At 48.5% G+C, this 143,089-nt stretch overlaps 1 protein-coding gene across 1 annotated transcript; it reads right to left on the reverse strand.

Moving 5' to 3' along the window:
* Positions 1 to 55,188: 55,188 nt before the first annotated feature.
* Positions 55,189 to 119,677, reverse strand: NECTIN1 (nectin cell adhesion molecule 1). The gene is made up of 6 exons (XM_062594627.1): positions 119,418 to 119,677; positions 70,987 to 71,337; positions 69,965 to 70,267; positions 69,426 to 69,543; positions 65,214 to 65,365; positions 55,189 to 55,896 (listed from the first exon to the last, which is right to left on the reverse strand). The coding sequence occupies exons 1-6, from the start codon at positions 119,497 to 119,499 to the stop codon at positions 55,355 to 55,357; spliced, it is 1,548 nt and encodes a 515-aa protein (XP_062450611.1). The 5' UTR covers positions 119,500 to 119,677; the 3' UTR covers positions 55,189 to 55,354.
* Between the last annotated feature and the right edge of the window lie 23,412 nt (positions 119,678 to 143,089).

Consider the following 143,089-nt stretch of genomic DNA (forward strand, 5'->3'; position numbering starts at 1 on the left):
CTGGTGCCTTTGAACATGCTAATGCTTTTCAGACTTACAAAAGACACTGTGATCTAATGCTCTGGCAGTGGAGGTTTCGACTGGAACATGGGAGATGCAAGGGCAATTCCTGCTTTGTGCCACTATGATCCTGTGTGAGACCAGAGAAATCAACTCATCAAAACTCTTTCTCCTGACATTTTTTTCTGGTTAGGCCATGAGAGTTTCAGATCAGGGAACGTCTCTTACTAGGTACAGAACTGAGCAACACCTGATTTCTAGACATGATCACAATACAAACAATGAGCAAATGTGACAACTGGAGGCCATTATATTCTGTCCACTAAGAAGAGAGCTGTTGGTGCATCTCCACTCCTTTCCTCTACCTACCCCTTGAGCCCAGTGCGGTGGATAGATCTATTTTGTGTCAGGTTAGAGTTACCATCAATGCGATGTTTTAACTACAACTTCATACCGTTTTTTTTTTTTTTTTTTTTTTTTTTTTGGTGTAACATAAGCATAATTTCAGAAACAGGCTATTAGCCTTAATGAACCCACCCCTCAATGAACCAAATTCAGCTATTCCTACATGCCTATTATTAACATTTCATTACTGAACAACGAACTCCCTGCTAGAAAGGCATCTAGTGTTAAAATGAGCATTGTGGAGGCACAGCTCGATAGAATGAGATGCAAATACATTACAAGCATCATGAAGTCTCCAGAGTAGGGGTAGATGGTAAAGAGGGAAGCTCAGATTTCGCCTTGTCTGGAAGCTGCATGCTATCTAGCAGTCATGTGCATCAGCCTGCATCTTGTGGGAAAAGAGGTAAACCTGACTGCATCTTCCCTGAGTGTAAATGTTAATGTGGAGCCATTCCCTAGAAGCCACTGAGCGAGAACAAATCAAGAATTAGTTCCAAAGTGTTCAGTGCCAAAGGGTTTGAGATGGAGCGCTGGTCTGCAGCTTGACGGTACGCTCCAGTTTTGTATTTCTGCAGGGGCTGGAGCAAAGAAAGCGTGTCAGCCTGGGCCAGGCTCAGCTGTGGGCTGCACTCTTCAGGGCTGCAGGCAAGGCTGAAGCCGTTCTGCTGATGTGATGCAGACAGCTCCTACAGCCACAGGGCTGCTCACTAGAGAGGGCGAACAGGGCCCACGCAGGTGGACACAGGACCTCCTCAGTCATTCTTGACACCTCGGGATCTATTTTGCGGAAATACTTCTGAAAAGGGATAGTACTTTCAATGAGGGTCAAATCCTGCCAGTGTCCTAACGGTGACCAGGAGTTGAAACTTCCAGGAGAAGAGCTAAGGACTTTTCCCGTGGCCTAGGTGGTAAACAGGGTGAGCAATTCTCCCTCTGGGGCTTGTTTCTGACATAGATCAACTCCCTGCAGATGGATGGGCAGACAGATACAGGCAAACATAGACACAGAAATAATCAAGTGCTTGAGGTCTCAGAGTCTAAGAGAAAAATTTGATCCTGCCAGTGAAGCTAATAGCTGAAAAGAGAAGAGAGAAGGAAGGAAAATCTTGCAGATATCTTGACCGATGGAGGTAACAGAGAGCATGTGTGGAAGTACTGTGTATAGACAGAGGAGACACTATGAAAGAACAGGCAGGAAACCCATTTCTTCTGCCTCTATAAACACAACCCAGTAGCTCCACACTCTCCTCCCTCTGAGCAGCTTCAGCTAGTATAACTGCATTTAGTTGTGGGTCAGTAACCATTGCATATTTAAATCAATACATTAGAAAGAGAGAAATTTCACAAAGCTAATATAAGTGAGTTCCTCTTTTCACAGTTCATAAAACAAGGAGAAGTTCAGAAGGAAACACTACATGCAAATAAAAATTTGTCTTGGGAAAGAAGCCAGATTTGGGATTTATTTATGTTTTCACAGTATAACATGTCAGCAAAGGGCACTGCCAATGCTCCAGAGATTCTTCTAGTTTTGACAGAGCTAATCTGATTCTGCACAAGACTACATTTCCTTAGCAATAACGCTTCTGCAGAATATGGATTAGATCACTCCTCCTATTGGACTATATTGGACTATATTGGACTTATCCCCTTGAGGGAGTAACAGGCACTTCAGTACCCAAATAACTCAGACTTCCAGTATTCAAAGCCATATTTTTCAAGTGCTCAGCACCCACGCGTGGGCCAGTTCCCACGTAAGCATTTAAATCCCAGATTTTGTAATGTGCTCAATCCCAGCCGTGTAGACTGCGACAGACAGACCGGTTCTGCTGAGAACGTTTCGCTGCCCAGCAGGCTGAACTCCAGGGCAAGCAAAACACAAACTGCAGAAAATAACATTTCTAAATGGCAGACAACTTTGGAAAGAGTGGGCAGTCTCTGTGCTGCGTATGCAATCTTGGCCTGTCTGTTAGCTTTGCTCCCTTCATTTCGCAGAGCAGTCATCCACACCACTGGTTTAGAGGAAGGCTCACTCGTTTCAGGCATGGGAATAGTGTACTGGAGTGACAGGGAGGGACTGTGATAACAAGGTGGTAATGAGATAGTTTGTTAATGGGTGGTGGCATCTAATGATGCTATTGGACTCAGTCCATAGGTTCAGTCTAGTCTCCATCGAAAAAGAATATTAACATTAAGAAAAAAAAGCCCACGTTGACAACTGCATTATCTGATAGTATCTGCAGAAATGGATCTTGGGGACTGAACCCTGGACGGAAAGTTTTCTATCCTGGAGCTTCCTGGATAGGTTGGAAGAGGTGAAGAAAGAAGCTGTGTGAAGCTGTCCTTTTCTCATTTCATCCTGACAGCAATAGGGCTTTAGCCTCTGGTGTTAGTCTGGCAATCAGTACTCTGAATGAAGAAGTCAAGAACTGGCCAGATTTTTCAAAGGTTTAGAGCTCTGTGACAGGTCACTGCATTGGGCTGAGCAGCAACCCAAGACGAAGCCTGAGAGGGGAATTCAAAGTAGTAAGCAAATAATAGAAGAAAAAAAGTTATGCATAGATGAATCTGCTGTCACTAAGAAAACAACAACAAGTCAAAATCCACCTTTCATGACTAAGAGAACAAATTAAAATTAATTGAACGAACCCTACTATTCTTGAAATGGATGTTTTTCTATGGCTATTCATGTGAATCCTTGCCTCCTACAAAGATGCTTTTGTGTCATTAATCTGAACTTGTCCTGCATATGCTGTTTCTTGTAAAGCACAATGAGACACACAAGACCAAGGATCTGCCACAGTTTGTTACTGAGTTTGTAATATGCAATTGTGGGAATGATTATAATATCACCAACTGGATTTCTCTGTCCCTGCACATTCAAACAAGCAAGCTGAAATGAACAGTGACAAGAAAATGTTCTTGTTTGCACACAAATATTTTAATAACTAGCAAATTCAGAAGGAGAAAAGTAGGAGAAAAATAAGTTGAAGGACAAAGAAACTCACATATTAAATTCTATGGAGAAGTTAACTCTTAACGACAAAATTGTTAAGGCTTTCAGGATGCCCTTGAGAGTGGTAAAAGCAACCTATAGGGTTAATTCCCCCCTCTAAATCTCTCACCCAGTGACCGACCACTACTTTGTATGCCTTTTAAGGCAGTCAGGAAATTATATTAATTTATCTAATGTATGTGATGCCGTAAGTTCTTTTTTTAATTATTATGATCAAAATATTGCTTAAAATTAAAGGCAGCTGCATTTGTTTCTGACGGATATCATAATTGCAATTGTAAATTGGGAAATGTAATGTTTCCTGGTGCTGCTGTGAGTAATGGTTCTGAAATCATTATAGATAGGTAGATATAAATAAACCAAGAGATCTATGGAAATAGAGCAAAAGCAAGCTAAAAAGGATAATTAGCAAAGTGAACAGGAGCAGAGAAGTTCAGTGCTCCAAAAAATTTACAAATTCTGTGGAGTTCTGTACCCTTATCTGAAGCATTTTTTTTTTAAAAAAGGAAAATTCCTCCCTCCTTCCCCCTCCTAAGCAGAAGAGGAAAAAAAAAAAAAAAAAAAAAAAAAAAAAAAAAAACAGAAAAACAGAACAAGAATTAATTTGATCTGGGGCTTTATTGTGAAGTTCCTTTGTTGTGATTTGTCTTTTATCCCCTGCACAGAAATAAGTTAATCCCCATGACATTCTCAAACATGGACACCACAGATAGAGTCTTGTTACTTTTGGTTTGTCCTGCTCTTGGGCTTCATCCAGAGAAATACTTACACGTTAGGCTGACTGCTGTGGCTTTCGCTGGAGACTGGGAGATGAAGAGTGAGCGGTCTAAGGGTTCTGTCACTGATGGAGAGAGCAGTCAGCCCTCTTAAACTAGCACAGTGGAGGATGAGCTGCCCCTTTTTAACTCTTGCTCCCAAAGTGAAGCTGGGTTAGAGCTCCTTCTCCCAGGGCTGTTCCTAACCGCATCCACTGTTACCGTCTGAGAGAGGGCTGCAGTGGCTTTAAACCCCCAAAGCATTTGTATTTCATATGGCTGGGGAAGATCTCCATAGATTCGGGAAAGTCTTGAAACTTCCAGCAAGGTAGAGCTGAGCCCTTTTCATATAACTGCGTGTCCTCCCGAAACACAGCAGTCCTATTCTGAATGGGTGTAAACTTAAAGTAAGGCGTTATAAATAAATGTCACCGATGGGGTAAAAAACAAAGACAGAAACAGCTGTAGCTTGTATTTGCCCTAGCCAACAACCACCTATTTAGATAGTAGAGAGAAAAAAGTGAAAACTAATTTTAAAATCTTGAGCAGTTTTTTTTGTAGGGGAAGGAAAAATAAAGGTTTTCTGGTACTGAGGTCCTGACAAATGGAAAATGACCGGCCTAACAGTGATATTTATCAGTAGACCCTGGGATATAACAAGCAATCATGCATCCAGCTGCTTTATCATCAATAAGCGGGGATGGAATATTAGAAACAATTTTGCAGGTTTTAGAAATTGAACACTTCAGGAGGAGTAGTTTCAAATTGGAGACCTCAACCTAGATTTCCTGGTCTGCTTAACTCAGTTATTCAGCAGCTCCAGGTGGTGTTGAAGTGTAACTATATCATGAGAGCTGTACTGGAAATTGCGGACTAAACTGATGAATCATTGAGTAGATAAACAGATGGAAGTGGGAAAGCGGTCAACAGCTGTATAAGACCCTGGATCATCTCCAGATGGAAAGAAGCTATCACTGGACCAGCTGACCACAGGGCTGGAATTGTTCCTAGCTCATGCAGAATGAGCAGGATGCAGAGAGCAAATATGAATCTGAAGATACTTGCTAGAGTTAAAATTAGAGGTACTGAAACAACAAATAACAGTGGAGCTCTGATAGTCTAGAATAGACCAAACTTGGCTTCTATGGCTATGCCCACAAGATCTGCAAGCACAAACAGAGCGGAAATCAGTTAACATCTGCTGAAGAAATACATATTCTTTTTTCTTTTTTTTTTCCTTTTTTTCTCCTTAATTGGAGCAAAGGGCCAACAACAAGGGCCAGAGTTTAGCTATGCAGGCAACAATCCAGGACAAGGCAAGAAACACTTTACCTCTACTGATGAGGGTAGGAGGGGGACAAAGTTAGACTCTTCTCAGAGTTCACTAGGGAAATGAGGACCACCTTTTTTCCTCTTCATCTCATAGAATCTCCTTCTGCAAGGATCTTCTATCAGACAGAAATAACTTTAATAAGGACACTGACCAACTGAAGAATCTTTGCAGATTCTATAAACAGACATTTTGGTATTGATTCTCACATTTACAAAGAAAAGAATTAGATGCCATTTCTATGTGAACTGAGCTGTTGTCTCATCTATACAGTGTGTTGCACTATCTGTGTGAATAGAAGTAGATGTACAAAACAGTGGGTGCCCTATGGCAAAAAAGGTGGAGGGGAAGGAGTACAGCTATGGAATTAAAAAGGCTGCTCAAGTCTAGTCCTCTGCTGTTGTCAACAAGCTCCTGAGGGAAGGCCATTCTTAAACTAATTTGGCTCCTACATAAAACCATAGCAAAATTGACTTAAACTACATCAACACCATGGTATTGATGTGCGTAGGTGTAGACTGATCTCAGACATCCTGGCATGAGGGTACTAGAAGATAGAGAAACAGGTTGGTACAAAGTGAGCAATGTGAAACTGGGCTCCCCTCTGCTTCACAGGACTTCTTTGCTTGCAGGAATCCAACCACATGTTATTCATATACTTGACAAATGATAAAATAGACATCTATGCTACAAGCATCATTATCTTTGGGCTAGTCAAAATGACCTTTCCCTTCCAGAGCTTCAAAACCACCATTCAGGATAGTTGTCTGTCTCTGGGAGGTGGAAGATGGACAGATTCCACTGTAGTATCCCTTCCTGTGCTGGCCACATTTGACAAGGGCAGACCCAAGAGCCATGACAAATGACATGGCCCATGCCATAAAGCTCTTTCTGCTGCTCTAATCTTCATCATCGCTATCACCAAGAAGAGTTCAGACAGTGAAGCCAGCACTGGTTTAATCTTCTGCAGGCCTGTTATGGCTCTGAACCTCCTGTCTAACATCACTCAGCATGACTGCTTAATTATAGTAATTAGGGAGCGCTGTAGAAACCTGCGTAATGTGAAGGAGGTACAGCACTCAGGAAATGGATTCTCTGTCAGTCAGGTCCATTAGGAGGTCAGCGTGCCTGTCATTTCCATCTCCTATGGCAGCCTGTGCTCAAATCTGGTGAGCTTGGGAGGCCTATCTGAAACGTGCTGAGCAGGACCTCGTGTCCTAGGCAGGGAGTGTGTAACTTTTCATTACTTTCGCTCCCATTGCTATGACTTCTTTTACACTCTAAGTTCAGTACCAGTGAAAGACCACTCCTGGGTTACTCTTTAAAGGACAATAAGGATGCTGTTGGATAGAAAAGTGTCCCTAGGAGAGAGGGAGACATAGAAGCCTCCTCTCCTCTCATCATTCCCAGTGAGGGTCTGAGTGCTCATCATAGTTCTTCCACTGAGTAACACGGAGTCCTCTCAGAGATTAGGTGGGACTTCACAGCTGGTTTAGCCCTCTACTCTGAGAAAAGGTGTATGGAGAACCAACATGGAAGAGAGATGGTGGGGTGGTACCAGGAGAGCCGGAGCCAGGATGGTCTTTCCTGTCCATGGCATGTTAAGGGAATGATTAGAGCCTGCCTTCAAAGTTGACGTTGTGGTGTCATTTAGGGGATGTTTCTTACTCCTGATTATGTCTAGCACTGAGACAGGTTGCCTTAGGTCAGGCAGTGTATATCCTCTCTGTTCTGTGCTATGAGTGGCTTCCTGAGACTCACAGAAATTCTGTGTGAGACTTGAAGCCAGATCTCCTGAGTGCTAGTACAAACCTTTCCCCGCACCATCAAACATGTCCTTTTCAGTCCTGATCCACCCTGGCACATAGCCCAACTGCAAGTATTCCCTTGGCTGCTCTAACTCCGATAGTCACACCTGGTCTTCTCTGAATTGTAATAAAGTGCATTTCACAGTGGGTCTAAACCAAGAGTGTTGACTTTTCCAGTCCTTCTGTAGTACAGAAACACTTTCCCCACCTGGTGTGATATCCCTGTAAGAGCACATGCTGCTTTGTTCACACTTCAATAGATGATACTGAGTGTGGCCATGGGACACGGATTAGTACCTGCCCTTGGCCAGGACAGAAATAATCCTAGCCCCATACCACCGCACCAAGGAAGTAGCTAGCACTCTGGCTCTAAGTTAATGAACCATAAATTCCAGCTTAATGAGTTTTATACTGAGGAGAATAATTAATGTAATTAGTACTGATATGAAAATGATGGTACTTGATCCTGAATTACAAGGGGGAGGGGAGACTTGGGGGTGGGAGGAAGACTGGAGAAAGCTCATTTTGTGTTGCTGTTCACCCAGAGAAACAGGGCCGGATACATTCCTGGCAGATTTGAAAACCTCACCTCCCATCTGCCATAAAGAGAAGGAAAATAGAGCATGACATAGTATAGCAAAAAAGAGATCTGCCGTCCCTGTTTGCAGCTGAGATGTGGAATCTTTAATGCTGCTCTTTCCTGCGCTGTCCTTTAATTTGCAGCTTCCCCCGCTCCGCTCTACACTTGTGGTACACAGTCTGCCTGCCAGTGCCTCTGCAGTGCCTGTCTTTTGCTTCAGTGTGAAAAGCTCCTTATAAAAGGTGGCTGGTTCCAAGGATGAGACAACAGCTCCTTAGCTATCTGAGTATTTTGATACAGGTTTTATATATTTAGTGTGGTTCAAGAGGCAGTAACTGCATTATTTGAATTTTTGTACATATAAATCTATTCTATATACACATTTTTACATTCTAGATACAATTTTCTGTATACCCGTAAAGCGGCTCAGCAGGGGGTTCTCTGTTCTTCGTGTGGCGCTGATCACGGCACGTGTGATACTGGAAGAAGATGCCTAGAAGCTCATCTTGAATGCTTACCCTGCGCGTGCACCTGATAGTGGAGAGGAAATAAGAAAAGCTGCAATGTATGTTTCTCTGAGAACCTTTGTTTGAGCAGACGTTTTTTCCACCTTACCTGTGCAGTGTCTCTGATGTCAGCCTGGCTGTCTGTGTGCCTTTTCAGCTCAGACGAGCAAAGCTTTAGCTGGACAACAGCGAGAGTTGGTACAAACGGCACATGTGTTACAGCTTGCCGTGCAGCACCAAATCCAGATTTTTCTTTTTCTCCTGTTCTGAAGGCAAGTACAGTCCTAGGGGGAGACAACTGGCTCCAGAAATACCAGATAAATGTGCCTTACTTTCTGCTAAGCTAGGATAACATTGCCAACAGCCTGCTTTTGCCAACCTGTGCTATTTCTTGGATCTCCTGGCTGCCCTTAGCTGCTCTGTCCCTGAGGGTGAGTCCTGGCTCTTCTTGGACCTTTCTGGGAAACCAGGAGAAATGCTGGAAGTCCCCGCAAAGTGGGCTGTGGTCTTGGCAGCTTATCTCACACCAAGGCAACCAATGGTTATTCAGTGACACTGGCCTCTGACGGCTGCTAACCCTGCTGTATTCGGCCCGGAGACTGCGAGGGGGAGACCCTCCATGACCCACAGCCCTGCATCCTGCCGTTTGCCTGCCTGGGTCTGCAGCTAAATTGTTCCCAAAGGTCTTTATGCAGAGGCAGAGACTCGCTCCGTGTGCAGTAGAGCCGTTTTATTAAAAAACATCCCAGGGAGTTTTCATTCTCGGAGTTAGTGGCTCGTGCTAAAAATGGCCTAATTGCGTATTGATCAAATCCGTCTGATCGGGCACCTTCTCGGGAAGCGCTAGCTTCGTGTTCAGCCCTACTGGATCTACACGCATTTCCTCCGCCGCCCGCCACAACCTCACGCATGAGTGCGTGGACACACGTATGTGTGTGTGTATTTATCTTCCATGGCCCACGGGGTTTTAGCATGCTCTCTGGGTCACACAGGCATGATGGCAGGTGTCCCCAGATTTGACCTCGCCAAGTTAGCAGGATGGTCGTGTTTTCCACCCCAGGTTTTTACTGTTTTCACTGTGCGTTTGACACGACCCTGATGGGGCAGAGGGGACCAAAGGCCACGGCTGCGGTTGCCAAGTTGCCACTGGGGCACTATTTGGGGCCAGACTGTTTGGAGTGGCTTCTACTCCAACCCCCTGCTGAAGGACTTCCTCTTAAAGAGAAAGGTGCCTCAAAGAGGAAAAAGCAGAGCCGGGCGGGAGGAGGCTTCCCTTGGAGCGAAGGCGGGTGCAATGCATTTGCCATGCATTTGCCAATGAATATTAAAATATTCAGTGTATACCTACATATGGGACCAGAAAGGTTGTGTGACTGCAGAAGGGGAGCTGAGCACCTGCAGAAAAGTCAGGCCAGCATGGTGGGGACCTCCAGGGATGACTTCACCTGCACCTTCCCTGCATAGCCACTGGCCCAGATGATTGGCTGGTAAACTGGGAAGACTGAAGGAGGCTTCCCAGAGAGGAAAAAGGTAAAATGAATGGTGTGAAAGGGGCATCATAATTGTGTCCATACTGCTCTGTGAGCAGAGCTGTAATGGTGATGCGCTCCAGGCATTGCCTTGCAGGCCACCTGAGCACCGCTCCTCTGCTTGTATTTAAGTTGTGTGTCCCCACCAGTGCTGTATTCAATGAGAAATGCAACATGAAGCACAGGTTAGTCCCATCCTGAGGACAGCCATGGCAAACCGGGCAGAACTCAGCCTGCAACTCCTGGGAACCAGTGGGAAGGCAGGGGTGTGGGTGCAGATGTGTACGTTTGAGGGTGTGCGAGGGGCAATGTATGCAGTGAGCAACTCCTGAAGAAGTCAGCGCTGGGAGGAGGGGACAGATCAAACACCTCACACAAGTTTCACAGCCACAAGAAAAGTTGTAACTCTTCAGTTCACTTTTATTTGAGTTCTGTGATCAGTCTTTTCCATCTGCAAGAGCTCTTGTGTCGGTGCCACCACCACACGGAACAGGAGTTACGACATTTCACCCCAGTGAACAGGAAGAACGGCTTCGTGTCTCACACCACTAAGACACAGAAATAAAATGCCACTTTCTCCTGCATGCTGCTAGCACACTGGATGCAGGATCACACTCAACCAGTTTCCTCTTCAACTTGTTCAGCAGTCCACCGCAAACGTTACTGGATGGCCCCAGCAAAGGTATCTCGTCAGACCTACCTACATGATGGTAGGAGGGGAACAGCTCTCATTAGCAGTGCCGCGGCAGGATTTCTGTGCCTGTGAGGCCAGTGCGGACCAGGAAGCTGGTCACTTAGCAAGCTTGGGCTGAGCCCCTGGCAACAGGTCCAGCAAAGCCTGCAAACATCCGTTAGGCAAGCGAGTGTACGGGCAGGGAGCGAGGAGCGAGGGCCCTGAATCAGAACCGTTTCTAAATGCAGCTTTGTAAAACCAAAACAACTGACTTGGAATCTCACTCTTTATTTCTCTTCAGGTAGGATTTTGCCGCTTCCCTAAGGTAAAAAGGAATTCAGTGGTATGTGGAGCCTCTCTTCTGCCGTTTTTAGGGGACCAGCCTTTCTGGTGCTATTTTTTAAGGAGCAGAGAATGTAAAGGGGCAAAGAGAAGCAAGATATTCCTAAGCTTAGTATATGTGCTGGCATAAGTTGTATGACTGCTTTCAGAGGCTGAATTTTGGCTTTTCTTGCCTTTTTTCCTTTCCGAGGAAGGTAGAAATCCTTTCGCTTTGCTGAAAAGCACGGCAAAACCCTTTGTAGCAGTCTTTTGTGGACAGCTCAGATTCAAAGCTGCACAAGGCCACTAGAATTTCTCTGTATCTCTGCTTTCCCCTTCCTCCTCAGAGCACTGCCCTCCCATAACCAAGGACAGCGGAGGAAACCACCTCTGTCCTCTGCCTCCTCTAGTAAACATTTTACCTAGCTTGTTTACTCATGCACCTGAAGACCTGACTGTATCCTGCTTTTCATTTGCATCTTTAGATCTGTCTGAAACTGCACCAGGCAAAGGTTCCCAATCAAATCTACTTTAATTGCTGCCATCCTGGCAGCATCCTGCTATTACAGGCATGCAAACAGGGAAACGTGTAATGGACTTCGGCTTGTTTTTTCTCCAGGGTCAGTCGTGTTGGGCTGACTCCAGGATGTCAGAGGCCCCTGATGAGGTGTTGGAAAAACTCATCACCTTCCCAAGCAGGGTGACCAAAGGCAGATTTAGCAGTACAAAATATACTTTCTTCACTGGCATGAATGTGTTGACCATGGCTTTGGATCAAAGCAAACCAAATTTCTATCGCTGTGGTAACCAGAAAGTACCCCATGGTATATTGAAAAGAAAGCAAGAGAGAGAAATACATTATTTGAATAATGTCATGTTTCACTTGAGACTATTGGGGAAAGGAAATGAGTGGGTGAATTTTCTGGAGTTAGACAGAGAAAATGTGAATTCAAATGACTCTAGAAAGGGTTCAGTCAGTCAGGATCAAAAGGGTGGTATTTCAGAAATCACATTGAATGCCCTAAGGCTATGCCGGTGGAGTCCGCTGACCTCCCTGGGAACGCGAGTGTTCCCTGTGCTAGTACTTACTGAAAGCTGCTGTGCCAGCTAGAGGCACCGGCAATTTCAGGTTGGCCAGGAAGCGCGTCAGTGCCCTTCATCCATACCTCACCCCACGGAGCAGAGCCAGGTAACCTAGCTCGTACAAGAACCTGTGAGTCTAGCAGAAACTGCCTCCCCGTATGGCTCAGCCATTTCCCACCCCAGAGGGGAAATCACGTCATTGCGGCCGGCTTCCGTGCTGTGTCCACAACGCACGAGGTGGCAATGTGCAGCAGGCAGCGTGGGAAGGAGGCCGGGAGGTGTGAGTTCTCCAAACGTGCGTTGCATGGCAAGCAAGGGGCCGGGGGGTCTGTGAGCATGGCTTCATCCCCACACAGTACTATATTCACATATTGCCTAGCTGAAGTATAAATCTCTCTCTTATATACAGGTCTATTTATTAACCTGCAGGGAATGCACGAGGTAGTGTGAACACAGATGTGTTTCTCTGCGGAGGAAGCGGAACAAGCAGGGTGAGCCTTGAGGCTACTCGAGGTGATGGGAACAAAGAAAGTGCATAGAGTAACTATAGCTCCTTAGAATCAGATATACAAAAATAAAACAGTGGCTCAGTCTGTGGCATGGCAGGAGCTGGGCTGATTGCATCCAAAACAGTATTCACCCCTCCCCTTGTAGGAAGGCTTTCATTGTGATAATAGTTTCAGTTCACATTTGTACAAGTAACACTGAAACTTGGTTTGGTGTCTGGGCACCGCAATAATGTGTGGTCCTCTTCTCTCCCTCCCACATGCACTTCATTCAAATATCCTCATGGTCTCCAATGTGATGCCAAGTGTGCAATATCTGCAGAAGGCAAAATACCCAACCCAAGGCAAAGGAAAGTAAGTGCCCTTTCACCAGGCAGGCACATCCCCTGGTTCAGAACTGTTCCGGACTTCATCTCTTCTATGCCATTCCGGGGTGAAACAGATGAAAGTTATCCTTGAAACCAAGCTCTTTTACAGGATTTTCATTCCTTTTTCTCCTCTTCCTCTTCTTTGCTGTTATACATATATGTGTGTGTGTGTATATCTATATTTATTTTTCTGCTAATACAGGTGAACACAAATGTGATGTGGAGATAAATTCCCATATCTAAAACACTTTGTGCTTGCAGGAATGTACATGTTCGGATTTACACACCCACACACATTCAAAATATCAAAAAAATTGTAGTCCCAAAACTAAGATGCTTTAAAAAAATTTTAAAGGCCAGATTCCTCTGTTGGCTTTATCCTTCATTAAGAGCTAGAAGATTACCTGAAATCATGATTTGTTCTTCATATTCTGCCTGAGTTCTCTTTAAAATTCCAATCAACAGATGCAAGGAAGAGTAGAGGGGAAGCTAATGGGGGGTCACGTTAGACTTTGAAAAGAAAAATTAAAGATTGTTTTTCTTTCTAATTTTCTTTTTTCTGTTTGGGTTTCACGTTACAAGAAAGCTACTTAAAGGAAGCTTTGTGTGACTGTATTGGCTTCAAAATACATCCCCATGCCCTCTGGATTTGGAAGAGTCAATCCAAGAGATTGAGTAGGGGAGCAGGTGAGAAAAAAAGAAAGAAACAAAACCCTCAAACCATGTCCTTCTTTCTATTCTTGGGTTGATTTTGAGCATCTTTCATTATAAGCATCTTATTGTTTGGTTCAGCAGTCTTGGCTGTTTTGCTCTTCACAAATGGGATTTTCTATCCCCACTGCCAAAGGGGAAACAGTTTTCTCAAAAGGAGGGAGTAAAAAAGCACTACAAACTCAGATTTGGGTGCTGGCTGAGCTTTAAAACTTCACACAAGGTGGAACAAGGGTTGTGAAGGAATCCACACTCAGCTGCAAACAGTGTAGAGATTGACACAGGGGAACCTATGGAATTTAATCAGGTTGGGCATGTCCTATCCAATACAGGGCAGCTATCCACCCATATATGCATGCATGCACATAGCCAGCTTGGTGCAGCAGCGCCAGCATGAGAGAGGAAAGATTCAAGAACTGGGTGAGACATGGGCAAAGGCAGGATGTTCCCTTGAGCATAAGCAAGCCAGGCAGACACTTAACCTAATTGTGTCAATTACAATTGCACCAAAATTCAAAAATCAATAAATAAAATAAGCAATGGCAAAGAGGGGATGTGAAAGGCCTTGGCTGTCGAGTGACGGGGTCAGGAGAAGTGAAAAAATCAGCTTCTTCATTTTGCTGTGTTGATACTTTACACATACTGTTCCTTAGGACAAATGTAAGGAGCCCGGGAACCAGGTGGTGGGCAGCAGAAGGAGATGTCAGAATGATGAGGGTAAAGATCTTGTGGGAGATCTGACAAGGGAGTATAGACACGAGGGATCTTCTCCAGATATCGATCTTCGTATGAATGACAGCGGGTTAGGTAATCACTCGCATTCGATATCTCTGAGTGACGCTTTCCAAAGTTCTGCAAGCAGAAACAGAAGTCAATGGATAAAAACACTGGAATCACTGGCCATAAAACATACAACTTTTCAGCTCTTGCTGACACACACATATGACAAGTAGGATGGAAAATTAAATAGATCTGTTTACTACTCCAGAAAAATAGAAACCCTGATGATGAATCCTGACATTTCACTTTGGACTGTTTTTCTCAATAAGAAATGTTTGTCTCATTTCCTGAAATACCCATTCTTCAAATTAATGTGTATATAATTTTAGATTTTTTGCCCCAAACTTGTCAGTACTATGCCTCTTTCTAAATATAATAGACAGTTAAGTAAGAAACATCAGTTTGTTTTCAATCTTCCTGAGTCTTCTACACCTTAGTTTTGAAAAAGCAGGTCATGCACATATTGTTAATCTAATCCAGAATCATGTTCTTTTAAGCAAAGGGCACATTTGTCTGGCCAGGGATTTCAGGGGTGAAATAAGTTATTGTGTCTAATGTGTATCTGGTAGGCATGCATGCGTGCGCTGGACTCTGCTTGTGTGAGCAGTTCTGCTGAAAGCTCTCGGACTAGTCTTATAAGTTGAATCAACTGTGGACAATGAAAGTACTTGCAAGATTGAGAGCAATCTGTGAACCCACAATCTTCCCTCTAATGGATTTTATTCTAATGGATGCTTTGCAAAATCTGATTCTCTCTCTTCAAGTTCCAAGTGAAATGAAAAGCTCTTGGAGTCCAAAGTGCTTTGATTTCTATTGAGATAATTTTGCAGAGGTGCAGCAGCCAATACTGAACAAACAGTGGTTGTTCTACTGCAAAAATCTCAAAGACCCCTTTCCCCCCCAAAAAAGCTCATGTAAACAGCAGCAACAGGAAGATCAGAGGCAATCTTTGCCGCTTTCATTTTGTGCATGCTGGGTTTGTCTCTTTAAGCTGAGGGATGAAGAGCTCTCCCACAACCCAGGACTGTGGTTCCCCAGAGGGTGGCAGCAGATGGGAAAACTTCTTGTTTGCTCTCAGACCCGTTCCTATGGCTTGAAGCCCTGTGAGATGACAGGGAGCGTCAGGAACATCTAGTGAGGTCAGTACTATATGTTCTTGTTACTACTAAAATCAACCCACACTCATGGGCTCTCACCAACAGCTAATCTCTTCTTTGTGAGACAGAAAATTCAGTGGCAATCATCTTTTATCCATGTGGCTTGATTTGGGTCTGGTTGAAGCAAGTAGCTTTTTGGACTTCTTCGTTGTTCCCTTTCAAAATATGAGAAACAGTCTGTTTATATAGCGAAGAGGACAAGGTTCTGACCCTCGGGAGAAAAACTCCGAAGGAACAGAACAATCCACTGTGCTTGTCTGCTGCCAGTTCCTGGATAAATATTTCACCAGGATGCTTAAAAAAATCATATTGAAAACAAAGTGTCACCAATGATTTATTGATGATTCAGACTACTCCAAGAGGCAGCAAGCAAGTTGGAGGGCTGCACAGTCTTGAGGCAGTTTCAGGAACAGCCTAGCTAGGAGCAATGAAGGCTGCTAGAGGATGGAAGTTTGTCTGAGCACCAGGAAAACCGCTGCAATGCTAAGGTGAATCTGACTTTCATTTTCCTCTCTTTGTCAGAACTGCGTACCCCACTGCTTCAGCTTTTAAAAAGCAATGATCTTGATCTGGACAGGTAGCAAAAGGTCACATAATAGACTCTACTGTAGGTCCATCCTATTTAGAATTGCTCCACTGGTTTCTCTGAAATTCATATGGGTCAATCCCACACTTGCCTCCTGAAGTTTGTGTCCACGGTTGTTTTTTAATTGCAAAGTGAAAAGAAAAAGATGTGCTGTGTGGCATTATAGCTGTTTAACTGAAATGACCCAACCTCAGGAGCATAAGGAGCTGAACTAACTCTACCTTAGCCCTTCTAATTACCTCTCAGATGGTTCAGGCAACTCTAACATACAGCTCTCCCATTTTTAGGAGGAAGCTATATTTACACAGAATGTTTAGGCCTTTACAGATTTGCACTATACAGAATACAGCCTTGTGATTGGAAAACTGGGCAGGCTGTGACAACGCATACTTCAAGGATAGTTATTTTCATACAGATTTGATAGCATAAATAGGATCCACACCATAAAGGAAGGAAGAAGGGAACAAAGAGCAGCTGATGGCTGTTTTTCTGATTGCTCTAGCTGATAAAAAGGAATAAAGAAGAATTGCCAAAACCCAAGGAAAGTCTAAGCCTGTGTAGAACATGGGAGGTTTTCCCCCCTATATAGTCTGCTCTTATACAGCTCTCAAACACAACAGATTTCCTTTCCATAGCTAAGGAGTTAGGGAAAAAAAAAAAAACAAAATCAGCAAGGTTAGTGGTTAATGGACAGCTGCACTTCCTCATTAAAGCTCACCTGAAAGGGAAGTTGATTCACTGCTGCAGATCTAGGAAGGTACAGCAAGCAGCAAGATGTTTTTTCTCCAGGTTAGTGGTCTATTATTTATTTTTTTATTAAATTGGGCAGTAGGTATAGGTGTTGTTTGGGCATGTGATAGGAAGGCATGGGACTTTATACTAGTATGAGGACTCAAAATACGGAGAGAAAGGTCTGATAGGAAAGAGCAGTTCTGAGTTAACGTTAGTAGACACTTTGTGTGGAGTAAGCTGGTTGTTAATGTTTAGTAATGAAAGAAGTAGAAGGAGTCATGAGGTGCTGTTTCGTGGGTTGCCTACACTGAGCTAGCCAAGTGCATTTTTTCTGTCTGTTTAGTTGTTAACATGAGCATGAAACAAGTGTCCGTGAAGCAGGGCTGGAGCGCTCTGATCTGGCTAGGTGAATGCAAACAAGCTCTCCTTTTTTGTCTGTGTTTTGTGTTCATTTTTCACAGCTGGGAGTCAGGCCAGAGCATGGCAGCTGGAGAATGCAAGCGTAGAGATCAAAGCAAGACAGTTCCCTGTCTCCTTTCACCTTTCTTCAGTACGTGAAGGCACGAGTCAGATGGCTCTTGCTTTGTTCCCTGATCTTATTTCTAAGCAGCAAAAGGGAAGAGAACAAAATCAGCCTGACGTTTATTAACATATTTAACAGCCGGTGCCCTTTGACTTCCTTCCCCAGTCCCACTGTGACTTTTCCCAAATCTAATTTATCTTTAACAAAGTTTGAAATTAAATTAGGGATAATGAACTAATTAAATTGAACTGCACACAATTCTGCCACCTTCCCCCACCTGACGTCTCCCTCTTGCCTTTGTTTCCAGTGTGATTCCGTACAATTCTTCATTATCTGGGTTACACCCCCCCCCCCCCCAGTTTTATTTTCAAGAACTTGATTAAAGAGGATGTCAGCAATCTATCCATTTCAGACAGCCTGGCAAATTATCTTTAAATGGTCTTTATTTGATTAAATTAGAGAGCTTTCATTTCTGCTTTGACTTACTCTCAGCCTTTCCCTATCTCTCTACGTACTTGGCTCAAGCCTTTCTTCTTATTTTTAATTTTTTTTTTAATCTCTTGGTACAATAGGTATGCCACAAACAGCTTTCCTTCCAATCTGACCATATCCTATACTTTTAATCATCCCTAAAGAATAATGAGAAATGGGCTGAAAGTGAAAAATTCCTTGTCAGGGCCCTGAGGATTCGCGTGTGCTATTCCCTGGGAAAACTGAAGACTATATTACATGTGGGATAGGTAGATATTGCTACAGAGTGCTCAGGTTTCTGATTTTATTCAAAAGCCCAAGAGCCAGTTAATAATTTCTTGTTCAAATTAAACTTGTTTTTTAGTCCTGACTCATGACTAACAAGTAGAAATAGGCTGTTTTTCTCTACCTGGCCAAATTCTAGGTTGCAAACACAGCGTGCACAGTTGCATAGTCACCTAATGTGTTAATCTGGTCCCTGACAGAGAAAAGGCCCTACAGTTCAAAGCTATTCAGACTTTGGGTTGTCACCTCCCTAAGTCTCTCCATCAGTAGGTTTTTGGATTTTGGAGTTCCATGCAGGCTGATGGACAGAAGAAACAGCTTTGCTGAGTGACAGTACTAGAGGACTGTTATCTAGGGGACCAGTCTGTGCGGAAAATATAGGTGTCGGAAGGAGAAGAAGGAGGGGGAAAAAAAAAAAAGGAAGCCGAAGAGAAGCGTTTCGTCATTATATTGGAGTCTCATATCTGCATCTTTTCCTATTTATTTCTAAACTTCCTGCTCTGCGTGATATTGAAGTCTCATATCTGCATCTTTTCCTGTTTATTTCTGAACTTCCTGCTCTGCCTTTTTCTACTGCCTTTCATCTTCAAAGTATGGCAACAACTTTAGGTATTTCTCAGCATGTTCCTGCTCTATTTGACGCCTTATCTATGCACGGGCTCTTGGAATAATTGCTGTGCTAGGTAAAGAACAAGCATTAACACATTGGAGATGAGCGGGAAGCGGAGGCCTTGAGGCAGCTTGCTCTGAGGAGTGATGGATTTTTGTGATGACAAGACTGAGGGCAGATTAGACAGAAAGAGAGGCTTAGCTTTGGGTGGAGAGGAAGGAAAGATCGAGCATGAGGAAAGCAAAAATTCCTAGAGTGTAGGTTGAGGAGGTATGATGAGGGATGCACACGTAGACACATGCAAATATTATTAATGCAGGAAACTCATGAAGTTGCATCCCTTCTTACATCATACTTCTAACTCTTTTTATTTCTTGCTACCTATATTTACTTACCTATTCTCTCTTCTTACAGTGTAAACTGCCTCCTTTAATTATCTTAAACATTTACCTACATGCTGTTTCTCCCCTTGCTTGCCCTCCCCTCTATTGCTTCAGAGCCAGGGCGGGATTGTTATCCTCATCTTATAGATTGGAAACTAATGAGGAGATGTGTTTGTTCTTCACTTTATTTCTCCTGTAAATTGGAAAGAATAGGCTATTGAACTGGGGGATATCCAAGCAGCTTTGGTGTTGATAGGAAGGAACTGTGGGAACCAGACTGAACCAAGGCTGCTATGATTGATGGCTCTCCACTATTCTCAGTTCAAAAATCTGCATTAAAGCTGTACCAAATCTGTAAGTGGTGAAGATTTTTAGGGTTTTTATAGTAATGTTTGGAAAATAGATCTGGGAGCTGAATTTTGGTCACTGATTTGTTAGGATCTTGGTATCTGTCCCGTGGTTTCAGTTATTCTTTTTGTAATATGGGCAAGAAATTTCCTTAGAAAAATGAGAGCAGGAGGGCAGAGAGAAAAGCGGAGGAAATAATTAAAAAGCATTAAAAAAATCACCTTCATTTGTGGTATGTCTTAACAGGGAGATCTTGTGGTGGTGAGATTACACCTTCAAAGCACCATATGACTGGCTTTATTTTTACTTCAGAGAGACTGGGAGGATTTCCAAATTTGGATTTGGAGGATTACTGTCCTTTTGCTGACAATAAAATCCCCCACCCCAGGGAGGAGAAGGCGAGACCTCCCAAGATGGATTAAGGCATGTTTGCCTTGTTTATAACGGTGGGAATGGCCTTCCAGTGCAGCCCGAGAAATTGTGAGGAAGGAGGAGTGAGGGCATAAGGGGAGGGTGGCTGCATTAAACCATGTCTTTCTCTGGGCACTCTCGCTCAGTTTGATGGAGAAATGTTAGCTGACGGGTAGTGACAGGAGCATATGCTGACAACCAACCACTTCCTTGTACCCTAGCCTGGGCAGGGTCCAGAAGTTATGCCACAAGTACGGCATGTGAGCAGGGGTGTTCAGAACATGAGGATGCAGCATGCCTGGGAGCAAGGGCTGTTTGCTGCCCTATGTGAGATAGCTTTGGTCACAAGCCCATCGGTACAGCCACCTCCTGTATACCCCAGAGTGGTGTTCATCTCAGCAGAGGTGCTTCAAGCTTTAGAGAGCATGGGAATGAGATTTCATCCTGCATCTCTTAGCTTGCAGGAGGCTGGCAGCGTGACTGCCCATCGTTGACAGGCAGACAGATGCCTGGTAGCTGATCAATATCTGTTTCCAGCAACAGACAGACTCCACAATCAAATGGAGAAGAGAAGAAACAAAACTTACTGTCCACTCTCGCTCGTTACGTCTACGAAGACCTTGATCCTCATTCTGGGAGCAGGGATGGGTGAGACACCGCAAGAGAGAGAGGTTACCGTTTGGATCTGGGGCAGGCCCGCTGCAGACACTTACCTAGGAAGGCCTCTGCTACAGCAAGGGAACTACAGGGCTCCTTCCAACACGGGAAAACCAAGGACCACAGGGATAAAGGCAAACTGAACTAACTCATTGCACGTTTGCAACCCATACATCTCCACTCCACTGCTACCCACCTGATGGCACTGATGTTTCTTGTCTGGAATGAGGCACTGCTTCGGTAGGACTCTTCATGGGACTTCTTAAAAAGCCATTTTGCTCCTGCTCGTCCTTCTGCACTAAGCTGTTCCCCCTCCATCCCAATGATCCAATTCCCTTGCTTTTTCTTATCTTCTTTCCCCAAACCAGCCCTTCTCTGTCTCAGAGCTACTACTTTGCTCAGTGGTCCTTCTCTGACCTATGCTGGTGACCTGCAATTCTATGAGCTGCAAAGACCCCAGCTCTCCTTTTGCCTTTGCTTTCTTCTTCATCTCCCCACCTTTGTCTGTGGAGATTTTTTGGAATGTTTTGGTTCTTTCGTAGATCTTTGTGGCTCATCCCTGTGGTGCTTGAATGTCTCTGGCCACAAACTGTGCTGCTCCAGTTGGAAATGACAACTGGTCTTAAAAGGAGTGTCAAGGGATCTGTGTGTGTGTGTGGAGGCTGGAGTTCAGGTTATGAACTGCTGAGCCTAGCAGGATCCAATCTCCCAGATGGTGGGAAAGGAGAGTTACTTCCCTTTCAGCAAGGGAACTGGTGGCCTCTATGCTTCAATGCCCTAAAAAGGGTAAGGGAATGTAAGAAAGCCTGAGGACCTCTTTCTTCTGCAAACACCAACCTGCTTCAAAGGGCCACTGATAGGTAGAAATGAACTTTAACAACCTCCTGTCAGTCCATATGGAAGCTGTGGTCACTGCCACAGGGGCTGAGCTCAAAGGAGCTTGGGGACACTGAAACAGAGCAGTTGGAGAAACACATGAACAAAGGAAGCAGTTGGGTCTGACCTCTGTTCTGAGATGTAGAACATCAGAGAAAATAATGTTTTTCCCTCTCTCTCTCAAATGTCTAAACAAATGCTGTCTGTATCTGCTACAGACAACACAAGCTCCTTTTTTTGCACTATCCCTTTCTTACTGTCTTCTATTCACAGGCTCTTTTGGACACAGGAACCTTTGCATGCTCCCATATTCTCTCACATACTCTCCCACCTTGTTCTTTCACACATACACATATGCTCCCTCTTATCTATAGTCTCTTCTACACACACAAGCTCTTTTCCATCCTATGCTAACATCATCATTTGCTTTTCTTCTCTCTCATTTTCTCCTTTCTGGACAGGGTGGCCAGAGAGGATAAAGGAAGGACAGAGAGCAGAGCTTTGAACATGACAACAGTTCTTTCAAACCTCAGGCATGTCCTCCCTGCTCCAAAACCCTATTTTCCTGCTGGGCACAGTTCTTTGGGTGATACCCTGAGTGCTCACCTAAGCATCCTGCTGACAGGACATCAGTTCTTCCTTTGCGTCGTGGTTATGCAGATGGATTTGTCACCATTTCCAGCCTCTAATCTATAAGATGCAGCTCTGGCTGACAAGCCAGGCTAGGGCTTTTTTAAGTGTTAAGATACTAAGTTCTCCCATCTTCCAGATAAACAGCTATCTCCATTCCTTTTTTGACTTTTTCTTACTCCTTTTATTTCCTCTGTCTGTGTATCCTGGCTTTTTAGTATCTTAGTCTCTAAGTCTCTCATTACTTTTTCTCATTCAGTCCCCTTCTCTTTGCCTCCCCTACCTGCACTGAGGAGTTAGGTTTCCTCTGACCCATCCTCCTCCTCTGCTGACCCAAGAGAGTGCTTGGAAATCTACTTCTAATGTTTCCTCAAGGCTTTTGTCCTCAGCTTCTGCACACTGTAGCATTGTTGCTTTGCTTCGGCTGCTAAGCCATATAAAAGAGCCCCCCAAACCAAATCCTACATCAAGAGCTGAACCCTCCAAACCCGCCTCACTTCTTCCCGTGCTGCCAGCCACACTAGTGGCAGAAGGGACTTCTGTCCAGAAATGAACCTGTTATCTCTGCCCTCTCACATACCTCACCCCGCTACGGAAAAAAAGGAATACACTGCAAAAAGCATGCACGCAAGGCAAGGCAAAGGCATTCTTGTCAGCACGCTGAGAAGGACGGTTAGCGAAGGGACCAGCAGTCACGGAGCAGCATGCAGGAAGGTGAAGGAGTTGCAAGGAGGACAGACTGGGTTGCATTCCACAAAAAGGGGAAGTGATGCAGGAGGGAAGCATTGACTTCAGAGGAGCGTAGTGAGGAAGGCAGAGTGTGATCATGTACCTTGAGGCCAGAATCTGAGGGGAAAGGGCCTAGAGTGACATGCGCTAGCGTAAGTTGGGCTGGATGGTTGCATACTCGACTAGGTCTCCGCCAGCATGGATGGAGGTCCGAGGACTGGGTGACGAGGCCAGAGCGGACGTGTCCAGCTCTGCATAGTGGACATCACAGTCCTTGTTGCCAGAGTTCTGGAGAGAAGAGACCAGCAAGGCAGTGGGGACACAGAAGAGAGGAAGGGGAGAGGTGAAGGATGGGAACAGGGGAGTGTGAACAGAGGATCCGTGCCAAAGGCAGGGAGTGAGTGAAAGAGACGGGAAAGGAGGGGAGGGAGTATGTGAAAGGAAAGGGAGAAAGAAGAAAAGGGTGAAAAGAGGGAGGAAGAAGAAACAGTTAAAAAGAGGGAGGGTAGTAATGAACAATCAGTCAGGTAAAATCCCGAATCAAAGCAGAGGTCCCAAGGGCACTGCTCCCCAAATCCACCAGTGTTCTGAGTGACCCAGCTGAGGCTGGCAGGACCCAAAGCAACAGCCTCATCTCCCCTATTTACTGGGGATGCTCCTGGCAGCTGCCCTTGGCTTCTCATTAACCCCTCTGAGATCAGCATTTTCGTCACTCAGGGGCTGTTTTGTGGGTTCAAAGCTCACAGGATGCCAGAGCCTCGGTCAGTTAGGACTCAGGAACTTGTGATTTCACTGCAGCACTCTGGAGGTGAATGCAGGATTGGGGCATGACTGCAAATCATGGGGAAGGCTTGAGTTTTAGGTATTGGGAAGGAGATTCCTGGAGGGGGTGACTTCAAAACCATAGCTCCCAGGGCAGGGTAATGCAGCGGTCAGAGACATAACCATAGGGAGATGACACTTTAGCAAAGAGTGCTACCTACCCTGGATTTTCTCTGACTGGGATTCCTCCTCTAGCTAAACTGGTTTTTGTTTTGACTTATCACCTCGGTACTTCTGTTCATGGCAAGAGAGAGGCTCCCAGCTAGGCAAGCTGTCCTAGAGTGGGAGCTGTAATGTTCTTACATGCTACGTTTTTGCACAAGGCTTAACTGAACACTGTTACTGCAGATTACCTATGCATATGCGTTACCAGCATAATTCTGTCACTGTGATAATGTCTAATAGATGCTAAAAGCATCCTTCTTTGACATGAAAATATTTATGGGAATTCCCTCTTCAAGTGGGCTTGTCAGCAGGAACTGCATGAATAGAATATTTTTCCAATGTGTCTGATCACTTCTATCCAGACATCTCTCATGCTTTGCAAATAATACTGGCCAGAGAACCTTGGAAGGTAGGACAGCCTGAGCAATGAGCCCTCGTTGCTCCAGGGGGAAATGAGTCACCAGGAGAAGGAATGATGTGTTACTGGGACAGCCATGGTGGCAGTGGCAAAGGTGTGAGTGGGCACTCTGCCTATGTGCCTTGTAGAGTTTCTGTAATACTCTCTCTCTCTTTTTTTTTTTTTTTTTTTTTTTTTTCTGAGCCTAGTTGGCACCTATCTAGTGTATCTGGTAAACCTCTCTGAGAGAAGAGAGTTGTCTCTTCCAAATGAAAGAACTTTCCTGTTTTTTCATCCCCTTTCCAAAATGGCTGTGTCACATAGAAATTATGCAAAAGGTGATTAATTTGAAAATGTTTCTCTTTGTTTGCAACTATCCTCAACCATGTACCAGCTGTGGCAGAGCCATTTTCACAAGTTTATAACCCTGTAATGAGCTGTTTTAGTGTCTGTTGCTGGAAAGGGTTATTCAATGAGCAATTATCTCTGACTGCTGCTTTGTTCTGTGGCATGGTTAGCTCCCTGGTATGTGTTCCTCAGCCATAGGGATGCGGGGAAATAGGAACGTGATTCTAGCTGGTGTTCCCAGTATCAAATCTCCCTGTGGGTGTTCAGCCAGGCTGGACTTTGGAGAACCACATGGCTTGAGGTCACCCTCTGTCCTGCCCTCAGAGATGACCTAATGGCAATGGCAAGTTCTCAGCATGAACACTTTGTGTTGTATAGCCTCTCTGCTTCCTGGCTGGACCTGGACTGATCATCTAAGGACATTAAAGAGAATTAATAATGGCAGCACCAGCCTCAAACCTAAATCTGTGCCCTGTAGGGCTCTTTAGGGATAAACTTCTTATCTCGCTGCACTCTTTAGCTTCACAGAAGGACAGACCAAGCTTTTAGCTTTTCCTTCATACACTGTCCATTTTGCGCGTCTCCTGTCCAAAATAGTGCTTCTTTCCCACAGGAGGTATTCTCCCCATGGAGTTCCCCTATGCATTGCCACTCCTGGGCTTGCTCCTGCTCCCTGCTGCTTGTTTGGAACAAAATTTATTACAATATCGATAATGTAACTTGTATACAAGGTTTAGCACTGCCACGTGCAAGTGCTCTGTGTAAATCATCAGCATCTTGGTAATTGCCCTGTAAACTGAAAGGAATTATTTTGCTGTCTACAGCAATGAAACCTTCGCTTCCACCTGCCCAAATGGGTATGGGTGACACACAGACTAATCACACTTCTGCTCCTACACACTCCTGTACCTTCACCTTTCTTGCTCACTCTCCCTCTCACACCCAAACACACAGCATCTGCATGACAAATGCATGCTGCCGTGTGCACGTAGAGCACATTGCTGTTCTTTACAAGCATACCTTGCTCTCATACTCACCTCTCAGACTTGCATACTGTTTGTTGCTGTGAATCTCAGACACACACATACCTTCCTGTCACATTCACTCCTGTTCAGATACCCTCACATAAACCAGAACTTTTGCCCCAAAACCCAAAAGAGCTCAAATACAAATGCTGTAGGCAACCCCATCTTCATGTGCACACTGCTGTACCTGTGAGTGCCCGCTGCTCTGGCCTTGCGCGTTTCTGTGCTGTCAGTTTTATGTTCATGTTATCCTACCCATGCTTTGCAACACATAAGCTTATGTATTTGTTTACAGCCTCTGACACAAGGGCCACCCGTGCTCCACTGTGCAGGCTTCCCATCCCTGCAGGCATACTCCAGCCTCTCTCCTTCATCTGCCAGCACACGTGTGCCTGCACACCCATCGTATGGATTCTTGGCTTCCTCTTTCACCTGCCTCTTTCCTTTTCTCTTGGCATCTCTCCCGTTTCTTGCTCCCTCGCTCTTTGCCATCTCTAATCACTTTCTGACTTCCTTTCTACTGCCATGAAATTGTCAACCCCAGGCAGTGGCTTTCATGCAGCCTTGTGATGAATCTAGTTTATTCCAAATTAGGAGATTTTGCACAATTCATTTAAAGCTGAATGCTCCCGCCCCATCTTCATGCAGAATTGGTTTCCTTCAACTCTCATCTTTTTCACCACCACCCCCAAGTCAAATCTCCAGATCAAGTGTAAGGAGAACAAGAATATTCTGCCTTTCTATTGAGCCTTTCCCCTCTGAAATGTCCCAGAACCATAGGCACAACAGAGCTGCTGCATGCATCTGCTTCTGGGGCATAATTTGATAAATGGGAGTGGGACTATATCATAGCAAGGTCAGCAAAGACCCAGTGAAAATGAAGGGAATGTGTTTCCCTCCTCATCGTGGTACTGGTTCATCTCTCTGACTAAGGACTATGCAGGTCTAGCTTAGATTGTTCACTCCCCTTAGCATGGTGTTGGTGTGCGGATGCTGTGTCTGAGCTGCATGCTGAGTGTGCCGTGTTTGGTAACCACCATTATCCATAGGGTAGTTCCCTATAGAGGTCTCCATGCAAGTTCTACCCCAGCCAGATCCCCCTCAGCATCTCCTCTGCAGGGGAGTGCACTTGTGTGATGTGGGCAGGAGACCACAGCAGTGCTTTAGTGGGGGGAAAGGACACCTCTGAGCAGTCCTACAAGGAGAGCAAGAGCTAGCTCTTCTGCAAAGCATGGCTGGGCAGTGTGATACAACGCTGTCCCTTGCTTCAACAGCCTGTACCTGGGCAGAACCCAGCAAACTGGCTCTTTCTGGCAGAAAAGTGACAACCTCCTTCCCCTTGCTGGTCGTACACTAGAATAACCTGCTGCATGCTCAGAAGGTGCTGTGATTTAGTGGGGAAAGGGAGCAGGCCTTATCTCTTTCCCGTGGCAAGAAGCTGAAGTGTGGTGCACATGCACGATGGTGGAGCCTGATACCTTTTTATAGTGACAGTCAAGCTGACCAGAGGACAGGTCCAATTCAGAGCTGTGCCTGACTTGTGCCCAGAGCAGGCACAGCTGTGGCAGTGGTGGGCAAGTCACCCAGACATCTCATCCCTCCCGTGAAGGGGGTTTCTTTGTGGGCCAAGTGAAATGAGGGCTCCACAGTTGATCACCTCTTGGCTAAAATCTCTGGTAAGGAGCAGCAGATGCCAAGCCTGGGACATGGAAATGCATCTTCTCAGAACAGGATTGAGAGGAGCAAACTCAGTTCCTATGGTTACTGAGCAGCTACCCAGCAGGCCCAATCTCACATCACTAACTCTGCCACTTAATTAACTGACTGCTCATTATTTCCCAAAATGAGCTGCCTCCATCCTCCTGCTTGCCTGAAATTCAGCTCTCAGATACTTTCTGCAGAGCAGCCTGTCTGGTTCTAGCATCATGTCTTTCATTTAATACTCACCCACCACTCAGCAAGGTTCAGAAAGAGCTGGAGACAAGCCCCAGACTGAGAAAAGGTTCTAAATGGAAGTTTTTCTTTAGGAACATCAACTGCATTTAGTTAAGATGAAGTAAATAGGACCACATCAGCACAGCTCAGTGCAGAGCTATGCCTGAGACTTTCTATTGCTGATGCTTTGGGCATCTTTCTCACTGCAGACTTCTGCTAGCTAAAGGTTACTGGGCCCTGTCCTTCTATTTTCTGTATAGGAATACGTAATTAAAGGGTCATATCAGGATGAACTGGGGGGGAGTAATTAGCTGTGTTCATAAAAATATTACTAAGTGTGGTCTGATATATTCCTTTTGCAAATGAATGGGTGGACCTTGCTGAGATGTAGAGGCACTAGAGTAGGTATATAGCTCTCTGAACAACTGCCTTTGGAGAAAAAGTTGGAGAAAGACCTGCAGCACTTGCACAGGAGTGCTGTGGCTTCCATGTAGGATGGGGGAGCAGTTATGTGCTCTGGGGTGAGGGAGGGAAAGGATGTGGTCCAAGACCTGGAGAGTGAAAGTTTTCATGTGTTTTTTTGCTCAATGGATTGCTCTAATCCTACATGTGCTCTGATTCCTATGTCTTTGCCCTTAGATATCTAACCTTTTTCTCAGTCAGCCTCAGTCTCTGAAAAACAACCTTTCCTGCATGGCTGCTAACATCTCTCCCTGACCCTTAATCTCCTTGCTGTGGTTGCCTTGCATTACCATCTCTGTGTTTGAGGCTGAACAAATCTGTGCAAAACAAGAGGTTTTAGAGAATTTGTCATTAATTGAGAATCAAACACTGGCACTCTTGATGCTGCAGATAATTCTTTTGTGAGGTGCTCTCTGCAGTGCACACTGCTCTCTGGGAGCTGTTTCTTTCAGCTGCAAACTTTAACAGAGGCTCAGTTGTGGGAGGTAGAGAGTGACCAGGCTTAGCTGTCATGTGTAAGTAAAGATGAGACTACCGCAGGCTCAGACTGTCCTCTGATGAAGAACTGGAATAAGCAGGGTGTTTAAATGAGGAATGACCCGTAAACCCACAGTTCTATGACCTATGGAAACTGAAGGCCAAAAGGGCAAGGGCTAAAGCAGGGTGAGTGGTAACTGAGTTGTAGTCTGAGGTCAAAAAAGTATGGAATCTGTCTTCTGCCAGGAGAGGATGCTCCTGCTTGTTTTGTAGGGTGAGAAAGGCTGTGTGAAAGGCAGTGAGGCTGGTGGGTAAGGGTGAGGTCAAGCAATGCTATTAGTACCGTGATCTCCTTACCAGTTTGTTAGAGTAGGGAGAGGATTCAGCAGCTGCCAGGTCATAGTATGGAGTCTGTAGAGGAAGTTTTTGGATTTCCTCCTCATGTTTCATGTTGTCTAAGTGAACAACCTGTATTAGAGGAGATAGAAAAGGGATGAGGAGGGCAAGCACTATCCTTCTGCCGCAATTTGGGGCAACATCTACTTCAAGTGAAAACACCACAAGACATCACCATGAAGGGCAGTGCATCTTACCTTCTCCCTTGCTTCTACCATATTATTTGCTTCCTGTTTTCTATTTCATTCTCATGCTTCTCTGCTCACCACTACCACTCATGATATTCAAAATGGTGGGGATGCTCAAAAAACCCTCACACCTAAAAGGCCATCTGAACACCTCCTCATTCAGAATTCAACCCCACCTGAAAGGGAGCAAACAGGATCCAAATTACAGGTTTAAATTAGTGCCAGTCTTTAGGAATTCTGGGCAGGAAAGTCCTAGCTTGCTGCCCTTCAAGCTTAGGCCATGGGCCTGTTTGTGCTTACGAAACCTATGCTCCAAAATTCAGGCATTGTGGGCACTGATGGGAATCAGTTTTCCTTGCCAGAAGGAGGAGCTTGTAGTTAGTCTGGGGAGAGACGTACCTGGATATCTTCTGCAGTCAGGTGGCTTTTCATCTCCTGTTTTCTCTTTGGTGGAGGGGCAGGTTTGTAGGATGGAGGCAAGTCAGTTCTGTAGGTAAAGAAGTGGCTGATTAGAAAGTAAGAGAAAGGGTTCCAGCTGCTTTGGTGCCATGACAAACAAGATCCTGCATGCACCAAAATCAATAACAAGATTTGATTATGTTTTTCACTGAATTGTTGATATAATCATATAGATCATTTTCAGTAAACCCCCTTGCCCTCCCTTTCACCCCAATTAGAATTGTCAATAGAAATAAATGCCCTCCTAGTGTTCTGTTCATACTTCCAAGCAAATCTCCACGTCACATTGCAGATCCTGAGGGTGAAGTTGGGTTACTAGTTTCCTGGAGCTGTTTTGGAATGGCTCCAGATCATCCCATTGGATATGGCTCATCTTATGGCTGTAGGGTACCAGAAAGTGTCTGCGGTGATAGTTATCAATCAGCAAGGCAACGTCACACCCAGTTTGGAAGCTTATCTGGAACAAGTGCCAATGCCACTGGCTTCCCACGAGGAACTTGAATCTTCCTCACACACATGCTATGCCACACAGGGAGATTTCTCTCTGACCCTTAATCAGGGGATCAACTTTTGCCCCAAAGCATGAGGATTGGCAGCCATTATAATCTCCAGCCTAGAGAATGTCTCTGCACATTCTGCTCATAGGCACAGACGTGTCTAATCCTTTTACGAAACTTATTACAACTTTAGTCTGCTAATTAGCTGGCTCCCCCCTCCTTTCTCTCTGTACAGACTTCATCAAATCTTCTGACTGAGCCACTTTTCTTGACAGTCCAGTGGATTCCAAGATGGGACCAGAATTTATAGGTGAAAGGGAAGGGCAAAATGGGACCCGAGCCTTTGCAAAACATTGGCTTTATGACTCTAAAGAAAAGAAATGCTATTAACTTTCAGAGGCTTTGGAGCACCTCTGCAGACTAGGGCACCGTTGTGTTTCTGTTCTCCGTTGGAGCGGCTCTTCCCTGTGACTGCCTGGAGGAGCATTGTAGGAAGTGAATTGTCTGAATGCGTCTCTATCGTAGGGCTGATGCTGTTGATGCAATTTCACTTTGTGGTGCTTTTTTGTGTTTGTGTGTACCATTCTGTGTCTCTTTCTGTTTTCCCCCGTGTTTCTTTTCTCCCTCCTGCTGCTATCCTCCAGTGCCTTCTCTCAAATGGGATTAAATGGAGCACAAAATGTGGCCAAGATGTAACAGCAATGAGGTGGGGGTTGAGGAAGATAAAAGGTACTTTGAGCCTTTGGGCTTTCAGTGCCTTTCCTGCTGATGTGGGAAGGGAGTGGATGCCCTTGAAAAGGCAGTGATAAGAGCAGGACGGGGCTTTTCAGGAAGAGGCCAGGATAAACATTTCTGGAGAGGACTGCATTCATGCTGCATGTGCTGAACTCCATGCCACCAAACTCCCTGCCTGGGATATGTGCTGTGCAGCATGGGGCAGAGCAAAGCAAATACCTGTTTAAGAATAGCACTTGGGATATCACCTCACTGTAGTCTAGTACTGTCAGTGTTCATGTCTTCAAACTGACAACACAGGTGGGAAACTGGAATGGTTGGCGGATAAGAATCCTTTCAGGACTCTTTGGGATACCATCAGAGCTGCTCAGGGTCTATCAGAGACCCTCTCTGACAGAATCGAATTCAGCCTAATTCAGGAGCCTGAGGCCATCTGTATGAAAAAGGAAGATTAGGATCTTCTCGTCTTGCTGGAGGCGCGAGTGGCAGCTCAGCACTATGGCAGTCCCATCTATGTATGGCTTGAGATTAGGAGCAAAAACCAAGCCACAGGAAAAACAGGTGGGGAATTGAGGGGATGGCTGAAAGCTCACAGGGGCCTGGCTTTCCCATTTAGTTCTCATCTTAACCTTTCTACTTGCTTAGGCAGGCTGGTTTAACCAGGCCAGGTTCGGTAGAAAACGTCAACCTGCATCTCCCCAGTGCTATCGGTGGGAACAAGGGCCCCTTCTGGGAAGGGGTTAATGGAGCATTTGTCATCCTGCACAGAACAGCTGCACAACATCCAAGGATATGTTACAGTGGAAGCAGAATCTGGGTGAGCTTCATAGCGCTTCAGTTACCGCTTGAGGCTTTTGATACGAGTTCAAAAACAGGTGAGAGCAGGATGGAAGGCAGTAGAGGAGTCCCAAGGAAGGGAAGCAAGCCAGAGGCATGAGCCACAGGATGACAGACAGGAAGAAACAGCAGTTAAAAAAAAAGTTGTTTTCCAGTTTTTGCTGTGTGCCTGAGTCTCTTTCTGCTGTCCCATCCAATACACCTCTACCATCGGTGCCTGTACTTTCTATGAGCTTGGAGCTACTTACAAGTCGTCGTCCGTTTCAGTACGGTTCTTTTGTTGCCGCCTGTAGACAATAAATACCGTGACAGCCACACCGATGATGAGAGCTGCTGCAATGACACCTCCCACGATTCCAATAACACCGCCTGGGGCACCCTGAGGTAGTGGCTTATCTGCAACACACAGGGAAACGCAGGAGAGAGAAAGGTTAGAGCATCAGACAGCACGATGGGCAGGGCACAAAACCCGGCAGAAATGGGGACTCCAGGAGCAAACAAGCCAACCCACTCTGAACCTGCTTCAGGTAGTCCTGTGCACAAACAGTTTCACTGGGGGAGATGGCTCGTGCTGAAATGTAGTAGTCAGAGCTCAAGAGGGATAGAAATCCTGGGTTACAGTCGTAGCCCTAATGAAATGGAGAGCTTTGATCCTCAGCTTTTCTAAACTCTATATTGATAGCAATACCTAATTTATTGTGGTGGAGCAGAATTGCATGCATCAGAGCCTGTTACCCCTAAATCTTATAAAATAGATGACCTAATTGTAGGATTTAGTGATGAGGAGGGGTTATATTGTATCTTAACATCTCCTGCTTGCCCTGTGGCTGGAGAGCTCTGTGACTTGGGCCAGCTGCTCTGTGAGTAATATGGACCTCATTCAAAGGAAACCTATCCCATGGGCTTGATGGGAAAGCACTTTGAAACGTACGATAAAAGGATTTAATTTGCTCTACCTTCCAACCTAATTAAACTTGAAAACTAGCTAATTGGTACTTTGTACTTACAGCTCTGGCAGTGATGAAAGGAGGAGATAATTGGAATAGAGGAAGGAGGAGGAGGAGCAGAAGAGAAAGAAATTCAGGGGAGGGGAGGGAGACAGGGATGAGGGGAAAAGGTGCTTTGTGGAACTTGTCTGTCACACCTGATTCTTGTACTTTTCTTGATGTACTGGCTACTAGCCACTCTCAGAGACTAGATACTTGAATTTGACGTCCTTAATTATCATAGTGGTAGCCAGCATCTCCACTGAACTACTCACCTCCAAGACCTTAAAATGATACCCATTTTACATGTGTGCATGTATCCAGAATGTGTCTACATGCATATCCTTTCCTGCATGCTTTTCAGGGATGGAAATCTGCAGCTTACTTCTACCCCCTCCCCCCTATCCATGGATTCAGCATTTCCTTAGCTCAAAGGCTGGACTCTCTGCAATATTAAGTGCAAAGCACAGTTGCAGAACTGACTGTGTTGAACCATTGCCAACAAGCTGCTCTCAGATCTTACCTTACAGCCAGCCTTTTTCACCTTTCAGATTTGCTGCTGTCATCCACGAGTGAACTGAGGTGTGGAAACATTTCCCAGGGAAATCCCTCTCTCTAGTCAGTATTAACAAATTGCACAGCAGAGAACTAGTGTGTTTACTGTATCAGTACGAAACACTTGAACTCCTAGCACCATGCTGTGGAGACCAGCCAGTGAAGAATTTGCCCTGGAAACTCTGTTGACACTGATCTCCCATGCCTTTTCTGGAGACTTCTGTGTGAACCTGCCTTTCTCTTGCCTCACAAGATGCCTCCATCAGTTGGCATCCCACACCTAGCTTTCTCCTGTTCCTTAGTTAAAAGCTCTGAGCTGTGTGTCTTCAAGCAACAGGCCGCTGTTGTCATCAGAACCTGAGCGTCCTTCCCAGCTTCCTCGACAGTGGCAGTCACTTCTCTCTCTTTCCTTCTGTATAAATCATAGTATCTTGCAAATAATGTTTCTGCCTTGAGACATCTCACTTAAAGCCATGCACAAGCAGACAGCTGACATGTTACAATCTGATCCCCAGGACTCTATTTGATATTGTGGCAGGGATGGTGACTGTAAAAAAAAAAATCCACCCACCTTTCAGTAACTTTTGCTGCAGCATTTCCATGGTGAATCAGCCCCTAATGGCTCTTTGGATGGCAGGTAGCAAGCAGAGAACATCAGCCTCCTGCTACTGCTATAATTCAGTATGTGTGTGTTGTTGGGTGGGGAGGGGGAGAGAAGCAGAAGGAGAAAGAGGGGAAGGGAAATAACAGTAAAACTAATCTCTGGGAACTTGAACAGGACTGTGTGATAGCAGAAAGGAGTCAGTAAGATTTAGAGAGGGTAAGAGGCAGCCATGAATTTGCAAATGAGAGGCAGGGAAATATAGGGCATGAGGAAAAGACTGCAAGGTGATGAGGAAAGAATAGAGAAGAACAAAGAAAAATACAGATATTCTGGGGTACCTATACCTCAGGATACTTTTCTTGTCAAATTCTTAAGACTATGGAATGAACTTTCCAGTGTTGGTACCCAACCTACTTTGACCATCTGCCTCAGGCAGGGCAGTGTTGTGGTGCAGTGGTTTCACATAAGGGCAAGTACCAAACAATGAGAAAATCCTGTGAAAACAAGCTCTTCGCCTGCATGGGTAGCTCTTTCCCAGAGGACAGGCTGAGCCATGCTGCTGCAGTTGTTGGGTGCAGGAGTCCAGCTAGGTGGCTGTGAAAGCCAGCAGGGATGAGAGCTGAGAGGAAGAGGAAAGGACAGGAGATGAGGAATGTAAATGAGAGAGGAAGGTCTGGGGAGTGCAAGGAAGGGCAGAGGGCTATATACATATATGGGACTGTATGTGTCTGTATATATGTCTATATCTATATAGAGAGAGACTATATATGAGTTATAATCGCACAGGAGAGAAGTAAGCAATAAGAGAGGGAGAAAGATCTTCCCTTCTGCAGTCAGTCAGTCTCCCCCCGCTTTGTCTCTCTCTCTCTCCCTCTTTAGGAAGAAACTCCTCTGTTTCATCTGTATCCCCAGCCTTTAACTTCTTCCATCTCCCCTTCCTGGGGAAGCAATGTGGTTGGTACTTTTTGGACAACTGCCTGCCCAAATACTTTGAGATGCCTTCTGACAGACTCTGTATCTGCCTAGAGTGCTCTGAGTGAATGCAGGGTTCGCCTTCAACCCGTGCTATTTTGTTCCCTCCTCTGCATGTATTTCCTATTGAACAGGTAAAATGAGGAGCACCACTAGTGCTTTTCTGAAGGACAAGGTGGCTGCAGGAATGGGTGTTGTAAGTGAAACAGGAAGGCATGAGGAAAGCTTAAGGACAAGATTTAAAGAACTGGTAGATGAGGATTTGGTTGCATTGACAGGGATTTTGGGCAGCCCTGTAAAGATACTTGCAAGGTTTATGAATTAGGATCAGAATAAATTGGCAGGACAGCTCAAGGGCCTTCAGACTGGAGTGGGAAAAGGCCTTTCCAATTAAGAATGCAAAACCTCTTGCTCTGTGTCACACTTGAATAATTTCAAGCTCTCGAAAAAGTTTTTGTGAAGCAGCTGGCAGTGAAGCAGGTACCAGGGAATCCAAAGGGGCTGAACAAACAGCTCAGCCTTATCTGGTGTCTGAGGGCTGCTGGGAACTCTCATTCCTGCTAGAAATGGAATTAATTCAAAGTATTACAAATAAGGAGCAAAGAAAGACAACACATGCCCAGTGTCAGTACAGTTCGGTTCATTACTTTGTTCTTCTACAGCTCTTCTGGAGATAGAAGCATACATAGAAAAGGAAGAAAAGTGATTATCTCTCCGTGAAGAGTCCTTGCCAGGCACCTGATGGTGAGTGAGTGTGTTTCCAAAAATTTTTACCCAGTAAAAGCCATTCTATTTTAGAGATGGGAAAGTAAGACTCAAGAGAAACCAAGAATAATGCTATTCAGTGGTAGAGTCAGAAAGGGAAAAGAGGCGACCAAGACCCCCAACTAGGCCGTGGAGCCCTCAACTGTTGTCCTACACTCTAGGAGCTAAAGATCGTTAGCTAAGGGAGAGCAAATGTGCTGCTGGTCATGTTGTGTGCTCAAGGCTCTACTGAAAATACTTAAGGATGAGGAGTCTTACCTGCCCAGTCAGAACTGTCAGGACTAAAAAATGATAAAAAGGCAGTCCATACCCTTCATGAGACAGGAAACTTAAAATAACCAGTCAAAGTACTCTAAGAGAGCAGAATTTCTCATTAACCGGGTGGTGAGGCAAAGTGAAGCACATTCAACCAGAACCATGTGGCACAATGTTGGTCACACTGCCAATGAGATGAAAATCTTTCCGTGGACCAAATAATTAGAACATTTTGTGAGGTTCTGGCCCTGTAATTCACCAGTCCCAATGCTCAGTTAAATCATATTCAGCAATACAATTCTGTCAATTGTTCACATCTCCCCCACCAAAGTGAAGAATGTCCACTAGGAAAAGTAAATGCAGGGAGGCACGACCACTGTTCACAGTCGGCGCAGTTTCATAGCACAACCTATGATGGCAAACATCCTTGCCCAAACAGCCACAGGGCTGATGGCTCCATTTACATTGAGCCATGGCTCAGATTTACTGCCTTGTCCATGCAAACAGCCATGGTAGCATTTCAAACCACCGTAACAAACAGACGGAGCTGTCCACACGCGCCATGCCCGTGGTGTGAAATAGTGCAGCTGCAGAGCTCAGTAGTAAATAATAACAGAGGAACAATGAAGGCTTTGGAGAGCCAGCTCACAGGAGAGAGAAAGAGATGTTCCCAAAGGGAGCTTGAAGTGAGGCAAAGATGGGGAAACTGGAAAGCTTCCAAACGAGAGTATGCCAGAGCATAGGAAATGACTCAGATGCTCTTGGTATGGGGGGAGTGTTTCAGAGAGTTTTGCAAAAGGGAGAGAAAAAAGAGGCAGCATCTGTGATACTTTTGGGAGTAAATACTCTTCTCTTAAATGACTTATATGACTGGGACATTTTCATCATGGAGGAGCCCAGCTTTTCTTAGGATCAAGACTTAAAAATTGGGTTTGTTCCATCCCTTCTGAGGGCCTATGCTTGCATATGGCTTTTTTTTTTTTTTTTTTTTTTTTAATGTAAAGCTGGAGTCAGCCAGGCAATTCTGCCTTTGCTGCAGTGTACGCAAGCATGATATTCAGCCTGAGCAGGAGGGAGAGGAGAGGGTCTGTGGAACGGGGTACTGTAGGAGTTGCTTAAAGAGCTATGATGATAGGACAGAGATGTTGGCAGGCAGGATGGTTTCGTTAGACAAGAGGGTTGGATCCTAGACAAGTGCTGTAGTCTTTGATGATCCACTATGTATTCGGCTGCCTCGTAGAAAACCAGAGCCCCATTTAATTGTTGATGTGCTAACCTGCATCCCTCAGGTAAGTCTGCAAGCTGAATCAGTCTCTAGGCCTAGTTCCCTGCAGCTCTGAGTGAAGCTAGTTTGCTCAAAGGGAACTGCATGCTCTTCTCCTGTCTTTGCCTCTTCCTTATGTCAGCCCCGTCCCTCCATATTTCCCAGATAACCAGCATAGCAATAAACATCTCTGATAAAACACTTGCTCAGAGACCTGCCTGTAACCAACTGCAAAATAGGGTCTCCTTTCCTTTAATCCCCTCCCCCAACCAAACAAATCCCCATCTATTTTGTGGCTGGCTAGCCAAGGCACTCAACAATGTGCTACTTTGCTCACAGATGCATGGCAAATCAATGGGAAGGAATCAGGAAATCGTGATTCTTCTCCTTTCTTTATGCTGGCAGCTTTGAAGCTCTTCTACCAGCATTGCTAGAGTTAGTGCTATGTTGGTGTTCAGTTGCAACCCTGTTTGGAGGCATGTACAACCTGTGTATTAAAGCAGATTGTCCCAGGACAGTGCCAGCTCAAAATGAGCCTGTCCGTGACCTGGATCACCATCCTGATCCAGTGGAAGGAGTTAACACTTTCTGGAGTCTTTTCGCCTCCCTAAAACTTCAAGCAAGACAATGAGATCAGATGATGCATATTTATAATACAGCCCGCCTGACACATTCCAGGGAGCCTGAGACACGGCAAGTTCACAGAGCTAAATTAAATGGAGTTGAAAAGCTTGGCAGAACAAATACATTTCCAGTCTGGTTTTAAAGATGAGAGCAGAATTGGCTAATTTGAGACGTATCTCAATAGCATACCCACCCCCAGGCACAAAGTGGTTCAGAGCCTCATGACACCTTCTGTTTGCAAAGGGTTAATGAAATGCTATTCTCAGGAGAGCCAGAGATGTGGGCTGGTAGCACTGATGGTCCAAAGGGTAGGATAAACAGCAGGGCTTGGAAGTCACTGGAGATTTTAAAGGGATCTTAGGTTTGGAGGAGGAGAGAAAGGGGGTAGGTTTCTCTGGGGGCAGTTCCCTTCACTGTGTATCTCAAGTATACCCCTTGTAGGAATAAAAGAGATTAAGAAGGGAAAGATGCTGCCTAGAAAGCTGAGCAAGGGACTCTGCCTTGCTCCATTGATTTCCAAGTGCTCCCTGCACTACCGTGGCACTGGATCATTGGTGTGTGAGGCTAAATTGCCATCCTGTTCCCTCAGTGGCTGTACTTCCTTCAACCGGTCAGTGCTGAGCCCACCATTTTCAGTAACGAGAAAAAGGGGGAGCATGACACCTAGGTCTCCTCCCTGCTAAACACTGTCTGGACCTTGCTCCAGCTCAGCTCCTCACCCAAGAGCTCGTACAAGTGGCCAGGCTGCAGATAAATGCTTCTGAAAGCATTTTTCATTGATGAGAATCAGATCCTGTGACAGCACAAATCAATGCTCTATGGTCAATTTGCAGTTTGCAGCACCACTTAACCACTGCAGTACCCAAAACCAGCTCTGCTACCAGTTGTTCGTCCAGTGACCCACAGCAGGAGAAAGGGGAGGAGTTAGACCTTAGCATTGCAAGAAGGAGAATGGTTTGATTAGTAAAGGTGGCTGGTATGGATTTCTGAGCAAGAGAAGTGTCTGGGCTTGAGCTGGTGATGAAAGTATAGTGAGAGAAGAGTGGATCCAGCAGCTTTTCCCAGCTATATCTCAAATTCCTCCAGCCACAGAATTAGCTCCAGAGCTCTATTGCTGACAAGAAAAGGGTGATTCTGGTGTCAGATGGTGAGCTGGAAACACAGCCAGCCAAGCAAAAGTTAAACACCAGAGTGAAGGCAGAGCTGCTCTTCTGCCTCTGTGCCTTAATGTAAGTCAAGAAGAATTTTAAAAGCCATTGCAGCCTCTCCTGCCTGGGTATTTGTTGCTATAACTCTCATTTATACAATTAGCTGCCACACGTGAGTGCCAAGCCATCGCTCCAAGCCTGACCTTGCTGTTGCACTGGGTTCTAGCCTCATGCCCTTGGAAATCTTCCCCCATTGCCACACGCGTAGCTGACTCACTCCAAGAGCCAGTGTGGCCAAGGGCAGTTAAACAAACAAATGTTCCTGACTGCTCTCTGGATTATCCTTTCTCTTCCTCCCACAAGCGGGAAGCCCTCATGGCTCCCAAACCACTTTGAGTGACCTGATACATTCTCTCTCTAATTTTCCTCTGCTGAAACCCAGACTATTGGGTATCCTCTGGGTGCAGAGTGCCTTCTGGGGCATGGGTTTCCCCACTGTCTAGGTACTAATCACAGCATCCCTTTAAGATTATGTCCATTTTGCTTTCCTCTACAATTTTTACTAGCCCAACTGGCACTTAAAGACTTTACAAACCACTTGCCTGTCTCTGATGAGGTTTTGGGAGGTTTTGGCAACATGCTATGCAGAACCAGTCCTCTCCAGGATACCTTCTTTAAAGCAAACCCAACTGCAAATGGACACATGGATGTGCTTCATATTAGTGGAGATTTCGCACACATTCCAGCAAGAAGAATTCCAACTTTGCCTTTCACCAAGAGTGGAGGCAGCTCAGTTCTGCCCACTAATGACCAGCTTTCTCTCCTGAATGTGAATCAGAGGAGCCATCCCTGGTTAAGTAGCTACTGGCTGAAAAAGGATCAGCATGTATGGAATGCAGCTTTAACCCCTAGTGACCTCTGCTTGCAATTCCTCCTTGAATCTTGTCCAGTTGCCTCTAATAGGGATGCAGTTTGGGTAATAGCAATAGGGTCATGGCGTTAACCCCATGAGGTCCAGCAGAGACAGAGAATCTGTTGTAGTAGGAGCTCCATAGCAGATCCCTCTTATTAGGTTGGGTTTTCTTCCACTTCTGGAGCAAACTATGGCAGTTGTTAAAAAGCACCTGGAAAGATGGTTTGACAGCTCAGGAAGGTAGCCTTTTCTCTGTATGAAAGGACAGAGCTGGCTTAGCAAACAAGTTACTGTGCAACAGAAAGAGCCAGTTGTTCAGGGGATGCAACAGCAGTGAATTATTTGCAGCAAGGAGCCCCTCTGTATACACACTGTGCTTGCTACATCTCCACACTTTCTGACTCAGTCAAGAAATGTCTACATTAACTCTGAAATATGTTATGTTCCCATCTCTCTGTTGCCTTCACCAGCTGTAGCAAAGAAGGGAACAGACCTTGCTCCTGTTGATTCTAAGCCATTTACCCAAATTCAGCACATGCCTCACCCTGCCCTCTCTCTGCTCTGCTGGGTCAACTCCACAGGGCCCAGGCATTCCTGTTTTCCCAGAACCAGGGGCTAGTGCGGCAGTATGGAGAGTGCCCCAGCCTATTTTGGGGGAGAAAATGGGTTCTGGAGTTCTCTGACATTTTCTCTGCCTTCTAGCCCTTAATTTTAGTTCTGCTTCATTTTCTTGCAGCTCAGAGGACTAATGTACAATAAAACCCTTTGGTAATTTATTTCTTCTGCTGTAAAGTTTTGAGGAGATGTTGACACTTTAAATTGCCTCTCCTAGAGGAATGAAAGGGCCACATCCTGATCTCATTACACCAAGAAGTAGCTCTCTGGATCTGGGTAGACTACTGTAGTTGGCTAGAGCAGAGCCTGGCCCCTAATCCAAGTTTGGCCAGAGATACAGGTTGGCTCCCTTGACAAGTCCATTAAGGTCATGCTATTACAGGCAGCCTACCAAATGAAGTCTTATCAGATAGAAGGTGCAAGGATTGCAGCTCCGACCCTTATCATTTGCATTAATAGAGCTAATTTGCTCAAAAACGTTCAGCAGCACTCATGCGAATGTCTCAGTCTCTGCTTTGCCATGTGCCCTGGGCACAGGGTTGCCTCCAGAGTGCTTACACCAAGGGGCAACTGTACCTTGGCTGTCCCAAAAGGATGTGATCAGCTCCCTTTTAGCATCTGTGCAGCAGCACTGATTGGGGTTAACTGCAGGCAGGGAGAGAAGGAACAAATCTGCTTCTCTGCCTTGTTGCCAAAAGGACAGGAACATTAGAGTAAACCGAACTGTGGCCTGGGCTGCAGTCCTTCCGTATTCTCTGGTGACCCACTCCTTGAGCGACTGGTAGGCAACAGCAGCAGCAAAGGGATCTCGAGGCTGCCATGCTGAGTAGGCTCCCTGCCCTGTGTGCCACCCCTCTGTGCAAACCCCTCTTCTCTCCAGCAGCTTCCCCAAAACCCTTGAGACCCACTGAAGTCCAGACATAAGAATGATGCTGCAGCCTCCCAGTGCACAGAGGGAGCTGCCAGCCATTCTGGAGTGATGTGCTGTTTCTCCATCCCCTGAGGGGCTGGAGGTTGACATTAAACATGCATCTTCACAGGGAATCCAGGGCTGAGTTCCTTGCAGGAAGGTGGTGTCCTCAGTGCCTCAATAAAATAACTTTGGTTCAAAAGTACTACATTCAGAGGCTGAGTTGCAATTAGAATCAAACACAAATCCTCTTCCCCTACCCCCAGTGTAGATCAGATGGAAAAGCTGGAAAGAGAAGGATCCATTTGTATGAAAGAGAAGCTATGAAAGACAGGCAATTGATAAGGAAGCTGAAGATAGTCTAAGGAATACAACAGGAATAAACAAAATACTTGCAGTGCTGTATAGGCCCTTTACCACGTGGAGATGATCAAGAGGGCAGTAATAATTTAGAAAGGGCAAAAGACTGATGCTGATCTTTCTCTGGAGAGCAATAGAAATTTGTGTTTCCTGGGATAACAGTACAATTTCCAAGTGTTTGGGGATGGCAAAACTGAGGAGTTTGCTGGACACCATCTGTTTGGATTCTCCACTTATAATAAGCAAGTGTGTATAGGTTTAAAGGGTTGGCTATGGAGACCTCTAACTCATTATGGTTAGATTTAGTATTACTTGAAGTAATAGGTTAAATTCTAGAAGACTAGACACAGAGGATGACCTGAAAACCTGTAGACTGACTTGCTGACAGCAAAGGAAAAACTAACACAGAATCCAGTTAATAAAGAATTAAATGATAGGAATATAATCAATGCCAGTCCACAAGGTTCTTGGGAAATGGGTCTTGTCAGTCAAACACAATGTCATTCCTTGCCTACTAAACCAGTCATCAAAGTGAGTGCAGACATGGAATAGAAAATGGATTAAGAATGGCTGACAGGTCTCAGAAGCAGCTGTCAAGAGGGAATCGCTGTCGGTGGGCATGTTTCTTCCCAGAGTCTGCAAAGATGGGTAGTGGACCTGATGCTACTCACTGCTTTTGTCAGTCATGGGCAATAATGACCACCTCAGTGCCTCTGCGATCCCTGGATGAAACAGTGGTAGGTTTGCCTGCCAATGGGCAAGAAGCCCATTAGTGACTAAAGACATTGTAGTACAGCCTTTGCAAACTCTGTATTCCTGCTAAAGCACTTACACTTTTAAAAGAGAGACGATTAGGGAGAGAAATATGTGAAAAAATACCTAGATATAGCTTTCAGTACGTATGTTGAAAATGAACCTTAAAGAGTATTCCTTAACGCCTCAAAAATAAGCAAGAAACAGGTGCTAATGTGCAGCAGAGAAACTGGAGAACAAGCAAGGGTTGGGAGTTGAACGTATAGCCTTCGTAGCTGCTTCAGCCAGGACTCCCAGAGCAGACCTGAGTCCAAAGGCCACACTGTAACCACCAGCCAAGCCTTCCCCATCACTTATCTCCCGCTCTTCACCCTAATCCCCCACTATGTGTCAGCTGTTTAGGCTCAGCAGTCAGCTGATAGAGGTGGGGTGGCCCTTCTCTCTGACAAGGGGAATGTTACGGATGGTAAGGAAAGAGCATGCTGAGGAGGGAAGAGAAGCCCTGGTGCCTTTGTGGAGTGTGTAGGACTGCCCTGTGCACCCTGCCCGCAGTGCTGAGACCCGCTGGAGCCCTTCCCCTGGGCTCTGCTCTTCCTCATCTTCAGCTCCCTCCATCCCATTGCTCAGGTAACACTTTCAAAGCTGGTCCTCCAAGCAAACTTTTAGGTCAGTTATAATTGGGAAACCTCATATGGAGCTATAAAACATCAGTTAATATGCTGGAACTATCTAGTTAAATGCCAATTATAAAACCCCATAAGCTCCTCAACTCAAACATATTAATAACATAATTAAACATTTATTGCTTATGTAAATTAAAAGTTAAGTTAATCGGACATTAGTGAAATCCCAGGAAGTGACCATTTAAGTAACTAATTTCTATTTAATTATGATTTCCTCCTATTACAAAAGCCCCCATGCCATTAGATCTGGACTCTTTGCAGTGTTTATGTGAGCCATTCAGACTCTGTGTTCCCACTCTGGTATCCATTCACAAGCCCAGACAGCTGCAGCATTCATACGAGCAGCCATGGACCTCTCACAGCTGGCAGCAGCTGGCTTGGGTGCCCCTCCTGCCTGTTGCTCCTCCTCCCACCTCCTCCTTTGCTAAGCTGCGCAGCCAGAATTAAGTCTCCTCCAGTTTCTGTGGATTCAGAGTGGGTAGAGAAAGGAAGATGGAAAGGCACCTACTGGGGATGGAAAGTGGACACGTTTGCAGATATCCTGTAGGCAGAACCGTGCTCTGATGAGCAAGGTGGGGATTTAGCTCTCCTGAGCTCCTCACCTAGCCTTGTCACTGGTTCCCTGCACGCCTTTGCTCAAGTCATTTCACTTCTCTGTATCATCCCTGAAGGAAGGGCACTTCAGCACAGCAGGGAAATTGTGGACCTCAGAGCATGAGTGTTTCATGACGGGATGAGCGCCCTGGGTGGATGAAACGGTGTGCCAGCAGAAAGCTACTGTTTATTATTATTGCAAAGAGGAAATTGGAAAGGCTTGAATCTACAGCAGGGCGAGATGAGGCCTGGAGATGGGAAATGAAGTGTTTCATTCCTTGAGGGATGGAGACATTTCCCCTGCAAGCAGAGTCTATGAGGCCAGGGCCATACAGATGGGTTCCCTCCCTCCAAGTGACAGGCAATCAGTTAAGCCTGACAGGTGTGAAGTTGGCAATTTTCTTTTCAAAACTGTGAGATAAACAGGCTGGCAGAAGTTTGAGAAGAACAGGGAGATAAGGGAGAAATGGAAACATTCAGGCACCTCTTTCTATGGGGCTAGTGGTGGTTTGCAGGCAGATGGATGGAGGAAAAGGGTTCACTCTGCAAATCCCCAGATATACCAGACAAAGGCACTAGGCTAGAAAAGAGCTTGACAACCAGGCATCAAATAAAGAAAGAAAAAACCCCTTTCCTTCCAAAGGGCACTTCCTCTGATCTTGTAGGATTAAGCCAGCACAGAGTTGCTCCTCTTGAGCTCATCAGCAAACTAGGGCAGTATTTTCTGCAAATTTTCTGAAGTGGTATTTAGTGCCTGCTCCACACCCAAGCCATTTTCATCCCCAAATCGCACACAGTGCGGTCAGAAGCCCACATGTTTGCTTTGGGGATTTGGATTGGGTCCAGCAATTTTGAAATGTATAGTCCCTAAAACACCTTGGGCTGAGCTCAGTCAGGTTTCAGGCCAGAACATTCATCTCAGCTGCTCAAGCTAAGGGAGCAACTCCAATGGCTGGTAGCAATAATAAATTATTACCTTTTGATAACTCATTCCCTGGAGGGTGGTATAACATCCTTAACCTGTATTTGAAGGATGTGCACATTTATCATGCTGTGCATACTTGTGCACAGTGATGTCTAACTGTCTGATTTCTGCCTGCCAATATGTAAAATTTTAGGAGTGCAACACACATCAGTTTTGAGGAAGCCTGCATCTAAACAGGCCTGGGAAGGCTGTGAAGTGCCTTCCCTGGAGGAGGAGTCAAACAGCCCCCCTTCTCTTTCTGTCAGATATCACCGAGGGCATGTGAGGCTCAACAACACTTCTCCATGTCACAGGGTCCCCTGGCTGGAATACATTTGCATAAAGCAATTTTCTTGAACAAGCATGTTCATACAAATCAAACTCAGGTTTGCAAATAATTGAAACCATGGGAAAAAAATCAAATGTATTTGTTACTGCAAATAATTCACCTAGCTCTATTCTAAACTGACAGCTTTCTCTCACTTCTACTTTTCCAGTGATTCTGGACTAGCTCTGGGAGACTCAGTGGTACAGTTTGACTTCGGGTGCTTTAGCTTGGTCTTCTCCCAGTGAATTCTAGATTGGCAGTCAGGTATTTCTGGACCATGCTCTGTGACCTGACCTGTCTCTTGTGTCCCTACAGCTCCCAACTCCTTCATAGCCAAAAGCCATGCCTCAGTCTGATGTCTCCCAGGTACACTGCCTTTGTCTGCTATCCTTGGGGAGATCCACTTCATTCTGAGTGTTGGGCAAAGCCTTAATCCCTCCTCAGGTGTCTGTGCCCAGGGATATCAGGCAGATTGCCTGGTGATTCCTTACTTGCGCTGAGCTGTGTTTCACTCTCACTTACTACAAATCCAATTTAGGCTGCATTAATCTGTGGGGGTGGAAATAAGCATAACTTGTTATAGTCAGAAAAGCTGAAAGTGCTTACACTAGCTAGGAACCTGGCTCTCTGTCTTCATCATGGATATTTCAGCCCTGGACTCTCAGAGCTGGATGCTTCTCCCTGTTCTAGGGAGATAAATCTCATGGTTTTCCTTGGGGCTGGACTGGCACTCTGCTGCTGGACCATGCTCAGAGCTGGGTGAACAGCCCAAGAGCAAACAGGACCTCTCTTGTTCATCATCTCCTGCCCTGATCTAGCTCGTCCACTGGCTAATTGCTGGCACCTCTGCTGGTTGACAGGGCTCTAAAGCTCCTTTTGTGGCCCACATTGCTTGCCTGCAGGGATGTGGCTTTGAGAAGAGATTCAAGCCACGCTGTCATTTTTCCATGGGCTACATGCATTACTGGCATTCTCACCCCCAACGTGTTTCTGTTTTGTTCCAGAGAAACACAATACTTAGGGGCACAGTATGGGAGTCAGTTCCTGCTGTGTTCAGCTCTCTGCAACCTGAGCTGCTGAGAAAGAGGCCCCATGCAATGGGTTTTATCCATCATCGCTTAACTGTAAGACATGGCCTGGGAAGTCAGTGCAGAATTTCCCTGGGGCGCATCCCAGTAGGACAGTGGGCAAAGGCAGCCCCTCCCATCCCTCTTTCCATCTTAGAATCCCATCCAAGATCTCCTGTGCTCTTTTTCTTTCTCCCCTTTCTCCCTGACTTGGCTTGCGTGGCTGTACCAGCTGCTGTGTGTCTGGTTCTATAGGATGCTGCCCCTCTGCATCGTGGCCTCTTCTAGGGCTGCTGACCTGACTGATGACAGCTGAGCAATGCTGTGCTGCCAGCATCTGTCTTTACCAACAGAGGCTAGCAGGAAAGGAAAGCTGAGAAGAGTGAAATATATGACCATGGAAATGCAGTCTGGATAATGGCTCAGAACAGAGTCTTCCTGGCCTTTTCTCCATTTGCACCTGGGGGAAGCCTCTCCAAAGCTATCTAAAACCCCATTCCAGTGTGCCCCAACAGACTCCCTCTTTGTCGGAGTGACAGGCAACTGGCTCCTTTACTGCCGTGGGGTTTGGAGGGAGGCTGTTTGCCAAGCAGCATGCAGTGCATTGATCATGCTACCCTGGTATCCAAAAGCCTCCTACTGCTCTGGTGCATGCTGCATGCCTGCTTCAGCGCTGACAGGGATTGAACAGTCTGCACAAACTGCTCCTTTCCAGCCTCTCTCCTGAACCTCTTCCTCTGTGTTCAGCTTACGTCTTCATAAAGGAGATGATTGACCCAAGTTCAGATTTGGGTCAGGATCCCCCTCTCTCTCTCTTTCTGATGGAGAGTGCTGGGTTTTGGTTCAAATTCATAGATATTTGAAGAAGGTTTTGCGATCAGAAAACAGAGTTAAAGCATCTGTCTTTACAGATTTACAAGACCGTATCAGACTGTTAGTTAGAGCCACGATCTTACATGGCCAGGGAGCGAACAGCACGTCCCACAGGCTCAAAGCTTTGGAGTGAGTCTTTGCTGATCACTTGGAGAAAATCATTCTCCAGTAGATCATCCATGTGCTGAAGTTGGGTGCAAAGATCACTTTCCAGAAGTATTCTGCTCTCTAGGCCAGAGGCATGGCAACGTGCTTGTTGACATCAGTGCTAGGAAGAGCATGCACACTTTTTCTGATCTCAAGCTTGCTTTCTCTCTCCCTCTCTTGAAAAGTCTGCGTCTTGCAGAGCTGTCTGCCTTGATCTTTGGGAACAAGGTTTCTTTGTAGCATATATTCGCAGTCAGGAAACTGGAGGAAAGACAAAAGTCAAATTGTTCTTCCCCGCGCAGGGGTCGGTAACTGAGATGCGGGGACCCAGTCTCACTGACCTTTCCTCCCAGGGGACCCATAGCATCCCTGCAGCATTTGGATGTCTTTGATGCATGATCGCCACGGTAGCCAAGCATTGCAGAATAAGAACATCTTAATTTCCTCGCACATCAAACCAAGGGTTGGCCTAGCCCAGTATCCTGTCCCTGAGAGCAGCTCATTTCAGATACCCAGAGAAAACACAAGAAGATACCAAGTGTGTATTGACACTTTTCCAAAAGACTGTCCCATTTGCTAGTTGTCTGCAGCTTAAGAACTTCCTGAGCTGCAGACAGCGTCTTTATGTTTAATAGGCTTTGATGGATTTTTCTTCCATAGGGTTTTCTAAACAATTTTTAGCCCAGGTTAACTCCTGGCCTCAGTGCTATCCTGTGACAGAGAACTTCACTGTTTCCATGAATGGGGGAAAATCCCTCCTTTTATCTGTTTTGAATCTACTGTCCAAGAATTTCACAGAGTATTACACATGTTACTGGCAAAAAACAGTCAGCCATTTTCTGTCCACCTTCTCCAAACCACTTACTGTTTCACAGATCTCTTAACCCTTAGCCTTCTGCCTTCATCTGCAAGCAACTCCCATTACAAAATACTGCATATCGTGGGAACAGACCCAGGACTTTGGAGAGCAGATGCCATTTCTGCCAGTGTGATTCCCCTTAAAACCACCAGCCACAGGTTGCAGAACGACGCTGTCACAGATGCACAAAAAAGAGGGAAATATTTCTTTTTTTAAAATTCTTTATTTATAAAAAAGTACATTTTTTCCACAGCTGAGCCACTATTGTTTTTTATACAAGTAAAAGGAAGGGTGATGCAACACCCTGCCCACACAAATTGTAACCATGAAAATGCCCCCCCTTGGACCCCAAACAAATTATTACAAAGGATGGAAAACAAACAAAAAAATCATAAAAGTCCATTACATTATTATTATTTTTATTTTTTATTTTTTACAAAAGCACTTACAACACAGATTACAAAAAAAAAAAAAAAAAAAAAAAAAAAAAGGTGGGGTTGGGGTTGTTTGTAGTCCTTATTCCACAATGATAATTACAGCAAGAGGAAGAAGAAAAAGATAGATAAAATCACTGGAGTTAAGGAATCACACTTTAAAAAAATAAAGAATGCAAAAAGAAAAAAAAGGAAGAAGAAAAACCAGATCCTCAATGAGAGTAGCTCCTCAAATGCCAGTTTATGCTAGTGGAGGATCTGACTCCATATGCTGGTTACATTCACCCTGAAGTGTGTAACATATGGAAAGTCACACTGGTCCAAAGTATGAACTCAACCCCCTAAGGCTTGGGGTTCCTTCCTTTGCTGGTGGACTGAATTCTTCCCCCTCACCCCACTGCAGAAAGCCAGCACCATCTACCTCCAGCACCCCAGCCCTAGCTGTCCTCTCCGTGAGCTGCTGGCCTTCTCCTGGCTCCTCTGCCCAGCCCAGTGTTTGGCCTTCCTGACCTGCTGCTGCAAGATAGAGCAGAGGCAGGCGAGTTTTTGGAGCAGCATGTGGACCCAGGATGTCTCACCCTCCCCTCCCCTCCAGCTTCCCCTGCCTCTCTCAAGGAGTTGCTCAAATCAACAGCAAATTGCATCAAATACAAAGGGGAGGGAAAGGGGGGAGGCTTTGAGAACTAGGGGAGGGTAAAGTGCTATCAAAAGCCACATAGACTAAAAAACAGGCATCAGTGCACACGATGCTGGCAGTGTCCTCCTCTTCCCACCAGGGCCCACTGCCCACGGCCCAGCAGAGCAAACACAGACCCTGTAACTTTGGTGCCACAGCAGAAGTGGGAACCTTACAGTGAATTTTAACTTGCTGGCCAAAGGTTTGCTCTCCTTGATCAGTTCACATGGGCTCTTTGAATGAAGCCCTTGTGTAGACCACGTGTTTGAAACCACGATGGTTCAAAACCATCTCTGCAGAACCTCCCTGGCTAGGAGAGGCCAAGACCAAAGTCTGCATCTCCAGACAGCCTTCTCAGGCATTTCCAGCAGCATCTCCTGTCCACTTTGCACAGGAGTAGTGGAAACTCTACCTGTCACCACAAGCCAACCAGAAAATCATTAAGCAGCTCACCTGCAACATACCCCATTGCTTTTCCTCTTAGATGGGCCTGGATACACCCCCCACCCTACCCCCCCTCATTTCTACATTATAAATACTTCTTAGAGCTTTGTGCAGCTGGCTAACATGACATATTTGCCCATCTCCTGTCCTTTTGAGCAACTGAACACTAAGCTGTAAGACGGGAGTTTTCCCTCCACTCTTTCAGCATAATGACCAGCAGCTTGAAACTCCGAATATCTGTGCGTATGTGCGTGTGTGTGTGTGAGTATGAGAAAGAAACAGCAAAGGAGTCCAGCAGCCCCCCTTCTAATTGCATTCCCTTCTCCAATTGCCTGAAGATCAAATTTTTGAATCTCTTTTTCTAACCCTCAGTGATTTTTGCTGAACAGTTGTTGTGTTTCTTTTTTGTGTCAACATTAGGAAAATGGCTTGCTTTGTTCCTTATGTCTATGCAATCAATTTGGTGCTACCATTCAAGTTTGTCTGATTTTTTTTCCTAAAGAAATCTTCATTTTTTTTCCCTGACTGAATGAAAATGATTTAACAAGAGGGGAGAAAAAAGAGATCTTGTAATTAAATAAGGGAAAATAACATCACTAGGGTGAATTGCAATGAATAATCCCAGACATAAGCCCCAGCAGGGAAACAGCTGGGGTGTTTTTGTACATAAACTACATGCTCATTTTGGGTTGTGACTCAGATGCGTCTGCTTCGGTACAGCTCCCTGAATACACACGGGAAGCCGTCAGGGGCTCAGCCCAAATGCACCTGCGTTTCCTTTAAGAGAGCCATTTCCTGCAGTGAGACCCACAGTGATGTACCACAAGGGCTTAAATTGACCCAAGGCCACTTCTCTCTCATATACCTGTTCAGGCTTCCCCATCTGCTTGTCTTAATCTTGAAGTGCCACAGGTTTTGCCTCAAGTTGCCTTCCAGGATCGGGGTTTGGAAAGGGCGAAGAAAAAAGCACCATGATGATATGTTTCTTTGCTGGCAAGAACCCAGTAAAGGGATCTGGACAACACGTCTCCTTTCAGCTGGAGGCAGAGCAAACATCCATGCCTCCAAGGCACTTTGCACACTCCCAATTCCTAGGCAGTAGACACTTTCCTAGCAGAAAGCAAATTCATGTACCACCTATGGGATATACAAGTTCACTTCCAAAGTTCCAACCTGAAGTGGGGCAGTTTCCTGGATAGCAGCATTTTCCTAGCACCTGGCCTGAGAGAAGGCCAACTCCATGCCCACAGGCCTGAGAGATCATTGGGTGGGGGGAGGACATGCTCCTCCTGCACCCCAAGCAAACCCAGGGGGATCACTACACCATCACCCAGCTCCTGGGCGGAAAGGAAGGATGCCACCACAAACAGCTTTGATCTCCCAAAAGGCAGTTTCTTTTTGCTGTTTGTCAGGTGCAACAAGGACACTTTACACCTCCTTAGCAACTCTGATAAAAGATGAGTGGAGAAGCAGGGAATTTTCTCTTAAGTCAGCTTGAGGGTCCCTTGGAGAGTGGCCCAGCTGGCCCAGACTGTGAGCTCACGTATGGAGCTGTAAAAAGTGAGTCACTTAAAATTGGTACCTTGACTCCAGTCTGCCAGCATCTGGCCCATCCAGAGAAGGTGAAGCACAAAGGGGCAAGTGACACCATCCCAAAGGAAAGGAATAAATACATCCTTCCTCTTCCTGAGCTCTCAGTTGCCTGGCTAATAGCAGCACTAGGAGGAGTGCTGGGCAGACTCCAACACTTTCACTCCCCTGCAGCAGCTCCCAGGAAGCAGGATTTACGTGGGCTTCAATTTGGCATCTCTAATGAGCTCACCATCCACATTCAGGTGTAGCCAGGTTTCACCTTCTTCCTGATGCTGGTGGAAAAACTGATCTAATTACCTTCAAGGGCCCTCTCAGAGCAACTTCACTCAGAGAAGGGAGTGATACAGTTATTGTATCAAAGTAGCTCTCAGATGAAACATCAATCTAATTTTTCTTTCTCCACGCATTTTTTTCTCCTTCCTCACTGTAGCTGAAGGGCTAATCACTTGGCCAATTATCATCCCAAGAATCTTGGCCAATTAACTGACCTTGCAACGAACAGCCAGAAGCAAACCACTGCACACAGGCTACATTTCTTATGGCTGTGGGGGGGGGCAATTATACTAGTGGTATGATGCTGAAAGGCCCAGGGATGAGGAGGAGAGGGAAAGGACTGCTGAAACATGAACTTGCACAGTATCTCACATGCAATACTAAGGATCTTCCACTCCAGGCTTGCCCAGGTGGAAAATAATCATTTGACCCTTCTTCTGAACCACATTAGTAAGCTAATGTGGCAGGACTCCTTCCTAGACTTGTGCTGGTGCGCAGTGATCCTGTCCCATAGAGCAAAGAGTGTGACTTAGCAGAAAAGAACTGTATACAGGCTCTAGTTTGGAAGTACCATATTGCTCCCCTACCTCCTCTTTTCCGCCGAGCCCCGTTGTTTTATGAGCCCCCTTATGGCTAGCTACATGGACAGCATGGGAATGGGCAATGAAAAAGCTAAAGAAGCTACATCTCAAAAATGATGCCTGTAAGTGCAAGGCTAACAACTACGAAAGCATGTTTCCTAGAATATCTTGTTCATATTTCCTGCGGCCATACTGTAACTCAAAAACAGTCATGCTCATCCTATCTTCCCCCAGACCAGTCTGCACCATTTGCCAGGCTTTGTACCCTTGGTCTTTAGCAGCTGACTTCACCATTGCTTGTGCCTCTGGCTGGCAAAAGCCTAGGGTTTGCCTACAGCCCCTACTATGCTTCATCCATGCAAATGCACACTCACCTACTGGGTAGCTAACTTGTAGGCAGCTCTAATTTGTGTTCCAGATGTATAAGATGCACTGTCTTACGCAGCTATCCCCCCAACCAGTGCGTGCTGTGCGACTGCTAGCAAACACAGCCTCATTTCACAATTGCGTATTTGCACAAACAGACCATGGCATCTGTCACTTCCATTTGCTGCAAACAGGGAGTGCGATCGACAGTTGGGGGCCTGTCACCAACTGGTCTCTAAAGGCTCTGCAGGGCTAGCAAGGAGCCGGGACATCAAGCTTTCCCCGCTACAATGCTGCGCATTCAGTGCAATGTGAGTTTGCCAGATCAGATTAGTAGCCCCTGCCCAAGACTAATGCAGAATATGAAAAAAATTTCTGCTGGACTCTGAGGATTTTCTAAAAGTTTTTTTCCAGATCCATCCATCTCCTTGCAGCGTGCATCTGCACAGGACAAAACTTGCAGAGAAGGTCCACGCCACTCATTCCACTCTGAGCTCAATCTTTGGTCACCCAAAGTTTGGGCTTTGAGACTTTGTCACAGCCCTTTTTAGAGCTTAGTTATGAAATTCAGATCTAAAGGATTATTCATTTGGGAGCAGAACTTTTCTGACCCATTTCTGAACTACAAACTGTGCAGGATCTGCTGCATACCCCAACGTTAGATTGCAGTAAGTCATGGCCAAGGTACAGTGCTTAGCAATGCTGCTCTGTCCTGACCCAAATAACAGGGTTCAGACTTTGGTGGTGGGGATTTAAAGCCCTGTGTATGCTGTTTTCCAAGGCACGAAAGGGAAGTCATTCCCTCTGCAGGTTTACAACAGCTCCTAATATTCAGCCTCTACTAGTAATCAGAGAGATGGAGAAATGTTACAAATTTAATTCCTTCTTTGGGGATTTGCTTGGTAATGGGGCAGGAAGGGGAAAATGAGATCCCCTAAATCCATACACTGTGGGCTTTCACATTTGGAGTAAGGATGAACTTGGCTGGTGTGGTCTCTGATGCCCTCACGCTCCTGGCAGCCAAGGACGGACACAGGAAGGTTTAGTCATATTTCTTATGGTCCAGCCCAAGAGATCCCATGGGAATCTCTGTCTGCCCTGGTTCAAGAGGATACAAAACAGCCTTCCTATGCTATTTGACTCTTCTGCCAGAAACCAGGAAGCACAGAGGGCTGGCAGGAACAGCAGAAAGATTACAGTGTAACAATCGGATTTCCCATTCCCTTACACCACTAACACAATAAAAGCAAGCTACAAAACTTGGATGGCTCAGGTTGAGCTTGGTGTTGTCTGGCCAAAGCACTGCACACTCAAGGAAAGCATTGGGGGCCACGTGGGTCAGAGGTCTGGCCTTGGCTCATCTGCATGGGCCTGACTCTCCACCCTCCCCTTTATAGTGGGATAACCGCTGAATGCCATGGAGCGAAACCCAGTGGGAGAGGCAGGAGGAAAATTAGTCCTGCTATATTTAGATATGCGTGATAATACAGCTCAGAAAACTGGGGATTTCTTTCCAAACAAAAGTTTTTATTTATAGATCGAATTAAAACACACACACACACACACACACACAAACACACACACACACGAAGGGAAAAAAAAAAAAAAAAAACACAACCCCCAACCCAGTGAATCTCATCTGGACACGGTCAGTGTTAGACAGAGGGCCCTGCAGTCTGGAACCGCATTTAGCCATACGCAGAGCAGAGATAGCAGCAGTCCAAGCCTCCCCCTCGCAGCACAGTGGCATGAGGGAAGGAGGATAAGATCAGTACCCCAGGCTCATTCATTCCTGCCCTACCTACCCAGGCTTTGCTTGGAAGAGGGATGGGATATTGGGAAAGTGGCGATCGACACAGACTAAGCAATATATCTGAAAGCTAGGGTTGTTGCTAAAAGTTAGAGACAGCTGCCCCCATGCTCTGACCAAAAAAGAAAGAAAAAAAAAAGGTGTAAACACATGATGATTAAGCTTTAGTGATACAGTAAAACCTGGGGGGCTGGATCCAGAGCCTACTGAAACCCTCAAAGATGCTGGATTGTACCCCGGGACAAATTGCCCTGCAAGGCTCTGCGGACCAGAGCTGAAGGCCGTGAGTTTGTGGGAGAAGCGCCGTGGTAGCGGTTGGTCCCCTTCCCTTGGCAAGGCAGCAAGGCGCGCGCGGCGTACACAGCAGCGCCGGCGTACGTGCAGTAGATGTGCCGCCGTCAGCTGCTCCGTGGCCGGTACTAGCAGCAATGACAATAACAAAAGGAGCCAACACTTCTCTGAGCCATCACAGGGGAAAAAAATGTCAGCAATAAATACGCCTTCTCTTTCTCTTAAAAGAGCACTCAAACAAAGGCAGAAAATGAAAAGCCAGGAAATAATAAATTGCAGGAAGAAAATGGTAGCTCCGTTTCCCTGCCCTGCTATCAGCCCGTGCACCTGGGGTTTGCTCTAGGGCTTTTTCTCCCCCCCCTCTCTCCCCATTTTGCTTTTACCGAGCTATTAAAAACTGGGAGTGGGTCTCCCCAGGTGGGCGGTGGGCAACGGGAACACTACCCAAACCCCACGAAAACAAAACAAGCAGGGGGGAAAAAATCAGTTCATCTCATAATGGCACCTAAGTTTCCTTTGCCATCAGCTCTCCCGGCCTCTGTCCTTCTTCGGACAGCCCGCCTGACCCCCTCCCGAGGTTAAAAACAGAAGACGACGACAACGTACAAACAAATTCCAGTGTTTTCGGGGGTGTCGAAGCGGGAGGAAGGAACTCGGGGAGGGACGCGGGGCTGAAGGGCAGTCTGAGACATGAAGACACGACGGAGTGTAATATACAGGCTGGGCAACAGTCGTTAAAGCAAATAGTAACACCTAAGCCACCGACCAATACAGACACCACAGAAGGGGACAAAAGTCGTCAGGGAAATTAAAAAGCAAAAACCAAAAGCGAGAAAATAATTACCCAACCTCCCCCCTCCCCTTTCCAAAAGGAAAAAAAAAACAAAAGCCCCGAACGGTCTGTAAGCACAGCTGCCCTCCGAGGCCGCCTCCGCGCCGGGCCGGGAGCGCCCGCGGTGCGCGCCGGGCGGCGTGCGGGAGGGCGCGAGCGCGGCGCGGGCGGCCCGGCGTCGCTTGCGTGGGGTGTGCGTGCGTGCGTGCGTGCGTGTGCGTGCGTGCGCGTGTGGGTGTGCACGCCGGTGGAGCGAGAGGTGTGTGTGAGTGTGTGTGCGTGTGTGGTGGGGGGGGGGGGGCCGAGCTACACGTACCACTCCTTTTTGGAAATAAAAGATCCGTCGTTCTGCGAGACCATGTTCTCCGCTATGTCTAGCTGGTCGGGGTCGTACTGGAAGCCGAGTGTCCTCTCGTCGTAGGGCTCGGGGTGAGCCTCTCCCTCGTCCACCGTGAAGTACGGCCGCTTGGCATCCTCCTCGTATTTGTTGGGGCCGCCTAGCTTGCGCTCGCCTCCCACGTCCTCGTCCTCGTCCTCGTAGGTGCTGCCGCCCAGCGGGCCCGGCTTCTTCTCGTCGTCCGAGTCGTCGGGGTACTGGAGGTTTTGGGCCATGGGGGGGTGATGCTGCGGGATGCCGGCCTTACTGTAGCCGTTGCCGTACACGTGCTTCTTGGTGCTGTAGTCACCCTTGAAGGTGTGACGCCGGCGCCGGAGCACCACACCGAGCACCACGGCCACCACCAGGACCAGCGAGACGCCTCCCACTATGCCCCCAATCACGGGTGTGGGGATGTTCGGCTGCACCACGGATTTGCGATCATCGGTTGGAGACGGGGTGTAGGGAAATTCTGGGTAGGAAAAGACAGATGGAAGGGGGAACAGTGTCAAACCATGCGGAATCGCGCCCTTGCTCCGTGCTCTCGCTGCCGTTTTTTGTTTTTATTTTTTTTCTTTTCCAGGTGGAGGGGTGGGAAGATGAGGGTAAGGAACAGGGAAGGGAAAAATCGGGGAAAGGGGAAAAAGGTGCATCCTCAGAGGGGACGAGTGCAAAGGTGCTCTGTGCTAGCACGGGGCACGCAGCACGCCTGGCCGGGTGCGCCGAGCCCCGTGCAGGAGCCCGGCCGGCCAGAAGTGACATTTCCAGCTCCAGCCCACCCGCTTTCTCCCAAACTGCTCAGATCCCGTCCCTGCAGCCTGGACACTTTTCTTTTTACTGGGTGGCATTCCGGGGCTGGTTTGCCGTCGGTCCCCCCGCTCCCCCCCCCATACACACGAATTCTCCGTGTCTGCCCGGTGCTACCGAGGGTCACAGCTTGCTCCCAAACCCGCTCGCCGACCCGGCCGTGCTCTGAACCGCGCGGGTACGGAGCTCCTGCGGTTTCCTTTCCTTCTGTTACTACCACGGCCAGCACAGTGCCACTGCAGATGCTAGTCTTGCTCCTACAGATACCCTGACCTATTTAAAAATAAATAAATAACTAAAAAGAGGAGAAGAAAAGCAATGGGAAAGAAGCTCCCTTCTCTTTCATGCTGTTCAACGCACACATTTTGGCACAGATGAAGTTTGATCCAGGACTTAAATCGCCTTCCTGAGGCTCCCGCAGCAGCTGGTGCCCTGCTTGCCCGCCGGCACCGGCTCGGCAGCCCGCCGCCCGCACCGGCACGTGTCCCTTCCACGCAAACACCCGAGACGCCGGCTCAGGCCTCGCGCTCAGTTATGCAGGTGAAGATCGAGTTGCTGGTCTGGATTTACCCAGCTAGAGCTAAGAGCAGCACCCAGCAGCGTCGTACGACCAGCAGCGCGGCAGCCTGGGCTGCTCCTACGCCCGTCTCCCACCCCGGCCGCGGCTGCGAGCTGCTGCTCCGCAGCCTGCTGGCCTCGGCTTTTCGCCCCGGCTGCTAAGGACAGGCACAGGCCGACTCATGATCCCAGCGCGCCTGCCCGGGGCGGCATCGGGACGCGGCTGCGGGGAGGGAGGCCCTCAAAGACCGCGAGTTCAAGCAGGCTGTGGGGCAGAGTCCGCTTCCTGCCCCCTCTTCGCGAGCCTGCCGGACTCTGCTGCCGGTGGCCAAGCGTCCGTGTTAGGGCAGGAAATCTCAAAGAGGCCAGAGCTGGGCAGGCAGGGGGTCTCCCGGCAGCGCAGCCCTCTCAGGAGGAGGGGCGCAGAGAGCTTCCTCGGGGCAGAAACTGCTGCAGATTTTGGGCAACAGTTCTGAATTAATCGTTGGCCTGACCCTTGTGGCATAAGGTTTTGCTTGTGCCTGAGAGCTGCCTTCCTCGGAATCATCCCAGCAAACATGATCCTGGTTTCCACAAGGCTGACTTGCTTTGAGCAAAATCTTGTGAGTCTGAACCCAGCCAAAGGGCAGCAAACTGGGCAAAAGAGGATGGGGGACAGGCAGATGAAGGGGTGCCCTTCCTCAGCCAGAATGAGGAGAAAAACTGCACAGGCAGGAGCCAGGATCTCTCTCCAAAGACGGACTTTGGTTGAAGACCAAGGGCACGTATGCCAGCACAGAGAGCTGGGGTTGGCTTCTGGGAAGCCAAAACCACAAACTGCATCAACAAAAAGCTTGTCACAGCCACTTGGTTAATGGAAAACCTCTCTGCAGAGACAGCAGGAAGTGTCACGTCCACCCCTGGTAGTCCTGGCTGCTGAGGGCTGTTTCCACCACGCATGCCTCCACAGCTCTCAGCAGCCCTGCCTGTGCTACCTCCCCAGGCTTGCTCCCACCGCCCCTTCCAGCCTTCCCGTCGCAGTGCCGTGCCGCGGCGTGGTGGCGGGGGGCACGGGCCCTTGTGCGTGGCTCCCGGAGCTGTGCCCAGTGCAAGGGTCCAGCTGGAGTTTGAGCAGGTGCAAGGGGAGACCACCAAGATCAGGCACCCACGGGCTCTGGACTGAACCCTCTTTCTCTTCGGCAGTGCTATCAGGCTTTTCCCCAAAGCAGGGCTGCTTTTGTGCTTGGGACCAGGGCTCCCAGCACCCCACCCTGGAAAGACCCAGCTGTGGCATGCATGCTGATGGGGAGAGGGAGGCTCAGGCTCCCTGACTGATCCTCCTCTGCCGACCAGCTCTGGAAAACAGGCAGGGCGGAGAGGCGAGATCTGACTACATCTTCAAAAGGCGCTTGGCCCATTTTTCCATTAACAGCCTCACTAACAGCCCAGGTTGTAGGCATGGAGTGTGTGTGGGGGGAAATGCTCCTCTACCTTTTTCATATAAATTTATCTTTTTCGTGCCCTTTGCGCTGCTCGCCCCCAAGATAACACTCGCCTACGTGCCACCCCCCTGCCACTGCCAACGCCGTGGACACGAAAATTAACACGTCACTGTGTTGGATTTCACACGTTATTGAAGGAATGAACTATTTTCTGCTCGCATCCCATCCCCGTCCTCCTCGCAGTGGCCCAGTTCCCATGCCAGAGAAAACAAAACCAAACTGTGGGAAGAGACGGGGAGAGGGAGAAAGGAGCTGGGAAGATTGCAAGCTAGCAGCCAGTCACCCCCTCCCTACCCAAACAGTTTGCTCTTCCCCCGGCCGCCCCAGAGCCTGCAGAAGCGAGTGGCTCTGGGCACGCAGGAGAGGGGGGACAGCGGAGAGAAAATGGATGAAAAGGAGGAGTTAGCGCCCCAGAAAGCGGACGGGAAGGCCGGCTAGGAGCGGGGGTTGCTGCCGCTGGATGGCGGTGCAGACCGCCGCCGGCCCCGGGCTCTGCCCGGCTCCCCCGCGAGCCCCGGCGCCGGCTGGGCCCAGCACACCGAAGGGTGGCAGGGGCCGCCCGCAGCGTGCTGGCCACGGCCCGGGCAAGCGGCAGCAAGCCGAGGGGGCAGGAGCTGCACCGCTGCGGGTGGGGGGGGGGGTGAGGAGCTGCATCACCCGGCGCCCCGTTTGCCGTCACCCCCCGCCTGCAACCCAAGCTCTCGCGGCAGCTGGGAGGCAGAGCCTGGCCCGGTGCCTCCTTCCTCCACGTTTAACCGCCAAGTTAATTAATGACTCGGGGCAGGTCCGGTGCGCGACTGCACGCCGCTGCCGCCGGCCCGACAAAGCGGGGTTTACCCCCTCTGCCCACCGAAGACGCGCGAGCCGCGGCCACGCAGGAGAGGGGAAAGTGTGGGAAAAGGATCCCCTTTTTGTGTGTGAGAGGCGCGTGAAATGCTTGGAAACCAGCGCGATGCCTGAGCAGCAGCGCTGAGCGCGCTGGGGGCCCCATGTGAAAAATCCATTAGGAAAAGCCTGCAGAGAATTAAAGCCGCTGTGAAAAGTGGACTGAAGAAACAGGAGCCAGCGCAGCGGAGGGAGGGGGAACAAGCCAGGCTTTAATGCCAGTATAAAGAGCCTCCCCCCGTCCTGCCACCCCCTAGCCCTCATAAAAACAGGGAGTGCTGTATGAACAGGAATGAAAGCAGCAGCGCTGCCTCCTCCCTGCCCCGCTCTGCCAGCTGTTGCATTCAGCCCAGCTTCCCGTCCCCGTGCCAGGAGCCAGCCCTCGCGGGGCGGCAGCTGGGAGCGCGGGGAGACGAGGGGTCGCTCTGGGCTCTGCTCTGGCACGGGGCCGAGCCCACACATCCCCTTTGATCCCTGGCTGGTTTCCAATAAAAATGAGACCTATGCAGATCATGCTACCTGTCCATCAGTCCCCTATCGAATGCTTTTTGAGCCTTGCTGGCCAAGCGGCCAGTACCAGCAACAGTACTTGCAGGTTCAGCTGCTGCAGCCAAATGCATCCCTGGGGATATGCACCTTGCAAACCTGATTTTTTTTTTTTTTTTTTTTTTTTTTTTTTTGAGATGCCCATTACTGGCATGAAGATACCAGGAAAGCTGACGGGTCCACGGAGCATCCCAGCTCCCAGATGCTCTCAGCAAATGCAGCAGTGATAGTTGTTAGTTCTTTCCAAGAGGCAAGAGAGCTGATGGCCTCCTTTCCTTGCAGGTATAGGCCACAGCAAGGCCTGTGACCCTTGCTGTTAAGCACACGTGTGTGGGGGTGAAGGTAGGGAAGTGCCTCCGGGCCCGCCCCAGCACGGACAGGGCTGTGGCACGGGGAGCCCCGTAGCGTTGCTGTCCTCTTGCAATGCCCCTCCTTGCTGGCCATGGCAGCCCCTGTGGAAACCATCTCCCCTCTCCCTCCTGCCTTTCCCTTCTTCACAGTGGCATCTCTGCTCCCCTTCTACTGGAGCGAGGTGGGAGTGGGGGGAGAGGAGGCAGCGGGGGTGGAAAAACCGCTGGAAACTAATCCAGAAGTTCAGCAGCTGCTGCCGGCATTTCAGAGTGTGACGGCTTTTAGGCCAGATGCCAAATGTGCCTTAGGTTTTAATCTCTCTGTCAGGTCACCTACTGCTTGTCAATCAAACGCTGCTCCCGCAGAAGCCATTGGCACAGATGCCATCAGACAGGTTGCAGTAGCAGAAATCCAGAAGAGTAGCATCAAACGGACCCCCCCCATCCTCAACTTCCCCTTCTTCCTCCCTCCCTCCCCCCCCCACTGTATGTCTTCCTACCTAAAGGAGCACAGCGCTTGCTGGCATGGCCCGGCTCGGGGCTTGCCACCCGGCAGGAGCCTGGCTTTGGGTGCACCTGCCGGTAGGCTCGGGGTTTAATGCTTCCCGGAAAGGCTTCTCCCTCGCGCTCGGCGCCTGCAACAAAAGGGCCGGCCGCCGCATGGCGGAGGGCTCCAGCAAGCCCCACGGGCTGTTTGCAATGACCTTGCTGGGATGAGATCACCGGTGGTGTGTAAATAACTCTGCTGCAAGCCGGGCAAACCGGGGGCAGCCGGCCTCCCCCCTCGCTTTCCCAGCGCCTCCTCCCCTCGCTGCCTTGCAGCCACAGCCTCTTGCTCGGCTCCAAACCAGCCTGCCTGCAGGTCCGGAGAGACCGGCGGCCCTCACGCAAGGAAGGACGCGGAGCCTCCAGTCCGGGCACCCGCTGCCCAGCACACATGTGCACGGTGTCTCCTTGAAATCTGGCGGCTGCAGAGGCAGGGGTACACAAAGCAAGCGGCCCTGCGTATCCCAGAGGAAACGGACCCTTCCTGGCCTTGGGAAACGGCAGGAGCCCTGAAGTGCAGTGTCTGACAGCAGCCGTGGTCTCAGCACAGGCTCTGCTTCCAGTGCTCTCCCCCCACCACTTAGCTCTAGCACTGTGGCTTCCCTTTGGGTTTGAAGTTTTCCTGGTGCTCGAGGCCCATGGGGAGAAGAGATGTTTTAACATCTTCTTCCTCGTGCTTGCTCTGGCTGAAGCCAATTCGCAAGTGCATGAACGCACATACAGGTGTTCATGTGTACACACGGGCACGAGCGCAGGAGTGCCTATGTGCACAGGTACAGATAGACACGCACATCCAAGCACATCTTCATAAATGCATGCCAGTTCACGCACGCAAACGCACTGATGCTCTTGTGTTCGTGCATACGTGTACACAGCTGCGGACGCACACTGTGCGTGTGTGTGTGCCCGGAAACAGCTCGGGGTCATGTGGTGGACGTATGTACGTGCATGCCCACGTCTCCACGCAAGATCACCACACAGCTGTGCAGACATGCAGGGACGCCTGTGCAGGCCCGGGCGGTCTATAACCAGAGCCTGTTGTTGTGCCACACAACCGCCTCTAATGAATAGTTACAAGTCACACTACATGGCTTGGCTGCGACTGACAAAGGTCCTGCAAGGCAGGAGAAGCTATTACAGGAACAGATTGCAGGAATAAAATATTAAATTTCCACTTATCAATCTCTTTAATGTGCTGTAACTCTAACAGTAGCATTCAGCTTTTTCTCCCTGAACAAATTGCCCTCTCTGCAAGGAGGGGAGCTGCACTAACCCTGTGGTCCTCCTCTCAGGGCCTGGGGCTGGGAGGAAGGATGCAGGGGTGACAGGAGGGGGCGGAAGGTCCACGTGTGTGAGAAAGGCGCCAGTGGAGCAGGAGGAGGAAGGTCGCTGCAGGTTTTTATCTGCTTTAGCCTCCCGTTTTTTTTTTTTTTTTTTCTCCCAAGGCTGGCTGCTCACTAGATTGAACTCCATTTATTGCATGCAGCTCTTGAAAGAGGTTTTGTGGTCCACTGACAATCCCTAAATTGCCTGCAAGACCCAAACAAATGTACCTGTAATAGCTGAGCGAGGCTGGCTGAGCCTTCCCCAGCGCTGGCCTAATCGGGCCTTAGGGAGAACTGAATAAACATATTCAGATCCCATGAATTATTAAAAGGATTTTTTTTTTTGACTTGGTGGAGCCCTGGCCTAACGAGTTGGCTGCTAATCCCTCCTAGCATGGCAGCTGTTGGTGCGTCCCTCCTTCCCACTCATTTAACCTCAACCCCACAACTCAGACCTTTGGGAATACGTTTCAGATTACAGGCAGGCAGGCATCAGTCCAAACTCATTCCCTAGAAACCTTGCCAGATCCTGTGCGAGACCATTGCTCTATCAGCCCACTGAAAAACCACCAGGCAGGGGAGATTTCCCGAGGCCCAAGGGAGAACCCACAACCCTGCGCCCCATGCAAGGGGACCGGCACAGCCGCTTGGGCTACGCTGTTACCGTTGCACTAAGATAGATAAAATAACCGCAGGTGGCAGTAGGAAAGATGAGGGGAGGACTGTACCTGCTCTCTGAGAACGTGTGGCTTGACAGAGCAAGAGACAGGAGGTGGCTTCACAGACAGAAAGACAGCTAAAAACAGATGTATAGGCTACACAGAAATGTAAAATGAGATACTGTTAAAGAGAGCCTCTTGGTCCCTAAGTCTTCTGCAATATCTGTGATGAATCCCACCTCTTTCTCTTAAACTGAGGACAAAGCTGGGGGCATTTTCTCTCTGATCACTGCTTCAAATGTGACCCAAGGTGCTAGTTATTGCACTGGATGGTTTCCTATGGCTGATGGGAAGCAAGTCTGCTCAGTTCGTACCAGGCAGTTGTCTGCTCTGTCCCAGCAATACAATGCCTTTGGTGGGCAACTCACGTGAAGTGGTTAGTGACTAAAGGGATTCTGGCCATGACCATCCCCTGGGTTTTGGTGTTCTAGCAGTGCCGTGGCAGGGCGGATGCTCTGATGCTGGGCTGAAGCTATTCTAAACAAAGCCCTTGATTATTCAGGTTCCTTTCACTAGCAAATGAAAAATCCCCCAGAGAAAAACATATACTAGGAACAACTCAGCAGGCAAGGATCCAGGACAGGAGGTGTGAATTAAAGGCCTGTTACAGTGATAATAATCATAAATAAATACTTGGTAATTAGCATCTAATTAGCACATCTCATCCATTGACCTCCAAGCACTTGGATAGAGGAAAATTAGCCTGGTTACAGAAGAGGGGAACTGCGACAGTGAGGATGCCAAATACAACGTTACTGCTAATTTCAGGAGGTCAGCTGCCCAGGCCTTGTTTTTAAGCTAGCTCAGCAGTCTCCACTGCAGGATGGCGGGCGTGCTGGGGCTGGAGCCCAGCTCTCCTGAGAAGCCAGTTTCATCTACCTCAGATTAGGCAGGTCTTTGAGGAACAAGCCATCTCAAAGAGGTGGCCCACTATGACAACCACAGATGCTGTGGTTTGCCCTCTGCTAGACTCCAAGAAGGTCTAACAGTCCTCGTACTGGTGTCCAGTGCCTTTCAATGTGTGCGCGCTAGCCCAGAGGTGACTCAGACTGCTTTTGCCATGCCTTGTGAGTGCAGAAAGCTCTGCTTCTTTTCACCACATTGGTTCTGTATTTCTCATGCTTTGGGAAAGTCCTCAGTCAGCAGAATGCCTCATCACCCATCCACCTCTGTGCCAGCAGCAGAGCAGCACCCATGCAGTTTGTCACATTTGCAGGAAGCCAGCTGCTCTCCAAACCACCGGTGGGCAGTCACAGTGGCTGTGCTCTCCCCAGAGAGAGCAGGTCTGGGGCTGCAATCCCCACAGGCCCCACCATGGGCCCAGCTGCAAAGTGGCCTTGTGCAGAGCATGGTTTGTGCTGCCTCTCCTCTAGAGAGCAGTCCCATTTTGGGGTGTTGGAAGAACACCCAAAGGGAGTCAGTGCTGAGCCCCAGCAGCACTGCTAGCTCACTGGAATGCCAAAGAAGAGTACTAGCGAGTCTTCTCAGCCACCATTAAGTCTCCCAGCTGTGCAGGGCTACTCAGTTGGTGGCTGCCTACTGTATCTGCTGTGAGCCTAGAGCCCACCACAGCATGCAGCTTCCCTTCTGTGCCACCAGCTCACTGCTACAAGAGATACCTCCATCTCTCATGAGACCTGGTCACCACCTAGCTGTCATTAGCCTACTGACAAGAGGTGTCACTCTTTTTATCCCCTAGGAATGGGGTAAATTTCCCTTCCCTGCTCTCAAAGCACTGAGCCACTTCTCTTTGGTGATGCTTTACAGTGTTACTTCATCTCTCTGAAATCAGGCTATTGCCATATATTACTTCCTCCCTTTGACCCGTTTCTTGACATCACTTTCTCTCCCTGATATTACGTAGGCATATCCACACATCTTTTTCCCTTTCTTGTAGCTACAGTGATTTGCAAGTAATCAAATCCTTTCCCTCTGTCTCATATGACATCACATAACATCACTTCCCTGCTTCCTGCATCTTGTGATGTTACTCCTTTCTGAAGCCCAGAGCTGTTTGTATCTTCACGGCCTGCCTCTGAGCAATTTGTGACAGCAAGGTGAGCAAGTGCACAGACAAATACAGGATTAGAAGAAGCACAAACGAGAAATCATCTGAGTTGCCTGAAGTCAGGACCACAAAACACCTGAACAAATGGCTTGTCCATCTCATGCTTTACTGCCTCAGCAGCATTTAGCCTTGTCCTACCCCTTTTCCTGTTTTCCAACAAATGTCTCCCTGACATTTCTTAGCTTTTAACAAGTCCAGTGATCTCTGTGAACCCAAAGCAGAAAAGAAGACAAGGGAAAATGAGATCAAATGCATCTTAGTGTAAAAAAGGAGCAGAGAACAAGAGGAAAGGAGATAAAATACAAGCCAGATGAGTCCAAAACCAATGCAAAACAAAGAACTCCTCTGCATACTTTGCATCAAGAAACTCCCCACCCCTAGAAAGAGAAGCTGATGTTCAAGACAAAGAAGTTAAAAATGATTGGTAGTTTATTAGCAGCTCACACTCCCCTCTCCCCACCACTTCCTCCTCTTTCTTACAGTGTACACCATATTTTTTCCTACCTGTGACATTGACTTCCACCAAGCCTGACCGTGTACCGATGGCATTGGAGGCCTCACAGATGTAGGTGCCGGCTACACTGTAGGAAACAGGCCCTTTGAAGTAGATGGTGTTGTTCTGGATTTCCACGCTCCCTGGCAGAGTCCCGTTTGGCCTAGGGGGAAGAAAGATCATGGCTGACCCTGAGATGGTACTCGGGAGGGTCAAGAAGCATTGCAGAGAGATGGTGACATGCTGATTCTGCTCTTGCCCTTGGGTAGGTCCAGAACCCAGTGGTGCTGGCTGGAAAATACTTGTTTATGTTATCAGACTTTAAACCAAGCCCCTGCAGAACTACAGGAAAGAGTCAGTGGAGTGTCTTCAAGGTAAATTTGCTGCATGATGAGAACCAGATTGTTTATATGGACTCTCCTCAAGCTCTCTACTGTACCGACCCATAAACCACTGACTCAGAGCAGTGAAGTGCTGAGAGCCACAGCAGCTTTGCTGTTCTGGTCAACCTGCATTTTAGCCTTTTTTAAATCTCTGTGATTACAAGAGTCACTGAGGTATGGGATCACCCACAGCCCCTTGGATTTGTGTAGCACTTTCAGTCTACACAGTTCCCATATAGGTGGTAGCTTCAGGCAAGATGGCTAGGTCATTGCTTTGTTTCAGCTAGCCCACCTCTGTCAGGCTCATCTTTAAAGTGTTTCTCCATCCCTGACTTTCCACTTGATAGCAAACACAGGAATCAGACACCAACCTGACCCTGCTTTGCTCCAGTTTCCTGCCCATATATCTCTCCTGGGCAGCTGATCAGCCAGTGTTAATTGCAACTCTAGCTTGAGCAGAACATTGCTGATTTACAACCCTACCGTCTCTGGCCTGCCCATGTCAGAGGAGTCAGGTAAGTGCAAAACTGGAATAATGCAAAACTGAGTCTGGAGATGTACAGAATGAATGAACAAAGGCAGATAAAAAATAAGTAAGACTGTGTGCTAGGAAAAGACACACATGGCCTGGTTATTCTTAATTACTGAAGTAAAGTAAAGTAATTACTTCTCTTAGTCAATTAAAAATTACTCAAGTAATTCTTTCCCCTCCTCCCAACAAAAATGTTCACATATTGTCAGCAATTTGTAGGAAACAAAAGGGAATAATGGGGTATAATTATGTTTGTGCCTAACTGCCCATGCATGTTTTACATGTCTATATATACACACATGCACATACGTGTAACAAACACATTATACAGAAAAAGGGGGCATTCTTTTCCAGCTATACCCAGCCAGTGGGTAATAGTGAACAACAAGGTATCCTAATATTGGTCCTCTGAGTGAAGCCACAAAGTCAAGGGCACATCTAGAAACTAAGCACCTTGTAAGAGGAGGCGGTGGGATGCTAAAGAAGGCTTTTGCTTCCTCTAAGAGCTTCCCTGACTATTGCTCATTAGCATCCAAACAAGAGAAGAGGAAACAAGTGCTGGTTTTCACATTCCAGGCAGGAGCAAACTGTCACCAGCAGCAGCTGCTGCCTGACCCCCAGCAATGGAAAGATGCACATATGAGTACATGGGTAAACCAATAGCCCTGATGGCCATTTCTCTGGCTGACCAGTAGGGTCCTGCCGAGGCAATGGGGAAATCAGTTTGACAATATTAAAGTGGCTGTGGGGAAGGAAGGGATGGCCATAGATTTTATTTCTATTCCTTACATCCCTATGCTCCCTCCCCACATGTCTAAGTGGCTGGCAGCTGTGCAATTATTTATCAGGTTTTCATGCCACCACCTTGGTCTGCCTCTGTCTCCCAGGGCCCTGCTCACAGGCAGCCTGTGGCCAAGAACAGGAGAACAGGAGCTTGAGCTGAAAGAGCCAGGAGGCAACTCTGTGCCCCTGATTTTTCTTCCTCTTTTCTTTTCCTTCTCTATTTCCTTCAATCTTACTTGGTCTCTCTCACTCTCTACTTCTTTCCTCTTCTTTCACTTCCCTTCTCCTTACCTCCAGCCGCACTCTGTCTTTCCTTTCCATCCTCTTTCAGGTCAATAGCCCTATATTCAGTCCTAACTGCTCTACTAAACTTGCAGAAAAGTAGAGATTTTGGAATTAGACTGAAGCATTATTGGGCTTAGAAGCCTGCACTTTTTAATTATGTTCTCTCTCTCTCTCTCTCTCTCTCTTTTTCTCTTCTTTTTCCCTATAGCTCCTTCTCAAAGCAAAGCACTGATGCTCCCAAGCTCTTAACTGTAAGTCAAGAAACCCTTGCCAGGACAGCAGTCTGAACAGACTTACACACAGCTTACAGAGAATCAATAGGAAAACTCTTCTTTCTAGAGTTCACAAAAGCACAAAAGCACATAGGGACTGACTTGGTATCTGGCCTAAAGATGCACTGTTCCCAAAAATCATTTCTCGGGATTTATTACCAATGCAGTGTGTCAACTATGCATGCAAATGAAGTGTCATACTCAGACTTGCAATGTCCTGACTCCTGCATCCCCTGTTGTTTTTAGAGACTAGTTGGTAACTCACCCTTTTTCCTGCCCTGGGCTTCAGAAACATCACCTGGCTGAGAAGTTCAGCACCTGGTTACCCTGTGCTTCAGCCCTCAGCCTGCCCTCAGCATCACTATCATCGCAGGAGCTGGATACCCCAGATGAGACCAGGGACTGCTTGTGCAGCTTGTCTCTCCATACGAAGCGAGAGAGCTCCTGCCTCAGAGACTCTGGTGCTGAGGCACCCAACAAGAGTCCTGTGCAGAAGGAATAGCAGAACAAAGGAATAAAGTAACTTGCCCAAAAGCAGAGACAAAACCTGTCTCCAGTGCCCCAGCTCCATCTCACAGGGCTTGTGGCAGCTCAATTAGCCAGCTCTGCCACCCTGAAGTAGCCTAAACTGGCATCTCTTCTGCCTTGGGTGCTACAAGGGGCATCTTTACTTCTAACACTTCCCTGGCAATGTTGTGAGGAACTCAGAGAGCCCCCTTGGAGTTTAACTACAACTGGCAGAACCAACAAAGGGAGAGAACTGGGAGGATAATTTTAAAAGAGGCAAGAAAAACAATCCTCTTCAGACTTGTATTGTGAACAGTTTGATCTGGGAAGTGAAATGAGAGAGAATATGCCTGGCTGCTTGCAAAGCCATTCTGAGAGCCTCTTTGCTTATGACAAATGCTAGCTGAAAAGAAGAAAGGATCCATTTGATCATTTTTTTTAAAGCTACAAGAGTGCTTACAGAAAAAAGAAAGAGAGAGAGAGAGAGAACCACCTCAGGTTCCATCAATTCTCATCTGACTCCCCAGACACCTCTTGCTCACTTCTCAGTCCCTTTAGTGTATTCAGCCAAAAGCTAAAACCCTGGTGGAGATAGAATTGCTTCTGTTTAATGTCTGACATGTGGGGATGACTGCTCCAAAGGGGAGCTCCTGGTTACAGCCAGGGCTGATTCCAGGGAAAGATTTTTTCAGATGCAAAGACGTTTTGTGTTATTTGAGCCCTTATATGAAGAGGAAGTCCTGGCTCTTTTTTCTAGCTCTGCTACTGAAGTATTTAGTGATGCTGGGCAAATTATTTACCTTGCCACATCTCAGTTGCCCCACATCACCAGAGAACAATATTAATCCAGTTGGACTGGAGGATGCCACAGGGAAGAACCAGATGAAGGACAGGAGATAACCACTGTCTGTCCCAAGACGAGGTGGCTATGTGTGGGTCAGGCCAAACTCCAGTTCCGGTTGTGTTAGTTTGAGGCTGTGGACCATGTGAAACTTCTGATAAAGCCCTCCCTCACCAACACATGCTGCCCTCTGGATGTGGCTGGCAGAGGAACAAGCCTCGGGTAGTGACTTGTTTGGCTCTGACAAGCTCAGCTTCAGAGGATGGTCAACACAGGGGTGGGCGAGCTGGAAATGCAAAGGCTGAAGAGAAATTTCCTTGCTTTGCAAATACAGAAATTCGTTCCAATCCCCCTTGCAATGAAGGCTTCCTAACAGGGATGTGCCAGGGAACCAAAGCCAGTTCTGAGCTTCCCAAAGAAGCACAGCTTCAGCCACTACAAGGGTCCAACTCTCCTCTCTCATGTGCACGTTTTACCTTGGACAGACATCACTGACAGTAATGGGACTGGGCCCTTTGTTTAAGGATGGACTGGAAGATGACTGAGGTTTCTATAGGGGCTCCTTGTCCCTGGATGAAGATTAAATGTGCTGCTGGGGGTAGGAGGACTGTGGCACTTACAGCTTCCATTCATAGGTGTGAGCCGGGGGGTTGGCATCAGATTTGCATATCAGCTTTACATCCTTCCGGTTGAGAAACCAGTTGCCATCAAAGCCCTCAATAGTGACTTCTGGCTCATCTGCAAGGGGAAGACAAGGGTAGAGAAAGCAGGACAAAAGGAGAGGGAAAAGTTATGGAAAATGAAGGAGGAGGAAATTAAATAGGAAGAGATGAAGGAACGGGGATAGGAGAGGGATTGAAAGGTGTAAAAGATGATGGGACAAGGAATATGAGAAAGGATGAATGAAAGAGAGAAGAGGAGGAACAAAGTGACATGGCAGAGGCAGAGAGGGAAAGAAGATGTGAGAAAGGGAAAGCATATAATTATTCCAAGGGATCACTTCATTTTTAACTCTCCAGAAAAAGAGCAACACCCAACTCAACCTCCCTACCCGACCAGCATCCTCCATTTAGAAAAATCCTCCTTTGCTGGACTTTATCCTCTGCCCTGGGGATCAACAACAGAGGATTGCTCTCCAGCCCTGCCCACACTCACTTACACTGCACGTTGAGGGTCATGCTGTCAGTGAAGCGATCCAGCTGATAATTCACGACGCACATGAGCTGCTGCCGGTGGGCCTCTCGGCTTGGCACTAGCCGGTACCGGCTGATCACTGTGATGGTCCCATTGCTATTCCGGATCTCCTGAAACTCCGCTTCCCCTTTGAGTTTGGTATCCCAAGTGACAGTGCTGGGGGGCTTCCCGTTAGAGGAGGTGCAAGTAGCCACCAAGATCTTTTCTGTCCTGCCAGACTTAGCAATAAGTGGTCGAGTGGTGCCCTCCATCCAATTTGTGGGTTTGGCTACAAGGAGATGCAAGAAAGGAGGAGGAGGAGAAGAAAAGCGCACAAAGGGATGGTTAGAAAAACAATGCTAGCCTCTCTGCTCCAACACAAGACACGTCTGGCACCGCTGAGCCTGTGACAGACCTTCTGATCAATCCACAGCTGGTGCAAATTGGGAGCAACATACTCTGCGGAAAGAATGGTGGAGATGCACTAGATGTATAGCTACAGAATGGAAAGTCAGTCCTTTCCTTCCACAGGTTTTCAGTCCTATATTAGAATGTGAAACTCAAATTGGAGAGCAAGTGAACCACATAAACCTTGGATGGGGTCAATCCACTCATAACCCTAAATCCCATGGAGGAACTCTTTGTGCTTAGGATCCCTCTGGTGTATTTTACCTCTGTTCACTTGACAGGCACCAGCACATTAAACCTCACCAAGCCCACAGAGAACAGAACACAGTTATTGTCCCTACATTAAGAAACTGGAAAACTGAGGCCTGGAAGAAGGAAGTGACGTTCCTGAGACAGCTCAGTGAACCAGAGAGTTAATCCAGCCACTCTGTTTTCCCTGTTCTTCATCTCCTTATGGTCAACTTGAAAGAGCATTGTAGGTGAAATTTATACTCAAGGTTCACCTCTGCCCTGAGTTCCAGGGACCTGAGTCTCAGATCCTACCAGATCTGTTTAACTGGAGGCAATGGTTCACACTAAAGAGTCTGTCCAGTGTCTTACCCAGCACAGTGAGGTTCAGTTGACTTTCCCGGTTGCCAGCTGGGAATGTAGCAAACTCACAGATGTAAACTCCCTCATCCTCCAGCTCTAGCCGAGAGAGTTGAATGGTGACATCTTTGAAGGAAGGGTTCCGGAAAGTCACCCGGTCTTTGTAGGGAGACAGGATGGAGACCCCCATGGCAGGGTTGTAGATGGCCACATTTTGCTTGGAGCCATTGGTGGCTTTCTGCCACGTGACCTGTGTGATCTTCACATTGGGGAGCAGATTGGTGAAGCTGCAGTGCAGGACCACATCTGACCCGATGAACCCCGAGACTGTGTCATTGACTAAGACAGTCTGAGCTTGCAGCCCTGTAATGACATGGAAAGACATAAATACACACGTACTGCTGAGAGAGAAAGAGAAGAAAAGAAAGTTTCTTTAATACTGGGCCCATGAACCCTTTTATTCTATTTGCTTCTTCCTGTCATGGCTGATCACAGAACAGTCTATGGCTATCTCCCGAATTCCAGCTGCTCTACATGTGAATTAGGCTGCAAGAGAGTGCTTGCTTCTGGCACCACTTTCACGACTTATTAACTAGAGATCCTCCTAGCCCCATGGCCACAGTCTCTGCCTTGCAGTTTTCTGGAGAGCTCTCAAGCCCCTGAAGACCAGCTGATGCAGAGTCCTTATCTATAAAGAGCATCTGAGCCAACAGCAACATAGGATGCCAATCTCTTGCATCCCTTATCAGGGCTGACTGATTGGGCTTATCACAGTACTTCCTGCAGCTACCCTGAACCAGAGATGACAAAGTCTTCTCGGCAACTCCTAGCAGCTTCATTGCTGTTGATAAACACCACCACTCCCTTCCAATCTTGATGATCAGTCTCACTGGATAACTCTTCACTATGACCGTCTCTAATGCTCTGGAGCCAGCCTAAGGTTCATGATCATCAATAAGCACAAGTCTTGAAAAATAATACTTTCTTTCCTTTTGCCTTCAACTTTGGAAGGCACTAAATCAGTTACTGTAAATATACAGAATATTTGTGTATCTGTAGGCATACAAAGGCATGGATATTTACCAGCACAGTTTGTACTAACATATGTTAACACACACTCAGACATCCATTTAATCCTGTTGGAGGTGCATCAGGAATTATATGAGGTGCAAAGATCAAGGCCCTAATTTCAGACTAGCAATAGATCCTGACTAAGAGCAGGGTTATGGCAGTGTCCGTACATTTTGGATGATCTGCCTGCATAATCTAGATTTTTTGTATGTGACTGTGGTCCAGAAATAGCTGTATTTAGGAAACTTCCATCTTGATACTGTGGAGTAAAGATGAAAGCTGCTGGGGAAAAGTGGTGGTTAGTCTTCATGACTGCTACTCTGTGTCAGTTGAATCCTCCCATGACAACTAGAGAAAAATGTCTCCCACCAGACCAATCCTGAAATTCATCTTTGGCTGCCACTCTGTCTTTCCCTAATCTGTGTGATTCTGAGATAATGCTCTTGTAATTATGTAGCCAGTATTTATATGAGAAATACAATGGAGATGCAAAGTGGTGAGAACAAGAAAAGCAGGTTTTGCTCACTCCTTCTGGCAGAATGCAAAATTGGATGTATTCTGGGAGACAGAGAGAAGAAAAGAAAGAATGGAGTAAGGAAAAAGAAAAGATGTACAAAGAGTGAGGAAGATGAAAGGCTGATGAAAGAGAAAGTCTGGGGAAAGAAAAAAAGGGATGGCAAGGGAAGCAGGACAGTATCTTCTAATGAACATTTCTGAAATGTCTCGTTTCAGTGTGATGACATCAGTGCTGTTACTTATCACCCCTACCCTGTTCTTCCAGTGAATAAATGGGACCCCTGAGTGCAAGGCCATAATTAACTCCTCAGTCTTGGCCCCACAAACAAGAGATGTGCACTGTGACTGCTACACATGAACCTGTGCAAAATCAGTATCTCCTTATGCATTTTGACAGACATAGAAGTGTAGGAAAATATAAGTCTTCTCACCCACAAACAACAACATCTTTATCATCCTCTCTGCAAGGCCCCATGTAGCCTCCTCAATCCATGCTTGCTGTATGCAGTCTGACTTTAGTCCTGACTTCTCATCTAAGCCTCTTCTTTCTCCCCTCTTCCTTCCCTCCCTCCATGCCAAGCCTGTGATCCTGAGGACAAGCCTCAACAATCAAGAGTGCCCTGAGACGCCATCAGCTGACCACAAGCAGCAGCAATTAAGACCAAAACTCAGTCTCTAGAGCTTTGTGCAGACTTGCCCCTTTCCCTGAGTCAAGTCCTAGTTTGCCCCACACCCTACAGCTCTGGCTGGGTGCTGAGGAACGTCTTTCAGCACTGCTTACAGCCACAGCAAAGCACTGGTGCCCTCATGTGCCTGCATGCACAAATCCTTCAGAAGCTCAGCTGACAAAGTAGCATGTTCCCGGTCACAATGTTGTATTGCCATGAATAATGTCCTTTCTGAAAACAGAGAGAAGTGATGTTCCTGCTCTGAGGTCACCAACAACTGGTCTGTGTTTTTCCATGCTGTTTGGAATCACTGGCTTTGGGAAAAGGATGTCCAGGCAGTAAGACATCGTGGAACACCTTTTTCATACCAGCGTGGCTTGTGTGCTGGGGAACTGCTGGTCCACAGTGGCCATTCTGATGAAATGAGAGCAGCAAGTGCAGAGCAAGGCTGTATTCAGATAATGCTGTCCTAGGATTTGAGGAAAGAATGAGTGGATGGGGAGGAGGGAGATGTTTCCAACTTGCTTTGCAGCAAGCTCAATTCCTTCAAACCTGGAGGTGAGAAAGCCTCTTTTAGAGTTGCCCACACCTGCAGAGGTGAGCAACAGCTTTGCCAAGCAGTCTGGCTCTGAAGCATTTAGGAACCTTGCAAAGCATGTGGGAGCTTGCCAGAGAGCAAAAGCAATCACGTAGCAAAGGCCCTGGGAACAACCTGCCACCCATCTCACAGCTGCCTGGCTGTAGGTGTGCGGAGCACTCCCTCTTTCTCCCAAGCCTGGAGGAGAGCAGATTCATCAGCACTCATCCCCACCTCTCTCATGAAGGGCCAGTGCCCTGGAGCAGAGCCTGCCTGGGGCCAGGGCGATGGTGCAGCTGGTTCCAGTTCCACACAAGTGCCAAGACCCACCATATGCCTCAGCTGTTCCCTTTGAACCACACTTTCGAAACCCAATAAAAGAGGCCACATTCGCAATGGGTTGGGCACCTGACAGCAGGAAGTTGTGGCTCTGAACCTCCTTGCAGTACCAGAAAAGCAGGAGACAGGACAAACACTATGGGGACAAGGGGAAGGAAAACTGCTGGGTCCCTCTCAGTCACCTCTTTCCTCTACCTTAAGCAGCATGCTTACCCTACCCCTGCCAGGGGATCCATGCATCAATGAAGACTGTACTTGGATACAATTTCGGAAAAAAAACAGACCTTAGAGCTTATGAACCTGACCTTGATCTCTAGGCATCCATCAATCCCCAGAATTGTCTTGTAACCTCTTCCCACGTGCAAAGAGGCAGACTTTTGGCTAGGCAAGAAGCCATTGCCAGTTGAGGACTGCTTGCCAACAATAAAATGCTGCCAAAGCTGGGATTCAGGTCCCTACATGTAGCAGCTTTAACAAAAAAACATTCCAAACTTTCTAGAGGCTTCAAGGGAAAAGGGAAAAAAGTCAGAAGAAATAACAACAAAAAAAACCCTCAAACACTGTGGAAATCATGTTTCCTTTCCAAGTGACTGAGTAAGACAGGGTAAACTCTTTTGAGTTCTGTTCCTCCAAACCTTCCATTAGAGGAAATAATGCACCCACTGCTCTTCTCCACACCATTGCAATAACACCCATATCTAAAGGAGTGGTGAGGAAAGAGAACAGACAGAGTAATGGGGTTTTGCAAATTGCTGGATCAGTTTCCCATGCTCCCAATCCTAAATCAGAAGCCAGAGGGCAAACTGGCTCCCGTCATGCTCTTGAGAGTGTTTGTTTGCAAGGTGACTGAGCTGGGATGGTTAGTCTTCCCTCACCCCATTACACGCTCAATAATTCATCAGGGCAAATGCAAAGATTATTGATGGCAATAAGTGTGCAAGCCAGGGAGAGGGGAGAAAATAAAATCACTAATCAGCCTCTGGAGAGGCTTGGACTTACTAAACAGGAGATGTGTGAGTGTGCACGTGCAGTGCTGGGATCTGCCTTGCTTTTTCTTTGTTGAATGATATGTGTGGTTGGCATGAGAGAGAGAAAGCTTGGGATATATCCTGCCATTTGCAATTACTGTGCCAGATCTCCCAGTGCCCACCAATCCACTCTGACTCCTCCCAGGGACAGCCAGCACACGAGGAAGGATTAGATGTACAAGTTGAAGCATGGCAGGTTAAGATTTACTCAGAGTTTGTTGTTGTTGTTGTTGTTGGGATCTCTGTTCTTTTTTTTGGGGGGGGGGGGGGGTTAAGCGCCAAAAGCAGTAAAAGAGGCCCAACTGAGTGCCAAAGACATGTTGGTGCCAAGACCTCATTAGTGGAGACCTCTGGGATGCTACTCCTCCACCTTGGCCTCTGAAGTGGTTTGTGTTGACGCTTTTCCCCACGATCCCAAGCCCAGATATTTATTCGGTCTTGCAAAGCCTTGAGGGCACTGTGTAGAACTTGCAAAGCCCTCTGGCACAGGCAGCACGCTGGGAAGGAAGGTCTGGACTCACTGGGTATGAGGGGCACTGGCGAGGGAGTAGGATAAGTATGAGGCTTGCCTGGGTAAAAATGTCTCAGTGTCTTAGATGGGCATGTGCTGCCAGCAGACCTGGCTTTGTGGGAGTCGGGTGAGGATGGAGAAAGGGATTTTCAATTCTTCAGTCAGACATGCCCACCACTCTCTGACCTCTACTGAAGCACCCCTGACCTCTTGGAACCCTTGTTCCCTCTACCCTACTTCAATGCACTTCTTGAACGATGCCAACCACCCCAGGCTCTCCCAGAAGTCCCTAGTCAGGACTGCCGTTCCCTTCACTGGACAGTTCCCAAGAAAGAGAAGAAAGAACGTGCTGACCCTTGAGAGTTTTCCAAATGTACCTGTGCCATTCAGCACCTAAGGGGGACCAGCTCCTATCTGTTAATTTGTACTAAATGAGGTGCATAGGCAAGGAGGCAGAGAGAGGAGAGAACTGGGAGAAGAGTCTGGGAAAGGCAGTGTAAGAACTGTGCCATTATTGGTGAGCAATAAACAATCAAGTCTACCTACACAGGACACAGAGGTTTTGAGGCTATCAGATGTCATCTGGTGTACTGTTCTCTCTCTTTTCCTCATGGCCACCAAGATGCACTAGACCCCCATGAAACAGTGGTTGCTGACTCAGCCTAGGCAGCTGATGGCTCTTGAACTGGGAAACCCTTTCTGTGCTGTAATATTTATGCTCCCACACTTTTAAGATCTGGTTCTTGCTTCCCCATACAGAAAGCTCTGGAAATGATCTTCAGGCACTAGTGAGCTCTGTCACAACAGCAAGCCTCCAATCAATGCTTCTTTGTTAGAAGCCATGTGAACTCCACTCTGATTTGCACAACCTTGCCTCTGCTGAGCCTCTCACTGATTTCTCTCTCCTGTTCCCTGATATGCATCTCACCCCAAGGGCATTGAAACAGCCCTTGGCAGCAGTGTGACAAACCACCCTTTGGTGTGGCAATATCACAGCTAATGCAAATATCAGAGGAATCAGCCCTAATAATCTTTGCATCACTTAGAACTAAACTGAAGGGTATATGTAGAAGGTCACAATAGCTGAACCTCACAAAAGCACAAAACAATACATCATGCTTTAATTTCCAAAAGACCTTACACAAAGCATCTGATTTTGAGAGGGCCTCTTGCAGTGCACCTTGATTGTGAGGAATTCTGTTCTATACATGGGCTAGTATGCCTCAGAGACACTTCAAACAGATGTCCAAAACCTTTCCCTGAGGAGAAAAATGGGATGGAACAGGAGCTCGAAACTGCCTGGTACTTCTAAAATTTCTTTCTGAAACTTCTGAATTTCTATTTCAAACCTTGTGTATTTTTAAGTGGAGATCAAGGTCTCCACTTGCAGAACTGCTGAAATGCAGTCCTCTTGGGGCAGAACACAGCCAGCCTCCAATAGCCCAAAGGAATACCACAGGTGTATTAGACAGGATGGGAAATAGGAAAGAAAATCCTAAATCCCATCAAAAGCCAGCAGGGAAATTCCAGGTGGCATGAAGCAAAGGTTTGAGCTGTCACTTGACCATGATGCTGGCCCTCCTCTTGCCACAGAGGCTTTATATCAATTGCCAGGCATTCAAATCACCACTCTGCTGTTCTTCCAGAAGGGGACGGTTGCTTGCCTCACCCCACTTAGTGGCTTGCAGCTGATTGCAAAGACAAAGCACCTTCCAATGATTCACCAATGTCTACTTCCTGCAGCAGCAGACTTTCATGGGAGGTCTCATTGCCAAACACTGACTCGGTTCAGCCCCACTTCACATGTGTCACTTAGACACCAAAGGGACTAGAGTGGAAACGCTGAGATTCCAGCACAAAGGAGGGGGGTACCAGAAAGACAATGAGGGAAAGAGAAGTGGCAAGATTATGGCTACTGGTGACACGTCTGCAGAAGAAAGGTGTGAGGTAACACTGTGATCAAGTAGGGGGACATCCCGAGAAACTGCAAGCCCAAGCATCCCTGCCCCCAGCGGAGAACTGGGAGCTTTATGGGAGATGACAGGAGATGGCATGTACAACGGCCCATCTGGCTGTCATCCAAATCCCTCTCAAAAAGAAAGAACAGGCTTGGCTTTGGCTTGCGAATGGAAAACACAGGGCCTTTTACTCTAGGTCACTGGTTCATACCTAGAGCCAGAGTACAGTAGTGACAGCAGAGTTGTTATTATCTGAGCGCTGGTCAATAGCTTGAATTGAGTGAGAGCTCTAGCCAGCCCTTCATTGGCTATTTGCTGGGCTAGGACAGTGGAGATGCCTTTGGGATAAAGCAGGGTTGCCTTCTCCTGCCCATGCAATATTTCCTCTTTGGATAAAAAGAGCACAAAGCAGTCACAGGAGCAGCTTGAATGAAAGATCTTTCCTGGGGGCGTAATCCATTGATACTTCCCTTTCTCTCTGTTTAAGGACTTATTGAGCCATCAATTGGATTCACAGGAAGGCCCTAACCAAGACCAAGGTCATGTTTGTGGTAGATATTCTTCATCTAAATAGAAGAAAGAGAAACAGAAGCCAGGGTAAGATCACCCATAGATATACCAGCCAGTGAGTGGCAGATATGAACACCAAACTGAACCCCTACTTCTTGCCTCAGCCTTGCAAGTAGACCCAGTTGCAGCTAACCCCCTATTTTCCTAGAAGAAGGGTTGCAAACCAGAGGAGTGGGAAGAGAGACTGCATTTGTTCCTAGCTTTCACTCTTTGCTCTACCTCTCCCAACTTTAGCATAGCTACTTTGCTGCACCCCCAAGTCAAGGAGAAGGTAACATGCCCCATGGCAAAAGCGGGCAGGCTGGCAGAGCAGGGCCTCTGCTGGAAGTGCTGACACAGCACTGGGCAAGGCCTTCCTGCAATAAAGCTATGAAACCTCATGCTCAGCAACAAAGCACAAAGGCTCCTCAGTCACGGCAGAGGAGCCGGCTCCCACCGCCCGCCCCGCCCCGCGAGCACGTCACCTAATCCTTCAGCGAGAGCTGCCGGTTCCCACACACCTGAGCAGCAAAACAGACTGTCCCTTGCCTCTGTCTGACCTGCATCATGGCTCAGCACTTGGCCCACCTACCCATTGATGCATCCTGTCCCTCCAGGCCTTTTGGACCAGACTTCACTCCAGGTCCTCCCTCGGCACTTTTCCCACTGTGTGTGCTGACCTACCTCTGTTCACTGACTGGCTTCAGAAAACTCCTATCTACTTTCCTCCATGGAGTCATGTTACTCATTACAGCTAAGCTACTCTTCCCTTCTGCCCTCTCTACCTGCCTCCACAAGCCAGAGGCAGACTGGAAGAGTTTTCTCAACCCAATCTGCAATGCTTGTTTCCTTGACTTGTCCTTCCTCAGTTTTGGCCCTACAAAATTTCCCATCCCTCTTCTGTCTCTCTAGTATCATCTCTGCATCCCAGCCCATTCACTTTCCCCTTCCCATCTCTAGCTACTCATTCCTCTGGAGCAGCCCCAGTTAATGTTTCCAGGATCATAATTCTTCATGAGGAAAGACTGGCAGGTGGCCAGGCAATCGGAAGGGGAGACAAAAGAACAAGGAAGCAAAGAACCTTCTTTCCCCAAGAGTCATCTCACTGCCCTTCAGCAAGGAAAATCCTGGGGTCCTCTTGCTTGCCAACTCTGACCCATAAACAAGGGGTAAGGCTGAGCCTGGACATGTCTTATGACCTGAGAAAAAGGACCAGATATTGAGCCAATTCCTTTTTGGTGGTTGGGTGGGGAAGCCAGGACAGAAAATGGTACAACTGGAAAATCAAGGCTGGAGGAGGAGAAAGAAGTTGAAACACTGAGCAGGGGGAGACTGTTTTAACAGAAACTGCCCTGGGACCTTATCTTGATGGGCTGAGTCCCCAAATTTACATGAGTATTTTCTCTGCCTCGCCTCTTTCTTGGCCTGCTATGTTACCCTAGGATATTGTTCAAAGAGTCTCGGTTCAGGAGTAAATATCTTCGGTATTAGAGGTCTCCAGGTGCCAAGGAAGAGGGTTTAATGACGGGCTGTTAAGAGGGGATCAAGATAGTAATCCATAGAGAGGCTCATTTGCAAAATGAAGGAACATCAAACTGAGGAGATTCAGAAAAAAAAAAAAAAAAAAAAAAAAAAAGCCTGATGGCAAAGAAAGGCAAATCCACCCCCCCCCCCCGGGCTGACAGCTCAGAACGGGAGCAGGAAACGGGAGCTCACAGGGCTCCTCACCGCTGGTGACTCACTCGCCTCTACAATGGGAACGCGACAAGGCCGAAACTCTGCTGACTCAGGCCTGACTGCAGCGCCAGGGTTAATGGCTGGCAGCCCCATTTTCTACTGCCCCCCCCCCCCCAGCCTCACCACCCTCTAACGCTCTCTGTCCCCAGTCAAATCAAGCCTCTCTAATTAAAGGGGCAGATACCTAGTCACAGGAAATGGCCAAAGAATATGTGTTGGTCTTCCGTCCGAGGTACGGTGAGAAAGGAACCACTGCCAAACCGGGCCTGAAACTTGTTACGGAAAAGATCCCAGCTCCTACTTTCCTGTAATTTGAAGGGATGCTAACCAATCACAGCTTTCTGACTACAGTCTTGGTTTCCTCTTGTCCTTCCTCTTGCTATTATTTTGATACGCAGTTTATTGCTGGAAATTTTACAATTTCCTCGAGTTAAAGAGGAATGTTTTCTATAGTTTTTAAGTGACGATGCCATGCTCTGTACTATTATATTTTATCTCAAGATAGAAACAGCTTTTTTTTTGGTGACCAGAATGATATGATACAAGTTCTAGCAGCTCTTGACCCACTGGAGATGGAAACTAGGAAAAATCTCTGAGAATATGAATGCAATCATGGCACCCAACATGCAAAAGGCTGACCCCCTTCACTGACCTGCATTTTCTCTTGTAATGTGTTTTCTCTTGCCCTAGAGATATTTTTACAGGAAAGCTGTAGAGACTAGATCTTCCAACTCATCTGGGCTGTTTTAGGATTCCTGTTCATGAACAACAGGCTATAAAGAACAGTGTGTACCTATAAACAAAAAGTTAGCATTCCTGTCTAATTTCCAGCATGCTACTGCTCAGCTTTCTTATCATAAAGTCCCCTTGCAGGGGACTAATTTTACAGGACTCCTCCTCTTCCCCAGATTTATGATTGCCACAGTGCAGAGTGACACCATGCTTCAACCCTACCTGGGCCCCACCTGTAGGAATAATACTGCATATTTATAGAAAGCTTTGCATCTTCAAAAGGCTTTTCAAACATTGACTAATTAACCCTCCAACACCCTGAGAGACAGGAAAGTATTATTATCACTGTTTTCAGAGATGGGGAAATCAGAAGTGCTGAATGACAAAGAGAAGTGCCCAGGTCCACCCAGGCAACCAGTGGCAATCTCCCTTGAACGGCTTGAGTTGGATGTGGGTCTCTTCATATCATGGTGACAACCCTCATTTAAGGAAGAGGTGTTCAGACGTACAGAGGCATTTGTGGTAAGGCCTCACAGCCCCACTCCTCACTCATGCAAATAAAGAAGGTCACCCTCATTTTTATGGCTGAGGAAACTGAGGCACAGAAAGGTTTCTATTGACAAAGCCCAAAAGAAAACCTAAGTTTGCAGATTATCCGTGTTAACAACTAGACTAGGGGTTCCCAAAATGTGGCTTGAGTTGTACTCAACAATGAACAAACAGACTGTGACCAAACCTATAAAATTTTATGTTAAGAGTTAAGGACATGCCACAAATAACGAGAAACATTGTGGCTGACAGTGACACAATGAACCTCTGAGCAAAGCCAACCTCACTGTTCCAGTCCTTGCTGCCTGAGGTGCTGACATGCACTCTGGGTTTGTCTCACCACTGCTTGCTAAGGACACCCCGGGGTGAAGAATGTTGCCAGACTGATGGTTGCTGTGACCCTCCTAGCCACTCTTCTGCCTCGGTTTGCATCTGGCATGGCCAGCTACAACTCAATGGCAATGCCACTTCTGCAAGGATGGAGATCAGAAATGGGCAAATTTGGCCGAAGGGGGCTGCCTTTGACACTGGGGCTCACCAGCTGCACAGCATCAGGGAGGGCTGAGCAGAGGACAGCTGGGAGAGAGATTCGGTCCATGCTGGATGGAGATGCAGCACCCCTATCTATTAAGGTCGCAGCCTCAATCCAGGCTGTCTAAGGAATGATTGCTGAGCTCTGAAGGGGCTGCACAGGTGGGGGCTTAGTGGAGCCTGCTGAGCTTGTAAGACTCAGGACTGTAAACAAGTGCCAGGACCACCCATTAAAGGCTGCCTGTGACAGCCCTAATCACGAGCATCTGTAGGGGGAAGGAAGGCAATAAGTGAGGGTCATAGTCAGGAGGGAGGCCTCCCACAAGGGGTCATGCTCCCTGTCTCATCCTGCCTGGTACACACAGAGGTCTGCGATGGATGGGAAAGCAGCTTTGTCTTTCTGGAGGTGGTAAGTGCGACCGATGCAGTTCAGTATGCTCCTACCAGCCTGGGAAGGTGAGGGCTGGCCGTGTTGTAAAGACAGATAGCGTTTAGCCCAGAGCAGAGGGCAAGTCAGAAAGAGCAGGAATTCAAAGTGGCTTGACCTCTACAGAAAGAATATGATTTGTCCTGCAGGGAGAAAGGGAGGAGTTTACAAAATAGGGACCAGGCCACAGCAGGCTTTGGGCTTTGCATTTTCAAAATATGCCTGGCAGCTAGAGTTTTTTTTTTTTTTTTTTTTTTTTTTAAGGGGAGCTGGTTAGATCCATGAGAGGATTCAGACATTGCTCTCAAGTCTCTGTTCATAAACATGCAATGTGGTAGCAGGCTGAACAACGGAGACGGTGGAGCAGAACAAGGGAGGAAGGGAAAGAACAAAAGAGAAAGGGAGAGAAGTGTGGAGCCTCCTGCTCTGGCCCAGGCAATTAAGAAAGCAAGCCCTTGGTCTCAGCAGGTTGGTTTGGGGTAGGTTCGAAGCATCTCAGTCAAAACAGGGGTTCTGATGTGGCTCTTCCTTGGAGCAGGGATTTGCTCTTCCCTACGCTATGTAACTTACTGCCTGTTTCAGTTTGGACTCCTCTCAGGGGAAGCGAGTCTTGCCCCTTCTGGTAGGGTAAATAGGGATAACTTACACTAACAAGTTTTATGTACTTAGTGTAACAGGCTGGTATGGAAACATCCAGGCAGAGAAACTAGCAATGTTTCCATGCCTTATTATCCCTTCCTGGGGGGGGCTTTGTGTTTCCAAGGAAGTTTCAGGTTGTGAAAGTGTGTTAAGGGAATTTGATGTTAAATGTCCCCTAGGAGATGGACTCAGCTGTGCTGAGTCACTCACTGGGAATTTTGTGGCCCGGGTACAAAGCTAGCCTGGGTTTCATCCAGCAGCACATCCCAGGAAGCATTTCAGCTCTGCATCATTCAGAGTCTGATGGACTCATCAGCCAGGGTCTAGTCTGGTTTGCTGGTGTTGGGGCTGGTATTATGTGGACAAGGGGTATCGACAACCGTGACAGGAATCGCGGCTAGCTACGCAGCCTGAATCCCTATGGCGGGCTTGAATCACAGATTTGCTCTAAATCTAACTGTTCCCAAAGTTTAGTTTCATGATAGAGACAAGCCATAACCCCAAGGCAACCAGGTTCCCATAAAGATCCATTAACGATCAGCAGGATGAAACATGCTTAGAGGCAACATCCTGTTTCCAGCATTATGCTGGAAAAAACAGGCCCAAAGACTGAGGGTTAAATAGCTCAGTTGGCCCTAGTGAGTGTATTTCATTGACTTTCATCATCATTTTATTGACTTTCATTGAAACTGCCTCAGCATTAGGCTCCCAGTTTCCTTCTTGCATAATTATAAGCTGCATTCAAAAATTTGGCTGTGTGGAAGGGAACAGCAGGCTCCTCAGCCGGGCAAACATATTTGCCTCTGTGCCACTGGTGGAGAGCTCCAGTAAGTCATCCTGGTCTTCAAACACTATGAGGTCAGCTGCTCTCTGGGGATTTCTGTGTATGCAGTCCTAGCTGAAACTGGGGAGTGAGGAAGTTGCCACAAAAATGGAAAGCACGCGAAAAGAATTAGAGTTAGTGGAAACTTTTCCAACACATCATATTTTTCTGTTGGAAAGTGCCATTTAGTCCAAGCCAAAACTATCCACTGGAACGTGCTGATTTTGACAAATTTAATAATAAAAAAACCCTTTTGATAAGGTCAAAATGTTTTGTGCTAGCCTTGGAACAGAATGTTTCCTTTTTTTGTGCCCCTCTTCATTTTAAAACAAAGGATTTTTTTTATTTTAAAGCTTACTTTTTTACTTTAAACCAACATTTTATTCTGGACTCCCATTTCTCTTAAATGTTGCACTTTAAAACACTGACCAGAGCTGGAACCAGAATGAAATGCTTTGATTGTAATGCAATGGGACATTTTGGATTATGCCAAAACAATGTTTTCTTTTGAAATTTCATTTCTGTGGAAACTTTCAAATGCTGGTCCGCTTCAGAGCGGAAGGAGAGCTCATTCTGAAATGCCCAGTGTCCCCACTACAAGCTCATTCACGTTTTAACCATCTCTCCAGCTGACCTTTCTGATAGCTCTCCCACCCAAAGAGAAGGCATCTCCTCTATGCCTGTGAATCTGCCCACCTTCATTTTCCACGATTCCTTCTGACAGTAGCTAGCTCCATCCAGCTAGCTCATTTTGTAAATGTCATCCCGCCTGTCCCCAAGTTAGTTATCTGAGGCCTGAGATCAATGGGAACAACCTTGTGATGTTACCCAGGACATGGACAGGGGAGGCTCTGGCTCTGCAGGGCGACCCTGCTCCAGCGCCCATCCCTCTAGACGCACCCTGTCTTCTCCTTGCTGCTGACAGATGAAATTGTTCCCACCCTCCACCTGCTTAGTGTGCCCACCTCCTCCTCCATCTGCTGTTTGTGTCTTCCTACTTGCTAACAACGATGAGGGAGACTTTAAAAGGACTTGTGTTCTTTTCAGATGAGGCGGCAGTGAGGGGAAGAGAGGACACAAACCAGACTATTACATTTTTTAGCAGACAGTACAATATGCACACAGTTCTTGCAGAAAATTCTACATTTTTAATGATAAGCTTTACCCAAACTTTACCCCCAAAATGTCAGCCAGTTCCCCTGGAAGGAAGAAAATAATAATAATAATAATAAAATCCTTCAGTTTTCCAGTAGGACTACTTTATTTTTCCCCTTAGGAAGCTGAAAACAACTGGGCAAGATCTCTCAGCACCTGGCTGCACAATCTAAAGGCTGAGCACTTGGCTATCGTATGCAGCATCTGCTCTTAGATATGCCGCTGAGAGCCTTGAGCCAGCCAAGTGTGCACTTCCTCACAGCAGTGCCCCCAATATCAGCCAGCATTTCAGCTCAATGACCTTCCTTGTAACAGAGTCACTTCACACAACAGCAGGCCCCATCTACTGCTTCCCATCAGGTCTGGAGCAAGGCTGGCTGCTCCCAAATGCTGTGGCACTGCATGGCCAGTGCTCAGTGTAGAGGCTGTCCTGTCTCCCAGCAGGGAAGCATATGAGGTTGGGATGGTGGCCTTTGAGCCAAAACACGGGAGGCCAGATCCAGGGGACTGGCAGATCAGATGTGATAGAGCTCGACCTACCAAGCCAAGTCCCACAGCCTCCATTTGGCTGAGGACCATGGACCCTATCACATAGCTGAGGAGGGTGTAGGAAAGAGCTGTGCAGTTAATCCCTAGCAGACAAGAACAGTTTCCCTGGGGTCCTGATGCTCCACAAACAGATGGGACAAGCCTGGCCTGGTTTTGCTTTTTGGTCCCAAGATAACTAGCATCAGCTCCTTTTGTGCCTCACTATCTCCTGCTGCTGTGGGTATGATCCCACAGTATCCCCTGCCCCACAACTGTCACCCATGCTGGGCTTGGGAGCTGTGTCTGAATTGCTCACAAGCTGCATGGCAGCTCAGGTGTCACTTGTTTTCCACTTCTGCTCTAGAACAGCCATTGCTTGAGCTAACAGCTGTTGAGAACCATTTTTACTTGTTGCTTAGGTATCAAGGTGATAGATGTATCACAGCTGGATGGCTGAGTACCTAAGTGGGTGGATGGATGGATATAAATAGCTAACCAAAAGAGAAAGAAGGGGACAAAAAGTCTTATCGCAAATTTTGTAGAGTATCACCAGAACAGTAGTGGAGAAAGGCTTCCAGAAATAAGCAGATGTGTATTGGATGAATGCAAATAAAAAAAAAATCAGGGAAAAGAGATTAGAGGGAGCTTCTTAATTTCTCTAAACCATAATTCTCCCATCAGGGAAACAGACTTAGTGTTATCTGGATGCCATGAGCCATTAGTGACTGTAAGGTATCTAGATACCTTGTTGGGGGGAGCCATAAAGTAGGAGGTAAAAAAAGATAAGTATATAGATAAATGTCATTAACTCCTATTAGTGTATGGGTTAGAGAGTTCAAAGGGTCACTCTTCAGTTAAGGGTATGGGTCTGACGGGCTGTGTTTGACAGCAGAGACTTGTCTGTAAAACTCTGAGAGGAGGCAAAGTTGGGAGGAAAGACGAACCAGCGTTAAGGCCTGTTCTCGCTTTCTGCGACTAGAGAGAGCAGAGCAGGGCATGTCCTCCTGGCACAGCACAGTGTCAAGCAGCAATAGATTAACTTGCTCATTTTAAAAAAAAAAGGGGGGGGAGGGGTCATGCACTGGAAAATGGTATAGCTATTCTGCTAAAAGACTCTATTTGCACTAAGCAGCCTGGCTGTTCTGAACAAGGTGAATATCGCTGTAAGGCACAGCCTCATGCCTTGTCAATGTACACGCAAGTTGGAGGAAAAGATATAATCTTTCATTAAATCCAGAAGCTAAATTTCTCCCTCGTTCTGGAAAGGCACCAGCCTTGGGAATCTCCCGTTTCTGACATTTCCAACAGCCCTAAATCCTTGCCAGTCATAGGGAATAGGACTCGAGCCCGTTGCCCACACATAGGTCAACAGTGTGCTGAGCAAGCTAGTCCATACTGGAATCAGCCATGGAGGAATGCAAAGGTGATGGGTCCTGCATCTAAGCCATCCCATGCCTAGCCCCAGCAGAATGCACACACACTGAGGAGGAAGAAATGGAGCACCAAAGAATAAGAACAATGTGCCCCAAATGCAAATGAATGGACTTCATTTAGGGGAGTGACAAACCTTCTTCAGGAAAGATCCCTTTAGAAAGAAATAACACCCCTGAAAAGAAAAATAACTTCCTCTTTGTCAGCTTGAGGGCAACCTGGAAGGGCAGCCCAGACTTATCCCCCAGGCTGTTTTCAACCCCATGGGCTATACATGTTGAACAAGCACTAAAGAAAGGACTGGGTTTTCTGGCTGCAGATCTCCTCAGGCAAAGGAATCCGTCAGGAAGTCAATGGGCAGCCCAATAGGAAGAGAAAGTTTACAGCCCTCAGAAAAGTGAATGTTGCCTTTTCTCTCAGAGCTTCCATATCCCTTAGGAAACCATAACAGCTTATACCCAAGCCTGCACAGCATGCTTTGGGAGTCTGGACCTCGGGCCTGACCATTCACCAGTGCAGTGCAAATCTGAAGTAATTGCATCATCTGCCCTGAGAATACTTTAAATACTACTGGCATAACTGAAAATTAGGATCCAAATTCTCCCATTGTAGGATCTAAAATTCCTCTGCTGCTCCACCTCCTTCTATCTATAATTTGTTTTTTTCTGTTCTCTTATGCTCTCTTTCTTTCCATTGCTCTCACCTCAAAATCAGGATATTTGAATGTCTTCCCTCTCGCTATTTCATGAAATCATTGTGCTCTCCAAGCCTACCTTGCAACTAAGGAGTTATCTAGACAGACAGTGAGGCATGGGTCCCTTGGGCATAAAGACAAGTTATCTTCAGGCGGCTGTTTGGGCTGCAGGGTTCAGTCATTTTAATTACCTGGAAGCACAGCACCAGCCAAAGAATCGTCAATGTTTAAAACAAGTCCTGCTGTCCCAGTGGGGCTGGAATGTCTCAAGAAGGCTGCCTGCTGATCTTCTGCTAGATTAAATTCTTCTGTGAGAGTTGATCTACAGTTTTATGGCAATGGGGAAAACTTATTTCCTGAACCCTAGGGTCCATTGTTTGGTTTGGAGCAATTCATGTGATCTCAGAGCAGAGCAACTGCAACCCTCCCATCTGGATTTCAATATTCCCTGCAAAATCCCAAGTACTGTGATTTCAGTAGGGTTTGAAGTTGTCATTTTGCCTTTCGTATCATTTCAGAGAGGCAGACTGCACTTTCTCAGAGCCCTAGAGTTTCAAGAGATCACAGTGCGCCTTCTAGGATGTCATGCCCAGAGAAGGCCACTGCTGGGCCAGAGACCGTGGCTTTAGTATTTAGCACAGTAACCCCCTGAAACTGGCGCGCACATTAAGAGTGCTTTCAAGAGTTTTTTTTTTCTTTCTTTCCAAAACATGATGCACTCCTTAACAACTTGAAAACACATTGGCAAGTTCAGGATTTGGTTTTGGGTTGTTTTTGTCTGATCAATTTGTTGTTTTTCTGAAGTTCAAAGAATTCTGATCACCTTTATGCCTCCTGGATGCCTCTGCAGCCCCAGGTCAGGTTGGCATCAGCTGTGGAAATGATTGAACAGCTGTTCTCATCCATGTTGGTCTCAAGTAACCTGGTGCGAGGCCAACTACCAGCACAGTGGCATGGCTCAGGACTAAATGGGAATGTGGGACGGAGTTTAGCACAGGGACCCACTCTGTCACGGAGAGTGGAAGTCAAGCTTCCCTCTCAATTATGTTGAGAGCTGTTGAAATCTGGATAGCTGCCATGCACCCAGCTCTAAGCAGCCCTGAAGGGCAGAGCCACAGCAGCCTGCTTCATTCTCTAATCTCCAGTCACTGCCCCATAGAAAAGAGGAGCTGCATGATGGAGAAGACACCTATTGGAAATGCCTTTCCAATAATTGTTTAGATCAAATAAGCAGAGAGCTTACAGTCTTAAACCGTCCCACCTCTGCAGCATAGACCTCCAGACCAGCCTCACAAAATGTTGATCCTATCTCACCCAGCTCAGCAGGTTGCTCACATCTCTGAGCTCCATCTGCTTTTATGAGTCCATCTCTCCCCATCCGACCCCCTACCCAGCACCCAGTAGTTTCCTGTGCCTTCTGGTCCCCTCATATCCATGCCATCTTCCTCACATGCCCTCAGCATACCCAAGTGAAAGAAAATTGTGTCTGGGTGTGTTTATATGTGGGCAGAGGCAAGAGAAGGAGCAGATCCTTCCCAAGAAAATAGGATGAGAACTGCTGCTGGATGACAGCTCTTCACAGTAAAGGGATGGACATGTCCCTGCGGGCTGTGTTGCCCTGGTCCCATGAAGTCGTGTAAGGACGTGGCTGTGTTTCCCATCAGGAGCTCAAATGCCCCTTAGGTAGAACATTGTTCAGAAGCCCTGTGCCATTGTCCAAAAGGCTTGCAGCAGGGATGGCGCTGCCCAACCCCCTCCTGTGCTCTCCATGCACCATGCAGAGCAGTTCAGCTGTTGCTAGTGGGAATCCAGCAATTATATCCACTTTATTCCCTGGGGTAAACTTGTCTCATCCCAGCTGGAAATGACTCTGCTGCATAGACCCCACATGGAGTTGCTCTGCTGTGAGAAGCAGACCTTCTTGGCTCTCTGCTTTCTTCCTTTCTCTCTCCAAGTCTGCAGGCACCAGGAAAGTCACAGTTTTGGTCCCACGGTACTCAGGGTCTCCGGTATGTTCCCATTTCTCTCTCAGGGAAGCCGCACCCTGACCTCCTCGAGCTCCAACTTGCTTTTCTGACTTTGACTGGTTATGAGCAGAACATGCTGAGGCCTGCTTCCTCCTCCCCATCCCTTTGAACACAGACACGTAGGCAGTGTAGCACGCTGAATGCAGCTGCACACCGCAGGATCCATCCCTGAGATTTTCATGTGGAAAAACCACAAATGCATGAGTCACCTGGATGCAGTACAGGCAGGGCCTGCAAGTGTTCCTTTATTTCTCTGGGACGGACTTCATCCCAAAGTGCCATGTCTCCCTCCTGCTCCAATACCTAGCACTGGCTCATGGGAAGGACAGCCTTCTGTCTGCTAGGCTGTGCTGTGCTTTAAGAATGGGATCTCAGACCTCAGGAGCTGCTGGGAAGGATATAGAAATCTGCACTTAGAAGCCAGCTTCTGAGCCAGGGCTGCCAATAGGTTCACATGGCCAATGTCTAGGACAAAGCAGAGGGAGGCCTTCTTGCAATCTCGTGTCCCTGCTGTGAGAAAGAGGAAGTGGCAAAAGGACAGAGATGTCTGGTGCCACTGCAGATAGAGCAGGCAGCCAGTTGTGGAGGCCTGGCATGCACTGACCTCAGCTCAGCAGCAAACGCACCTGCATCTGCTAAAGGATTCTCTACCCTCAGCACTGACTCCCTCCTTTTTCCCCCTTTCTCTGAGACCCCCTTTTGTCTTCATCTCCATTATCATCCCATTCAGGAACTCTGATCCTTTCTTCCTCTAGAAATACAGCTGCTCTGCTAGTGCTCCTCTAAAGGACGAGGGTGAACTGGGTGTGGGAAGGCTCAGAGGTTACTGCTCCAGCACAGGATAGGCCATCTGAGATGCTAGCACAGAGAAGGGTGGATAAGGCATTTAGAAGAAGTACAGGCTGTATTATACATACACACATACACATGCACGCACACATACCTGGTCTTGCTTTCTCTGACTTCCACAGCCCAGCTAGAAATTTCCCCCAAAGGCCATTTTCTCAGCTGAAGAGATAATACAGGTCCAACATAAACAACCCACCACAGTTAGCACGTGGGTAACGAGCCCACCCCCACTGTTCCCTCTCTTCCCCCTCAGTGGAGTTGATGCTAGGGCAACACAATGTGCAATTAGGTTAATGAGCTAAGCCTGGATTTTAATTGGGATTCCCTGATTTACTGGTATATCTCCTCTTTTTTTTTTTTTTTTCACTCCAGGTGAATGTTTTTAAAAGCTGTCCCTACTAATGGCTCTGATATCAGAAAGGTCTTATGGATCTTTAATTGTATTTAATCATCAAGGTAATTAATGATCCTTGAGCAAAACAGAGATTGCATCTAGAGTAGTTCTAGTCTTGCCCTTCAGCATCTGTTGCGTCTGGGCAAAGACATCCTGCAGACATGTTTTGGGGAGTGAAGCAGAGAGAAAGACAATGGGAAAGCAGAGAGGGATGGAAAGAAAAGGGCCTGGAAGGAAAGGTTCATAGCAGAGAAAAAACTGAATGGAAAAGAGGGAAGAGGAGAAACACACAGTCTACTCCTCATCACCTTCTGTAAGCACTGCCTTGCCTCATGGCAGATTCACACGATGGAGGGGGAGCAGGTCTCTTAGCTGTCTGTTCAAGGAGCACCATGATGCTACTCTGCCTTCTTTGACCCTTTACTTTTTGGAATAGGGTGAGAGAAAAGGCACAGCTTTTGCTTTCCACCCCCGTCTACTTCATCGTCTATCTCTAAGAGCAAAGAGCTGTTCTTCCCTTTCCTTTCTTCCTGCTCTTCTCTCACTGCTTAGCTCTCACCCAACCTCTTCCTAAAACGCTCTTCGATGGTCTCAGCAGCACAGTTTTGTTTGTCCAGCTATAGATGGAAGAGCTTGAAGGTTGCAAAGAAGTCTCGGTGGGTATGGCAAAGGGGCAAGAGGGAGGCTGGATTCCCCCCCAGAGGCTGTAGACTAGACCCTAGAAGGGCAGGGATCTGTCCGCAAATGGTGCGGCAGGTGGACGTGGCCCTCGGAGTTTGGAGGATGCCTCAACAGCCGCTCAGCACTCAGATTCCAGCAAGTTATTCAGGTACGACTAAATCACCTGTTTCAGCTGTTTCCCATTTTCACTGTTCCCCTCCGGCACCGTTTCACACCCCTTTCTGCAGGAAGATATTTCCAAAGTTCAGAACCCAGAAGAGTAACTGGGGAGTGCGGGAACAAGGGGTAGCAAGTTGCAACAAGTCTCTGCTCTCCTAGGCCACAACCATGTGACTCCCCTCCCAGCTGAGGCCAGCAGCCAATGTCTTGGTCTCTTCCCCAGAGCAGAGACAAAGCCTGTCCAACCTGTAACTGGGCTGCCTGCTCCAACATGTCCCAGAAATGCAGCTTCAGTTGGAAATGTCAGCAGGAGAGCAAAAAGGCCAGGGAATCCACCCCTGTGGCTTGAGACCTACCAGACAAGGGCCATCATAAACACAGAGTTGTGCAAAGGACGGAGAGGTGTACATGTTGGGAAAGGGGGCTGTGCTGGCTTGTGGAGGAACGTACTCTGGCTCACAGCCCCAATGACAAGAGATGGTTTAGTGCTGAAAAGCCATTGCACTTCCTCTCTCCAGCCTCAGCAAGGGTGGCTGGACTAACACGCAGCTGTTGAGGTGCAGGAATTGAGGAAAGCTGCAAAGGCTGGATATGAACCAGTGGAAATCTCAGATAGGGTGGTGCTCAGAACTGCACAAGTCCTCTGTAGAGGAAAGATTCAGCTGTCAAAGCAGCATGCACCTGAAAGGTTTTATCTCTGCCTGTTCTGGTGGGCTCTCTGCTCTTGAGTGGAAGTGCAAGGTCCTGGAATGAGTCTGCTTTTATACTGGAGTTGTAAATTAGCCCTAGTGTGGCTCCAGACAAGACCAGATCAACTCTGAGTTGTGACTTGCAGAGAAAAGCTGTTGAGCTGGGCTTGCATTTCAAACTAGGCATAAACTGGGTTTGCTGGTTTCTTCAGGCTTGGAGCAGCCTGAAGTAAAGGTTAAGGGTGTGTGTGGGGGGGGGACGACAAAGTTTCCCTCCAGATATTGAAAGCTCAATCTTTCCTAGAAACCTTGCAACCCTTAAAAACTTAGCAACCCATTACTCTGAGAAAGGGACTGTGCAGAGCTAATCCTGACTGGGAACCTGCCCCTGCGCCCCTTTGAAAGAAGCAGGCAGGTTTCAGCTTGCTTGGGACTTAAGTTTGGTGGTTCTCATTTCTAGTGTTTTTTTTTTCTCCTTTATTGCTTATGCATCTACCCCAGAGCTTGAGAAAAACCTGCCTTCCCTCCTTTGTAGCATTAGCAAACATGCTAGTTCCACTTGGAATATTTTATACACAGACCCTGTTCTCCCACACTCGTTCCCTGTCTGCCTTCTCTGCCTGGCTACTGTGTCAGCTTGTCAGGCTGTGTGCGTCCAGGTGCTGGCAACTAGCGTGGGCAACGGGGTGCCTATTTCCATTAGCTCTATCCTTCAAAAGGTAACAAAACTAAGAAAATAAGAGCACCAGATGTAGAGTACAGGTAGAGGCAGAGAGCTGGGAGCTGCAGAAGTAGAGGTGTCAGCCAGAAACAAGGGACAGAGAAAGCCAGCACAAATGCATAGAGAACAGGAGAGGAGTAAGGCTAGTTTGTGTCTGTCCACAGTGATGGGCTTTAGGAAGTGTGGCACTGAAGTAGGAAGAAATTAGGGTTGGAAAACTGTGAAGGGGATCTGGATGCAGTAGGCTGCTCCAACACAACGTTGGGCTCAGTCATACTCCTATAAAAACTCCCCTTGTTGCAGGCAGATGAGGGTCTCTGTCCCAAAAGCAAGGCTGGTCTATACAGACTCTGATTCTGGGAACAGCTAGGCTGATTTCAGCAGCAGGGAAGATCTGGATCAATCTTCTCCCTCCCAACACATAAGATCAGGCTGTCTGATTGTGTCATTTATGCCCTTGTAAATAAAGCAGCCAAAGGAGAAACCCAGTCCATAAATGAGAAACTGTCCTAGAGACACAGCTCCCTGTGGAGCAGCCAGGCAGAGCAGGAAGAGAGCAGGGCCAGTGGATTCCTGGAGTGACCTCATTCGTGATGGGAGCTGGCTTGGGCTGCAGCCCAGGGGAAGGCACAGGGCCTCCCCCCTTAGCAGGGGTAGCAAAGCCTGCAACCTGCTGTTACTTAGGTGCTCAGATGAACATTGACATGTACATACTGTTCATGCAGAAAGGACCCTCTCCAGGGCAGGCAACCCTTCAACCAAGAGAGGAGGCAGATGGAAAAGGGGTGTGGGAATCTAGCCAGTGCTGTTAGGATTATAGGCATATTATGATCATAGACAGGCCTCCCCTTTTTCTGGAGGATGCTAGGCACAATGAAAATACAGCGTTGTCCCTGTTGGACATCCAGCTCAGCTCCTGCCCCCACACAAATCAAGAGCTGTCCTTCCCCAGGGATCTCGCTCTGGCAGGTCCTGCAGCCCTGCTCACAGCCTGCTCTGCCCTCCTGCCTTCCAGTCTGGAGAAGAAGGAAGATTGAGGCTGGAAGTGGTTTGTGCCATAGCAATTACGCCTCAGCCTCTTCCCAGGGTGAGCTTAGATGGGGTGGTGCTCCTCCAGTCCTCTCAAGACAGGCCACCTGCAGAGACTTCAGCCACAACTCAGCAGGAGAGCACAGACAGCATTTCAGCCCCTGTGCTGCAGGCAGGTGATTATGGCTTGCCACATCAGGGAGAAAGTGCCCCTTCAAAGCATATTACTTACTGTCTATTCTGCTATTGCTAATACCAAGTGCTCTTTCTTAGTTGAAAGGCAGGAGCTATGCTCAAAGCTGGTATCTGCAGAAGTGAGGTCCAAATCCTGCTGCCTGCTAGCAGCGAGGTTATTTTATATCCCATGAAGGATAGGCTTCAAAGAGCTTCTGCAGCTCACACTGTCATGTTGGTGTGCTGGCTGCTGTGCAGGATGACTTGGTGAGCAACCCCCACTGACAACTATAACCATAATCAGAGGCATTTATAGTTGCCCAGTCATCACCAAACCTCTGCCTCCTGTAAACAGACATCTGCAGTGAAGGAGATACCAGCATCTCCACAGCCAGGAGATCCTGATGCAAAAGAATGAGGTGCTGAGCTAAGCTACTTGCTTTCTTCAACCTGTGTTGTGGCTTAGCTCTGATGTACCAAAAAGTAAAGCCTTAGCTACTTCTGTGAGCTAGGGCTGGCACGCTGGTGTTAGGGCGTTTCAGCTGTATTGCACCAAGGAAAACCTGGGCTTCCCTTTAGAACAGCTCAGCAGAGCTGTGGTGCCAGAGCCTGCTGGCAGAAGCTCCCCCTTCTCTTATGGGGGGCGTAGGGGTAGGCAAGCCATGCTGGAATTGCTTGCCTTGGGGTCTCTGCCAGCACAGTGATTTCCCTCTGCTGCGATGAGGGTAGCTGACAAAGTGCTGGCTGCAAAGCTCCCCCTCAGCTGTCCTTCCCTGGGCTCCCCCTTGCAGGAAGGACGGGGAAGCAGAAAGGCAGGCTCAGAAATGCACACAAAGAGGCGGGAGGGGAGCAGAGGGGAGTGCAGTGACTGGGAAGAGCACAGCCCCTTGCCTTCCAGTGCAAAGGCATCTGCATTTAAAGGGCACAGGCTCACACCAACTTGCATGCTGCAGTCTTCAGCCAAAGCTGCCTTTGGATCTTCACTTCTTGCAGACTGTTCTCATGCCAGCCCTGCTCTGCTTGCACTTTCTCTACTTCGTTGTCCTTCATTAAGCCTGCCTTGTACTTTTCCTATCTTTCCTTTTTTTTTTCCCATCCTCACACACTGTTTTGCTCTCCCCTCCTGACACCTCTGCAGAAAACAGCATTTTCCTTCTTGGCCCAAGAGAGAAAACAGGCAGATTTAGTCCAGCAAAACTCAGCAATAAAGTACAGGGCAGATGGGGAAAGCTGAGGAAGCTCACTTGACCCCATCTCACTGTAGAAACTTTTTCCTGCTGACCCCGCCTTGAAACATCTGCACTTAATAAACCCAAATGCAAAGACTGCCAGCAACTGAAAGCATCATGAGAGCGGTTTCTAGCCACAACTCAAGATAGAGCTCACACTGCCCTTGTCAGCCATTATGCATGGAGGAAGGATCAGGCCCAAAGGTCCTTGCAGTATGCAGAGAGCTTGCTTGAAAACTCATCTCAGTGCACTGGCTTTGTTCTTTACAGAGGGGTAGAAGCAGAGCAAAAGATCTTGAGGGATGCAGAGAAGTCTCTGGCTGGGTACACAGCTTATGAAACCTTCTCACAGGACACTGTCAGACCTAAAGGTTCAAGTAGATTTTTGGAGGCTCAAGCCCTGATACAAGATGATGAAAAATAAAATGAACTAAGAATTTTTGAAGGGATCAGATCCTGCTATGGGCTATAATCCATGTTCTAGCTAATAAGGGGCAGAAGGTTTCTGTGATCCATTCTTGCACCCCCAAAATAGATTGCATCCCCTTCCCTTTCCATTCCCTCCTCATCAGGATGCTTCTAAGCTCTCTAGGAAAAGCAGTCATCTTCCAGCTTTCTGGTACTCTCCTTAGCCAGCTAAAGCATGGAGACATTTGGGGAACTGAAGCACTGCTCTTCAGTTATGTGAGGGGATCTGCCAGCCTGCATAGCTAGTGGAGATGTTGCTGAACTGTGCATGGAACACAAATGGCTTTTTCATTGATAACGCCAGCGGCTGAAGCTAGGGCATTCATCACTATGTTGTAGCTTTGACATCCCGGGGGACTGCGGGATTCTGCCTATCCTAGGATTAAATAACACATTAACACGAGCTGAAGTCCAAGCTGCCTTGCAAGGCCTTCCAGCAGCTGAAAGCACCATGTAAACTGTTGCCAGATGCACTCAGGGGACATTAGCTTTCAAAGTCAACACCTTCTTTGACAAATGGAGAGCAACTTCTGTAGTACAGACACCAGTTTGCAGCCCGGGCACTGGCTTTGGTTGTCCTCTGCAATATCACCACCTCTGTCCCAGCTACAAACACCTTACTGAGACTTCCACCCAAAGAGCACAAGTTGCAGAGAGGGAGAGGATAGCTTAGCTTCTGTCCCGTCATTTGTGGTCTGCCTTATCTTCAGCTTTTTGAGTGTGTCTAGCCTGAGTATTGGGGTGCTGCTGTGCCCAGTTTTCCCAACCTGCAAGCTTTGCTCTTCATTCCCTTCGGGAGATTCTTTTCAACCTCTGTGCCACAGTAATACGACTTTTGGTACAGAGTCATTGATGTGTAGGATTCCAGGCAAGCAGATAAACCTTGGTGAGATGTTAATTAGTTCTGACATACTAATAAATTAATAAATCTCTCATTTATTCTCCAGATTTAATTTCCCAGCCTTGTATTTTTTTTCTGTCATACAAGCATACTACTAAAATGCTGGAAGGTTCAAGGAGTGATTGAGAGAGGCAGGCAGATGGGGAGAAGGCTCCAGGAAAAGATAAACTTTCACTCTGTGAGACACTCTTAAGCATCCCAGGAAAACAAAGCCAAACTACTGAAATGGCTCCTAAAGTTGCACAGGCAGAAAGGTGAGAGGAATAGGAATATTGCCTGCGCACAAGCAGCCCCCCTCATAGAAAAACACGGTTCATGCTGTACAGTACTGATGTCTTCATCTGAGCTGGCTGTCCGCACTAACTGTGCAGTCAATGGGGAGAAAATCCTACTGCATAATTCACCCAGTCTGCATAAGAAATGTACATTAGGCTGGGTGAATCTTAGCCTGAACGTGCCTATTTATTTTCTTTGATACAAAGGAGTCTGGATGCTTAGCTCCATATTCCCAATGGATGTGAAAGTGAGGCCTGCAAGAACCTGCCCCCAGTGAATTTAGGCCTTTCTCACCCAATTTTGGTTAGAGGGAGGGCTTTGCCAGTGTATCCAGCAATGCTCCGAAGAGCTGCTCAGGTGACCTCAGCCTGCTTTTCCTAAAGGAGCTACTGGTCTCGGCTGTCTACATGGAGAGACTATTTCATGATTTTATTTTATTTTTTCAGAAATGACCTGTGAAATGTGGGCCTCTAATGATTTTAGACTGGACTCTGCGAATCACAAGTCACAAAGGGGAACATCAGCCTAATTTTCTTCCTCTTTCTCTAGAGTCTCCTTGGCAACACTCCTTCTTGCCCAAATTTCTAAGCAAAGTGCTTGCCTTTTCTCCTCTCCCTTTGCAAACCATCCCTCTGTGAAAACTGACACTGCCTGTGGATCAAATTTCTTACTCATCACTTAAAGATGATGCATTTCAGCCTAATGCTCAGTCCAGCCTTTGTAAAATGATGCTTGGCTTCTCTCTCCCACCCCCTGCTGCCCTCCTGAACTCGCAGTCTATGGGGCAGAGGCACTGGTACCCCAGCGTTATTTATTGCAGGGGAGGCATTAGTGACAATCTGATGCTGCAAGGACCTGTGGCTGTTTCCCTTCTCAGCAAAGACAGGCACTCAAGTGGAGCATCCACTTGACAGTAGCAGGAAGGGGAGAAAACTTAAGATCCTACAGTGGTCTATCAGGTACTTTCCATTACCAAGGAACACATGCCTATCTTATGTCCCCTGGATGAGCCTATACCTAGAGACAGACCTGCCCTACTTTGCTTTGGTGAGCAAGGGACCAAAAACAGGCAGAGAGGAGATACGTCGCCAAAAAATCTGTGGTCAGAGCAGGAATAAGATGAGGGTCATTCTGTAAGTCCTATTTATAACACCACGCTGTCTCTCAAACCACTCGTTTCCTGAGCCCCAAAGCCACCAGGATGTTTACCTGACACAGGTCTGGAGCTAAGGCGAAGAGTTTTCTTGCCTTGTCGCGTTGCTGAAGTAGAGGCAAAACCCCCAAGGAGCAGATGGTTACGGCCGTAATTGAGGCCACGTAAAGTGAGAGAACAACAACAGCAAAAGGCAACTCTTCCCTGCTTGCTGCAGATGTCTACTGTCTAATCCGCCTGGGTAGCCAGGCACCAAACCCCTCTCCCCGCTTCGAGTGGCAGGAGGCGGCAGGGCCTCCCCCTCCCATGCTGGATCCGGCCTCCCTCACATAAAGAGCATCCTTGAGCCTGGGGGAAAGGGGGAGGAAAGGCTGAAGCCGCCGGCCCCCGGTGTGCAGGGGGAGGGGAGAGATAGGCTGGGAGGTAGTTTTATCACTGCTCCTGCCATGAGCAGGAACAAAGCGCTGGGGCCAGGAATTCAGAGCAACCAACAGCATTTCTATGCTAATGAGAGCTCGGAGTTGGATCCTGCCGCCTGTGGCAAATTGGAGTGAAAGTCGAGGCTTGAAAGGATGCAACTTTTATATCTGATGAGCGACGCTGGGTTCCAACACCAATCCTTCTCCTCGAGTTTTATTTTTAATTGACTCCTACTAAGCCGAAGTACATGCTCATCCATTCCAAACGGAACAGCTGTTGAAACTGAAAATCAGCATCATAAAGTGCGGACGTATATATTTCGTGGTGCTCACTTAGTGCTCTATTCCCAAACCTCAGCAGCCTGCCCAGAACAAAGGATGCCTTGGCAGAGTATTAACCCCATCCTGCATCTTGCGCATCCCCTTGCACCTGTGCAGAGAGGGCTGCTGGCTGGATCCCGCACTCCTGATCCTGCGCACTGGTGAATGTGGCAGTGCAAGGTGACAGGCTAGAAAAGGTCTGTCCCACGGGACCTTCATAACCTGTAAAGGAACTTACCAGCTTCTCCTTTAATATCTCTGTAGAATCTGAGACATAAGATACCAGCAATAGAAATATTTATAGGGAAGACTGAAATCTGTCCCAAACTGTGCAGAACTCCAAAATGCCCGTTTCTTCTCCAATTAAGGGGACATGAGACCAACTTGCTGGGGCAGTAATGGGTGCTAGCTGTGGCTTGTTTCTTTTTGGCAATGGAAAAAGCCTCTTCATATCTTTATCTTCAGCGTGCTGGTGCCTAGGACAGTGCCTCTCTTGCCTGTAGAGTTCTGTTCTCCTGACTTCATATGGGTCATTGCATTTGCTATGGCCTGAGTAACAGATCAAGGAGATGATGGGGCAAATGCTGATCACGGGTGGCAGTGTGTGGCATGATCTGCCTGTCTCAGGCCACTTCCTTTCTAAAGGCAGGAGGAAGCAGGTACTCAGAACCCCCAACCTAATGTGCCTCTGAACAATGCCCCGTTCCTGGTATTTGCTCTGCTCCCAGCTCACAAAGGTAGTGGCACTTCTGTTGGCTCCATGCCACAGCCCCAGCAGGGAGGACTTTGATCAGCAGGGACAGAAGCTGGGTCTCTTCACCCTTTGCTCCGCTGACAGGCTGGCATATAAAATCCTGTTCCTTCAGAAACAAGACCTGTCAAGGCCTGGAGGTGGACTGCTGGACTTCATGACCTAATACAGTTGCTGTTTTTCAGTGGGCATGATGTTTTGATCAGCTGACATGCTGGTGCTTGGTCTCTCTTGCAAATAAACCAGTCTCCTACACAATGAAAACACCAACTGGCTAAGTCTTGACCATCCCACTGCTTGTTCTCAAGGGATGATAACCCACAGACCTTGCATTGCAAAGTATACTGGAGAAGCCTGTGGACTGCCAGACTCCAACATCTGCACTGAGCAGAGGGGCAAGAGCCATCACCCTGGATTCAGCCCTGTGCTAACATAGTGCTGCAGGGTCCAGCTGGCTCAGAGCATGGGCAGAGTTCACTCATCTCTCCCTGGAGAAGGACCTTGCAGTCTGAGGTGAATAGAGGAGACAGCAAATTTCTAAGGCTGGTATACCAACTTCTTTTCCAAATCAGAGGATGAACGGGACAATGGAAACTCCACCGGGACTAGGAAAGGCAGGATGCTGCTGCAGTGTTGCTGCTGGCTTGGGACAAGGAGTATTCACAGCTGCTTCTCTCAAAATGTTTTAGTTCCCAACTTTCAGTTTAGCAATAGGCCCCTCAAAAGCCTGTATGCCTCTGCTGTTGGCTGACCTTGGTGTGAAGGTGTCTTTACATGAAGAGAAGTAGAGCAATGATCCAGACGGTCTGGCCAGGACTTCCAGCCATGGATGCCTGCTGCTAACCTTTCTGTAGGTGGCTAGAATTGCTAATGGAGGAATCAAAGCTCAGCTTTTAGCCTCTAGGAATTTGCAGCAGTGTATCTACACTGGTGGTTGTAAAGGGCCTGGATTCCTAGTACCAGCAAAGCCACAGGGAAGATTTCCCAAGAAGGCTAGATCCTACTGCAGGAAAGTACCCAGAGGAACAGAAATCAGCCACATGAACAGAGAGGGTGGAAAACCCCAAGGACGAGTAGGAGAAGGATATGTGAATACAGACAATGCTTGGCTAGTATGTGTCAGCAGGACTTCTCTTTAAGGAATATTTCTCATCAGAGATATGCTGAATGCCAGTCATTTCAGATACTTTGGCTTTTATTAAGGTGGTTCACTGGGAAATGCGTTGTTTAGAAAACCTGTCACTGGTCAGTGTGTTAGAATCTTAAAATAATTGATAATTAAAAGCTGACCCTGAGCTTTTTGTGAAGTCTAGCCCTATCTGCTTAGCTCTAAAAACAGAAAAAGCATTTTTTTTATTTACCAACCAAACAAATCCACTTTCAGACCTCTGATTAAATATTAACTACTTTGCACAGACCACAAGCAAGATTCCCAGCTATTTATTACTCCAAAGGCAGCTGCAGCAAGAAACAAACAAAAAAAAATCAAAACCAGCCAGGAATGAATGGTGTCATCCACATCAACAAGTTTCCCGTGTGTGTTTGAGTCAGCTCAGAGCCAGGAGGCATTTAAGAGCACGTTTCACTGGGCTTAGTGCGCAGGGACCCAGCACTGTCAGTGCCTTTCTCTCCTCGGCCCACATGCCTCCCAGCACCTACCGCTCCTCCCTGCACCGCATGATTGAACTGACTACAAGCCCAAATCCATCAGCTAATGACGTCAATGATTTTCACTTTGGATCATACTGCAAAAGCTCTGTGATGCCTTCAGAGCTAATATCACTTTGGGAGGATAAACTGCTGACTGCCTGATTTATTCCCCTTTCATCCCCTTTTCAAAGCCCAGTTTGGGACCAGCAGAGGCCTGACAATGCCATTTGGAGACACAGACAGAGGGGAAGGATGCAAGAGGCACAGGGCTCAGTAGTGAGACTGAGACAGAGATGCTCTGCCACTGCTGCAAACCTGCAGCCACAGAGGCCGACACAGTTGCCTGTGCAGAGGTTGCTGTAATGCTTGGCTCTGTGCAGGGAGAGCAAGGGCAGAAGAGCAGGACATCGGTGGGGCTGTTTCCAGATTTGCTGTCTCGCCCACCTCGCAGCATGATGGTGTGCGGTCAGCGTGCAAGTCTACTCGCTGCTGTCCCCCCAGCCGCTGCCACCACGGTGTTAGCCGATGAAGTGTACCACCGTGTGTAGCTGCCCCTTGATAGGGTTTCTCATGCGCTTAGAGTTAAGCAAGGACCGTGGGGAGCAGAGCTGCTCTCCTTGCGTGCCTCCACTCAGGAAGGTGTTTGCAGCCCTTGACAGCTAAACCGTGGCTGAGGTAGGGCAGCCTGCAGCATGGGTTGGGGGTTTGTCCCGTTACGTAGCTAGGTAATGTCAACAGCCCTGGTACACTGGATGCCATCTTTGAAGGATTTTCCCCAGGCTTCCCAGTGCCATTCGATGCCCTGGAGCAACAGGACAAAAGGTGATTGTTCTCCATCCTATTTCTAATTATTATTGGAAATAAAAAAGCAGCTGTGCTTCTATTTGGGCCCTCAGCCAGCTCTGGCGTCCCTCTCCCCTCCTGATTTCACAGACATACGCTCGGGTTTCTGATGCAGCAAGATCAAATATCCCATCACTCAGAAGTAAGATATTATCCCCTATTACCAATTCAATGCAAAGAGCGCTCATTTTCCCCAGATTAAAAGCCAATTAAAGAACGTTGCTTTTCAAGGGGAGAGGAAACTGAAAGGAGTTTTTTGCGGGTTTTTTGTTGGTCTCTTCAAGAAGGCAATGTCCCCCATTAGTGTTATCTGTGAGTTCTTTTCAAATCACATTGATTTTGCTCAGAATGGTTTGAGATTCCTGTCTGCAGAGGAAAAAAAACACAGAAACAACAACAAAAACTCAACAACTTGTACTAAAAAGAAAAAAAGAAGGAAATTTTACTTGCTGGTGTTTGTTTAACTAAGCAGTTACTGTTTTGGGTTTCAAACCTCTCTAAGAGCAAGGGAGCCCTACTCTCAAGGTGAAGAGTGTGCTCATAAATCTGGGAGAAGCTTCAAGCCCAGAAAATGCTGATTCCCCACTGCAGGGAGGCCAGAGTTAGAAGGAAAAGGGCATTTGTTCTGCAAACAAGCAGCAGGATGAATGGTTGTAAATCGCTGGTCACACGGGAGCAGGTGACATTCACTCCTGCTGCACTGAGATCTGGGACACAGGGAGAGGGGAAAAAGTGGCTTTAAGCCATCTTGACACTCTTAAAGGCCATGCAAGCCCCCGATTTCTCCTGTCAGCTCCTAAACAGGTCAGAGAAGCCTCAGGTCAATACTCTGCTTCCTACAACTCTCACTGGGCCCTGGGAAATCAAGACTGTCTTCAAGGCAGCACACTCTGCCCCGGTGCCAAGTGCCTCCTGCTGCCCTCCTGCACTGGCAGCAGACATGTCCGGGGACACGTCCAGCGCAGGGGTAAAGCCAGAGACTAGAAAGTCTCCTGGCAGGGACTGCAGCCAGCACAGCAGTACTCCAACACAAAGGTATACAGTGATAACGCACTAGATCAATCCTATTTCCCTGCATTTAGCAGAAATAAACAAAAAGCCTCATCCTCCAAAATCCCAGGCTGCCTTTCCTGCAAGCATCATACCCACAAGGAGCTTGGTCTTCAGGCTTCCTCCAGCTTGCTACTGTTTTGCTCGCTGCCGCTGCACCTCTGCCGGGCGCACACGCTGTTCATAACCCCATTTTAATCAGTTAGCAATCAGCTGCAGGGAACTCCCTGGGCTCACACCTCCCAGCTTCTGTTTGCCATTCCCATGCAAGCCTCGGGGCGGGAAGTGGCCCTCTTTTGTTCCTGCCACTGCATAAAGGGGCATTTAGTTCCCGAAAGAAAGGTGTTTAGCACACCCATCTGCTTCAACAGATAGGTGGATGACCTCCTGAGAGCCCTTCCAACCTGAATTATTCTCTGTTTCTATAAGGAAGCTAACTGAGCACAAAAACATGTCTGTCAACCTGTCACTTTCTGTTCATTTCATTTTCATCTGTCACACGTTAGCCCTGAATCCTACTGTCTACAGGCAGATAGTTATTTATTGTTTCCTCTTTTCTTTGCTTTTTAAAGCCACTTCCATATGAATTATATACAGACACACACAGATACATGTAAACACACACAAATAGCAGGGAGCAATTTTCATCAGGCGCAGTTTTTTGTTCCAGGCTCATTTTAAACGAGGAGAAAGGCCGGGAATAACTTGGTCTGACAAGTGACTCTTCACATTAAAACCAAGAGCAAAACACACCCCGACCTCCTCTCAGTTGCGTTCCCGGGCAGGGCAAGGAAATCTGCCCAGCTCCCTCTGCCCTGCCGGGCCTCTTCGCCGGTGCAGAGGGGCCAGGGCAGAGCGTGCATCCGAGCCTGTCCGCCAGCGCACGCTTGCCCACCTGCCAACGTGTTTCCTTGCAACCGCAAACTTTGCCCAACCGCGGTCTAGCAAGCAACCGCCCGGGACCTCGCTCCCGCCGCTGGGCCGAGCGCGAGCACCGAACGGGATGGAAACCAGCCACCGCCCGGCGTCCTGAGCTGGGCCCTCGCTCGGCACCGCAGCCGGGATCTGGAAGAGGGGGAGATGGGGAGGGCAAGCGGGAAAGCAGGAGGAGCCTGGGGAGCGGAGAGGCACGCCGGGGCCCGGGGGGAGGAAGGGAGCAGCCTCCCGACAGGATCCCTCCCTCTCCCCTTGATTTCCGCCCAGGAAAAGGAAGACTTTTCCTTGCTTTTTTTTTTTTTTTTTTTTTTTTTTTTGCTTGTTTTCCCCCAGCATTCCCTCGCTCGATGCGCGCTAAACCTCTGTCTCAAGCCACTCCGTCGCCACGGCAACGGGCCGAAAAGGAACAGATGGTCCCGGCGAGGCAAAGCCCAATTAGAGAGGGAGAGGCAGGGAGGCCGGGCGGACCCCCACCCGGGGCACCTTCCCGGGGAGGGGGGTGGCGGGACCCCGCCGGGGACAGGGGGCCGGAGCTTTGCACCCGCGAAGCGCCGAACCTCTCCCAGACGGAGCAGACGGGGCGCCGGGGCGGAGGTGGGCGAAGATAAAAGAAAGAAAACAAAAACCTCCGCCGCTCATCTCCCTGAGGATTAACGGCCAAGCCCGTCCGCGTGGGGCCACGGCGTGGGGCTCTGGATCAGACAAACAACTTCCAAACCTTCCCGGAGGTGCCCGCAGCTCCTCGGGAGCGTTGGAGGGAAGCGGCCAGGCGTGTCAAAGGACACGGAGTTTTGCAGGGACGCAGCCCTCTTCTCTGCTCACCTGATTTTTAGAGGTAGCCGTGAGGCTGCTACAACTTGATGTAGTCGACCCCAGAACCAGCTGCAGTCTAGGGGGAAAGTGGGAGGTATGAAATCCAAAAGTTTACCAAGCCATCTGGATACCTGCAAAGGGCAAAGACGCCTAAAGAAGCCAAGAACTGTTGTTGCAAGGAAGAAGAAAAAATAAAACAGTGCTTTTTTTTTTTTTTTTCATTAGAAACCTTGATTTCTCACACAGGATGTCTCAACTGCTTAGGCCCATTTTCTCCTAAAAGACCTAAAGCAACATACGTTCTCCCGAGCCGGTTCGGGGCAGAGCCGTCACCACCATCAGCACAACTTAGCTCCGGACAGGCTGCCCGGGAGCCACCAGGCAGTTGGGAGGGTTGGGTGGTTTGCCCAAGCCGGCTGGGAAGCCCGTGGCAGAAATGGGGACAGAAACCAGGTGCTTTGGCTCCTCTCTAACGCCCAACCCCAACCAACCGTGCCAAGCCCCGCAGACGGCGCCGGAGCCCTCACCTTGGGCTTGCCTAAGAGGAGGAAGCGTGTGCGAAGGCCCTGGCGTGGCTCCAGCGCACGCAGCCCTTTCCACCCCAGCCCGACGAGCCCTGGAAACCCACCGCTTCTCTCTGCAGAGCAGGTTCGGCGCGGGGAGCAGCCCAGCCCGCTTCCTCCCCCTGCCCCAATATCCCATCTTTTCCTTTTCTTCCCCCACCCCGTGCTAATATCCCGTCTTTTTTCCTTCTTTCTTTCTTCTCCCATACTCTCTTCCCAGATCAAAGCTGCCTCCCCTCCCTGTATTACAAACATTATTCAGCGGCTAGATAAGGAGCTCTCTGGCAGCTCTTTATTAATCCCACTGGAGGCAGAGAGCAGGCGGAGAAAAAGTCCTCCGCGAGGCCAGGACAGAGACTAATGTTCCACGAAACACCTTCAGGAAAGAGAGGGATGTGCTTTTCTCCAAAATGTCCCACCAGAGGCATGAGTAATATTTGATAATTATTGAACTTTAAACCTCTCTATTCCTTTTTATATCCTGACCATATTTTTAGAATAACCCACCCAGTCTAAAATGTTCCCGGACTGGTTTGCCAGAGTGTTTCGGGGAAAACAGACACAGCACTGAGGTGGGTCTCCGAAACAGTGTAATGAATCTGGTGAAGGATCAAGACCAGGACCCGGGGGAGGCAGACAGACCTGCAGACAGACCTGCAGATGGGCTGGGTGAGTCGGCTGGTTTGTTATTTCACAGCACCTCAGCTTCAGGTCTGCAGGGAGCTTGCAAATGAGTCTCCTTTGCCTTCCTCAGTGTACCTTGCAGCTCTTTCAGCCACAAAGACACATGGCTTTTTGTAGCACACACCTTCCTAGGGAAGAGTTTCCGCAGCCCAGGAATACCTCAGAGACACGTGCAAACAGCTAAAATCCTCATCTAACCAGGACAAAGACCAGAAAGCTTTTCCAGCATAAAGACGCTTGTTTAAATCCATCTGCTGTCAGAGGCAACTCAAGTGAGTACTGTGTGATGGCTCACATGAAAAACAAGTTTAATGGTTCCTGGGGGCAGTGTCTGCGTTGCTGCCTGTCCCCTTATGGAAGGATTATGGAGTTTTCAAAGCGCTTGTGCATGCAACAGGCAGGGCATTGCTGTTGTCTGCATCCTACAGTGAGGGAACTTGACCACAGTTCACACCTCTCACCAGCCTTCAACCCCCACTGCAGATGTTGATTGGAAATCAGGAATAACCCCAGTGCAAAACCAGTGCAGTGAGAAATAAACAGGCCTTTGCAATGCAAACAGGCAAGGAAGCAAATGGACCACATTCACCCTTCTATTGAGTCCAAACCTCACACCACAAAATCAGAGCAGAAGGAAATTGGGTCCAGTTTTTGCACTGACAGAGAACATTTGTATATTTATCTGTGTAAAAAAACTTACTGCCTTCTAAAATGCCTGGGCAGGGAGCAATCTGATCTCAGCCGCTATGAAAAATGACAAAATAAAGGGGAGTCATCTTTCCCTGTGCTTTGCAAACGGTCTCCTGCTTGTATAGAGTAACGTCTGCAAGATCAGTTGTGCAAGGGCAATAAGAGTAGAGCAGAGAGGAACTGTTACCAGCAGCTTTTGACAAGGAAAGACACACAGAGGTGAAGTGAGCTGGCCAAAGATATTCCAGGGAGCCCATGGCAAAGCCAAGAAATGATGCCAGCACTTCTGAATTCAGCCCATCTTTGCCATCACCCCCAGGCCATTTATTCCCTTTAAGTAAAAGCTGAATCACACTTCGTGGAAATCAGTGTGAGGCAGCAGGTATTCCCATTTCCAACAAGTGCAAAGGAGCCGTAAGGTACTCTGCAGGCACAGCAGCAGCTGAGATGTCAAGAATACAGAAAATATATATATACTTAAAAAGAATGTTTTTAACCTTTTATATCCAAAAGTGAATTTAGCGCTAGTGAAAGGTCTCAGATCAATACAACAGCAAAACCACAAATTGGAGTCCTCCCCTTAGCCACAGAAAGGGTACAGCTGAGACAGCATCTGTACAAACAGCCTGCCCACAGTCTCTGCCAGCGTGCCTCAGCTCTGACCTTGAGGAGTTGCCTTGAAGTGCAAGAGGGAAACTCCCCTTTCCTCCTTCCTCTCCCCTTCCTGTGCAGCCCTTGGCTCTTGCCACCCAGCTGGGAGATCACTGCTGGTTTATTTTGCTTGGATGCATTCTGTCTAGAGAAGAAGCTGAGTGCTGACAAACTCATTCCACAGGCACCCAGAGAAGGCATGCTCCATCATGCAAGTAGAAAGCAAGTTGTAATAAGGGGTCCAAGGGAATTTTGCAGCACAGATTTTGAGGCAAATTCAGCCCTATAGAGAGCTCAGCTACCAGGCTGGGTCTGGCATTTCAGACTGTGAGATGCAATTCCCTGTTCATGTCCTCCCTTATAAACAAGCCTTTCTTCTCCTCTCCTGCCCCACAGCTGTACATGTACTCAGCCCCATGCCCCAGGGACCTTCAAAGACTGCTTTATAGGTTCTCCCTATACAAAGTTTGGATCGATACAACTGTCAGGCTTTAGCCACATTACCCCTGCTAATTGGAATTACAATAGGCAGACTGCAGCTTTCACTCCATCTCTCTGTTGCTTGTCATAATGTAATCAAAATTTCTCTTGCTCTCTCTTTATCACAGAGCGTGACGGGAGCAGAGCACTGGCAGCCACACAGCCTCCAGAGAATATAGATTCCTGTGGATCAGAGCGGGGCTGGGAAGCTCTAGCACGGCAATGGGAAAACAGCCCTCCTGTGCAAGCCACGCGTGGGGCTCTGGGAGGGATGTGCCTGCCTCCTCACCCTGCCAGCTGCCTCCTGAAGTCCTCCGTAGCTGTGCACCATGAGGCCACAGGCAGAAGAGGAGGTGCCTGGGCAGGACATGGTTCCTCGGGGGCAATGCCTTTGTGGGATGGGCTGGTCCCCACCTTGGCAGCCCCTGCTAGCGCCCTGCCTTCTGCCCACATCTCAGGTTTGGGTGTCCGGGCCACCTACTGCCAGAGGTTGTACTGGACCCACTCAAGAGCCTCCTGCCTGCCCAGAGGTGCTTGTCCAGCCCTGCACAGCAGGAGATGCCTAGTGGCCTCTAGAGACACAACCAAACCTGCTGCAAGCAAAGCTGAAATAACGTCTGCAGGCTTTGATTAGGTCAGGATCCCTGCTACACTAGGTGCTGCACGAAAAAGTCTCTGCCCCAGCAAGCTCCCCACTGTGCTGACTCACAAACTCCTGCCCACATCTTGCTTACTGCTCCTCGCCTACGCGCAGCAGCCCTGCCGGCGAGGGAGGCTGTGTGTGTCTCACTCACACCGGCTCCAAAGGCTTGGCTAATTTATGGAGCCAGGGTGATACATAGCGGGCAATAGATACAGCAGTTGTGATTTGCTGATCATTATCAAACGGCAGTAATGCAGGGCTGCATTAACCAGACAGGGGAAGTACTGGCAGCCCCGACCTGCTCGGCTCCCCAGAGACTGGCCATAAACAAAACTTAAATAATTAGAGTGCTTGGGCGGAGATGCAGCTTCTAAGTATTCTTAGTCTCACGCAAATAAAGGAAATAAATTCTTGGAAGGTGCCAGGCTGGATGGGGCAGAGGGAGGCTCATTTTCCACATCACTTGAGAGCAGCCGTTATAAATCTCACTGAAAGATGCACCTCCCCAGGCTAGTGATATTTTTAAACTCTGAGGGAGAGGGGAAAGAAAAAACACATTTTAGTATTTACACCACAGGCAAAAAGGGTATTTAAGAATCAGGATACATTTTGAAAGTCTGTTCCTGCCATACTAAGAAAGAAAGAAAGAATTATCTTTCTATAGTGTGATAGCTAGAAGTATTAGCTCTGGAGAATTCATTCCTACACCACCCTTCTGTTGTAGGCTGGGAAATCAGACTCCCAGAAGGACTGGTGGCGGGGGGGTGGGGGGTGGGGACCAGGGGAGAAGGGCTCTTTCACTGGCAAACTGCTGATTCAGTTCCCAACTGAACCAATAGCAAATGCAAATAAACTGCTCTGAATCCTGGTGAGTGATTTCTGCACTGGCCCTGCTTACTTGATGTCTAGGATGATGTCCCATGGGAGTCAAGACCAGGAGCTGAGACCACATGGCTCTAGGCAGAGGCACGCTCGTGGGATCAGCAGTCTTGTTCTGCTGGGCCAGGAGTCCAAGCAGGTAAGGGGGCCTGAGGTGCGGGCAGCTGCTGAGGGACGTCGGCTGAGGGATGCGTCCCTGGTGTTAGAGCCGGGCAGAGCCCACGTGGTGCTTTGTTTGCTGGAGCAGTGCTTCCCAGGCTTTCTGCGTGGCAAGGCCACTTTTCCTTGGAAGTAGGGAAATCCACACGTCAGCTTGCACAGAATTGCCAGCTCAGTTTTCGTTTCTGCTGCTTTCATGTTCTTCTAGTTGGTTTGTGCATTTCTATCCATGCACTGAGTGGGGAGGGGGGTCAGCTTCTTTTTTGGCAGTTATCTAGCAAAGCATCTTCTCAGTAGCTGATTCCAGGTCAAGGAACCTTGCATAAGACCATTCTTCCACAAGAGATGTGATGATGTGAGTGTTCTCAGCCTTCTCAGAGGACCCAAAGATAGCCTGAATGCTACCGGAGAACTGTCTGCCTCGGCAGCTCTCCTCTTGCTGAACTTGGTCCTGTTTCTAATTCCTCTTGGGACTTCAGGCAGTGGGAACATTCCCCTTTTTACAAGCTATGCTCTCTGCAAGCCTCTCTCCTTCCCATCCCTCCCATTCCTTGCCAGGGCTGCTGCCATCCTCCCAGCAAGATCCTAGTCGGCCTGAATCAAAGGGATACGTGAACACACCCATCAGACATCAGAGCACCAAGCAATTTCCCAAACAGCCTTCCTTTAAAGATCAGAGCATGCTGTAATCACTCCCTCGGCAAGGAGATCCCGGTAAGGCCTCCCCCATTTCTGGGTCCCAGTCATTGAAGTGGAGCACAGGAGAGATATTTGGCAAGCTCAGCCCTATCACTGGTAAAAATCTTTTCACAAAGCTTACACACACAGAGCTCCTAGCCTCTCCCTATTCCACTGCAAGCCCCCGACCCCCTTTCCCTGCGCAGCAGATGTTCAGATGATGCTACAGAGATGGCATTGCTGCTGCCCTAAAGGCCTGGGTGCTTTTCACATCCCTGCCTGCAGCTGGCAGGCAGCACCTGGGCTAGGCAGTGAGAGGGGCTGCCGCAGATGTCACAAGCAATAGCAGCAGGTCCCCTTGCTCTCCATCCCTTGCACTCCTATCCCTGCTCCCCCCGGAGACAGCAGAGAAGCCATGCAAATCAAGGGGCGACGGGAGTGCTGGCAGCAGGCTGAACATGCCTGCACAGGGGCAAACACTGGCACACGAGTGGCAGCCGGGAACATGTGTGTTTATTCACGTGCTCCTGCACGTGAATAGTCTTTCATAACCATGGCCTCAAAGAGAAAAGGCAAGAAGCCTTTTGGAAAGCCTTTTGTAAGTAACCATGTGCTTTTCCAACATGACACAATGTGCACAGCACTTGGCTTTGAAGTCGTGAGGATAGGTGTCCTGCAGGTTTAAATCTAGTCTGAGACTGCCCTTTCTTCAGCACCTATTATTCAGGTCTCAGCCCCCTGATACACAAAAATGAATTAATCGTTCCAGGGTCAACTGAAAAGACTTCCCGTGTCTCCAGCTGTGGGGTGTGACACATGGACTGATAGCACCCAGAAGCATTGCCAGGGCAACCAAGAGGGGTCTCGCGTCCCAGGGAAGCTGTGGCAGCTGACACTAATTACAGCATGGCAAGGATGCTGCGATGATACACATCCCTCCGAGGATGCTGCGATGATATGCATCCCTCATCCTCGATGACCATAAATGGGCACAGCCTCAGTTCTCGCCTGCATCCGAGTAGCACCGCTCCCTGCAGCTCAGGGTCCTGAGCTGCTGGTGCAGCTGACACGAGGAAGAGCATGAGCAGGCCTAGTAGGTAACAGTTCGTGCAGTTGTCTGTACTGCACACCATTACGTCACTAGTTGCTACCTTCAGTTCTAGCCCTCATAAGCATCGGTTCTCAAATGACACACGTCGTGGCTAACTGAGGGAGGTGACATCGGCAAGAGGAGCGGTAATGCAAGTGAATACTGTATGCTGCGACCTCTTTGCAGCAGAGGTGATCTTCTTCCTATATACAGCCCCTAAGTGACTGTGATCACAGCACCATGTAACCATACTGAACCACCCCGATCCGTATCGAACAGTTCTAGCTTTGGCACCCCCAGGCTAGGAAGGCTGTCAGCACATTCATCCTGGGGAGGCTGTGGCTCTGTGCTTGCCTACAAGGGATCTCAGCATTGATTATCTAGCCTAGGAGAAGTCAAAGAGTAAAGCCCATTAAATGTGTCTCAATGAGAAGAAAGCAGCCATAACTTGCAGCTTAATTCTGCTGTGAAGCCAGAGTATTCCTGACTCTAAGCTTTCCTTGGAAGTTTAATGCGCTGGTGCCACTGTGCACCCCTCTCCTGCTTGCCTCCAACATTTACTCTGCTGGGCAAGTAGCACTGGGCCATCCCTGGTGCAGCGGTCGTAGTTCCTCAGTCACAAGGAACCCTGGAGCTTTGGCACACCAGGACACCAGGATCAGCTCTTCATCTCTAGTCCCTGCCCAGTGGGAGGCAGAGGAGGTATTTCAAGGCAGGGGGAAGGTCCTGCACAGCTGTAGGTTTGGGTTAGGGGGTGAGTTATGACTCCGCAGTATCCCGATAACTCTCCCAGCCCCAGACTCTGGGCTTATTTGTTTGGGCTGCTCAAGGACAGAACAGTGTTCATTCCTCCCTTGCCCTGAGTGTGATAGTACATCTTGCAGGGCTGCATAGCATTGGGGTTTCAAATTGCTCCTCACAGAAACCTGGGGAAGACTGTGACAGGCATTCTGACCTTTCTCCTGCCCTATCCACCTCTCCGTATTTGCTTCCCAGTAATCCCTGCCCATCAAGTTAAACTCCCCCATAGGTCTAAACTTCTGCCCATCATGGATAGTTTGTAACCCCTGACTTTCTCAGGATACTCAGCACAACATCCTTTTGAGGACAGGCCCCCGCTCAGCCTGTCAGATCCCAGTGGCCTCTTCTACCCATTAACATATGATCCTGACCCCGTGATCGGAAATCTGCCCTAAGACTCACATCTCGGACTGCCCTTCCTAGGGATGGTGAATATGGCCTGTGAATAGCCTCTCAACTGGTAAGCCCCTGGGTCCAGGGGGTATTTTACCAGTGGATAAGGAATGAAACCTATTCCTGCCATGTATGGGACCTTCAGTGCGGAAAGCAGATACTGATACTGATGCTTCCCCCTGGATCTACCTGATGTGGCTACTGACCCTCCACTGCAGTGGCCTGTGCTGGCACACTGTGTCTTTGGCCTTGCACAGAAAACAAGGCTGTTTGTGCTCTCAGGTGGCCACAGGGCGCTCGGCTGCAGCCCCCGTGTGTCCCACACAGACGGGCCGTTGTGCTCCGAGCTGCTCTCGCCTGTTACCAGAGGAGAAGCGCTGGATGCTAGCCACCAGCTGTGAGCTGCATGGACCCTCTGTCACTCCCAGCCATGCCTCTGGATGCCTCGCTGTCGCAGGAGGGGGGGGAAATGCATCTTCAATGGGAAAGGAAAAATAGACTCAAGATCAGCCCATGTAGGGGGGTTTCCCAGGTAGAGAGGAACTACCAAGAACAGAGATGGAGGCAGAGTCCTCTTCACTAACCAGGCCTGGGAGCACCTGCTGCCTCATAGGCAGGTGGCCCAGCTGGTACCTGCTGCATTAAGGCAGCGATATGATTTGCAGGCCCTTCTGTAACATTCCTGCATGGTCAGGAGCAGTTGGAGCCACTTCACTGTTTCCACTCCCATCCTACAGTTAAAAAGGCAGATAGGCTGGGGTGGGGACACAGAACCATCCTTCTTGTATTCTGTCTTTCAGGGAGAAGGAGAGTCATACAAATCATGTCTCTCCTTAAGCTCTTCCCCCCTGTGTATCTGCAGGTCTAATGAAGATGCAGAGTGCTGTTGCACACCCATCTCAAACTGGGCTGGCTCAAAGCCAGAGAGGGAAGGCTTGGAGCAGGAGGCAGAGCTGGGTGAATAGTGCTCAGAAAGGCTTTTTTCTGCAGTGCACTAACTAATCTTGAAGGAGGATTAAAAGCCTCCTGCAAGGGCAGCTTTGTATGGGGAAACGGAGAGGAGATGCTCCATCAAGCCAGGTGAGTTTCTCCTATCCATCCCCAGCACCCCATGCAGAGCCAGGAGACTGCTGGCCAGACTCCTTCCTGGCTGCTGTCACCCCAGGCCTGTGCCATGCAGGGCACAGGCAGTCTCCATGGCTTGGGACCCACTGTCCTTCTGGTGTGGGCAAACAGCAAGAGGCTGAAGCTGTTTTTCTTCCCTCTCATGCTCATAGCTGCTGTTTATCTGCCTTGGGATTGCTGCTGGAGCTTTTATGACACCAGCCTGTGCAAACAGCTGCATCAGCCCCTGGGACAGGAAGAAGGAGCAGATGGACAGCAAGGCATTGAACTCCCCATGCTTCCTTGGGTGCCCATGAAGGAAGGCACACACACAAGTGACAGCACAGGGCAGATGAAATAGGTGACTGCTAGGAATAATAGCCCTTGTGCATGCAACTTTTGCTTCTGCTTTTAAGAGTGTGATGGAGAGGAGGTTGGAAACTCAGGCCAGAAAACCTGGCCTGGTGGAAGGACAGATGTGTGCCTGGTTGGCTCCCAGAGGTTCTCATTCACAGTCTGGAAGATGCTGTTCCTTCCTCCTCTGGATGATACTTCTGCATTTGAATAGCTTGGGCAGGATTCCCCTTCTGCTGCAGAGCTGAGAGGTTCCATATTGAAACCTGACTGGGAGAGTACGTGTATGGATAACATCTCATTCTGGCCCAAACTAAAACCTGCACTGAGAGAAGCAAAGAAAACTGGAAGGCAGGAGAATATCTGGGGCTCAGCAGCAGCAGCCAGGAGGAAAACAGAAGGATATGCTGTGAGATGTCTCCTTCCTTAATTAACTAAGTTTTCACCTGGTAACTTCTGCATTATTGAACCCTCACCACAGCCACCAGGAGCTCCGAATTCTCCGTGCTGGGATGGCTGTGCTCTGGTAATTAACACAATAGGTGTCTCAAATGCAAACTGGGTCCCAGTGCTGGTGGCTGACAGCACTAACTCGCCCTGCATCAGAGCTGCCCTGATTTAATCTGGTGTATCGAAAAAGTGAGACGATCTCCAGAGGTTGCTCAGATTGGAGCGCTTTCCCTCCTGCCCCCCTTTCTTCCTTGGTCTTTGCACCAGCAAACCTCCTCAGCTTGTGAGGAGAAACACTGAGCAAGAGCCACTGCAACCTCCAGCAATGATGTCAGAAGACGCAAACCTTGACTCAGAGGCCCCGAGGGCTGTATCTGTCCATCCAAGGACTTGCAAACTCATCCCTGCAGTATTCACAGGCAATTTGGCTTCTGCTGTGCCAATGCAGCTTTGGAGTTGTGCAGTCATATGCCTCCACCTTGCCCATCAGCTGACGGTGCTCTGCAACTCCCCAGGGTGCTGGAGGTGGAAAAGAGCCTTCCCCCAGCTAGTAGTGGACCAGTCACTGCTGCATCACCCCCCTCCCCCCTTAGCACAGACTGTCCCTGCCTAGCGACCAGCCTTACCAGTACTAGCGGAGGGTGAGGGGCCCTGATGGCAGCGCAGGCCTGCGAAGCAGGTCGTGGCAACCTGCTCTTCTGGTTCCCTTTGTCGTTCAGCCAAGGGGTGAGCGGTGCCCAGAGGATCCTTCTGCTGCCTCCCTGTAAAGGAGGCTTTGTGGCGGGCACAAGGCAATGCCTCCCAGGGGAGGGACAACCTAAGCAGAGAGGAGCTGCACTGGTGTGCTGTTGGCTGCTGGCTGGTTTTGAGCGTGCGCCTCGCGCTGGATGTGGTAACGCTCCTCTTCCTGTACCTTCTTTGCAAAGGGATCCGTGTGCATAGGGCCAGGAGCTCGTGGATGATTAACTCGCCTCGTCCAGAGAGCAAACACCACAAGCTATGGTCATCCCCAGGCTCCGACCAAGGGGCAGACACCCTGCTGCTTGTGGGCTGAGCTGGCTCTCCTTACGGCCTGTCGCCTCACCCACGCTGACAAACACATGAGCTCATAAATTCACACCAGGTTAAACCTGGGTTGGTTCCACTGCAACAAGCAAGGCTTAATGAGGAAAATATCAGCAAAAGACACACTTTCACTTCCTGAAATAGCCTAATGTTGTTGTTTCTGAGTGGTGGGAGGAGATAGGTGGGGGAAAGAGAAATAGCAACCAACAGCTCAGATTAAGGACTAAACAGAACTCTGGCAACCTCTTGCCTTTTTGAAGCTGCTTCAAAAAGGCAAAAATGTTAAATCAGTGCTTCAGAGCATGAGATGCACCAGATCCTGCAGTGGCTATTCCCAGCACACAACAGCTGTCCTCTCTCCCCAGAAATGAACCTTCTCTCCAGCTGCTGCAGCCAAGCTTGACCTAAGGCCTCTGGGTCACTACAGCTCAGTCAACGCTGCTTTCAAACACCGCGATGGAAAAACCCTCTGTCAAAGCTTATAACACCTCTGCAGCTCTCCCCTGCTGAGGATCTCAAAGCACTTTGCAAAGAAAAACTCACAGGCCCCTCTCTGGGCCTGAAAAGTAGCCCAGCAATAGCAGACAGGAATTTGTCCCCAGACAGAGGGGGAGTGTTTGGAGACAGAGGCCCAGATCTCCGGTTGCAGGTCCAAACACAAGATGAATGCCTCTTCTCTGCGTGGTTGCATCTTGGGCTGTACCAAGTTGCATGTTGAAGACAGACAGATTATTAAAACTTGTAAAGCATAAACTGAACCTCAAATGTTTTTAACTTCTGAAGATCAGCTGCCTAGGATTTTTCATCCCCTTTACCCTGTGGCTTTTCGATAGGCCCTATTCATAGCAATATCTTGATGCTCTAATGCTGTAGCCTGACTTGATGCCTTGTTAATGGTTCCAAATGGACAGGCAAGCAGATCTGCATGGAAGGCTGCGGGAATCCTGAATTGAATCCGTTCTGGACGATTGAGCTGATCACATTAAGACAATTTGTAACGCAGATTTTTATAAGGGACATCTTCTAGTTTTTATGGGAGGGAACTTTTATTTCCTTATCAGAAAAGAAAAGCTAATAATGTCTGAAGGAGGAGGTAGTATACATGGATGGGAACAAAATGAAATCGCATTGATCAGATGAGCATGAAAGGTTTCCCAGAAAGTAGGTAGAAGATTCAAAGTATCTCCTGTCTTTCTCCCAACCTTCCTGAGTGCTGGGTACTGAACTGCATTTTCCAACAAAGTCTGCACCTACTAATTCACTTAGGAAATAGAGGAACCTCAGTTCCCCTTTTCCCTTCTCCTTGATAAGCAAGTCTATTTGCATTTGGAGCTTACATATGGCTTGTCATACTTATACACACACACACACATATATATGTACACATATATATATCCTCTGCTGCTCTTGGCATAATGCGTTGCCAACTTGTGGAACTTCCTGCCTCAGTATGTCATTCAGTCCTGCAGTTTCATAAGGACTGTCCATCTGTTGTGTTTCTGTGCAGCACCTAGCACAGAATTGTACTGGTCCTTTGCTGCAGCTCTGTGATATGCCTGCAGTACAAATAAGCGCGTGAATGAATGGAACGAATGACTGAATGAATTACTAATATGGGATCAGCTATTCCCGCAAATGCATCCACCGCTGAACTGGTCCAGCTGTGAGTCTCACCCACACAGGCTTCAGGGTACTCAGCGATCACCGACAGGGGTCAGGAAGGATTATGTACCCAGAGCATTGCAGAGCTGGCTGCACCCTTTGTGTGCAAGACACCGCTAGATGCACCAATGGCTTATCCTGCCAGGGCTGTCAGTGGCATGGTGCAAGACAAGTGACCGGGCTATTGCAGAGGGGCAGGAAACAGAATTGCCTGACTGCTGACAGCAAAGCCTTGAGAATATCCAAAAATAGAGTAAGTAGGGAACAAGAGTTTTCTTTAACAGGACAAGGTGAAATGCCAGGCTGCCCCCAGGGTCACTGCCTTTGTCTCCCTCTGGTGAAAGCAATTCCTATAGGGACTGGGGCAGGGGCAAGGGGGTTTCTTCAGCACAGTCACCACAGCATCATTCCTGCCCCCTGCCTTTCCCAGGGGTTTGGGGAAGGGTTTTCCGCACTGATCTGCCTGGTGGAGGGAAGGAAGGGAGGGAAGCCCAGGTGAAGAACTGCACAGAAAGTTTTGAGCCTCCTTGCAAGGAGCTTAGCCAGGCACCTGCCTGCAAACACAGAGCAGTACAGGGAGCCCGAGGCTGTCCCTTCCATCACCGCTTTCTGCAGTGCACAGCAGATCCCTTTGTCCTGCGAAGACAGAGGCAGAGCCAGACCTGTCTTCTCTTCACTCTGTAACCTCTTCTCTCTCACAAAGTCTCTCCGGCCTTATGATTTCCACCCCTCCATGCATGCAACCCATGCCCCATTTCAGCCTTGTCCTCACTTGCTGTAGCTGCACCATCCAGTCAGCGTGCTTTGCCAAGCTCCCATGCTTGGTCCAGACCATCCCCTGCTGTGCAGGCACCAGGGGAGTGTGGGCCCTGGCATTTGCTCTGATAGCCCAGACCTTGCCATCTGCAGCCACATTTCTGAATCACAGCCCAGCTAGCCTGGCTGCTCTTTGAGGCAGCTGCCTCAGCCCAGTCAGAGGAGGAAAGGGAGGCAATTCCACCCTGCTTTCACTGCAACTTCTCTCCAGCTGCAGACCCCCTCCCTCTGCAGGCGCGGACTGCCTCCTACCCCTGCAGCAGCCTGGTGTACTGGCCTGGGGGTAGCACATGCACTTGCTGCCACACACTCCAGACCAGTCATCAGGAGCCTAGCCTCAAAAAGGCAAAAATTTGCTTCCCGAATATGTTTCCCTGTTCATTCACAAAAGCTGTAAGGCCAGACTGCTGGTCCCCCCTCCATGTGAATGTCTGACAGCCAGCGCTGGAAAGCACTCCAGCACGACATTAACCTATTCTGTACTGGAGCAGAATAAGAATCCCCCCACCCCACCCCCGACCAGGGTACTTTGTAAAGTGGGTCCCCCACCTGCTTCTAACAGCTGTCCTAGGTGCGTATGGCTGGACCAAGCACTGGGCTGAGGACACATGGGCTGTTCTGCTATGACCAGGATACATTCAAAGAGCGGGGGAGATGTCAGTCCAGATGTCTGATCCATCTTTCCAGAGATGGATCAGAACCACAACCAGGCAAGTCAAGTACAAAGGCAAGACAGGAGGGACTGAAACCTGGGAGCAGTCCAGCTCTTCTGCAAAAGATGTCTGTGGGAAGTTTATGTGTGTGTGTGTGTGTGTGTATGCAAAGGATGTTCAGGCTGCTGGACAGCTGAAATCTCCTTCTCTCTTTCCCAAACATCTGTGCTCATTACCCAGCCTTGTGGCTCCCTTTCCCGGGAAGCCTGGCTGCTATGCCTCGCTAGACATTGCTCGATCCAAAATGCAAACAAACTGCCTCAGCTCCCAGGACGCCGGAGCCCACTGCCTGCAGCTGCTTCCAAAACAAACGATCGTGTTGTTCCTTTCCAAGCCAAGGATGAAATCGGCTCCGTCTCTTTTCCACCCTCACGCAGATGCTTCCACACCTGCTCCAGATTCGGGCGCGCACCCCCCAAAAGCCGATGACCCCGTCCCCACCGCTCGCAGCACTTCCGCGCCCCTTCTGCCCCTCTGCCCCAGACCTTCCCGGAGCTGCCCCGGCCCCGCAGCGCCCCAGACGCCGCCCGCCGCCCCCGGGGGCACCGGCCAGCCGGCCGGCAGCTGCTCACCTGGTAGGAGCGCGGCCGCCAGGATGCAAACTCCGATAGTCCACCAAGATGCAGCGCAACTTGTCTGCAGCTGTGAAGCCATGAGAGTTCCTTAGCAGAAATGGGCAGGGGTCGGTCTGGCAGCGTCGCTGGCCTCCCCCCCGCCCGCCACCCTTCCCGCCCGCGGTTATGTTCAGCTCTGCTTAAGAAAAAAAAACGTAGGTGCAGGAGGATAAAGAGGTGGTGCGCCCCGCAGGCAAGCCGGGAGGAAGAAGGGCGGCCGGAGGAGAGCTTCGCACATCCGCAGGGTCCCCGGGGCTCGGCGGGGCGCGGGGCCGCACTCCGCGGGCGCGGGGCGCTCCGGCCAGCTGCGGGCGCCGGGGCAGCGCGGCTGCCTTCCTCCGGGAGCGAGCACGTCCGCAGAGCGGGGCGAGCGCGAAGGGGAGGGGAAAAGGGGGGGAAAAAAAAAGAACAAATCCCAAAAAAGAAAGAAAAGGGGAGAAGGGGGAAAAAAACCAAAACAAAACAGGCGAGGAAGAGCCCTCCGCGGGCTGCTGCCGCCGCCCGGACGCGCGGCGGGTCCCGTGGCTCCGGCTGGCGGGGCTCGGCAGCCCCCGCCCGCTGCCTGCGCTCCGCCGCGCTCGGCTCGGCTCGGCTCGGCTCGGCTCGGCTCCGGGGGCGCGGGAGCCCGGCGGGCGCTCAGGCGGCGGCGGCGGCGGCGGGGCGGCTGCGGCCCGGCTCCATGGCCCGGCGCGGCGCGGCGCGGGGCTGGGCGGCGGCGGCGGGCGGGGGGCGCGGGGCGGGGGGCGCGGGCTGCCCGGGCTGCAGGGGCACCGCCGCCCGCCTGCACACGCACACGCACACGCACACACTCGCGGGCGGGGCGCGGAGCGGCGGCGCTCGCCCTCTCTCCTCCGTGATGTCAGTGCCGAGCGGAGGGAGGGCGCAGCGTTAACTCTTTGCCTGCCCCGGGCCCCGCCGGGCTCCCCGGCGGCATCGCCGCTCTCCGCCCCGCCGGGCGCCCCGCGCCTCGCCTCGTCGCCTCCCCGGCGGGCGGGCTCCCGGCGGGCGGCTCGCGCTGCCCCGGCGAGGGTCCAGCACGCTTCCAGGGCCTGGAGGGATGCGGCCGGAGCGAGGGGCGCCCCTCCGTGGGGTGCCCACCCTGCGCCTCCGCCCCCCGGGGTTGAGGCGTCTTTTCTGGGTTTCACCAGCGATGGAGGAACGCCTGGGCCATGTCTGCCGCGAGTGACAGCAGCCTACCCATTCAGTCATTGATATGACATACAAAGGCACCTTACATAAACTGTGTGTAAGATAGAAATAGATATCACATGGAATCTCGCTTTACGCTCATAAATATTTTTGCATGTGGATCCTGAGTAATATATAGCGTTGTCGCGGGGCCTACCAAACGCAGGACCATGTTTCGAACACGCTCTGTGTGCCTAGATAAGCGAGGGGATTCAGAAGCAGCAGAAGGGCTGAAATGCTGGAGGAGGGAGGCACTGGTGCTTTGTAACAGACCTTATTATGTGAACACAGACCCAGCCAGCTTTTGTGGCCCTTTTGCTAAGGAGGTATTTAGGCTGCTGATGGCAGCTCCTGAGCTGCCCTGGCCTCAACAAGGATGCTGAACCCCAAACAAAGATGTGAACAACAATGACAACAACCAACAACAAAGTCATGTTGATTTCAAGCTCCATTAGAACAGCCCGGGAACAAATCAATGCCTGGCAAGCAGAAAAGGACAGAATCAGTGGGGAAGGATACCACACATAGTGGAGAAGGGGGGGGGGGCAGCCAGCAGCTATAAAAAGATACCTCTAAGGACCCCTTCAGCAGTCTCCTCCTCCTTTTAATTCCTTTAGAAGTTAATTCCTGTTCAAGGGAAGGATGGGCAGCTCTGTAACAAAGCGGATTAGCCAGATACAAGGTTTGTTCTAAAATAACAAAAAGTTATTACGCAGTAATGAGGTTTAGTTAATAGATTCATGGACTTTAAGGCCGGTGGGATTCCTCTGGACATCCTGCTTGCAGAGCGGAGGCTGCAGAGCTTCACCCAGTGATTTCCGCTTCCCGCCCCTTCTGTAAAGCTGCAGCACGGAGCTTAGAAATGCAAACCCTGGTTGTGGTGCGCAGGCAAGCAATGCAGAGGACACAGCATCCTTGCAACAGTGGTTTCAGTGGTCATTTTTCCTGTCCTTTGAGAGTTTATCTGAATAGTTTCATCTTTAATTGATAAAAATCTATTTTTTTTTCCTTTTCTGACTCCAGTAAAGAGTTACCTCCAGTCAGAAATTACTTCTCTGGTCAGGACTCTTTAAGTTGTGATCAAGTCCCGCAGACTGCCTCTGTTCCAGCTTGTATTTCTCCCAGTGTGGTACTCTCCCCATTTCCCTTTGAATCTATTGCCACTGGCGCCTGAGTTAGCATCTGCTGAGATGACTGGAGCAGATCAGACCTCAGTGCTATCATCATAAGCTTTCTGAAAACCCAGACAAAGATATTTTGAGCTGCCTACACTTACTTTGTGTGTTCAGTGCTTCCTTCTCAGGCCAAGCAGCTAGAGGTTTTCTGTGGAAGGAAACAGAATAGGCCAAGCTGTGCTGATGCATTTTGCCAGCCAGGTCTGCTCTCACTGTTGGCAACACTTCGGTGCACTTTAGTGGCCATGGGGAACAATGACGGTTTGATGAACACTGAAATTGCCCAAAGCCTTTCACCATCAGGGCTGGGAAGAGAAATGCTGTTTTGCGGGGCTTGTGGGTGGCTTAGGACAGACAAGGCAAATGCCATGAAATCTGTCCATGTTTTGTTGCAAGCTCAAACCTGAAATCAATCACAGAAAGAATAATTTGGGATTGCTTATAGTTCGATAAGCAAGGTGACACATAAAGGCTAGATATGGAGTACATTTAGGATATCCCTTCAAGAATATGGAGAGATTTGACAGAGCCCTGGGCCTTGACCTCCCAAATCACAGACCTCAACCATCTGAGACAGAAATGGGAATCTATTAGCAGCAGCAGGACTGTTAGCCTTAGTGCATCAGGTCTAACTTATTGAGCCAGAATGTATTATTTTCATGATCCTGTGCAAAGCAAAACCCATCACATTTGGCACAGTTCTGGCTGTTAACTTCTAAGATTTATTACACAGTGCCATGGGGCCCCTGTTCTCCAGCTTTTTGTGAGTCCAAAATTTCCATGAAGCCCAAGGGGACTTCTGTGTAAGCAAGAAAGGCAGAAGTAGAATACTTTGATTTGGCAGTTTTTGTTATTTCCAAGGGAGGAAGATCATAATATGTAACATATTTAGTTGCATCATACATTTTTTTTTTATTATTTGGGGAGATCGCTGTGTGCATGTTCTCTGAGGGACTAATGGGGCTAGCCTTCTGCTTTGCTATGTCAGCTGGCTTAGCCGGTTCTTTCTTTTCTTGTTTCTAATCCTTCTAGTAGTGGGTTTTTAAAAAGCATCCCTGCCAGAAAAGGGGGAGCAGAGGCCCTAGCTCCTTTTAGACAAGCGGGTGGTATATAGAATTGTCATGGTGCCTGCAATGATAGGGAATGGATTTCAAAGACTACCTTTCCTTTGCACTCCTAGCACAGGGGCCTATGTACCACTCTGAGGCTCAGAAACACCATTCATAAATCTATAAAGATGTTCTACTAGAAGCAAAGAGAGCAAAACATTAAAAAAAAAAAAAAAGACAACCCTAACTGCTGCTTTAAATAGTCCAAAGGATGAGGCTCTGAGGAGTCCCTCTTTCCCCAAAGAAAATCATTCCCAATACTATACAGAGGTGACATTTACCCCTTCCTCATTTTCAGGGATGGCAGAAGCCTCATTTTAGATGGCAACTAGCCATAAGAACAGAGCTCTGCGATTTATACAGGCCCCCTCCTCTATTCCCCCCTGTGAAATCTGTTTTAGGCACAGATACTAGGAATGGTGTAGTAACTTGGCCAACACTTATATAAGTTGTCATGCTAATATAGTTCTTGAAATTGCAATTAAAGCATGAAATAACATTTGGATTAAAAAAAAAAAAAAGGTTTGCTTGTTTTGTCCGCCCAACATTTCGGCTATTTAGCCAGCACAAGGGTTTTCTGCTGATGCTGACATGTGAGATAACATCTCCGCAACAACCCGCTGTAGCAGGACATTTCCTGTGCATCTCCTGGAATCCTTCACAGTAGCTAACATGGTCAAGCATGGTCTTTTGGTAATGTGCAGAAGGGCATAGACTGGACTAGTTTTGGGGTCCGCAATGGCATGACTCAGTAGGGCCAGAGTCTTTGCTAGCTGGCCAACACATGTTCCTCCCAGGGGACTGAACGTTTTGCTTGGTTTGGGGACAGAGCAAGATGGCTCAGCCAGATCTTTGTAAACGCAGCTCTTGTCAGTGCCCTGACATGTGGTGGTACAAGCTCACGGACAATGGGGCTGGGCTGATGGATAGCTCTCAGGGGACCGCTGGGTTTCCATCTTCTGGCCTACTGCCTGCCAAGAAGAAGGAAAAGTCACCCAGGAATTCCCCCACACTGGCGAGCTCCGCTTCCTTGGCAGGTTCGTGAGGCTGTGCCTCTGCTCCCCTCCCCGAGCAGGGGCTGCTTTCCAGTAGCTCCCTGCACACACGTGCTCTGGGACTTGAAAGGCACAGTAGGAATAGATATATTATTTTTTACAATCATGATTACCAGAGGGATTGGAAGAAGGGGAGAGGGGGGAGGAAGAAATTGCTCCATAAAGCATTCCTCGGTGTTTTTTTTTTTTTTTTCCAGCTGCTTTTGTTCAGTGAAGTGCCCACAGCAGAGGCCTGTCATTCTGAGCTGGGAGCGTGTTTGACACTCCCGTCTCCACCGTGTACCTGTGGTGTATTTGCTGCAGTGCTGATTACATTAACTTCTCTGTTTATAAACATTTTGAATCAGTGCAGAAGGCTGTGCTGAACAGAATTTTAAAGCCAGCATCAGTTTTATTTTTGCTTTTTCATCTGTAAACACACATAATGCCTCTGCAGTGCAGTCAACAATGGGGGATCAGAGGTGCAAAGAGCTTCCAGAGCTGATTCTCTGCTTGGCTTCACTCCTGAGCTCTTCTGATACAGCCTCCTACATGCTTACATGAACACACATGCATACGCACACATACACACTGCACAGGCAGCAGACACTCCTTCAGACGAGAAAGCACTATACTTGTAGATGGCAATTCACTGTTGATAGTCACTCCTGTCCTGCCATTCTCTGGATAGCACCAGCAGTTGAAGATGAAATCAAATCTGAACTGGAGAGAAAATTGCCTCCTAGTTAATGGAAGCTGATCCAAGTTCTGAGCAGTCTTCAAATAGCGGCAAATTCTCCCTGTCCCTCCTTGTCAAAGGGTTTATAATGGCCTTGCTGCAATGCTAACTTAACCCCCTGAATCTCCACAGCACCCCTTTGTGAAGCAGGAATTAAGCCATAATCCTCATTATACATGAAGAAGCCCAGGGAGATTAGGAATCTCAATCCTGTGGAAATCAATGTGAGTTCTGCCACTGGTTTTGGTGGGAAGAACTATGCCCAGGAAGTGCCAGGCCAGTGCATTTGGAGGGTCTCACATTTTGGAAATGCCCAGCAATGGCTGATCTGAGTGCCTTTCACAATAGCTAGCCACCAAGTCGGGGTGAATTTGGGCTGGATCTATCATGCATGAATGAGCCAAATGCACCATCCCTGACTAGCTATAACTACTGCACCATGCAGGTCTTTGATCTAGTCTTTTCTTCTTGATTTTCTGTGCCAACCCACACCTTCCACTCCTGCTATCAACAGTACAGTTACTTCTGGAGGTGTTTTTAATTTTGAGTCCTCTCTGAGCTAGGCAGAGGAAGGAATGGAGGCTTTGCCCCTTAATGAGTGGCAAAGGGTGGCAAATTCTGTTTTTGAGTGTCATTGAGGTCCTTCCTGTCTTACAGTTGCAAGAACAGGGTGCACATCTTGCTGTGCAGGCAGTGCCAGGGCAAGAGGAGGGGTGTATCTAAGCCTACCCTTCTCAAGACAGGACAATTTGGGCCTGGTTTGGACAGGTGAAGTGGAATTGGACAGATGCATGTCCACTGCATGGAAGGAGACTCTTCCTGGGGGAGCAGACAGCCTGAACCCCTCGCTAGGAAAAGAACAGGCAAAACCGGCGGGTGCCTCTCTCGAAATTCCCCACTGGAGCTGGAGAGCCGGCCCCAGCCACGGCTGCAGCAAGCACAACTGCCGAGCACCATCTAGTGTCAGCCGGGCCTGGCTGTGCGGCTGGGTGCCCCGAGGAGGCAGCGAGAGCCCGGCTGGAGCCTCGGCCCCTGGGGGCAAGTTACCGGCCCCAGGGGAGGGCACAGCCACTAACAGGCCAGGCCACTCAGCTTCAGTCTGGGAATCAGACCCGACCCCAACTTGAGCTATCTCATTCCTGCTCCCAGGGCTTTTCTCCCGTCCAGACAGGCTCAGGAAGCGCTGAGGCACGGTTGTTCCCTCTTGGTTATCTTTCTCGCGGTAGAGTCTGTGTGTATGTGACTGTATTTAACGTCAACAGAGGAGAGTTGCTTTGGCAAAGCTGTTCAAATGCCTGATAGAAGGAGTTATTGTTTCTCTTGATGGAGCTGACATCTACGAAGGAATTAAAAGGTCTGTTTTACTCACACACACACAGGCTTGCGCTTGTGTGTGTATGCATATACGTGCACAGAGTGCCAGCGCTAGGCAGAAAATTAAACACAGCTTTCCTCAAGATACAATGATATAGAGAAAGAAAATGTAGAGAGGAAATATAAAAATGAAATCAACAGAAATGTTTCAGAAGGGCATGTGTTCCTGGCATTGCTAATCAGGTCCTGCAAGGGAAATGTGTCTCTCTTCTGTTCAAGACTTGTCTCTCAGCTTCAACATCTGAGCTGATACATGCTCCAGCACTGGCACAGCTCACTCTGAGTGTGCACAAGCCTCAGTGGTTATTGTATTAGAAAATAACATGCATTATTGAACAGCACTGTAGCCCTACCCTCCCTAGTGCCTTCACAGTGCCCATGCATGGCAGGGAAGGCAGGGCACAGAGTCCCAGACCAAAACCCAGAATAGCCTCCTGACTGAAGGTTTTAGAAGCTGCTGTGCAGCCAGCCATGGGGGAAAACCAGAGAGGATTTTTTCTGAACTGAAAATTCACTCAAATGCTCTGGTACAGATTTGAATCGAGATCAGATCTTGTTGTAAATTTCCAGGTAGAGATAAGCCCTTTGCTTTTGCTACTTGGACGGGCAGACTTCTTTTCCTGCAGAAGCTCTGCTGGGACCTGATCTCAGGATCACGGAGCGAGAAGTCAAGAAGTTTGCAGGCCTGTCTCATTTACAGCCTGTCAAGGCAATAGGGTAAGAGTGTAAATTTGATGCTACAGTGGTGGAGTTGCTGTTGTGAATGTGGAGGGGTCAGATCAGATCAACTCCCTCCTGCCAGGAGGTATCTCTGGAGTGACTCCGGTGTACTAACTTTAGTGAACCTGGAGTAAATCCAGCACAGGCCCACGAATCTGCAGTGCAATCTAGGGTGGCTTTAGCCAAATCAGTGCTCTGAACTCAGAGTAGCCTCAGCTGGCCACACACAGGGTCTCGAGCAGCGCGGGGCTCCCTCCAGCTCTGTGCTGGTGTGGCTGGACACAGGTAGCCCAGGGCCTGATCCTGGATGGTGCAGCTACTTGGCTGTGAGCCTTGTTAAAATCCACATCCAGGTGGGGAAACATTTTTGCTGCACAAGCCATTTCCCCATTAAATCCTTGCCATTTGCTTCTGAGGCATCCAGCGAAGTCTGTCCTCTCTCCCTTCCTTCTCCTCTTTCAAGTAGACTGTTAATTTCTGGTTGTCACCAAGAAGCAGTTTCTCTGCAAGCAGGTCCCTCTCCCCCCCCTCCGCCAGGCGAGGCAGACATCAGCCTTGTCAGCATCGCAATCGGCCGCAGGAATCAACACATCCCGGTGATGCTGATTTATCGCCCTCTAGGTTGTCAGCATAAATACTTGATAAATACAGATATGAATAATACAGCCCGAGTTTACCTTGTTGGCATTAATGAATCTCCTGTCGGTGAGTGGGGAGGGGGGCTACAACCAGGCTGTGCATGCAGCGGAGGTCTCTTGTGCATGCTGTTCCTCTTTTCCAGGGATAGCAAGAGGTTTTACTCCACGTAGCGCTTTAGTGAGCCTTTTAATAACCCCCCTTGCAGCCAATATTGTAAATGCCAAACTGTGCCTGCCTGATGTCTCTTCAGAGGAATTCTGTTGCAGTCTGAGGAGTTAGCAGTGTGAATTTGGAGGGGCTCCAAGGGAAATGTTTCTGTCAACCTGGAGTAACTGCAGTGGGGCCAGTGGGAGGACATTAGTGCTTTCTCTCGGAGGACAAACCTCCCCTCACAAGCCAGTTTCCTCCTACTGTCTAAAGCTCTAATGGGAGCAATCTTTCTCCTCCATCCATGAACTTTCTCTTCCTTCTGCAGATGCTGCAATGAAGAGGTCATCTTCCTTGCGCTGAGCTGCTAGGACGTCGAGGGTTTTTTTCCAAAGATGCTGGACAGGGAGGCTATGCCTTCCTGCCTGGGACAGCTGCTGGCTGGGCACTGAGGAAGGGCATTTGGCCTGTGGCAGGTCCTCAACCAGCCAGAGAGCCAGACTCTGCCTACTAATTCCCACTAGCTGGTAGCTGTGTGATGGAAAAAGATGATAGAAAAAAATTGGTAGATAGCTGATCTCTATGGGAAATTGCAGCTTTCCATGAGGGGGAAGGGATTCACATAGGCCTGGGATGGGGAGGAGCGGGGGGGGGGGGGGGGGACACAGGGAGAGCCATGTTTATTTGCTGTGCTGCAAACACTTTACTCCTAGTGCTTGGGGGTGATGTGGCAGTAAATATACTTCAGAGCAAGAGCTGTGAGACCTTGCCATTCTGGGCACCCAATAAGAACTGTAGACTGACTTAATGAGTCATCTTGTTCCAAGCAGGGAGAAAAATGTCACACTGAATTTTTGTTTGCAAATTTTTGGATGTGTAGTTTGAGCTCCTGACATAAATGAGCTCACAGTAGAAACTGTTGGAAGGGCTGAATTTTCCGTGGCTGTTTTTTTGGTTGAGATTTAGTGATATTTCTAGGTTCCCAAACTCCCCTCTCATGGAGTGACAGCTCACGCAGCATCTATGTTGAGTTTCATGGTAGCAGAATTCGCTGTGTCTTCCACCAGTCTGGAAGGAGGAGGAGGCAGAAATCTTCCACCAGCAGAAATAGACTCCTGAGTTCAGCCTGTAGTTCTGGCACGTATTTTCCTGTGTAAACTTTTCTGTGTGTTGAAGGCCATATAGGGTTCAGTTATAAGTTTTTTCCTGACACAGGCTACTGGGATCAGAATTTACTTTGCTGCAGAGCTGCCAACTGCTGTCTATGATATCTATTCTCTTAGTCTATCTGAGCACCTAAATCCAGATCTAGATCTGACTTTTCATCATTTTATGCCTCAGTTTACCTCCAGACAATGTGTCACAGCTAACAGGGAAGTTTGAAGGCCAAAAGCCATTAGTGGTTGCAACATGCTCAGCCAGAGCTTGGATAAGTGGATAGATGTTTCATCCAGAGCATTACGGGAAACCGAACCTCTTTAGAGGTGACGTGTTATGAGATGGATAATAGCAGGGACAAGCCATTAAGGGCTTTCTCTTCTTCTGTGGGCAGCAAAGGTATGTTTTATCTTCCAAAATAACCTGTGAGGAGTGTCACTGTGGGCTCACGCTATTTGCCAAGTGATCTTTTTTCCATGTATTTAAATACTTTCACAATGTCTGTTAACGAAACTTTGGTGACCCTGGGGCTCTTGAGGGAATCCATCTGCATCTAAGTGATGGAAAATAAACTCATTAATAGCTTGGGCCTGTTCAGGCAATATAGGGAATTGATCCCTACTGGTGAAGGACTGTATGGCAAGGGGCTTGGCTAAGAGGGATGAGTAAGGATGGGTGAGTAGGGAGGGACCACAGGGTTGTGACTGATGAAGAGGATCAGATGGGCTAGGAACATGCCTCATTTTTACTACCAACTGGAGAGATTAGCAGGGCTTGCCAAACCGAGGTACTTGTGCCTGAAGGACATGTGGAAAGCCTCTGTCAGATCTGATTGCAATCTCTCTCTACTTCTCTCTTCTGTGCTCTTACAGCACCTAGCACCACGGGAGGTCTTCTTTCCCTTCCTGGTTTCCCTCTGGTGAGGAGAGATGTCTCTCCAAAGCCTTCCACCCCCAATCCTATCAAACTTAATTTCCTTCTATCACAAATGATTCAGCATAGGAAGGGAGACTAGAGCTCCTGAATGCTATCACACTATGGATAATACCTGATAATAAAGGGCAGCACTAACAGCAGCTTGTAAAGACATGCCACAGGTGACTGGTCCTCTGGAAAGTGCTTGGGAACAGAAGATCACACCTGGGTACCTGGCAATCTGCTTCAGGAAATAGCCTGTGTCACTTTGGAGATCCATTCCTCCTCCTTATGGGGGAAAGTATGCAGGTGGGGAGGAGAATGACAAGATAGAAGAGAGAAAGAAGAGAAGAGAAAATGTATTTTTCTGCATTTGGGGACATGGTGTGAAAAGCTGGTGTGCAATCTTCCTGCACACACCATCTGTGTGCTGGTGAAACTGTGTGGGGTCTTTTAATAGCACTGATCTGCTCTTTCGTCCCTCATGCAGGGCAAACAAGTACCATGGAGATGGGAACAGAGCCTTAGACAGCGTAAATTGGTCTCGTTCTGCTGGCTTCCACAGGGTGATGCTGATTTTCATTACAGAGGCGGATGGTCCAGTGAGATCAAAACAGCAGGGCTGGCTATACTTTTACACAGGGTCCCTTAACACACAACCCCCACCCTGGCTTTGGGGGTATTGCTCTGATTTAAAGCAGCTGAAACTTCAGGGAGTGTATGAAAAGGGCAAGTTTGGAAATGTGAGCAAAACCTTTATGGCACTGAAGCAGCTTTGGATGTCTGCAAAATGCTTTGAGATCTGCAGCAGCCAGCTGCCAAAGATGAGCAGTTTTATTGGGATGTGATTGGTGCTATGCCCTTCAATGATTCACACACCCAGTGGGTCAGATCCTCGGCCGACAAAAGCTGGGAGAGCTACAGTTATTTACATCTACTGAAGATCAGCTGCAGCAAGCCCATATTACACCATTTGATGAAGTCTGCTCTCTCTCCACTTGCCTTTAGTCACTAAAATCTGCTTCATTAACAAACTCTCCCTAATCACTGCTCCTGAGCAGTAGAGCGCTTTGCCCACTGGGGCTCTGCATGAAGCTGCTGCCCAGGGATTGTTCCAGGAAGCGTAACGCACGCCGCAAACTTCTTTAATGATTTCGCTTCTCCTTAGCAAGTTGTTGGAGGATACGGAGCAGTGATTCTGCAAAGCTTGCTGTGCTACAAGTCCCTCATGGGTGGCTGGATGTTAGTTGGGAATCTTCTCACTACCTGAACAATGAAACATTTTCCTTCTCTAAACAGGGCATGTGTTTTTTTTAGCTAAAGGCCTTTTTTTGCCAAATCAAAAGGGGCTGGTGAAGGTGATACTTCAGATTTAAAGAATGTTACAGAAAGAGTTTAGAAGTCTTTAAGGAATTCATTTTTGTGCCAGGATTTGGCTGAGGATTTCTGCAAAAGAAAAGCTTCCAGGAAATACAGTTTCCTGGTCTGGAAGCAATTAGATTTTGGCTACTCCATGCAGGAGGAAAAGCTAGGTATCAAAAAGAGCAGGTTCAGACCTGGAAGTATGATCAGGATATACGAGCAAATGCTCTTGGAAATCCTTCCCTCCTCACTGAATTGTGGCAGGATAGGACAGGTAGGGGAATGGAGCAGAGAAAAGGGAGCTATCAGAAGAGGATGGAGGGAGAAAGATAGAGGAAGAAAAAAGCCAGAATGGGGGGAGCTGTATTAGCAAGGGAGGTGGTGAGGACTGAAGATGGAGAAAGGTGCTTCCAGGGAATTTGACAGCAGGAACACTGAGGCAGTGGGATTCACCATCTGTAATTATCACTGTGCTAAAGGCAGTTAGAGGAGCAGGAACAAAACGTGTCGGGGGAGGTTAGGAACACCAGTTTTAATTATGAGGAACAAGCGATCACAAACATGTAAGTGTCTAGACCGGTCCTACCGTCAACTGCAAACAGCTTGTTCCTCTGCTGGCAGAGGGCAGCAGGGCCTGGCTTGGGGACAGACACCCTCCTTCGCACCCGATACTGGGTGAGAGCAAAGCACAGCTCCAGCTCCTCCCGAATCCTTTACCCTAGACAGCATCTTTCCCCATTTGGTGACACAGTTCTGCACGAAGAGCCCCAAAGAGGCCAGTGCCTGTTGGTGGCAGGTGGGCACGTCTCGGTGGCCCATCAGGCCCAGCACACAGTGATCGCTGTTACTTGCGGGTGGAAGAGGCGAAGGGGGAAAGTCCTCAGCTCTGCAGGGAGCGCCGATGAGATGTATCACCCCTGGCTGGGCTCAGCTAATGGGTGCTGATGCTCTCCACCTCTGTGGGCTGTGCCAGCAGAACCAGTGCCTAGCCTACGATGCAGCTTGATAAGTATAATTTAAGCCATTCTATTCTGATCCTGGTGAGGTGCCATTTGTTTGAGACATAAGAGTCTCCCCCCACACAGCCCTTTGCAGCAGCATTTTTGCCATGGGGAGCAATATGCTCCACTAAGGTGCTAGGGGAGCAGTGAAGCTGCGAGGAGCAGCCTAGCCTAGCATTATCCTGTGGGCGGTTTATTTTTCATTCCTCTCATCCTCTTAGTGATGATGAGGCCTATTTTTCTCCCCTTCCATGTGCAGAAATAGCTTGCATTTGTCATAAATCTCCTTGGCTGCAAATGGTGAGTCACTGGTTGATCAGAGGCAAGACCCTCTTCTAGGTCTGTGGGGAAGAGTTGATGCCTCAGCAAATTGTTAAGAATTGGTACCGAAGAGTTTCCCTTGTATTTAACCTAACCTTCCTCCTCCCTTTCCCTCCATGCCCTCTAGCTTGTCTAGTGTGAATTGCAGTTTTAATGACATGAACAGAGATACCTGATTTAGGATCCTTGTTCTAGATACTGTGGGCCATAGGCAGTACCTTCCTGTCCTAACCAAGAACTGTGGAGAACAGCAAGCTCAGGGGGATGAGTGAGTGCATGTGCAAGGAACAGTGGATGAAAAAGGACAGAGAGAGCATCACCCAGGCTCCATGCGACAGGAGGCAATGAGATGAGAAATGGAGAGTCCAACAGGATCAGCATCAGCTAGATACAAGCTTAGCTTGAGCTAGTGCGCTGAGGACAGAAGCTGGGATATCGGGTGGGATGGATCACAGATCCATGACATAATTGCATGAATCAGGACCCAAGTTGTTGCCATCACAGGATGATAGGAGGTAGCACTGGGTGGAAATACTCATTCTGATGAGACAAGAAGTTGTAATACGGCAGTGAGGAGAGACCAAGCCCGAGCCTGTATGCCAACTGTCATGGTTATAGTGCTTTGCTCAGGGAGAGTACTTGGTTATGCAGCAGCAGACGATGACATGAGAACTGCCAAAGGAATTAAAAAAGACCCTGAACTGATCCTGTACACTACATTCTCCTTTTCTCTACACACCCTTTCCACATCTCAAGCTGGCCTTTCTGGGAAGGAACGGATCAACAGCTCTTGAGTCAGAGACTCAGTTGAAAGCTGAGCAGATGAAGGGTTTGCCATCTGTGAACAAGTTGTTCTGATTGAATTAGGGAACATTTAACATTTTCAGATAATTAGAAACAGCCACCCATTACAAAGGGAGTGAGTGGCAGCAGGGAGAAAGGAAGCTCTTGAAAGGAGATTAGAAGCTCCTTGACATATCAGCCAGAGGAGCTTTCAGACACAACTTCTGAGTGTTCCCAAAAGCTTTGTGCATCCCCCAATTTTGGGAGCCAAGTACTTATCTGTGTTTCTTCCTTCTGTCCTCTGCATTATTTTTTCATTGCTTTTTGCCTTTTTCTCCCAGCCAGTGCTCAGCCAGATGCCTTTCTGGGAGACTTTAAGAGGATGTCCTTTGGTCTCGTGCTGGGCTATCAAGCTGTGAAGTGAAGGGAAAGGAAATGCACTGCTCTTGACCTGAAACTGGGACATTCCGTCGTGGGGAGCAACCTCTTTGAACAGGCAGCTTTCTACACTATCCTGTTCTCCGCACCAGGACGAGTCTCAGGGCTGGTGCACTAGGCATAAGCTTGCTCTCCTCTCCACATGCTGCTGCCTGGGCAAGGGGAACAGCGAGGCCCTGTGTGCTGTACTGGCCCGTGGGCCACTTGCAGGGGAGCTTTGGAGAATTGCAGGGCCAGGAAGAGGGAGCATCAGGGCTTAGGGGACAGACTGCAGACAGGACTCCCTTAATACACCAGCTTCTCCCCCCCTGACTTTCAAGATGAGTGTAAAAGTCATTTGTCCTGACTTTCCTATTACCTCTGCAGGATATACCTGGACATAAAGCTGGTTAACATTTTGTCAAGCAGACTTTATTACCTAGAAATTAAATAGGGTTGGAACAGAAAAGTAAGAGTTTTTGGATTCAGCATTCCAAAAAGAAAAAGTAAAATATGTAAAATATTCTCTTTGCCATTCAAAAATAGCTTCCCACTTGCAATTTTCTCTTTTTTATCTTATGTTTGTTTAATGTGTTTTTACATCAACAATATTAAGAAAAGTGTGTTTCTCATCCTTTACTTCTGAGCACAGAGAAAGCTCAGTAAAAATTTAAAATTCCCCACAACACAAAAAGAGATGATTTCCTTCCAAGATTTCCTCTGAAAAATAACTGACATTTCTCAAGCAGCTTGAGCAGTAATTGCCCTAACATCAGTGACGGTAATTGCATTGCATCCGCTGCAAAGAGTTACCCAAGAGGTGAAATCCGAAAGCTGCAGCTGTCCTTCCACTGGGAGAAGCCTCCAGGCAGGCATCTGGGGACTCGGCTTGACCCCTGCTTCCAGTAGCAGGGCGACTTGGGGAGCTGAGGCAGCTGCATCCATCCCCTCCAGGATTTCTGCACCTTGCACTTCCCACGCTGACTCTGATACAGCCCTGGTCAGCTCCCTGCCTCCCTGCAGAGGATCTGCTCATCCTGTGCCTGGCCATCATCCTCCTGCAGCCAGGCAAGAGGATTCGATCGGGGGAATAAATATGCGCGTGTGTGTGCGAAGGTGGCTGTCTCCAGCTTTCAGAGGGGCTGCCACCCTCCGGAGCATGCCGCATGCCATCCCTCCCAGGCATTTGCAGGCCTTGGAGCAACAGCGGTTAGGTTTATGATAAATGGCGAAGGAGCCACTGAGGGCTCCTGTCGCTGTGATTTATGTCACCGAACAGCATTAATAGAGTGAGGCCACACTCATCTCTCCCATTGCGATGGAGGAACGTGGCTCCCAGCGGGATGGCAACAGCTCCCAGAGGCCTGGACGGAGGGCAAGGGGGGAAGTGGGAAGCTGATGTGAGCAGATGGAGGAACTGCAGATTTAAAAGGCAGCTGGAGCCGGGAGAGATACTAGCTCTGGGACAGGGTGCCCGTGTCTGCAGGAGGGCAGCTCAGCTTAGGAGAGCCAAGAACAGGGAGTGCTCACTCGGGGCAGGCTGGCAAGAGCATGAGGTAGCCTGCACCTTCCTTGGTTAGTTAAAGGGCTTGAGCTGCATATATTTTTCTGCCCTTGCAAGACTGATTTTGGGTGACCAGTCCTGCTACAAAGAAGGGCTTATTCAGTGGTAACCAGTTTTGCTCTCTTGCCCTCATTTGCCCTCAGCTGGTGTATGGATACCATATGTTTTTTTTTTCTTCTCTCTTTTCTTTTTTCTTTTCTTTTCTTTTCTTTTCTTTTCTTTTCTTTTCTTTTCTTTTCTTTTCTTTTCTTTTCTTTTCTTTTCTTTTCTTTTCTTTTCTTTTCTTTTCTTTTCTTTTCTTTTCTGGCAGGATATGGGTGAAGGCATTTCTAAGTAGTCCTAAAGCAGGTACCTAGCTAGAAGGCTAGAAATCTTGTTCTCAGCTGGCACTATTTCAAAGATTGGGAAGAGACAGCGGAAAAAAAAAGGAAAAGAAAAGAAAAAAAGAAAAAAAAGAGAGCGAGCGAGCAAGCTTATGGATGTCACAAAGATAGTATTCAGTTTCCTTATACTTCTTCAGAGGAAATAAATGGATGATCAAGATTTTCCACAGGGCAAAAAGAGTATGAAATGGTGACTGGGAAAATGGAAATGATAAACCACAGATGCAACTTTCTGCACAACTAACATCCCAGCTTTGTCTCCCTTGTTTGCCAGGGCTATCCCTAGCAGGCAATCTGTAGGACCCTGACGGTCACCTAGTGGCATTTTATTACAACTACAAGCATATATGGGAAAGAAGGGGTTGCCTGAGGAAGTGGTGGGCCATGGTAGTAGAGAGGTGTTTCTGCTCCACTTTGGTCGCTGGAAATACAAGTCCCAGCCCCCTGCACTAGCATCTGCCTTGTGAAAGAGGGAAGGGAGAGGTCTGTAATCAAGCAGTGTTATTTCTTAGAGAGTCAGGCTGAATACAAAAGAATTGCTGCAGACAGTTCACCCTACACAACCCCGTCCCGCTGCCACCAATCCCTTTCCCACTGTTGGTGGGGAAGGATAGGGTACGGGGGGCTGCTCCGTGCCATCAGAGACAGAGGACACTGGGGGGATCTGCACACGCCCACATCCCGGCTGGGAGCATGAGTAAATGCCTCCAAGGGGGTGTCAGACACAGTTACAGTGACATATGATATTTATAACAAAGTGTGGGGGAAGGTGTCACATCACATTACGCTGATGCTCCAGCACCAGAGACTCAGGGACACAGTGCAGAGTGGGATGTGGTGAGGGATGGCAGGGAGGAGACGAGCTCGTTCTGCAAATATTGATTCTTCCCCAGAGCCCTGGCAGTGTGGCGCAGGGGTTTCCCAGGAGGTGGAGGTGGAAGGGGATGTCTCTCTTACAGCCGCCAGCGTGCATGCTGGCATCAGCTAGCCCCGTCACCTGACTCCTGCACTCCTGCGCCTGCCTCTGTCCTGCTTTCCAGGGGGTGGTGGAGCCTGGGGATTAGCGAAGGCATGAGTGAGAAAGAACTATTACAGCCAAATCCTTTCCTGCAGAAATACCAGCCTGGAATGCATGCATGTATAACACCTTAATATCTCCCAGAGCTTGGGTGTGTGGTGGGTGAAATGGTAAAAAAAAAACCCAAGACAGATATTTTCAGTGTCCTTAAACACTGGCTGCAGCTGGACATATTCCACTTGGTTCTGCGTCAGTGCAAGGAGGTTGGCGTAGGAGCTTAACCTTGCTGTAGACCTTTCCTTACCAGGCTAACATTAAGTAGTGTAATCTTACAAATAATCAGTTCTTTAGAGAAGGCTGGGCTGGGTCACTGCAAGCATCTGGGATCGTATAACTTCCTCCCTAAAGGATGAGTCTCTAAAAGTGCCACGCTCTTCTGAGCTGCTGCAATGAACATGCCTAGGGGAAAGCAGCAGCCAAGGATCAAGTCTCAGAGCAGTGGTTTTCCTATGCAGTCAGAGGAAGCGTGGTTCCAAATGCAGAAATACCCTCAGATATGGTAGTGAGAGCAGTGGGAGCTTGTACACACACAAGCACACTTGCATGCACCGGTGTCCTGCTCTTTCCCACTGCTCTGGCAATAGTGTGGTAAAACGCTGATGCAGCGCGTCGTGGCCGTCACCAGTCTCGTGGGGCTAATTGCGTGGGACTAACTTTTGACAGCTGCTGTTTCTTCCTCACTGCTAACATGCGACCAACTCCTGAGAGAGCAGCTGGCACACGAGCAGCTGGCTTATCCTGGGGCCTGCTGCTTCTCCCCTGCTCTCTGGCGAGCGTGTTTGGTGCAGATCTGCTGGTAGGTGAGCCCTGTCCCTGTGGTGGTGAATGCAGCCGTTTGGGGGAGCGCGCACGTGAGCAGTTTCTGGCTTTGTCCACCCTGCAGAGAGCTGCACGCTTAGAGCCCTTCCGTCTCTGCATTGCTCTTTCCTCTGTGGCTTGTTCAACAGAGAAGTCAGTCACGCTGCCCTATAGCCCGTCATGGGCATGTCCCAGCCTCTGCCTGCCCCAGGCTCTGCCTGCCCCATACGAGCCCAGCTTTTTGCCTCACTTCCCTCCCCATGCAGACAGCTCTGTTGTTTGCCTTTGGGAGTTTCAGCAGTTTGGTGCCTGCAGGGATTGATATTCTTTCCTGGGGCAATTTGAGGCCACTTCTCACGCTGCAGCTCTATCCAGAAGTGGAGACCACATCCTTGCTGGCACGCCAGTGCCAGCTTTTTATTCTCGTGGGAGTGCAGCTCTGCCTGCTCTCGCTGAAGCGCACGCGTGGGTACGTGCGACCTTGGCCCCTTTGCTTGCCCTTCCGAGGCCGCCTCCGAGCACCTGCCGCGCTGAAGCCTCCGGCCCCTGAGTGGAAGTGGCAGCAGCAGCTGCAGGCAGGAGACGCGGGCTCTCCTGCAGCTGCCGGTGGGGAAGCCTTCCTCGGGAAAGGCATCTGGCTCCTGCTGCCTCTGTAACGCCCACTTACATGTGTCCATTACAGGAGAAAGTGACTATTCATTTTCCTAGGGGAAGGAACACTCTTGACCTCAGCCCTAGATCGAGCCAGCCCTGAACTCCTACGGGCTGTGCTCACCAGCCACAGTGCGTGGAGATAATCAGCAGGCAGATATGCGAGACGCCCTCATTAGGATATCGCTCAGACTGCTCATTAACTTGAGGCATGCAAATCTTGACATGCAGAAAGTGCCAGGAGGGTGGGGGGGAACAAGGGCACCAGCTAGCATGCAGACCTGGCAGGGCAAGGTGCTGTAGCTCCTTAGACGGTATGGTCCTTTGATGGCACTGCCATCAGTGCTGCTGGTAGCTCTGGGCCACTTTAGGAAGGAAACAGGGCTACTGGAGCAGCTAGAAGCATACCAGTCTCACTGAGACCAGGATGGAGGAAAGAGAACAGTCTTGCTAGGTGAGAGCCATTAAGCAGGTTGCGAACTGTGTCTGTGTGGGATAGGGGTGCATTTGTGTGCCTCCGTACTGCGACGTGTGTTCACATGCGCTGTGGCACAGGTCAGCGTCTGCAGTCTGGCTGATGCTAGAGCGTGGCTATACAGGGACAGGCATTTGCCTTGTGTGTGCTGCATTTGCAGAGGGATCACAGAGGTGCACAGTGGCCATACGCACGCAGAAAGTGGCTGAGTCCCCGCACACCATCTCCATACATGGGAGATACCAGACTGCCCTGGTCGTATTTACGCAGAAGTCTGAGTGCAGACATCATGCCCACGTGGTGTGATGGGCTGAGGAGCGATGGCATGTGTGTGGCTGTAAGGCATCACGTCTTTCTGCATCTTGGTCTGCAGACGTGTTTGTCCGTAGGTCCCTAACGTGTCACGTGTGAGTTAGTGATCACATGAAAGCTGAGCATTTGGTTTGGATGTCCCTGAATATGTGCGTGCGTTAGTCTGCTGTGTGTGCCTAACGCATGCGTTTATTCTATAAGGCAAATTCTGCAGTGTGCATATTCATGTGTGTGTCCGTTTGCTGTACACACAGCCGTGACTCAGGGCCCGTCGGCTGTATGGCATGACGTAGCCAGCCCTGTAATGTGGCTACTGTTCCCCTGACTACAAAGGCAATTTAAAGGAGGTTGTCCTTCTCCCGTTACAGCCTGTGACTAAGGCAGCCTGGCATTTACCGAGGATTTACCTGGACACTCTAGATCCAGCTGAACACTTTTTTTTTTTTTTTTGTCTGACTTCATGCCCTTTTGGAGACTGCTTATAGCCCTGGTGCAGAGAAGAGACCAATCCTCACTCCTTTCAGGAAAAGGAGAATTATGTAGCATCCACCAGCTGCAGACAGACCAAAAAGAAAGCAAGCAAAGAAAAGGCTCCATGCTTTAGCTGTCCTGGAAGTGGCAGGTTCTTTGTACAATCCCTTTGACTTTTCAGGGGAAGGTTTATTTTCTCCTTCCTCATTACAGCAGAGTTCCTGTAAGTTTGGAACAGCCTGGATTAACTGGGCATCCTCAGCCCCTGATCAGCTCTATTTGCTGTGTTGTTATTGACCTATGCGAGAGAGAAACTAGGTCAAGCTAGGCTGATGAAGCTGGATCTGGCTCTGTAATATAAATCAGTAAGAACGAGGCCATCCGTTCGCTGAGCCATCAAATCATGCTCTGGGGTGGGTCGCCTCCAAAGTGTCCATGAGACATAATTAGGAACTTTCCCAAGCTGTCAATCAGAAGTGCAGCATGGTTTGGAGGCAGAGGGAGAGTGGATGTTTTTAGAAGCTGCTCTTTGTTCTGGTGGTGAAGAGCAGATGAGGTATGGTCACCGGGATGGCTACAAACACAAATAGCTCCTCCCTGTCTAGAACTCCTGCACAAAGTCTCTCCATGGAGAGAGGATGGAGGCAGCTGAGAGAAGCCTGCAGGACTGAGATCAGGATTTTTTTTTTTTTTTCAGGAGCAGAAGAGAACAGAAACTAGTTGCTAACAAATCTTGTCAATGGAAGGGCTACCAGTTTTTGCCATGTGCAGCCCAGTGCCATGCAGTATTGAAAAGCTGTTTGGTCTCTCTGCTCCTGGTGATGATGACTCTTCTCTAAATGTTGTCACTCCTGGTTTGGTTGGGATCAGCTTATGACCCAATCTGCTGCTGCTGTACCAGTCATCCTGCTCTGGGGAAAAAGAAGGAGAGAAGGCCTGCAAGATGCTGGTTTCAGATGTACTAAAAAACCCTTCCATCACCATATAAAAGCTCTTTGCAGAGAGACTTGGGTGTCTGGTGCTAAAAGTTTCCAGGACAGGAAGCAGGGAGCAGCCTCAGCTGGTCTTGTCTTCGGTCTGTCACATGCTCGGCATGAGATGTCGCATAGCATTAGGTTCACTTTCAGTGGGGTGGAGGTGGCTGGCAGTCTTGCTGTGACAGATGAGGACTCACAGAGCCACCCTGCGAGGAGGAGGCAAGGCAGCAGCCTGGGAAAGCAGAGGGGGCTGAATAGCAGACAGGCTGTGGTGGGGTAGCAGGGAACTCAGGACATGCTGGGGGTGGAGGAGGCTGGAGTCCTCTACAAACAGAGGACAAGACAGGCTCTCTGTGCTAATCATGACAAACCACAGAGACATCAGCAAACTGGTTAGTGAGTTGTTGGCAAGGCAGTGAGGTGGCAAGGGGCAGTGTCCCTGGAGAAGACGTGAAAAGCCAGCTGTGATCTGCTTTTCAGGAAGCAGGTGGTTTGGGCCCTGGCACGTCCATCCAGGCTAGACTCAGCAGTGGTAACAGGTCAGGATGGTTTCGATGCGCAGAGGCAGGCAGAGGTCTCAGCACCAGCCAAAATCTTTGGGGATCCTTTCCAGGTACCAGGCCACAAAAGCCTCGTTCTTCACCCCGCCTCCTCCCCCCGCTATGAATATGTGCAGCTGCTTCCAGCTTAGCAGGATCTGAGGGCATTTCATGGGTTGCAGATAGTGTGGGAGCACCTTTAATGGGAGTATAGGGATGCTGCGGTAGGCAGAACCCCACCTGCTAGGAACAAGAGCAATCCACTGTCTTTTATACAATGGATGCTATTTGCTGGAGGGAAATCAGGTGAGGAAAACAAGAGGAGCATCAGTTTTTATTAAGAGAGACAGAGCTGATGAGGCCCGGCTGTTAAAGGCCTGCACAGATGGCAAGATACCCTCCACGAAACCCAAATGTCCATGCAGCTGAGTTGACCTCCAGGGAGACAACACCTCTCAGTTCAGTCTGGAAGATCCTGCCTTCCCTCGGCGAAGCTGGCAGCTGATGGGAGCACAGAGGGAAGCATCTCTCGCAGGGTAGGAGCCAGCGTAGGCATCCCTGCCTCTGCTTCTTCCAGACCTGCCTCTCCTGGATGAGCACGGCGGCAGCCCCGTGTGAGCGATGGTCCCAGGTTCCCGGAGGCATTTACATTCCCTATGCATGCTGCTGTTGCATTCCCTTCTATACAGCTGTGATTTACTGACGTAACAGAGGCTGAACGATGGAATTAAATTTACGGGAGGCTGACTTCGTGATTAGAGAAAAGAACCCTTCAACACATCGCGCTGTCTCCGCCCATTGCCTTTTCTTCAAACACATGCACACACACACATATGAAACTCAATTTCACCTGCAGTCCCCCAAGAGCTTTTGCAGGCCTGCCTGGGAAAGAGAAGCCCACCTGCGGCACGCACAGGAAACTCCTCGCAGCTTAGCTCTCTTGGCTGCCAACACCTTCTTTGGGCACCCTCTCCCCACATTCACAACAACGGCGCGCGCTGGCTTTCTCGTTCTCTCAACCCTAACCCTAACCCTAACCCTAACCCTAGCCGATTTTTGCACGACACGCCTCCGATGGAGACCCCACCTCTGCTGCACAGCAGCAGCTTCGCACAGGGCAGCCCTCTTGGCACCAAACGCCTTCTCTGGACAGCCCCTGGCCACCCCAATGCCAAGAGCGCCCCCAGCTTCTCTCCTTCTCTTCGTCCTAACCCTACCCCAAGAGCTTTTGCAGGCCTGCCTGGGAAAGAGAAGCCCACCTGCGGCACGCACAGGAAACTCCTCGCAGCCTAGCTCTCTTGGCTGCCAACACCTTCTTTGGGCACCCTCTCCCCACATTCACAACAACGGCGCGCGCTGGCTTTCTCGTTTTCTCAACCCTAACCCTAACCCTAACCCTAACCCTAGCCGATTTTTGCACGACACGCCTCCGATGGAGACCCCACCTCTGCTGCACAGCAGCAGCTTCGCACAGGGCAGCCCTCTTGGCACCAAACGCCTTCTCTGGACAGCCCCTGGCCACCCCAATGCCAAGAGCGCCCCCAGCTTCTCTCCTTCTCTTCGTCCTAACCCTACCCCAAGAGCTTTTGCAGGCCTGCCTGGGAAAGAGAAGCCCACCTGCGGCACGCACAGGAAACTCCTCGCAGCTTAGCTCTCTTGGCTGCCAACACCTTCTTTGGGCACCCTCTCTCCACATTCACAACAACGGCGCGCGCTGGCTTTCTCGTTCTCTCAACCCTAACCCTAACCCTAGCCCTAACCCTAGCCGATTTTTGCACGACACGCCTCCAATGGAGACCCCACCTCTGCTGCACAGCAGCAACTTCGCACAGGGCAGCCCTCTTGGCACCAATTGCCTTCTCTGGACAGCCCCTGGCCACCCCAATGCCAAGAGCAGCCCCAGCTTCTCTCCTTCTCTTCGTCCTAACCCTACCCCCAGGAGCTTTTGCAGGCCTGCCTGGGAAAGAGAAGCCCACCTGCGGCACACACAGGAAACTCCTCGCAGCTTAGCTCTCTTGGCTGCCAACACCTTCTTTGGGCACCCTCTCTCCACATTCACAACAACGGCGCGCGCTGGCTTTCTCGTTCTCTCAACCCTAACCCTAACCCTAACCCTAACCCTAGCCGATTTTTGCACGACACGCCTCCGATGGAGACCCCACCTCTGCTGCACAGCAGCAGCTTCGCACAGGGCAGCCCTCTTGGCACCAAACGCCTTCTCTGGACAGCCCCTGGCCACCCCAATGCCAAGAGCGCCCCCAGCTTCTCTCCTTCTCTTCGTCCTAACCCTACCCCAAGAG

Source organism: Rhea pennata, chromosome 24 (assembly GCF_028389875.1).
Source record: "Rhea pennata isolate bPtePen1 chromosome 24, bPtePen1.pri, whole genome shotgun sequence".
Lineage (NCBI taxonomy): Eukaryota > Metazoa > Chordata > Aves > Rheiformes > Rheidae > Rhea > Rhea pennata.

What these genes read in the sequence shown, in the direction of transcription:
- NECTIN1 (XM_062594627.1), bottom strand. Translation starts at nt 119,499, where the DNA reads ATGGCTTCACAGCTGCAGACAAGTTGCGCTGCATCTTGGTGGACTATC. An exon ending in CATGACCCTCAACGTGCAGT is followed by an intron (nt 69,544 to 69,964) that starts GTAAGTGAGTGT and finishes TTCCCCTTGCAG; the next exon opens with ATGAGCCAGAAGTCACTATT. An exon ending in CACACCTATGAATGGAAGCT is followed by an intron (nt 65,366 to 69,425) that starts GTAAGTGCCACA and finishes TCTTCCCCCTAG; the next exon opens with GCCAAACGGGACTCTGCCAG.